The 144,179-nt window shown below is 39.3% G+C and overlaps 1 protein-coding gene across 4 annotated transcripts; it reads left to right on the top strand.

The window, feature by feature from the left end:
- Nucleotides 1–25,395: 25,395 nt before the first annotated feature.
- Nucleotides 25,396–117,640, top strand: DTNA (dystrobrevin alpha). Of its 4 annotated transcripts, none has more exons than XM_026064414.1 (23): nt 25,396–25,480; nt 30,607–30,687; nt 50,825–51,038; nt 58,346–58,431; nt 59,994–60,148; nt 64,783–64,888; nt 67,375–67,541; nt 70,001–70,125; nt 73,362–73,370; nt 75,569–75,649; nt 78,403–78,492; nt 84,197–84,274; nt 84,899–84,991; nt 91,909–92,002; nt 94,148–94,245; nt 95,663–95,776; nt 99,078–99,174; nt 100,713–100,730; nt 104,378–104,537; nt 107,368–107,457; nt 108,141–108,309; nt 109,018–109,150; nt 117,485–117,640. In XM_026064414.1, the coding sequence occupies exons 1-23, from the start codon at nt 25,396–25,398 to the stop codon at nt 117,638–117,640; spliced, it is 2,499 nt and encodes an 832-aa protein (XP_025920199.1). The 4 variants fall into 4 exon arrangements, with proteins under 4 accessions (XP_025920199.1, XP_025920197.1, XP_025920200.1 ...); XM_026064412.1 differs by having other exon boundaries at nt 91,909–91,996; XM_026064416.1 differs by lacking the exons at nt 84,197–84,274; nt 84,899–84,991 and having other exon boundaries at nt 25,414–25,480; nt 91,909–91,996.
- Nucleotides 117,641–144,179: the final 26,539 nt, after the last annotated feature.

Consider the following 144,179-nt stretch of genomic DNA (forward strand, 5'->3'; position numbering starts at 1 on the left):
ACAGAAGAGTTGTTAACCAACATTGCAGGGCACATGATGACTCTTGGAGACATCAGCTCTTTAAGGGGAGAGGGAGCATCATTTGGTCCCACAAATTTGTCCGCCAGAAAACCTGCACTGAGACAGTACCCTGTTCCGAACATCAGAGCCTAAAGCTCCTATCCAGATCTTGAGCTAAGGAAGGACCCCCCTTCCTTGATTGTACTACCTCCTCTGTCAACTTCCAGCTATACTAAGTTAGTAACTAATCTACCACAAGAATCCTTCTCCCTCCCCTGCCTGTTCCATATAACATAACCCAATGTACATGCTTTTGTCTGTACATATATGCACAGATGCACACACAACTGCACTTAAAATGAATTATGTATGCTTACTATAAATCATTAGATATCAGATTATTGAGTTTGGGATGAATTACTTTGGTTTTCATAGTTTCCAAAAAATGACTGAAGAAAAGATTAAATGCCACAAATTATTTTAGTAAAGATAAGTGACATGAGTAATAATACCACACAGGGTCAAGGAGAGTAGAACGGGCACAAACTGCAGTTCTCTCCTCCTTTTACTGGACAGAGCCTACAGATTGTATCAAGTTGTGTGTTGTTTTTGTGAGATGATGAAGTGATTTTTGCTGCCTCTGAGGCTGACCATCCCAAACTCTTTTTGCATTGCAGCCTAACACTGGGTTGAAAGTAACTGCATTTGCAGGGATGAGAGGCACAGTGCCACCTACCTACTGGCTGCAATTAAGAATGTTATTTCTCACACATTTATTTCATGAGGTGAAAACTAAAAGCGTGTTAGCTGTCTTCAGTTATGGATATTTTTATGTGGAATGCTGCTTAGATTTAAAAGTGCCGGATTAGACTATCAAGCACCTTTTGACAACAACAGAAAAGATGAGGGTGCACTGAGGAATACTAATACTGGAAAACTAGGAACATCTTGATTGTTAATTCTGCTGAAGTTAGCAGAGCAAAGCAGAAAAAAAAAGTCTTTTTCTTTTCCTTTTCGTAACCCCTAGGCGTCATAAATGCATCACACTTCCTTATTGTCTATTTGCTCAGGAAATCACTGCTGACATCTCACCTAAGAATTTATTATCATTTCAGTCAGGCTGTCTTTCACTTATTTTGAAGATTTCTTGGATTTTTACCAGCTTTAAATGATATTGAAAGTGAGCAGATGAACATTAAATTAAAAGGTTAATTGAAACTGAAATATTGCACTGGCACAGTTAATTTTTTCAGTTAAAAAGTTTTTTAGCTTAATTGAATACTTACAGAACCAAGACAAAAAAAGCTGTACATGTGTTTCCACACACACAACAATAAATATACTTGTGTTCCAAAGATAAATAGCCACTAGTATTCCTTTAAAACAGTGGCCTAGGAAAGTGTGTTTCCAAAACAAGAAACTTTTTTCTGTACCCAAAGGCCAAATCTTTTATGATTTCCCAAGCAGTCACCAATTTCTTTTAGAATTCCCTAGGATTTACATGTACACTGAAGTCTTGAAAGGTGTCACAATGAAGAGTTCACCTCGTATGAATACTTGGGCCAGCAAATACTCAAAGATCTTCTGCTTGACAGACAGTGACCAACTATATGATTCACTCGTCTTCTTACTGGACTTTCTGAGACTGACCAGCAAGATACCCATGAAGAAGAGTTACTAGAGAAATATGTCTGCTTTTTTTTTTTTTTTTTTCCTGATTGGAGAGGTGGTCAAGCTCTCCTAGTGGAAGGAAAGGGAAAGAGCCATTCATTTCTGCTTTCCTGAATGAAGCCAGTTTTCATGGTGGTTGGCTTTTCTAGGGAGCCTAATTTAGCAGCACTGTCAAATGAAGATTTTTGTCCTTTGAAGTAGCTGTATTCTTAGCCTGGGGGGCAACCTTAACAGTAGTAGTGCAACCAATATCAAACTGATCAGATTACCTTTATGAACTCAAAAGTTTTTTAGCCAGAGGAAGTACTTGCAGTATATTCCAAAATAATGAGTAATACATGTTATTTGGAATATGTTTAAACACGAGAAATGTGCTTTAATTGGATTATTTTAAAGAGGTTTGTGTTTGAAAATATCTAAGGTTAATAAAAATTATATTGTGTAATTTCCTATTCAAAGAAATGTTATGACCCTAAATAGCAACAGAAATAGAATCTTTTAGGCAATATCTAATAGACAGTATGTTTTAAATTCTACTTTATCCCCGGTGCTAGTTCTTTGACAGGATTTCCATCATTAGGCTTTCAGGAATACAGTTAAATGCTAAGGTCTTGAAACTATGGTAATTTTTAATCTTTAGCAAGCAACCAGTTAGACTTCATTGGCTTTATAGCATTTAAACCTCTCTTCAGATTTTACTAAGTATTTTGCCYGTTATAGCAACTGCCTCAGTTACCTAGATGGATATGCCAGGACCAGTATCATRCCAAAAACACCAGTCTGTGATAAGTGGGAAGCGTGCTTTTATCCCAGAAATGGTTTTATGCATTTAGCTGCATTAGCATTTTGCACACTGCACTGCAGGAGTGGAGACACTAGGTGGTCTGGGGCATCGAGGTGGATGGACAGGTCAGGATGCCTCCTGTTTGTCTGGCTGGAAGTGTTGATAGTAGCTCTCTCCAAAAAGAGTTTTTCCCCACCCATTAACTAGCTGGGTCAGTTTTGTGCAACTTAAATGCCCTACCTCATGTGGCTTGACAGGTGAAGCCTAGTCCTTTTTCTTTTAATCAGAAAAGCTACTGTTTGATTTTGATCATCTTTTGTAAGCCATGCCATTCTCTTTCTTCATGCAGCGAACAGGCAGCTCCCATATTAGCAGTTGCCCGAGAGAGACTAGATGTCCAAATGCTTCTCTGATGCTTTGCTTGAAACTGATGCATTGCTTACAAGTAGGCTGTCCTAGAGTCCCTGTTATTCAGGTTTTATTTCATGTGGCTAGAGTATCCATTCCATGTTGGAAACATAACTTGCAAGCTCTGAAAACCCTCTGTGCAAGGGTGGAAATCAGGGACTTCAGTGGGCTTTGAAGAAAGCCCTTATTATCTCAAAGTGAAAGGGATTGGTATGTACCCCTTAACTTCAAGACTGTATGTTCATTATCTTTTCCTGCTCCTCCTGTATTCCTACTGTCTTCCACTGTCTGCCATACTATTCCCTTCTCCTATCCATCATGTCTCATTCCCCATTCTTCACTCCTTCCTCCACCCTCGCTCCATATATGCACTTTTTTGCCTCTGTTGTGCTATTCCCTGGAGCAGACTCACATTTTCCAACTGCCAAATGTTCTTTCTTCAAATCCATCCTTTAATATTTGTGCAGTGAATCTTTTTCTTGCTCTCATCACCAATAATCCTTGCTCTTTTTCATTCCTTGAATTGTTTCCTTATGTCTTGTCTTATGTTTGTCCTGTCTGCAGCGGCAAGTTTTTTGTATGTTCGTAAAGCACAGTTTAAATATACGGTTCTGTACGAATGTTGATTATTATCAGCATTCTAGCTGCAAATATTTCTATGCTTTATATGGAGGTATTCAGAGATACTAACTGGACCTCACATGCGCTCATTCATATCTTTGTCTTGTCCTGGTAAAGCAGTCTATTTGGTTTCCTGTGTATCTGAGTGAAATGAGGCTTCGCTGAGGCCCAACTTGTTGTCAGTTAGGGAAAAAGTGCTGAAACAGGGGAGGCGCTTTCCCTGTGCCAGAAGTCTCCTATAACGCAGCCCCCGTCACTCTTGAAGAGAAGCCGTTCCTTGGAGAGGCTGTGACCAAAGCGTACTCCCCTGAGCTGTGTGCCTGGGTTTGCGTGGCTGCCTTGTGGACATCTCCGGGTTGCCGAGGGGTGACAGCTTTTCCAAGTGTGCCCACCTGGCTACAAAGGGCGTTTCGAGCTGTYGGCATACTTGGACACACAGAGTCCTGCGTGATCGGGAAGGTGACATCTGGAGATGCCAGGGGCAGTGGCACCAGGCCCGGTGTCTGAACAGAGTCTTGTCTTCAGGGCAGCTGTCAAAGGGCAGTAGAGAGATGCCCTAAAAGCACTTAAGTTAAAAAGTCACTTATTTCTGAAGTGTCCCTAAGTGCTAGTTTACTATAAACTTGGAAACTGCTTGCCTAATTACTGAGATAATGCAAAATAGGAAAACGAGCCCAGTGTCTGCACTTTGGACACTGAACGATGTTTTTTTGGAAGAAAAAGTGTGTGTATGGGCGAATGAGAGAAGGTGATGGGCAGGTTCATGGGCACAGAGACATGGGACTCCCTATTTGAAAAAGAATAAACCTGTGGTTGCAGCTACACCATGTGTAAGGAGATGAAACCTGCTCCTGCCGTGCTTCTTTTTCCTGTCGTTGCTGCACCTCACTGCTGAGTCCCCTTTTCAGAATGATTTTATTACAGTGATATATTAAATGCAGGAACATAGTGTAATCCTGAGCCATGATTAGAAGCTGAAGAAGGAAGATGTTTTAAGCTAGCCATTAGTAGGGGTTTCTTCTCCCAGTTGGCAATGTAAAAGTCTGTAACTCACATAAATAACCTAAAAGACTGAAAGCAGAATGAAATAATTATTCATTTTGGGTCAGGTTTTGATTTTAAAGAGCCTAAGTGTAATTATTCTGGCACCAGGGACCTTCTAATGGTTTTAAGGCAAACAGAGCTGGCTATAACAGGAAACCTTGTGTCTTCAAAACAGAGAGCAAAGTGGTGAGGCTGAAGTCCCATTAGCCAGAGCTCCACCAGCTCCGATTTGCACTGGGTCTGGGTAGTTGCAGGACTGGATGAGCTTAACTGCCTTCCTGACAGTCTTCCAGTTGTCAGGGGAAAAAAATTGATAATTGAGCCTTTCACCTCAATTTTCTTTAAATGCCTCTAACCCACCAACTTTTACAGCAGAAATAAGGGTTCTTAGACAAGAGCTTGAAGAGAAAATCTCCCTTGCAGCAGACATTTTGGATCGACACATTTGGATTGTGTCAGGCAAGCAGTGAAGTGTCTTCTTTGAAGGCTTTTTTTTTTACAGACTGCTAGCTGCTCCCTCTCAGTTAAATAAGGGGCACATCTCAGCATGTTTAACTGAATTGTGCAGAGAGAGTTAAGTGATTTAAAACTATTGAAATTGTAGGAGTCATTTTTTGAAGGCAGAAAATGTGTCAGGTAGATGCAGGAGTAGATCTTGCAGTTCAGAAATATTTTTGAATGGCAGAATATCCTTGGCCCTTAAGTTCTGAGCAAAGTTCAAGGAAATCCTTCCAAAAAGCAGATTCAGAATTTAACCAGGACATTCTGTTCCCTTTTGTCTTTCTAAAACCTGGGAAATAACAAGCAGTTCAGTCAGCAGTCCAGCACTGTAATTAGTGTAAGCTCAAAAAATGTTTTTCAGCTTCTCAGTTCTCTGGATAGTCCAGTCATGACTGAGCAAAGTAGCGATTATCTACAGATTTGAGAATAGTGACACAAGAAGCAGAAAGTGCTTTTGCTTCCTTTTGTTAGGTTCACATCTATATATTTGAAATCTGTCCAAAATGCAAGATAATACAAAGTTATAAATAAATTAAGGACAATGTTGCAATGATCTCAGGAGTCTGGAAAAAAAAATTAACCTTTCTGTCTGTATATTTATCCACAATATCCTGCCATTGTCTGTAATATTCACTAATCAAAAGTATTATGTATAAATTATAATTTCTGATAGAAATAAAATACTCTAGGCAGTGTATTTTAAAGTGAGTGCTGTACCACATGACAGAATATTTCTTCTTAATAATATTACTGATCTCGAGTTAATGTCAAGCCATGAAATAAATATTGTGCTATTGTACAAGTTGGAAAGAGAAAATAAAAATTTGAATACCCATTCCAGTTTCTGAAATTCTCATGTTTTAAGGAAATATCACTAGGGCTGTAAGAGCATTCTGCCTGGGAAAATGCTCCCATGTTGCTTTCTGCTATGACTGGTGAGATACAAAGGAAAGGATCCCATTGGTGTGCTGGAGACAGAACAGAGCATAACTCTGCTGTCTTGAACAGATTCCATCTGTCTTTGGAAGCTAGTTGCAAAGGGCAAGACTGTGTGAGCTATTGCTAATTATAGTCCTGGCCCTTTAAATTCCTTTTGTGTCAGATGAAAAACTGGTATGTAAAAATACCTGCAGGACAGGAAGAAAATTTCAAATGGTTATGCCTGCATTCTAAAATAACTTTTTTCCCCACCATGATTTCTTGCATAAAAATAGCCAATATTTTAAACCTCTCTCCATTCTGAGAGTGTCCCATTCAATCTCTGTGCTTTTTCGTGCTCTCTTTTCTGTACTCACCATTTAGTAGATACATTTTTCCTATCAAAATTCTGTACAGCTAAGGAATAGATTACTTTTATTGGAATCAGTGACTGAAATTATTACATCAAGGTCATTAGGTTAATTTCCTATCTTTGTAAAACAGCGTATAATTTTAAATCCAAGATTATCTGAAGTGGATAAAGATGGAAAAATGAGCTGGTATAATGATGCATGAAATCTCCCATCAGCAAGCATTTCACATCTGCCACTTAAGGATGAACAGGATTGTGTCATTTATAACAAATGCCACTTTTTTCATTGAGAATCTTGCAATAATTAACGAAAGCGACTGTCAATCCACACATCACCTTAATTCACTGTTTACCAACTATTTTTTGTGATGTTGCCATTCTGTTGTCTTGGTTCTCTCTTGGTTGTGATCTCTTCATATTACAATTTAACCTTGCAGCATTCTAATTTTAACACTGCAACACTACAAAATATACAAACATACTGACTAGACTGTGGTTTCAATAGAAGGTATATACTTTTTTTGCCCAGCTTGATTTTAGGGGGAGAATGAGATCTCTTCCATATGAAAGGTAGACACCTAATGGACGTCTTTCAATATGTGCAGAAATAGAGGTAACCTAAATCACAGGTTGCTTTTGAAAACATAAGCCGTTATGGCTAAAATTAACTGTAGGTAAAATCCTGGCAAAATTGACTTCACTGTCATTAAAGTCAATGACAGCCTTCCATTGATTTAAGTGGAACTGGGATTATACTCTATATTTTATACAGAAGAAGAGGAAGAGCTTTTACTTTTTCTTGCATACAGACACATGCACCCTTTCTGTTCCCTTTTCTGCTACAAATGTATTGTGCTGGAAAAGAGCCACTTAAAGTTCACAACCTTTACGAAAGATGTCATGCCAGTAGCAGAGAAGCATTAATCAGTGAAGGACAAGTATGGTTGTATATGTCAGCCAATATTTTTCATTCCAAAAAAAGAGGGTATTTTGATTGACAGTGCTGCAGCAAAAAACTCTGTAGATTTTGTGCTTTAGCTTCAAAAGGCTTCCTCTCCCAGTTTTGAAAGTAGAAAATTCAGACATATTTACTGAGGCTTTTGAATTCAGTGCAAAACATTTTCCATAAAATGGTATGCAGGTTGCATTTGTGAAAATAAATTGTTACAGCAATTTAAAACAATGTATTGGATATCATCTTAAGGGAATATGTCTGCAGCCAGCTAAGCCAATAACGGCCTGTAATACTTTTCGGAATAAATGGCTTCTCACTCTTAACCATGTGTGCTTGCACAGACAGACTTCAGTTCTGCCCCTTCTCCATGACAGAAATCTGAAGAGCAGAGAGAGGTGTCAGGTCTATCTTGTTCCAGGTGTTTATGCTGAGAAAGGTTGCCTGTAGACCCAGAAGCAAAGGAACAACTAATACTACATTTTACAATGGATGACTTTAAGAAGCAGGGGTTATACCAGGGTGCCTGCCATGTTTTCAAAATAAAATTTGCTGTGGTTGTTCCAGCCAAGATAAATTTGTYGCAATGTTTTGTGGCCAGGAGTCTTCAAATGCAAGTCTCCCTAAGTCTGTTGTACATTGTTCTAGGCAAAACTGTGTTCCAGCCCACCCAAAAAAACTAAACCCCTTGTTTTAAAGCGCATTTACCTTCCCACAGAATTACCTGCATGGAGTACAAGAAGGCATTCCAGTTTACTGAGAAAAAAGGAGTAAAAGACATTTTTCTTTTTCAAAGCCACCCTTTAAAAGAGATGGAAAGTATAGGCTAAAGCCCCTTTCTTTACAAATCTGTATTTTTTTTTCCTCATAAATATCAGCACAAACAGCTGCATATGCTGAAGTTTGCATTTGCTGCAGTAGACCCATGACTTGAAGAACAAGTGAAAAATCTTTCTGCCATGGGAAGAGGCAGTCCAAATGCTGTGTCTCTTCTGTAAGGACAGGAAATTTGACTAGAAATCTTTTTCAGAAAAGGTTATTCTGAGTATCTGTTGCCCCCAGGAAGCTTAAAGGTTTACTTTTAAAGCATTTTCTATCCTATATGCATTCAGGTGTTATTTATTTTGAAAACAGTATTTGCAATACCAGGGAAACATATATAAAACAAACCAGCTTTCATCCTGTTATAACCAAATGTGTGTAGATGTGACCTATGTTTTTTCAGTGYGCATGAGGAGAATGGGAGGAAAAAAGAAGTGCTTTTCCCTTTTTTTTTTTTGTTCTAGAAGCTATCTGGACAGAAGAAATATAGAGTTTTCAGGGTATCTTTATCATTTTGATAAAAGATGAGTGGCAGGATGGAGAGAGGTGCCGCTTCCCTGGGAGGAATATTCAGTGTGGTATGTCCCTCTGTAAAAGCGGGAAGCCGAGCGGCTAGCATGGAAGTATTTCTTCTCTGACACAGGGGTGTTAGAGAGAAGTGCTAAGTTTAATCCAGATGTGAGTGCTTTTCCTTTTTGCCCACAAGAACTGTAATAGGAAAAAAAACACTCTGTTCTTTGGACATTTGAGAGATTACTGTGTCTGTTTTGTTCTAATCCTTTGCTGTATGGAAAACTGAGCAAGCAAGACAAAGGTGTGTGATGTGTATTTCTGATCCTGGCAAATACATATTATTCAAGTCTGCTCATATAAAAAAATTTTTGTCTATTTTCACCTAGCTTTTCTGTTGCAGTCTTAAAGGTGAACAGAAATCATTCACATCTGAAGTCTTAAGAGCAGCTCACATAAAACAGTTCAAGGGGCTCAGTTCTCAGTACTGTTCAAGAGTTTGCTTCATGTCATTGCTGTTGCTGGCAGATGCAGCAACTTCCAGGTGCATCAGAATGTTGATTCTCCAACTCTTTCATTTTTATGTGCATTAGTTTATCATTTTTATGCCTATGCATTTTTACAGTGGTATAAATTTATATTGTTCTAAATTTTTTAAAGTTTTTTAATGTTTCAAATCTCCCCCTCCAAGACAGTAACACCTTTTCTGTTTATACAGTTTCAGCAGATCACTCAGAAGAAAGCAAATTTTGCTGTTTGTGTCTCAACCTTGAGTAGTTTTCTTATATAACTAACATAATTTTCAAAAATACGTATTGGTTTTCTCCCTAATGCACAATCTTAGACACAAATAAAGTTTGAAGGAAGGGAGCCCATTAAATTTTTTGTCCTCATTACTTTGACCTTCTTAATGCCACAGGTTATATATAGCTCCATGAGTGCTATGTTTAAAACCTTTGCAGGCAGACTGACTCTGTCAGGAACTGGGGGTTGCTGCTACTTTGGAGCATGATCTGTTCCAGCCTGGTCTCTGGTCGATCCTTTGATGCTTCTGCCCTTAGAAGCCCCTCTCATATGACCGGCTCATATAACTGACAAATACTTGTCACCAGAAGTGCTACTCTGTACCACTTTTCTACATCAACCAAATCTCTGTGACATTATGCAGGAAAACGCCAATAGATGATGCTACTTTAAATGGCCTGTTGCTGATACTGTGAGGAATGACTGGCACTTGATACATACGAATGGTCGTGGCACTGGGGATTGCCAGTGGAAGTCCTTTCAGTACTTCTCCTCAGCTGAAGAAAAATGGGGTATAGACAAGGAACACCATCAAAATGCCTTTCTTTGCCAAATATTTCAACACCTTACAGCATGTAAGGCCATTCCTTGGAAAGATACTTGCGCACTCTGGCTGTTATACAGATAAGATCTGGTGGTGAAAAGTAGAATTTTCCAGAAGAGAAGAGGACCATATTCACCAATTTGCCATATTAGATCACTCATTTTGTATTGTCACAGAGTTACAAGAAACAAGAGATTCAACCTGAAATAATGAAGCAAAAATTTATACAAGAAGCAATTACAATTTATTTTTTAAAAATTGTAAATGCTGGAGAAAAAGTCTCTCTGCCTCTTTCAAGTTCACTTCCCACCTCATTTGTGTTGTAAAACCACACTTCCGCAGGGCTTGCTTGTAACCAGACCTGCAGCTAAATATTTACCCAATAGATTTTGTTAAAGCTGTTTCAGTGCCTCTGGAAATGAATTCACGTCTCTAATTCCTACATACCATTTGCCTCTGGGCACCTGTAGTGAAATGTGGATATTAGAAGAGCTGAAATAGAGTGGAGATAACCGATAACATGAGTCAATAGGTAATGAATTGGGAAAACAGAATGATCCTTTGTCTCTCCAGGGTTTGTAAACAGACATTTTTTAGCAGAAACACCAGACTGGACTGGGGTATTTTGGTTCCCTCACACGGCGCTTGAGAAGTAGTTTCAGTTGGATGTTGTCAGGATTTCTGCACCTCCCAGTTCACCTCCGGCTCCTCCCAATTTCAATCTCTTGGAGAGAAAGCGATGCTTTTCGGGAAGTGCCGCCAACACCTGCAGTGATGGGTGAGGTGAAAAAGAAAGACAAGCACTTCTGGGGGGATCATCAGCGGCACACAGTGACAGCCCACGTTGCCTCGCTGTATCTGGAGCAGGACAGACRCTGTCTGCTTGGGAAGTGCCGTGGCCAGGGGACAACACAAGCCCCTCGTCAACCACTGAGTGTAAGCAGTCTGCTTGGCACAACAGGCTGCAGCAGGCCAGACGCAGTCTGGAGGACCTGAGGGTTGGCCACTATCCCCACCAGAATGTATGCTGGATAATCCCACCAGTTTCTCTTGGCCACTTGGCGTGTTACATCTGTGTTAATTCATCTCATCTGTTAGTCCTGCCCTTCTGTGCTTAGTCCTGGTTCTCCTCTCCTGAACTGATTTCTGCTCCTGCTGCTGATTTTGCTGCAAATCTGTCTTGCCTCTTGCCTTGGATCCTACTGCAAAGGACTCCCCTAGTTTCCTGAGGCGCAGCCCCACCTCTGACCACATGTATCACCCAGAGCTGGGACACATTACACTCCTAGCTTCTCAGATTTCTGATCCTGACTGGTTTTAACCTGGCTGCCTGAATCCAGTGTGGTCCTTAGTTCCTCCAAGCTGATACCTCTTAATGCTACCTCGTGACTGCAGAGCAAGGCTGACCATTGTTTCTCTGTCTGTCATGCAGAAGGTTTGCCTTCCCCTTGCACATTGCAAAGGCCATCACTGAAGGCCAAGGCCAGGGGCAGTTCTCTTGCAGAGCGCTGGGCTGGTGTACCCCCGTTCAGGGGCAGGTTTGTAATCGGAGAATTGGAAGAAGCTGCTCCAGAAAGTTCTGCTGTGTTGGGATTCTGCGTGTAAGTCGAGCACCTTGTAAAAACTGCCAGTTAATTTAGCTCAGTCCAAGAAATCACCCTGTCAGAACATCTTTTAGTAGAAGATGAAGAACATCTAATGAGGCCCTTGTCTGAGGGTTTCACCTGCTCCCTTTTATGAAGGAAGAAGCACCTTCTTCACAACACTGCCCCTACTCTTATTACCCTGTGTCTTCTGTATGCTTTACTGGTGCATAATGTATTGCCTTCTCACAGGCAAAAGGAAAGTTATGCAATTCTTTAGTCCATTTCATGTTTCAGCCTTTGGAGTCTGCTCAGCTCGAGGAGGAGATCTGAGCCCAGTGTCCAGAACGCAGCTGTACCGTTTGCTCCACTCCTTTGTTCTCCGTTCACACTGCAGGCTGGGACAAGGCACAGAGTCCTTAGCTCTCACTGAGTGAATCTGCTGCAGACGTCACAACTTTGTGATATAATTCAAGGGAAATCTGAGAGGCAGAAATCATCAATAGAGGCGATGTGGAGGGTTTGGGAGAGAAGGGGCAACAGAAAGGTAATAGTGAAGGCAGAAGGAGCAATGGGGGAATAGGATGGGTTTGATGTGCTAGTCTGTTTTAAAGGCTGTACATTTAAAAAATCAGAATATGAAAGATATTCCGATAAGAGGAAAGATGGGAGGAAAAAAAGCCCTTTTATATGTCTAGATAATGGAAGATTATCCTCTGCTGATAAAACTCCGCTACATGCTACTTTATGCAATCTGAGACTCTGGCCCAGAAACGTTCTTAGAACCTCCTTTTCACCTCATTGAAAATACAGGCTTGGGCCTACAGTACGTATTGTAAAGATTTATTGGGCTAGTTTTAAAAACCACAGCCTACAGGGAATTTACCACCTCTCTTGAGAGACAATCCACAGCCTAGGACATCTTTCACTTCAGAGTTCTCCTGCTGAGATCCAACATTTTCTATGTTAAAATATCACTCCTTTGTTCCTAATTAAACCCTGTGCATCACACCTAATAATTCAGCTCTATCCTCAACATTAGCAGCATACAGCTATTTGAAGGATTTTATTCCTGGTTCATCAATGCTTAACAAAACTGTCTAGATTTGATTGTATTCTCTTCCCAGAAATGAGGCCCTCCAGTCTCCACCCTCTGATTATTTCCCCGTCTCTCCTCCCAGCTCCTTCCATGCTGTCGATAGCTTTCAGACAACCTGGTGCCTAAACCAGGATGTAATATTTGAGTGTGGTTGAACCAGAGCCAAACAGAGGGAGAAAATCTCTTGCTTCCGGCTCTGATGTGATATGACATAACGCAGACCAAAATACACTGCGGCTTTTTTTGCTAGAATAGGCAGAAGAATGTTAGAGATGGTCTGAGAATTAAGCAAATGGCACTTGAACTTATCCTTGTTTGCAAATACTGTTAAGCAGCTTAGTTTAAATCCACTTATTACCAACTTAAACTACTTCAATTTAGATGCCTTTGTACCAATTTAAGTATCTGCTCCATCTACCAGCAGGGCTCAAATTGGACCTGTTTTTTCAGGGCAGTGTTGTGACGCTTCTAACGAACATGGAGTTGTTCTCCTCAATTTCAGGTGGTGGCGTTCTCTGAGGTAAATGGTTGCCGTTTTGAAAGTGGTCAGTCATTCTGCACACCGTCAGAGCATCATGCCAGCGAGCTGCCTCCTGGTTTAGTAGAGGATTATAAACAGTGGCTCTGCGAGGAAAAGTTGTCTGTAGCTACCTGGTGGCTGTAATTCCCCAGATAAATGTGCCTCTCACCTCTTACAGTCAATTCAAGTATGTCTTCTCGTCAGAATTCAAGCCTAGAGAGATTATGGCTCTCTGAGAGGATTCCTATAATACTCGCGCTCTTGTGGGCCCGGTTTGCTCTCCCCTTGTACTACCCGTGATTACTGCAGCAGGTCTCGCTGAGGTGCAGCTCCTCTGGATCTGTGGCAGGTCATTAGAGGTGTCCAGTAGCTATTACTGAAAGAATTTATGTAATGTTTTATCTACTCAGAACCAAATTTCAGATAAAAATTAACCTTTAGCAGTTTGCATTCCTACCTATCTCCCCCAGAATATACTATGTCTTGCAAGTTAGTAGAGATCCTAGTGTCTGGGGCATTTCTGTAGGTTGTTCCCTTGTTTTCACCCTGACCATCATGGGATGCTCTTCTTCCACCAGCTGTGAACCTTTTTGATTGTTGATGGCTGCTTTGATTTTTGGTGACCAGTCTTAGCAAAATACATATGAAACTGTGTTGGATCCTGGAAATAGCACCTTCACAACTAGAAACTGAGTGATTGTAATTGCTCCACTGAGTGTTTTTTGAGACAACTTACCTAAAAGTACTGTGTGTGCAGCTTTTCAAAAACCTCCTGCTCAATGCAACCATGACATAAGGCCAGGAAAGTCCAGTACAGCTGTATAGTAACTTGCAGTCTTACTGATTAGGTCTCATATAGTATCTTGAAAAATTTAGAGGTGAGTGGTCTTGGATTATTGTGCATTATGCTGTCTGTCACAGCCAGCATAATTAAAACCTTCATACAATCTCGTGCCAGGATGACGTATGTCAGATTTCCACAGTCTGCAGGCCCAGAAATGAGACTCAGTTCAGACAGGACGGAGCCGCGTTTTGTTCGTGTGTTAGGCTCTGGTCACTGCTACAGCAGCACTCTCCAGTGAGTGCCTTGCAGAGGTGGCTGTGCTGCTCGCACATCTTGCAGCAGCAGCCTGTGCCCTGACCGTTTGTTTTCTAAGGAAGGAAAACTGAAACTCCCTTATGTTTTGTGGAGTAGAAACAGTTTCCTGTCCATGAGCAGCTGTGCAAGAATTGTTACTTTGCACAGCTCATACAAGCTCAATCCACAAAATTGGAAGAAATAATACACTGTGGCCTCCAATATTAACTTGTGGTAGGTCACTGCATTAACTGGTTTCATTGAGCTGGGTTCTGATCCTTTTTATTCATTCATTTATATTGAATAGCCTCATCGAAATCAATAGTAATTCTCCCAGGGTAAAATACTATCCTGCACAGGTAAAAATGTTTTCTTGAAACTATTAATTCCTCCTAGTAATGGGAAGCATACAGCATGTAAAACATTCATCTTTCTGTATTGCCTTAGGTCTGCATTTAAATGTAAACTGTTGGTTTTATACTAAATGTATGTATAGTAATAGGTATCTGAGCAGAAATTAGAGGAAAATGGGACCTGTTATTGGTATTGCAAAATTAGTTTGAGGTAGTTTAGTCTTGTGTGAAACACAACAGAAGCGTGTACAGCCTTAAAGTGCTATGTGACTGGGATTTCCCGTTCTTCCCTTTGCTTTCTTCACACTTTGTCCTCACCATCTGAAAGGTAAATCCAGGACACTGAAATTTCTCTAGCTAAATGTCTGCTCACAAGCATGAGGATACACATATTTCTACGAGCTTTTTTTTGTTTGTTTGTTTATGCTGCCTTGGGGGGATTTTTATAACCCAAATGTTCTTTCACAGTATAATTAATACTGTTTTATTGAAAATGTTCCTCTTCAAGCATAATTTGTTGTTTACAACAGTAATTTGAGTTTAGCAGGATCCAGCCAGTGATAGAGGTAATGTGTATATCTGAGAAGAAAGAATAGGATCAGTAAAACCTACATAGCAGCATATTTCTCCTTTGTCCATGTAGAAGCATCACCAGACATTAGCTTTGCATTCAGTATTTCAAAAATTAGCATTCTGTTCTGGCTTCCTATATAAGACTATTTTCTACATAATTGTATTTCATTTTCTTGTGTACACTACTGTAATAATGTTATTGCATAATTAAAAAAGTCAGATTTTAATTAGATTAAAAGTAATTCGGTGTATTAGTTTTTTTATTTGAGAAAATAAACTAGCCTATAGTGCATATCTCTCCTATAGTGCAAATCTTTCCATTTTTTTCATTACCATTTGCTTTCATTTCCTTTTTTTTCATTTCATTTTTTTTCTTGCATTATTTTAAGTTATTCCAGCCCTTCACTGCCTTACATTTAACATTTTGATGTTGTAGTGAGGACATAAGATGCCTGACTTACCATTTATTAAATGCATGGTTTTGCTAAAACTCTTGCCCGTAATAAATAGCTACACCTTATTAATCACTACCATGGATTAACCAGACTAATGTGAAAGGTATGGTAACATTGTATGAGAGTAGTTCAGCAACTGGAGGCCTAAATTTACTGTGAGGCAAAGACAGAATATATTTGCACCAAAGACAGTTTTATAACACAAAAGCTTATGCTAACCTTCTGTGGTAACATATTAGAGGAATAACCAGTCCTGTATGACTGACAGAAAATGGAGTTCTCTCCTCCACTTCACTTTTATACAGATGTCCTAAACAGCTTCTCAACATACATCCAAATAATGAAGAGGAGGAGGATGAAAGAGAGAAAGATTCTTCTCTTTTTCTACCCCCTTCTCTTTAATTACTTAACTCTTTTTGCCTTCCAAGTGACCTCTGTACCCTGCAAACTTCTCCATCACATGCAGAGGTATGTTCTTGGTTAGATACATCACTGCATGTGATTAAAGCCTGTCTTGTACTGGAAAGTATTCTGTCTCCTCCTTGAAGTGCCATTTCTGAGTACCTTCTCTTTACTATACATTGTTTGTATGCTATCTTTTTTGTTAGATATCCATTAGAGACTCAACAGGAAAAAATTGACCCCAAATCAGCAGTCCATTCCTTTTCAACTAAGTACTCAGTGAGCACTTGTTAAAATCCCAGTGACTACAATGGAATTTAAGCATAGGCTTTAAGTCTAATGTGTGTATAAAGGCTTTAGTGAATAAGGACAGATTAAAAAATGCTTTTGTTGAACTGGAGCCTTTCTGAGTTTGCCTTTCCTATGTGTTCACTGCTAGAAGCCTTGGAAATGTTTATATTTGACTGTAATTTGTGGTCACTTACATTAGATATCTCATTCCTTGGATTTTTTCTACTATTTTTTCTCTTATCATGCAGCACTGCCAGCCTACTTGTTATATCTCTATTGGATTTAATGATTGTATTTCTTTACCACTATGTGATTATTCATGGATATGCATATGCAGGCAGACAGGTATGGAATGAGAATATAGACATACTGATTTTAATCATTATGACTTTGAGATAGTTAATGTCTCAGCTGAATATCTTGAGGGCTCAAGTATTATAGCTAGGGCTGCCGAATGAAATCATTTTTAAAATACATGTGGAATTTGTTTTCCCGCCACAGAGGTATAGTCTTAGACTTCTGTCCATAAATGTGATCTGTACATGAAAACAGAATTAAAAGTAACAAACTGCTTTCTGCTCTTAGGGAATCTTCAGCTGAATATAGGTACCAAAATGATCAAGTTTTACCATGTTTACCCAAGTCATCAGGCCACTCACAGAAGGGATACAGCCAGGTATAAAAGAGAAAATCTCTCATTCCTTATTCTCCAACAATACCTAGTTACTAAAACACCTTTTTCAGATATGAATTAAATCAGCCTGTAGGCTGCTCTAACTTGCATTAAGGATCTGATTTCTCTCTGCATGAGAGTCACACAGATCCAATAATCAAAGATTTTTTTTTTGACTCAGAAGACATAGTTACCCAAAATATGCTCACAGATTCAATAGCTGCCATTCTAGTGCCGTTCTTCTATTCTAGTGCCTGCTGTTGCTGAACTTCAAGATAATTTAACAGCTACCATTAGAATGTTTGTGAACATTTTCATCAGTGCCGTATCATTCTTTCATTTGCAATTTATTTTCCACCTTTCTCCCAGTTTGATCTGGAGAGACTTGGATTTCCATGGGAACGTTTTTAAAGATACTTTTTTTAGCTATGTTGTTATTTAGATATAATTTAGACTACTTTTTTATGAATCTATTTGTTATAACATTTCAGAAAATGAAAAAGCAGAAAAAGGCCAAGGGGATCTGTTTCATGGATAAGGATGAAAAAGTTTAAACTCTTCTAGGTTCTCAGTTCAATACTGGAGAACTCTTCTCAGTACATAAGGTTGTTACAACTTCTCTCAAACAATGACTATTCACTTAATAGCCAAAGCTATTGATCGGATATGGTGACAAAGACCAAGGGCCCCCCTATTAATTAATTTGCTTGTTTGACTACTGAGCAATACTTAATTTTAGTAAAAGATTTTCACAGTACATGCAAAAGAACTCAATAATTTCAATTGCCTAGGAATGTATCTTCTCCCACAGCCATCACTTGCTTTATTTAGAGGTTTTTTAACTCTAAGGAGACAAAAGTGCCTACTGTCATACAGCAAATAATCATCAAATCCCTATTTACAAAAACTGAGAACTTACTTTATTAAAATTGGCAGAAGCCGGGAAATGCTTCCCAACACAATTGTATCACTGACAGCTTACTCAGATGAATTTGGGTTTAATTATGCCAGCAGAAGAAGAACTGAAAGATTTTTTTGATTAAGTAGGAGTTGAATTACATGTGAAATCCTGCAGCCTCCTTTGTGGCTTTACAATGGCACGTGAAAGGGCTGAGAGAAGACCAGAGTACCAAAGGAAGGAGCTATCAGTTACATGCTTCCTGTAATAGGTCCAAACTTCTTATTCCTGGAGTTTCATTAAAGTTTTCCCTACTAAGTATTCTTTTTGGCTAACTGACTGAATGAAGTACAATAGCAAATTTGAGTTTTTAGAGGTAATCAATACTGTATTGAACCTGTTTTTTAGATAAATAGTATAAAAATTTATGCTGGGGGAAAAACTAAGATTTGGGTGCAATTTAGATCCTGATGAAGGCATGACAGAACTCCATCAACAGTTTAACACATCAGACAAGCAGGTTTGGTGCTGCATATTGTAAATGTTTGTGTCTGAGTTTGGGGGTTTTCTTTTTTTTCTGGAATGTGTTTTTAGTGCAACAGAAAAGAAATGACTGTTAGGGGAACGTATTGCTAACTACCCCTCAGCGCGAGAGAGGCTCTGAAACATTGTAGTCGAATATAAAGGAAATCAATATCGGTTTATTTGTTTTAAAGTTTTTAATAAAACTTAAAAAAAGCATAATTTAAAAATAGTATTTGAAGAGAACTTTGAAGAGCTGTATTTAAATCCCTACTAGTTAGCTAGAATCAATCTCTGCTGTTTTTCAGAACCGTTTATTAGAAGTGATATCAATGAAGCACTGCAGAGTGATTTTTTGGAGCTCACCAAAATAGTTTTATTGGGTCATTTTATACTCTCAAAGGGTGCAAACGTATTTGAAGCACTAAGCATTTTTTTACACTGTTTCATCCAATAGAGCAGTTTCTCGTAGTGCCAGGAAGGCTGACTCTAAGAGGGCGGAATTGAAAAAATATATCTGCTAACTTGTGCAAGACACAGTTTTGTCAAGTTTCACACATTTATTGTAAGTCTCAAGTTTTTTTTTTTAAATGCCTTTCATGTCTGGAGTAGTAAGGTTCTCTGTTATGTAAGAGAAGCCCTCCTTCTTAGTGTTGCAGAGAAAAGCTGAACATTGTATTCTATGAGCTTTCATAAAAAGCAGAATAATAATGATTTTAGGATTGATTTTGTCCTCATTAACATCTTCAATTCCTAAACTTGATAATGTTTAGTATACAAGGAAAATCACTGGTGGTTCGTTTGTTCCCTGAAGCCAAAGAATTGTGATAGCCTTTGTTAAGTTTCTGGTTCTATACAATATTAATTTTGAAATTAGTATATTTTGACTCTCACATTTTATATCTTCTAATTGTGCTTATTTTTTCTTAGTGTTGAACTCTTTCACAAATTTTTTAGACTTCACAGATAAGATTTACATAACACACAGTCGTCTTTGAAGTATGCAGCATGAGTTGCAGTGCATGCCTTGTTAGGCATTTTTGACAATTTCCTACAAAGAATATGGAGCTCCCGAAAGGGGAACTGATAAAAAATCTGTTGTAAAATTCTTTCTTAAAAATGAAGGACTCATGTTGCTAAACAAATAAAGAGATTTTCAATTTCTTATAATATAAAAATTGCAAAACATGGCAAAAATAAGCAGAGGCAGGCTTGCTGAGGCTCATGTTGGATATGAGCTTAGAAACATTTTTTTTTCTCCTTCACTGTAAAAAGCTCATCTAGAGAAAATACAAACAAGCACTGTAAGTGCAATGCAATTATATCTAGCCTCAGGAAAGAGCACTGAACAATTTTATTATAGTGCCAAAGATTTGTCCTGGAATATAAAGTTGAGGGAGACCTATTAGAGCCCTGCTTCATTAAAAGAAGTGGAACAAGGCACCAATTCATAAGGCACCAATAAATCCATTACAGGGGAGAGGGCTCTAAAATGGCCCTTCATGATTCTAGTTACTAACTTCAAGGATTGCTGAGGTTGGTGACTTTGCAAATATGGTTTCAGCTAGCACTCATTGTCCCCTTTAACCTCCTATACTCCAGGCCAAATTCACTTTGAAATAAGTAGCCACAACTCTAGTTATCTGAGCAGCACCCACCTACCATGACTGAATTTGGAAAAGACGGGAGAAGGGGGAAAAAACTATAGGTTTAAAGTGCGGTCTCTCATATTACTATGAATCCTGCATGTACAGTGCTCCATTCCTGCTTCTTGACTAGAGTTTTTAAGTTCTTCATAAAATCACTGTAAGCTAGACGCTAGAGGGCACTTTCATTTCCATAAATCAAAACTTCTGGTGCTGATAAATCCTGAAAAGAAATAGCAGTTTGTTGTATAAGGAGGACATTTTGAATAAAACTGTCCCAAGCAATGGCAGATGGGTAGCCTGTACTAAAGAAAAAATGTTGCCACTGTCTAGTCAAAGCTGGGTTTAAATATTGACTGGCTGCTTAGGATCAAATTTGTCAGTGACATGAAAAATATCTGTTGAGAAACCAGCACATTTCTATTTATCCTAATGCTTTGAATTGCCAAAGATACCTAAGCAAATGTCTAAACTTAAGTCCTTTGGCATTTTGTGAAAGAAAAAAAAAAAGTTGTTTATATCAAGAGTTGAAGAATTACACATCAGGGAAATACAAACTGTTCAGATAAAGGATGCTCTAGCCTTGTTCATTTATTCTACCAAGTGATGATATTCTTTCCCCAAATGGTCTCAGGATACCCACTGTTGATTTTACCATTCTGGAGCAAAGCTTCCAGTTAGAAGTTGCAGCCCAGAGCAGTCTCACGCACCTCAGAGCCACAGCCAGCACCGCTGGACAAGGCTCAAGCAGTCAGATGTGTTATTCCTTTTCCTTTATGCTTGTTCCAGTGTAGAAAGAAACTTTTATCCAGTCCGAATGACAGGCTCTAATGTCTCYGGTCACAGTTCTGACCCCCTTCTGTCAAAGACAGAAAAGTGCGCAGCTGCATCACAGCCATCGCATGGGACTTTATAAATTTTTCTTCTGCAGTCAATCACTTTCAGCATATGGTTTTCCTGACTGGCATGCTTCTTGATTCCCTTTGGTGCTTCAGCTGTCATGGGAGAACAGGACGGGGCTTTACCAAAGTGTTAGTGGGGTGGCTTTTCTTACAGTCATCACATTGTGTAYGTATGTGTGGGTAAAGTTATGAATTTTTGACAATCCCCTGTTAAGTTTATGGAACTCTCAGGAGCAGAGCTCCTTAAACAGGTAAACAGTCCATTAATTTTGTTGTTGTTTTTTTGGCAGCTAATGATTTTAAATGGTAGGTGGCACTGCTTTTACCAAGCATAGAGAATAGCTCAAGAAATAGAAATATACTTACTACAGGAAGGATGACTTAGAACAGAGGTTAATAAAATAAACTATTTATACGATAAATACTAAAACAAGGAAAACACGTATGAGAGACAGAAAGATTATTACAGTATTCATAAATCAAAGCAGCACAATAGCAAAGGAAAGAAAAACAAGGCACATAGCTTTCACCTTCTATATGTTATATGATATTCCCTTCCAGATTTTATAAACAAATATTTATATTAAAAATAGACCAACTATGCTTCGGATATATGATAAGCATGAAGATAAAACTGTAATTGAAAGAGTTCAGACCAGAATAAACTATTTTTTTTTATTGTTTTCCCTCAAGCTCTTCTAAAGTGGTCATAAAAGTATTCAGCTCAATGTATTGCATCAATCACCTGTATTTTTTCAGAGACTGGAAACCATACACTTGGAACAATTTCTGCTCTGGAATGTCTGTAATACACTGAAGCCTTAATACCTTGCTAATCAGTACCATACCAATTAGCCCACGACAAGAATTCTAATGAGATGTGCAGTAGGTGTTCTCCCTACCTGCAGTAGAAAAGTTATCTCCTTGGGAGAAAAGTGAAGGGAAAAAGATAGTGGAGGAGATCAATAGAAGACAAATCTAATCTAATCGTTGGTACATGAAGAGTATACGTAAATTAATACTTTTCAAAGTTATGTCTTTCATAATTTATTCTATTTTGTAAAATATATTGAAGTTCACTTTGTGATTTCCTCTTTTCCACCACAGAACAAAATGTACTTTTTTTTTCTCTGATTTGTCATCTGTTATAAGCAAAAAGAGAAATATTGGAACATGACTATAGTCAATTATGCTCATGGGCAGCCCCAAGGACTGAGCTGAGGGCATCCCAAGCTCAAAGCCAGAGTCTTTGTAATTTGAGTTATAGAGCTGAGCTGTGTACCTGGGAGCTGGAATAAGGTGAACAAGGCTAAAAAGGGAGATACACAACACCCAATGACCAATGTCACTAGCTTAGCCTTGGCCCTGRCGCATTCTAGAGATAAAAATGCATAAAAAAGGATTGAAAGACCTGGATGACTGCATTCCTGTCAATAGGGACTCAAAAATAACCATATTGATGATCATCGTCTATCATTTTTCTTCTATCAGAACAGGATGCAGAGGGGGTATAGAAGATATTTATCTGAAATTACTGCCACCCATTAGTTCTCATTAGCTTAATGGCATACATCCTGTTGTATAGAATTTTAAGATTGTCATTTGGATTAAAGACTATTTTAAAATGTATCTGCAATATACCTGGTACAATGAGATTCTTAAATGTATAAACACAAAGTCTGTAGATAATTTTAAAACCTGGCCACAGCTATGACAGTAAAACATTCCAGTGTAATTGTATTCTTGTCTTTGAGGAGCCACCAAATAAAAGGATGCAGGAGACCTGGGGCTTTTCTTTACTCTGCCTCAGACTTCCTTAGAGACCATTGTCAGGCCCCATACTCTCTGTATATCTTTGTTTCCACAACTGTGAAAAGGGTAATGCTATTTCAGCAGATAATGGGACATGCTGAAAAATGATGACCAGATCCAGAAAACACTTCATCTGAAGAGATATAAACATCAATAAAAGTAAGAGGAGGATAAATTGCACTAAAGGGAAAAGCAGTTAATGATTTTTGCCCCATTGAAAGGATACTTTAGTAATGAGCCCTCTGAAGGAAACTGAGATCTTGCTGTACAAGTTACATTATTTAAAAACAATACAATTTTTACTCGATTTTAACAGGGAAAGTTCTTCCACATGGTGAATATGGGCACAGATCAGCACCATGCCAGTGGATGCTCTGCAGATATTTTAAAACCAAGAACTAAGGAACATTTTTATTCAAGTGGTAGTGTGAAGAAAGGGAGAATGAAGTTGCACCCCTTTTGCATTTGTTTTCTGTAAAGACTGTAGCAAGTTAGTGTTTTGAATGTTTGTGACACAAGCGACTGATGAATGCTAGAGAACATTTGTGGAATGAAAATAGCAAATTAACAAATGAGCAAAAATCTGTAAGATTTAAGAGTAAGTTGTATCAGGAAACTGAAAGAAGATGATGTAATCCTTCTGCCAAAACAAAATGACCCAGTCCTGGTCAATTAATACAAACAGTATATTATCTGAAAATTAGTTGTACGTTGTTTGTAGAATAACTCTGAATACAGGACAAGTCAGAGAAAATTATGATGGCCTACAAACCACTCTACCACTAATAAAAATCTAAAAACGTATTTGCTCTGGAGTATTCACTCAACTGTCTTGCTTGGTAGAAGATATATTATTTTTAAAGGGTTTCATTAACCTACCTGAGCTACGAGATCTGGTGATTTACCACAGCAAATTTGTCTACTGCTAGAAGTTCAGTTAGAAACACAAGGAGCTGGGGAACCCAAGCTAGCGTTAATGGGATTACACAGTTTTTCATCTTTTATTGGCAGTGATTTAAAGCTGATCCACGTAAAAAAGATACTACTACTTGCTGCCTATTTAGTATGCAGGTGGTGTATCTGAAGGTATATCCTGGTGTTTTGCAGACAGATGTGAGCCTTCCCTGACACCTCTGAGCTAGCAAGACGTGACCTTGCTCTGGCTCAGAGGCCGCGTGGCCACTTCAGTAAAGCGCTATATGGACGGCTGGTATCTCTGCAGAGAGGCAGGATGTATTAGCTCAGGCTTAATGCCACGCTGCTCACATCTGTGTCACTCCCAGCCAAATTAGGGCATGGGAGTGAACTTGGATCTACCTGCAAGCATGATGCAGCCATACCCTTTGGACACTTCCTAGCAGGACTGCAGCTCACATCACAACATGTCCACCATAAACAGCACTTTAGTGGAGCCTTTATCAGTACTGTCAGGACTGAATAGACTATTTGGAAAAGACAGTTATAATGTACCAGCACTTCACTTGAACAGTGCATTTAAAAAAAAAAGAAAATAAAAGCTCTTACATGACTGAATTTCTTTCTCCGATAAATGAACGGAAGCTGGTCTTCTATCCTGAGTCTTTTGGTGAGGCAGATGGTAGACATCAGCATCCAGTACTATTAGCCTTCCTATTAAATATATATGTGGGTTTGCTGTGGGAGACATTGGAATATTTTGGATTGCATGCCTCTACAGAGCATCTTCCTTTTATCCCAGGTGGCCGAATTTTATTTTACATAATCTAGTTGAGATAAGGATGTAGATTAAAAATGCATGTAGATTAAATGTAGATTAAAAATGATAAGGATGTAGATTAAAAGGGTCAGAAGCCCTTACCAGATTTAGCAGATAGGGAAGGATATTGGTTTGCTAGAGTAATTATCTATAGGAAGTTCTGAAGGTTACCCTGTTTTCATTTTTTAAGTGCTACTAAAGATGCTTATTTTCACTCTGAAGTCTTTTACGGTTTGAATGCTGTCTGTGTAAGAAGTCATCTCTTTTCTATATGCTGTATCCAGCTGCAGCCCTCCTACTAATAATCCCAAGATTTGTATATCTGAGAACTGAGGGAAGAAAATATTCTTGCTTCTGAGCTTTTTATTGGAATTCATTTAATCAGAGCCATACTGTCTTGAATTTGAGTGACTATTTCAAGTGTATTTACTTGAGTAAACAGAGGATGTTATGTTGAGGAGTATGGATTTAGTTGCCCTTGTGTTATTTTTTCTATCTCCTCTGCCTAGAATTGGCTAGAAAAGCATTTTCTAAACTGTAAAATAATTTCTGAATTTTTATGATTTCTTCTCTCTTACATAATTTAAACTAAAGATTCCTTACTTAAGAAAATGTAAACTGAGTTTTGGAGCTCACKTTATATAAGTCAGTTAGTTAAATCAAGCAGAAAAACTGAACATTGCCTTCGGGAGAGAGAGAGAGGGAAAACAAATGTTTGAAAGCAGAAGCTAGGAAACCGAGGACAATTTTGGGACCAGCTTCCCCCGAAACCATGCCACAGAGAGGCTGGCAAAAGGCACTGTGTACACGTGAAGCACCAGTCAACTTAAAAGGTTTTCCAGAATCATTATAAATATTTAGATATGTATTTTTGGTCTGTGAATAGTTCTCAATATATCATATGATTTTGTCTTCCAGAATGATTGAAGATTGTGGGAAAAGAGGAAATACCATGGCAGAAAGAAGGCAGCTGTTTGCAGAAATGCGTAAGTACTTCCTAGATGTGTTTCACTGTGATAGATAAAGCCAGTTGCAATGCAATGTCAGTAAAATTTATGTAAACTTTCCATCCCAAGCATCTGACATCTCCATTTCACAAATGCTTTTTATATTTTGAGACTAAAACTACAGGAAAATGGGCTGATTTGACCAAATACCAGGGAAGAGGGATTTTCCACACCAGCTTCTGTGACTATTCATTTAATCAATGGCCTCTTGAGCCAAAAATGCTGAAATATACAGCTAGCAATGAAGAGAGAAAAAAAAGAAATTCCAAAAGATGACATCTTTCTGAGAGTCTCATATACCACATATCCCACTTCAGTGTATTTTTTATAGTCTCTAGTGAAGCTGTGTGTTCCTTGCAGAATAATATGTTATGGGTGTACTATATTAACCAGTCTTCCTGCACTTCTTTTAACAGTGTTCACATATATCATTTCTCATACAATGCTCTATTTTTCAAGGAGGTTGTCTATGTATATATGAGGTTTGAGACAGACACCCTTTTACTAGATTTACCTAAGCTTTGTCTGTAATTATTAAGCCTCCTATTATTTATGGTTTGCAATATAGTAAAAATGACAGAACAGTGGTACTTTGATTGTTATGAATATTTATTTTTTGAAATATGTCTTAAGGTTAGCACTAGGAGCAGGTTATCCAGATCTATCCTGTTTGCCAAGACTTTGGTTCTCTGAACTTGAAGATACAAGGCAAAGAGGAGCAGAATTAAAGGAGCAAAGTTTCCAGAGCTGTTTCTCTAAAATATGAAGTGTTTTGGAGAATCCATCCTTTTAAGATCTTGCTTCTCTTAGTTTTAAATTTTGAAGCATTTACAAATTATCTACATGTTTTAAACATTTAAGTGACCACCATTTCTCAGAACTGCCATCCAGGAAAATTTTGCATAGGCATTGGTATTGTTTTTCAGTAGGCTGTTTCTCGAATAGGACAGAATTCCTCTTTTTTTTAATTCTTCTTCATCCTTTGGGGACTCTGAGCTGAGCATTAATGAGACTTGGGCAACTGTGTACACTAAAAGGCAAGGTCTGCTCAGGGGAATTATATCTGTTCAGGACTGTTCTCCAGAGGTGAGGCCCAGCACAACGGAACGACCTACATCTGCACTCCTAAGCCCTCCAGAATGAGGACTCCACATTCAGATTGCCTGTTGAAAATGGTCCAGCTTTGCTGGAGGCCGTCCTAACAGTGTCGCAATTTGGATGATGAAGTTGGCTGGCTGGCTGTGTAGCAGAGAGGTGCCTATATGTCCACTAGCTCTGTTGTGCCCTATAATCATTTCAATATCACACAAGGTTTTCTGATGTAACTCAGCTGGATATTCCCCTTGTCCCTTTTATACAACATCTTGGACCAGTGAAGGGAAGGGGTGTTCTTTGGCCAGAAGCAAGAAAAATAGGATGATGCACTCCTCCACTGTCAGAACGTGCTATACTTTTAATTAGAGTTATATAAAGGACTTGGTCTTGTATCGGCTAAAGTCGATGGCAAAACTCCCATTAACTTCAGTTAGTTTGAAGTGCTCCTAAAACAGAAAGTACTTTGTACTTGCTGAAGAATTTGCTATGAGGTTTTATGCTTTGTTCCCACAGTTTTGAAGGCTGTTTTGCTCTTTGTGGGTTGCTTTGGGGGAGTGAGAAAATTATGAGAATTTACAATAAGCAGCTGGAGGAGTAGGAGGGATTATTTTTCTGTACTGTACACAAATAGTTATTTTCTACTATTTTTTTCTTTCACATTTTTAGTATTTCGACATAGTTACTTTGCGCTGGGTTTATCTCACATGTGCTTTCCTTTTCCATTCGCCTGCCTCCCTTCCTCCTCTTACTATACATGCACTAAGAGAACCAGGCTCCAACTACACAAAAAACAGAGAGGAAGATATTCAAGATTTGAGGAAGACTAAGTATGTCTGAGACAAAGCAACACTGACATTCAGCAAATGCTCATTTGTGCTTTTTAAGGAGTCTCTTCAATTCCTGTGGTATAAAGAGTGTGTTTAACTGAAACAGAAGTTCATCCTTCTGTCATGGCACTCAGGTCCCCTCAGCTGTGTGAAACCCCACAAAATTAATGTTTAACAAAAAGCATGTGCTCCACATGCCCTACATACTGTGTGGGTCATGCAAAGTTTCTCAAAACTATAACAAACATAAGCTTCTGTCAAAAAGTTAAACTCCACAACCTGCCAACATTAGAGAAAGAAAATATGTGCAGTAGAGGACTTCACTAGTGTTTTCAGTTCTTACCTAACTGTGAGTCTGTAGACTCTTTGCCTAGACTGTGGAGTCTGTAAATAAAACCCCACAATATTTTCAGAAAGCGGAACAAGTTCAAGGCTACACAAGAGAGCAAAAAACCCACCCATTCCTGTCTTTCTAAGTAGGAAACGTGTTCTGAACAAGGAGTAGATGACTTTAACTCTCCTTTTACATTTTGGGCAGTGTGTAGGTTTTCCTTTATTTAGAGCAATTTAGTTTAACTCTCTTTATTTCTTTTTCTGTGGAAGACTCATCACTCTAGTTCCAAATTATAAACCTTTGTGAGTTAGTATCATAACCGATATCATTTTCTATAGAGTCCTGTGGTCAAATTTTAGATTATGTCTTATATCTCAAAATACACCCCTGAATGTCAAAATCAATAGGCTACTCTTAGTCTTACCTGACATGCTCACACTGCAGACTGCTCTGATGAAAAGAGTTCAAAATATACATTGTTTCTGTGCTGCCAAAAGATATTATCCAGTACAAAAACAGCAGTCAAAGCTTGCAATGTATGCCCTTATTATTTTTTTCAAACTGCCAACAGTATTACATGAGAGAGGAATATTCAAAAGAAACCGAGTGAAACACTACCATGGGGCAAAGGGGGTGAGCGGCCACTGGCAGTCCTGCAGGCAAATTACAAATTCAGAGTTTCATTTGCCATATTCAGTCCCACACATCTTTCTCACTTATTTTTCGGCACTCTGCATGTAATTGAAGTCATTTTCCTACAGAAGTTATTTGACAAATAGATCTCAGACTGTGGCAAAACGTGAATCATGATTAAATTAAACGTAAAGATGTAGCAATAGTACATTTCCTTTGTTTTCCAGGGATTTATCAACAAAAACACCTACTCCTAAAATAATACAATCCACAACTGTATGTGCAAATAGTAAAAATGGCAACATTATTGCCTGTGAATTCATTAATTTGTGCTTAATACTGCAACCTAGAAAATACATTGAGCCAGAGTCACACTTTGCTTTGAATTTTTGCGTCTCATTAAAGGCTGAAGTTTTATAAAGGATCACTAAAAGCTTTTATTTGTAACTTTCACATTAAAAGGGAAAAAGTTAAATTCATGTTACACATTGGTCCTATTAAAAAAGGAAAGACCTAGTGTTACAAGTGTGATTCTCCTCTTTTCCAGAAAAGGAGTTTTTACAGAAACTGTCAAAAAGATACTAATGGAGAAGAGAAAAACTGTATAATTTAACAATAAAGCATATGATGAGAAAAAATAAAAAACTTTCCAGACCTGAYGTTAAGTAGTTGAGGGTAGCTTCTTTCAGGAGCAGATGGTGTTAAGACAGCCAACTGGCAAAAGGAAATACATGAGAGCCCTGGGAAGATGGTGTGGGAGAATCCGGTCAAGAAAAGAGCAGAGTCTGGGGAGGAGGAAGAATATAATTCTCATTTTCATCTCACAGGTCAGAGCACACTTGAAATGTTTGGGTCCAGAGGATGCTAGATTGTTCAAGAAAGTGTGGGTGAATGATGCCGTCATGGCCGTATGTACAACAGGGAAGCTGAGTGGCCAATCTAATAATGTCAAGATGAATCTCAAAGAACGCATTTGGGAAACGTTTAAAAGCAGAACAGGGCCATATTTCACTCCACTCTACTTAGAGACTAAGTGTACCTTGTTTGGATGTGTTTCATGTGCACAGTTTCTTAAGAAGCTCCATTATTTGTAGTTCAGTACCTTTTCCACAGAGGAGGCTGCTCGGCTGAATAAAACATTTCTTTCTCTTTTATTATAGGAGCGATCACAATGAAAAAACAAATAAGCAAAGATTTAATTGAATGTGTGTCTGAAATATGCTATATAGAGTGATAATTAGTAAACAGTCCTGTATTTCATAGGCCACATTGTAGCTATGCAACAACACTTCTTTGTGTAAAACATACCAGCCAAGAAGAAGCATTTAAATAACAGTCTACTCATCTACTTTTTGAGGTTTTTTTGGAAAGTGTTACGAATCATACACAGCAGCAGGATGCCTAAAGGCACAGTGCCAGATCCTGCCCCACGTTCTGGCCCCTCTATGCTGCTCCTGTATGCGAAGTAGCTACCAGCCAGAGTAAGAGCAGCGCAGCTGGTTCCTATGCCCCATCTCCTCCCAGGCCTGGCCAGCATTAAACGAGGTGGGCAGGAAAGGGCAACACCACAGCCCGTCTCAGTGCCACCTACACCCATCTCCTAGGCAGCTGCTTTGGAAATTTTGCCAGGTCTTTAAGTTGGAGCAGCCAGGGCCAAGTCATGTGTGAAACAGCTAGCTGCCTATTCAAGGTTTCCATTGCAGTGAGCATATCACTGCAAAATGGAGAGTGCCTCTCACTCCTYGCAGTATTTTTTGCCCCCTTCTGCAGGTTGCTGTTTAGCAATCTTTTAGTTATGGCGTGATGCTGTTTCTAATTCGGTCTGCTRGCAGTACCTTGTTCTGTACTGGCATGTCAGCCGAAGATATTTGTTCTGATCTTTGTTGTTAAATATTAAAATGAGATGGAGGTTTTCCCTGCTGTTGGAGCCTGGCCAGCGTGTCTTTTAGCCTGCAGCTTGACCAGATTGTTCCTCAAAGTGACAGACACAGTAGGCCGACTGTTCCCTGCCTTCCTTCATAAAAGTCTTTTAACACTGTAGCTCCTACCATTCCCCCTCCTTTCTCCCCCACCACTCGCCTCACTGCAAAGGAGATAGCCTTGGAAATTGTTAAGCAGAAGCAGCTCCCGGGTCCTCTTTGTTCTCTGGCTTTGCTGCTCACAGAGATACACAGGTCATTTTCCGTACAACTGTCACTATTATTCTCTTCCACTAGGGGCTCAAGATCTGGATCGCATTCGTTTATCCACCTACAGAACAGCCTGCAAGCTTAGATTTGTTCAGAAGAAATGCAACTGTAAGTATGGCAGTGTTTGCTCCCTGTTGCCGTTGGTAGCTTCCCGCTGCACTCACGTCCTACCCTTCAGCTCCATCACCAGAGGGGTCGGTCTGATCATACATGGCAGAAAGCACTAATCAGAGGGCCTGGACAGTTTTTAAATATTAACGTGTTTATACAAGGGTCTTGTCTCAAACATGCTAATGATTTCAGTCGCAGAAGGGTGAGTTTTGATGCAGGCCACAGCTTTAATTAGTTAAACATATTAACTACATTGTTTAACTTTCTTGTAAATAACATTTGGGGGTTCCAGCAATATCCTGCAAAATAAGTGCTTTTATAGCAAATGCATGGAGGAGAAATGGTGTTTATAATTCTCGTCTATTTGGGGTGCCGCAAGGTAAGTACAATGTCAGTCAACCTCTTTCTTTTCAGAAGGCCACCAAGAGAGACCTCTTCGAAGAGGACAAACCTGCTCATAATCTCAACATGTCTTTCTTCCTCTTTTTAGGCTTCACTCTTGAGAAGTTTCCCACTTGATTAGTGGTATTTCTTTTAATGTATCTTCTAAGATTCAGTCTTTCTTCCTTTACAGTTATGGCTTCTATTAGCACATTTATGAGAAGAGCTATGAATATGAAGTGGAAATACATATAAAAACTGTAGAGGATTATGTCATTTGTTCTCCATTTTGTTTTGCAAACACTTAGAATGGTGGCTTTAATTTTATGTGTTTTACTGGACCCTTCTACACTAAGTTTAAAAAAAATCTGAACCAGGGGAACTCTTGTCAGCAGTAGCAGCAGGGAGGGGGCTAGTGAAAAAAAACCAGGAGTCCAACAGTTATTTTAGCCTTTGTATCTAAGCTGGAGTGACAGCCTGCCCACGCTTGTGCTACTCACAGTGATAAGAACGCTAACAAGGGTTCGGTGTGGCTAGAGCTTAACCGCCCGTGAGAGAGTGCCTAGCTTTGAGGTCACATCTATCTGCATTACAGAAAATGTTTAGCTTATGCTGTCCAAACATACTGGAGAGACCAAGCTGCAAGGAAAAGCATTTGGAGAGTATTTATTAGGCTATTAGCCAAGGAGTTAGCCTTTCAATCACTTCTCCGGCACATTTCTCTTATTTTTAATATGTGTTTAACCAAAGTATGAGTTGAAGGATTAGTATCACAGTACAAGCAGGCTGCCAGACACAAAACTTAGGAGGGGGTCAGTACCTGCCCAGCCACTGTCTTCTTACTTTTAGAAGGAAATGCACCAAAAGATACTAATATTCTGTATTCATGTGTTTCTCTTATTTTTTTAAATTTTGTGTTTAAGAGGAAGAAATTTTCAATACACAGCAGATGAAAAACAAGGGTACAATATCCTCATTGCTGGGAGTGACTGTTTGGCTAAAAGTATTGGTAGTTATCCGTAACTTTGTTCCTCTTATTTATCAAATGTGATCTGCTTTTGTGAAACTGTTGCCTTTGTTCCTAGWATACAGATCGAATACATGAACCCTTCAGTTTGCCAGTTTGAGCCAAGTCGCTCATGGGCAGTACTTGCCATCTGGTTGCTGTTGATAACCTTGGGGAAGTGATCTGCTGATCTTATATCAAGACTTACACTGTCTCAACTTGTTCTGAAAAAAAAAAAAGATTTAAACAAAAATGTCATCCTAAGAATTAAGTTCTTTGCAACTTAAGGAATGATTCCTGTTGCTCTGGAGTGGCTGAATTATGTACATCTTCTTCACTGTCAAGTACAGTTTTCTTCTCTGTTTCTGTTAGACTGCTGTTCTCCCAGATGGCATTCTGGGAGAACCCAGATGGATTAGTGGGAAGAGAAATCATTCATCTACCTGGTGTGCTTTCAAGCTCTACACAATGGCTGTGCCAGACACAACTTCTAAACATAGAACCACTCAACCAAGTACTGCCCCAAAGTGGTTAATATCAGACCTCTTGCCAATGCCAGCTACTCTTTTTTTTTCCCCCTACAGATATTGCCATTATGCACCACCCAGTAGTAGGTTCAGGAAAAAAAAAAAGTGGCATGGGAAAAAAAAAAACCTTTCTGCTGCATCTGAGCTGCTTCATTTAAGGGAAGTTATAAGAAGAAAAAGCTCAAAGACTCACAGTGTATAGCACCTCTGGTCACTCAGGCCGTCCTTGGCTTCTTTTAGCTGTGCTCTCCTGCCCTGCCCCAACTAGCTCTTCACTCCCTCATGACAGACCAGACTTACTGGGAAAAATTGCTTGGAGAAAGTGTATTTAAGGGATTCTTTTAAAGAACTCATTTAATAAATTGCAGGGAGCTGCTCTTGGCTATACCCTGAAAGTGTATGAGGATGGAAGCAGAGGGCACCTCTGCACAATTGTCACCATACACACTCCCACTCAGATGGGAAGATGTCATCTTGATATAACAGTGACTTGCAGACAGGTGGTTATCCATAGCATTCACACATGGAAGAGGCTGTCCTAAAACAAGGCATGAGTGACCAATGACAACACTTGCACATATCTAACAACATTCACCAGTATTCAGGAACCATCAAAAAGCACAATTTTTAGTTATCCCCAGCCATCACTGTGTAGTTGGTTTATTTTAATATTTGATTTCAGTGAATTTATTAAGACCCAATTGTTTATACAGAAATGCCAGCTGAGATTAAATACCATGTTCGCATGCAAATTCCCTCTGGGCTATGGTGGCAGCAGGAGTGGAACATAACAACATATTGTAATCAAAACCATTATACAGTTAAACATCACTCACTAATACAGAACTGTACAGCTGGAAAACTACTGTTGTCCCTGATAGACTTCTCTGAACACGTTGTGAGATTATTCCATAATGCTGGCTGCAGAACAGCAAATTTTGCTGATATCCCTAGATCAGAGTAAATCACTGGCAGTTGAAAGTCCTGAATTTAAAGCCATGCTGATGATTGTATTATGGGACTTAATTAATGCAGGCAAAAAGGGAGTTCATTTCTCTGACCATTTAATTCCAAAACCTTAGGGTTTTGGGGTCTTTGTTTCTCCCTTCAATATTCTCCTGCATGAGTAATTTTTTTTCTTTTTTTTGCTTTGTTTTGTCTTATCCAGATGTTACTTCAGTTGTTTCCACATAGGGAGCACAGCTGCCACGACTGTATTAGAGACCTTGTGACTGTCCAAGGTGCTCTCTTGCACCTCCCTCTTGTTTTCCCTCCTACTTCCTTTAGGCTTAAGTAGTCACATCCCTGAGGCATGGAGGCATGTCAGCTTGATTTCCATACATGCTCTTGGGTGCCTCTCTGATCTGATCTGCCTTTTTACATTTGTTTTAAGTTAGAATAATTTCTCACCCTCCCAAAATATAATAATTTCACACTGAGAATGAATGACAGTTATCGAAAACACACTATTTTTAGGTGCTTTTCTTAAAGCTGTTTTCATTCTGTACTTTTATACCTCCTGTAACGCTACAGCAAACTGCTGAGACTGATTTTATCCTAGAAACTGACAGTATGGGTAACAAATAATGAGATCAGGCTCTGTGAGTTATTGGCCTTTATCAGGATGGCAATCACATTTTAAGATTTATTTGATTAAAACAAAATAAAATTAATAGTGTTTTATTTTCTATACTGGGCTGACACTTCAAAGTGTCATTTTAACCAATCCCATTCAACATGCCATTCACCCCAAACTGAAAAGTCTTAATACCAGGCACTGGTAGTAGAAGCAAAGAATATGAATATCCTGATTCCACCCTGAAAGTGGTGCTGTGCACCTCTACATTRTCCAGTGACTTAGGAAGTCACTGGTAGACCCAAGTTCAACTTTTTCTTCTGCATGAGAAATTATGCATTGATCTTACCTTTCCAAAAAGTTCCTAAACATAAAGCTGGAGGAYACTTAGAAGCATTCCTGTTTTTTGTTGATACTTATCCACCAAGTCTTTCAAATTAATGTGTTAAGCCATCTAGGAATTGACAACTGCTTCTCTTTACTTAAATGAGACCACTTGCCACCGTAGTATAAAGACATTCTTTCCTTGGCTCAGTGAATATTTATTTTCTCTAAAGTGAAACAGAGTCCACAAGAAATGCTCAATGGTGGTACACTCTATGCACAAGAATTTCATGAAGATCCCTGCCATGGCAGGAAGCCATCATTCTCAACATCCTGCCTTTCGTTCTGAAGGTCTATAATTTAGTGGTTGCCCCTCAGTTTTGTTTTGTTAGGATCATCATCAGAAATACAGCCACAAAATTATCGTGATTGTAGAATTGTTTAGATTAAATAAATTAATCCTTTGTCTTTCCAGGGTTCCATGGTTAATGTTCTCTTCTTATTGTTGGGTTTTAACATATATTTCATTCCATCTTGGAAGCGATAAAGCACAAGGTAGATTCAGGCTGGGTCACAGAGCAATCAGGCTGAATGACAAGCAACGTTGCCTACTTGAGGGAGTGCAAAAGGTCTGTCTGGCTGCAATTTGAAACATTATTTCCTGGGAGAACAATCTTCTTCTTGAATTTCTGATCAGTGTATTCTTATATTGTAAAACCCTTTGTGATCAGACTTCTAAGAGACTTGCTTAAAAATCCCATCACTTGAAAAAAAACAGTGTGGTTTCTTATTTTTGTTCTTCTCTGTTGACCGTCTTGGATATTCTCTGATTATTATCATTATTATTATTATTACATAAATACAGAAGTTGGAAACATTTGTTTTCTGTTTTAACGGAAGCTGAGGTTCATAATCATTCACATGACTCCATGAGAGAGAACTTTAAAAAAGAAAAAAAGAAAAGCACTCTGTAATATAAGAGCATCAATACCATTGTGTAACTTACTAATTCTGGTATCCTGCAGTACTTGAATAATGGAAAAAAACATGAGTTAATGGTTTTAAAAACTTTTTTATTCCTTTGTCTTTACCAGCTACTTAGAGATTAAATGCTCTACCAGAACTGCTAGTACCATTCCATATGGGTTTCCAAGCAACTATGGGAAAAGGATGCATATATTATACATTCTGCATTATGCATCAATTATTTAATCAAAAGTTCAAAAGGGCTTGATTTAGCATATTCCCTGCAGACACATCCTTCATAAGGATTTCAGTCCGTAAGTGTTCACTCACAGCACAATATCGTGAAAATGGGTTTAAATTTTCTCTTCTTTTCCCTTTAACTATATAACTTTATTAATATACTTGACAGCTCATAGTGGCTGTTAGACAGCTGATGTATAACCTGTGTATTTGGTATGTTCATGGAGAGACCACTGTTACAAATTCAGCTTCTTTCTCAATGTTAGCAGAAAGTGGATTGCTACTACATAAGAGGTAGTGGCATCTCAGATGTCCCCAATTATTTGCTTTTAAAGGCTACCACTGTAATTCTGTCTCATAAAAGATTAATCCAAGTACTGTCAGTGGACATTTGGAATTCATTTTGTTGTCAGAAAGAGTCAAACAAAAATCTGTATCTTAAACTCTCAAATTTTCATTTCCTTAGAGATTGATTTTTCAAACATACCTGTGATTCCAAGTGGCTCCCATTAAGAACCGAGTTGCAGAAAATTGCCAGCTAATATTATTTTGTCCTTTACAGAGGAAAATGACTGAATTGGCCACCTTTGAATCAGAAGCAGGCAGGTGCGTTGGCTAGGCCCTGTCCCAAACATACCGACACACTGCCCTCTGCTAGACAAGTAGCTTGGCCCTGGCTTGATGCACACAGCTTTTGTAATTGGATCACAGTTCAAGATCTTTCCTCACCCACTTCTTGAACTCTGTCAAACCTGCCATTCACTGTGCTACTCTTGATGGCTTTTTTGAGACAGGTTTAAGGTGGGACAGTCTGCTCACCAGCTGGTATCTCTGAACATCTGTTGCTGGTAACAGATGTCAGTCACTTTTTGATCCGGCGTGCTTTGGATTAGTTACCCCAAACCAGAAAGTTTGTATATCCCATTTTCCTTGGTCCTCCTAATGAACACCTCAAACAAAAGAGTATAAACAATTATTAGGTTTGGTTTGGTACTCTTTTAAACATACACAATTGCAAAATATATGCAGGCATCCAATCTCATGCAAACAGACTGATACCTCGGTGATAACAGGATCACCGTATCTTCTGAGGGCTGCTGCTTCTTCACGTGAGAGCTTCTCCTTCTTTCTCCATCTCAGTTTTTCCCTAGAGTGTTGCTTTGATTTTTCAGTCCCCTCCGTTATCTTTTCCCTGTCTCTTCCTCAGCATCATGTAATCACATGTGGTGTTCACTTTATCTCTGACTTCTGTATAGCTCTCACCCTCTTGGCTGCTCTCTCCTTTCCTGTTATCCTCTTGACTGCAAGCACCTTTTCTTCAGGCAAACCCTCTCTTACCGTGAGCCTGTGCACCCTTTCGCTGTTCTCTTTGGATTTGTCCCGTTCCAGGTATTGTGCCAGGCTGCCCTGCTGTCATGTGAGGGAGGCCTCATGTGCCGGAATGCATTAGGCTGTGTGACTTCTGCCTGCTGCATGTTGCTTGTTTGCTCATTTTTTCCCACATGACACCATATTTACATTAGAAAGGGAAAAAATATGTCTTCCTTGGAGCAGACATCAGAGCCTTTGTTCCCAGGGAGCTTCATTCCACCATCCTGAGCCAGCTTGCCTCCATTCACAGCTCCAAGGTCTTGGCAGTGAGGTGTGAGCTGAGGCTGTACCTGCTTTTTTTTGGACAGCAGAAGACGATTTTGATGTCCCTGCAGAAATTTGTTTTCCTGAGAAGATAAGCTGCAGCATTTTGCCCARTCCATGTACTATAGCACATTGCATTCAGTGTTCTTCTTCATTGTGCCTGCTGAACTGGGTTTTTCTGTTGAGGTTTCTTTGTCCCATTCCAGTTTTGGTGCTGTCACACAGCCCCGGCGAATGCCCTGCGCAGCTTTCCTCCGCTGTACTTGAACGATCCGCACCATCTCCCTGCCTAAGCAGTGAGCTCCTCTGTGGCCACCCATAGASAGTCTGGTCTGCCTCCAACCCTTCTTCCTTCCCTGCTTTGTTCCTTTCCAGCCTCTTTCTCCAGTAACTTCTACAAATAAAACCACACAGAGCTAGCAGGGAGGCTGGCTGGCTGCAGTGAAGGCTCTCAGCAATTACATGCTTCTTTAGATGAAGACAATAAATTTTCCACAGAAGGAAAGTCAGAGTGTGGAGCTGAATTTCATTTTTACTATAATTCTCCCTTTTACTTCAGTAATTCTGGAAGAGTGTTTTTTTCTTTCTGACCCTGTGTTAATTTTTTTTCAAAGAGCTATATCAAAAGTCAGTTTGTGTACCTCTGATGCTACCGTTCAACCTCATAATACCCAGAGGATCCAAAGACAAGCTTGAGCTTAACCATTATCTTATATTTTTACCCACCAGCTGCAGCTAGGATCATTTTCTGTAAGTCTTACTAGAAGCTTTCATACAGCATATACCTGGTATGCTAAGGACAAAGTGTGAGAACAGATGATGTGAGACATAAATTTTTTTTCCTGCTTTTATAAGTGTGAAGAGACTGTACAATGTAGTGTCCTCAGTGTGATGTTCTTAATCTAACTCTGGGAGTCCACACAATGAATATTCAGCTTCCTAGGGCTGATGATTTTATGATATACAGTGACTTTACTGAAGCAGTTGAATTAAGCCATTTTAGCCCAAATTCAAACTGAATTACATCTATGGTACTGTTGCATCATAGCAGAGTTCTAGCAGTGGAACTGAGAGCAGTCTTTGGCCCATCTCTGTGCAGTCTGGCTAATTTTAATAAAAGTTCTGGGTACTCTGAGCATTTTCTTAGTTCACACAGTAGATGGATAGATGGATGTCTCCCTTTCTGGCAAAAGTAAATTGAAAGTAACTCTGTTGAACTCATTGGCCTTACTGTGGCATGAGAAAAGGAATGAACCAGGCCCTCAGCGTATACTGTTTGAGAAGGCTGAACTCAATTTCTTATAAATGAAGCAGACACTAGTATCATACTGCATCTCTTGTGAAGGTGCTGATCTTCCCCTAGTTTCATTTTCCACATTTCATTTTGTCTCCATTGAAAAATCTACGTTTCGCCTGTGCCTTGAAACTCTTATTTTGTCTTGAATTTGCAGGATATCTTTAAGGATTGCATGTGTAAGATAAAGGATGACAGATAAGTGGACATGTATATCAAGACTCTTACTCCATCTAGGGGCCCTGGCAACAACATTAAAGAGTCACACAGAGGAAAAAGGATAGATGTATGGTACTTTACCTAACTCCCATTTATCTGTCATTTTTTATTTTGCATTTTTCTTTCCTTGCTCATCGTTGCTGATTGCTGAGCTATGTTTGTGTCAGCTGGAGCTTTTCGCCTCTTCTTGGCCTATTCCTCATGCCTGTCYCCTTAAGAGATGCAATGTTTTAGTGTGTGATACCATAAACTGCTGAAACGTGAGCTTCTGCAACAGCTTCCTCGTCCTGGAGTTCTGGTTCCTGAGCAAACCAGCTGGGGCACTGGCACGCGGAAAGGTTCTTGCAGGAGACATTGCTTTGAAAATTAGTGATGGCAGGAGGGCAATGTGGAAAGATTATGTGAACACAAAGCCAGATTTTAGTCAAATATTCTGTACAGTTTGTTCGAATGAGACATTGTCAACTCAAACCAATTTGATAAGAGCGACAGATCCTCAGGATACCAGGAACCATTTCTCCCTATCTCAGAGCTGATTATAGCTCAAATCCCAAAAGATTTTTAGGCAAATAAAAATGTAATAGGTGTTTACGTACCTATGAAAGCTTGAACCTCTGGCAGTAATTAGCACCTCCATTGCCAATCTCAGCAAAAGGTTAAATAAGACTAGAGTCTGGACTATCCTTATGACTTCAGATGCATTTTCCGCAGTCCTGTGCATCCCAAGAATGTCCTACTTCATATCAGTGCTCTCTCACTCAGCAGCTGAGGCTGATGTTGGCATTTTCTCCTAATACATCAAAGTGCTCCCACCAACACTATGGATTAACCCACACTCTTCAAGAGAGAAGAGAGAAGCTTATGCCAGCACTCTGTAGAGTCTCTCTTCTGTTCTGCGGGTGAAAAGTTCTGGTATCAGGCAATTTACCCAAGTGTGAAGTTCAGCTCAAATATTTCTCTAATAATTTTAGTAGATAAAAATGTAACAGGCCAGATTTGGTCCTTATTATGTAAGAAATTATTTAAGCTAATGGAGAAAAGAATATGCATATATAAAAAATATTACAGCTTTCATATTCAAAGAAATATGCAAATCCTAATTCATTAGTATTCTGTATGTTGTATTGCTGTTTACAGTCTTGCCAACCCTAAATGATTAGAAAAATTAAAGAATTAAAAAAAAACAGGAGTCACACCCTGAATGTTCATCAGGGTGTGATGAACACAGGAGGGTGTTCATCAAACAGTTTTAAATGAATAATAGATGCTGGTTCTTTTTCTGTGACCTTTGTGATATGACTGAACCTTAAAGGTTGAGAAAGTAATCTCAGCTTTTTTTCTATAGCCATGAGGGAAGAAATTGTTATAAAGAAACATTAAATTGAATATTCTTTTGTCATCACGGGCTTCCAGCATTAGGGTTTTTAAAGAAAATAGCAGTTTCTGTGAGACTGGGGACAATATCCATAGAGCTGGTAACACATATTACTTCAAAATTAATGAAAAATATAAATCACCTGATTTGTCAACTTTTACATTCACTTTACTCTTGCTTTTTGGTGGTAATAGTGCCAGAGCATGATGTAGGCCTCTAGTGGTASAGAGTTATTTTGAAGGGGGGAGTAGTTGGGTGTGATTATATCAAAGGAAAAAAACTAAAGTTATTAAGGAAAAGAACTAAAGTTATTTAAGAGAGAAAGATGTGATATTAGCTAGATGTGGCATTCGAAAAAATAAACATATAAATCTGGAGGAGATTATATCACCATGATAAGGATATTCAACACACAAATATTCTGCCCATTCCTGCTCCCAGATTTTCATTTTTTTACCCATCACATGTCATAGCCTGTATCGGATATTCACACTACCAAATCGCCAAGCTCATATTCTTTATTCAGCTAAATACATATACAAGGCTATTTTCTGGAGAAAACAGTGGAAACTCACAGCCTTTGATTTGGGTTAGCTTGCTTGACATTGTGCCAATATAGAGTTAAAATTTGACAGCAATTGCAATACTGCGTTTGCTAAAATACGCCCAGTAGTGCCATCCAGTGGTCAGGACTATGGTTACCAGAAGGCTTGTGCACAGTATCCTGCCTGTTTTGTAAAAGCTGGCTTGTCTTGTCTTGGGTTGTTACACAGAATGAGCGTTGTGCCAGGCACAAATTAAGGTCTTCTTCTCATATGTTCAGCCATTTCTGAACTTCTGATTTAGTCTCCTAAATGGAAGTGCTGGAATGCGGCTTTTTGATTTTTTGGTGGTTCTTTCATTGTCTGGAAATATTTTTTGAAAGTCTACATAATTCAGTTTCTGTTACCAGAGGGATAGCAGAGATGGTACTTGAAAATCAGCTCCAGGTATAGCATCACCTTGCCTTGGAGTTTCTTTTACCACCTTCTGGGAGTGCAGAAGCTATTCCCTAATATATTGTTTGCTGTGATATATTACAGAAGAATTATATTAGAATTTGAAAGGCTGTAATCTTACTTATTGAAATATGCCCTCAGATGTAAGGCAAATGACCAAATACACATCATATGCATTTACTGACCAAGTTTTTTTGCCTCATGTCCCCATGAATTCTTGTGTTTTGCTATTTTAAAGCTAACACTCGCAAAACCCATTTAAAGAACTATTCAGTTACATGTTGGCATGATCTCACAGTGCCTCATATAAAACCTTTCTTATTAAAATAATATTATGGTTGGATATCAATAATAATAGAAACGTATACTCTAGGAATGCTGCTGTCTGTTTTGGGGGGGAATTTACTAAGTTTCTGGCTGTATGAAATATATGGATCCACAGGTCTGCTATTTATTCATTGGTCTTTAACTTGTAMGTGAAGATGTGTTCAAGTCTTAAAACAGGTAATTGATATGTAATTAATGGATTTAAGCCATGTGGCTTCCTAGCAACAGTGCAGTGTTTTAACTGAGTTGTCTCTTCCATAACATCATAACATTAAGAGTCTTAGAGTTAGATTTTTTTAGTGTTTGGAGTGTTTCCCTTTAAAAAAGGAAACACTTTCCCAGCTCCTGGGTGACAAGTACATGACAACTGCTTGCCCAGCCCAGCACTACGGGATGCGTCACCACGGGTCCCTTGCGCAGAGCTGACTGGCATTAGTGCTGCTCCCTGGCGAGGCTGCTGGCCTCTGCTGCCACCCACACAGAGCCCTTCAGGCTTCAGTTAAATTTAGGTGAAACAGAACAGGCAGAAAATGACAGCAGGGGGAGAATGAGCTTTATTGTAAATGAAATTAATATAAAAGAGAAGAATTTTACTGCAGATCTTCTTTAGGCCATCTTACACCTTGGTGATTTTGTCAGATGCCATATTAAAGATAAAAAGACCGCATTTCAGTGTATTGTTATCTTAATGGTTCTTTTTCATCACTCAGTAATAGCACTTGGCTGAGTTGACAGACACTGCCAACTTGCCACATTTGTTTAATGTGGTATAGTGATCAGACTCTCAAAAGGTTTTAGAATAACTCATTTTTCACGCTGGGCAGAACAGAAGGTGAAGATACAGGGATACAAGTCTGGGTATGTGGAGGGGACAACCTCTGAAACATTAAAAAAAAAAACAAAAAAACCCCTAATGCCTCAGTTCTGTTCCTCATGTCCTTTTGTTTTGGGTGGTCATCTACAGATATCCAGACATCCAGCAGCCAGGGCTGGCAGCTATCTGGAAATGTCTCATGTGCATGCATTGTGCAGTTGCCATGCTCATGCGCAGAAACTCCAGTTCCTGCTCAATAGTAGCTCCTTGTACAGATTCAACATACAATTTGGCACAACGTCCAGCATGTCCTATGTGGTATGTGCCACAAATAGACTGGTGATCTGCATGTGTTCAGTGAGTCCAAACACATCCAAATTACTGCACACACACAGTAGTTCATAAGAAAGATATTTCTGTTGGCTGGTCTGAATGTCTAGCTTCTTCTGCACTCACTCCTCCTCACTCTGGGTGTTCAGCATTTGAGTGGGCAGGAAGACAAAGGTAGCCTTACTCCAACTTTCCACTAAACAAGTGCTTACCACACAGCTGCTCACTCTCACAGTGCAAGAGGAAAGGTAAGTTAGAGGAGGAATCCATGCACAGGATAAGGAAACTAAATTAAACTAAATGAAATTATGATCTCCTTCAGAGATCCCTTAGCATTCAAATGAAAGCTTGAGGGACTCCACAACCTCTGTGATCAATCTGTTCCAGAGTTCAATCACCTAGAAATCAAGTGAAATAGCAAGAGGCAATGAAATACATTTTGACATTAACACATGCAAATACATGCTCACAACCTCAATGTCAACCACTCTTGTTTTTTGCGCAACAGCGGTGACCAGCCCAAGAGCTGTTAGTAACCTGCAGAGTATCCGGAAGTAGCCCAACACACACAAGCTGTTTGGGGCAGCTGCCTAGCAGATGTCCAGCTGTGCTAGAGATCACTTGCCTGTATAAACTGTGTCTGGCAGCAGAGGATTACAAGGGAGGTAGTCAAGGAGCCTGAGAGATGTGGGAGCAGGAATAGGAATGCACAGGACACTTCCAGGTACAGACTGAGCACAGGTACAGGTAGTTGGCCAATGAGTGTAGCCTGGGTGTGCCAGGCCATGTAGGGTGACAGCTGTCACCTGATACACCCAGCCAAAGAGTTTGTGGCCCAGCCAAGACTATCACCTGGCAGCACCTGAATGCTGCTTTGCTCCAGGTTCTGCCAGCTACAAGGGTTGCAGGGAAAGGACCTGTGATTTTTCTACCAGTTAAGAAAAGTACTTTTGTCTCCTGAGCCAAAAAGGTTGGCCACCTCCATTTTAGTCCTAAACAGAGCAACAGCCTGGTACGTTTCTTGTTGATGGGATTTGGCACCAAGGAATGTAAAAGACTGCAGACCATCATAGCTGGCACAATGATACACATAGTGGCAGGACACGCAGCTAAAGCTTTCAGTGTGCATGCTGCATCTGATTGATTTGAGGGGCAGCTTGGCCACAAGCAGATGTAGTTTAATGGGAAAATACACCTTGCTCTGTGCGCCGTTACCCTCCTGGCAGCAGGAAAGGGAAAGACAAACAGAAAGAGTGAGTAACTTCCCAGGGCTTGATAGCAATGATGATGATAAATGGCTCCAATACCCTCATTTGTAATGGGTTCATAGATAATAATCAAAAAAAGAAGAATTGTCTAACATATTTTATAATATTTTTAGGATTGTTAGGTAAGGAAGCATAAATCTTTCACTTATAATGAAAGCCATGTGAAATACCTGACATACATCCAAGTCCCATTGATTTCAAATAACAGTACTAGCATGTTTAAACTCAGGCATGTCTGTAAGAGCTTTGCTGACCTAAAAGTTCAGTGAAATATATATTTAGATTTTGGAAACAATGTAAATTAATACTTTTTAAAAGTATCAAGGAGAAATTTTGTCATACTCTCTATTGGGCATGTTTAACTTAGAAGTAGTTAGCCCTACAGTATGTTAAGTAAATTTGACTTGATTATTAAAGCCCTATTTGAGCCACTTCCCCTGTTTGCTTACATGTAGTCTCCCGTTCTATGTTCATTTAGTAATAAATGGAAAGATAATATTGTAGAGTTTATAGTTCAGGTAAAGTACAAAAAATGCAATAGAAGTGATGAGGATTTTAGTATACGTAAATCAATTTAATATTGGGAAAACTTAAGCACACAGACTTTTTAATTATTTTTTTTAAACTACTTAGAAGATAAACTTCCAGTACACTTTTTTTGTTATGCTTGCTATGCTTGCTTAACTGATTTTTGAAGTAGTCTGCCTCCTTTGAGATTAGTGATGTATGAAAGATTATCTATATCTCACAGTCTTTCTGTAATTCTAAAGAACTGCATGATGGAAAGAAGACTGCATTTTTGCTGTGTAAAAAAATTTTAATTCCTTTGCTTTCAGTTGAAAGAAAATGCAGTTAGTCCATCTCTTCTCTCACATTTTGGCTATTAAGATACCTTTATCTACCAAACAGAAAATTACTAGTTACAAGTAGCCAATAAATTAAAAGTATGTTGATTTCCTGTTAATGAGAAGACTAACTAAAGCTTCGAGAAAAGAAGGAAGATTAAAATCAGTTAAACATATATCTTTTGATATATCATATCATATATATCAATTGACATATATCTTTATAGTAAACAACATATTTTTCTCCTGAATTCTCCTCTCTCTGAATGTATCCACAGTACATCTACTCCACAAATTAACCCGTTGACAGAAATATAAGATGGTGGAATTCTGCACTGTAGCTTCTAATTACTGTGTTTGACTGTAATAAAGTAGCCCTAATAATAGCRAAAGGTGTTCTGAACACAGGTAAAGGCAGAAGGGGAGGATGTAATACGTGAGAGGTGTCTAAAAACCTTATAGTTAGCAGAAAATATAAAACTCCTTTCAAATTGAGTCAGCACTCTTTCATTCACACGTAGATACTAGAGAGACAGACTAATTAATTTGCAATATACTGGCAAGAATCACTCTCTAAATATTGTTTTAACGGTTAAATATTGTTTAACAGGTCTAAATATTGTTTTAACAGGTTTAAATATTGTTTTAACAGGTTTAACAGGTTAAGGGGTTCGCTTATGGAAAAAAATATTCAGAATATATTTTTGGATATTAATTTTAATTCTCTGTGATTCAGTCAGCATCTCCTCAAAGCAGGCATTTGTTACTAATGATTGCTGTGGAGAAGGAGCGAATGGCAGCCATCTGTAACGCTGTTCATCTGCGTCGTCCCACTTCTGTCTGGATACTGAATTTTGTTTACACTCACTAATCACTGTTACGGAATGTGCTCAAATATGAAACTCTCTATAACAGTGTTTAAGTATTGCTTAATCTCGTAAAAGTTAAATTAGCAGATAGTTTTTGCCATAGAAGATCTAGTAATGCAGATATTTATCTTAGCCATGACTTTAAAAATTACATAACAGATAATCTAAGGGAAAATGTATATCTTAGCAGTTGCCTGTGGAAGTCATCTATATTTTTTTTCAGACAGCAAGCAAATGAGGGATATCTATAGCTGGATAGCTATGCTATTTACAGAGTGTGAGGCCTTTCTGAAGGGTCCTCGAAGATTGGCTGGGCTATATAATTTTGAATTGCTTTATGCGTAGATGCTCGATAGATGCAGCTTTTTCTCCTGATTGCCTCCTGATCATCCTGTGACACTGAAAAACAACTGCTAGATTTCTACAGTTTTAGAGATCCATTTCACAACAGGCATCTTTTTCATACTGAGAAGTAACTCCCTTTTCAGAGGGAAATGTGGCTAAGGCAACAAAAGCAGTAAAAGCAACAGAAATAAAAAATTAAGAACAAATTTATAAAGTTTGATTTTGTTGAAGGAATTTATGCAGGTTTTAGGAGTAAGAAAGTTTTCTTGCATCTGTAAGCTAGTTGTACTGCAAACATTTCTTGTAACCATCATAGAAATTAGATTCAGGTTTTATTGTATCGCAGGGGCAAACAAAGTAAGAAGAAATGCCATCTGCAGTGAAATTAAGATAATCTCAAGAGTGGATAAATAAATAAATTACCATAGCAGATACTGTAGAAAATGGGTAGCAGAGAAGATGGAAATTAAAATGAGTGTAATTAAAAAGAATGTAAGCTTGTGCAAAGTTTGCAGAGTTGGTGTTCCGTAATTACATTAAAAAAAGCACAAGGCTACAGATATTTTGTTAGCTGTAGATTAAAACTGGTGTGAATTCTTAATAGTACAAATGAATAGAGTAGAGTTTGCAGGGGCCCATGTTTTCCTCTGCCTTTTCCCAGTGTTGGTAGGTTGACTTTGCAACATGATGCAGTATGTAAGAGTCTACTTATTATGTAAGTAAATGTCAAAAAAAATAGGATTCTGAGTGGTCACTAGGGCACTACATCTAATGGCAATCTGCACAAGGCCAAGGTATTCAGGACAAGAGGCTGCGACTTTGACATGATCTGATAGTTCTTCTTACAGATTAAAATATTTATTATTCATATTTCACATAAAACCTAAATTATTCTAGGCCATGTAACAGTCAAAACAGAAAAGACAGCTTTTCTTAATGTTTAAAGAACATGGAGTGGGATTCATCTTGGTTAATTTTACTAGAACTGAGGTTATATATCTCACGTAAACTTGTTGCTTTAGGCTTTCTCTGTGGTCAAAAAAATAATAGTGGTACTTTTGAGGAACTGTTCATCCCACCTGTCCAAACAGCTGCTGGAAGATGCCCTTTTCTTTCATTGATGTTAGAAGGAGCCTTGAGCACCAGGTGAAACTAGATACCTAATTTTTGACATTCAAGTTTAGGTGAGGTTAATTCTTGTCCATGACAACTGACTTAAATAAAGCCCAGAGACTTGAGTTCTATATACAACAGTATAACAAACTGTCCTTGTGATTTTGAGCTAGTCATTTAAATATATTCAAAATTAGCAGAGCATGTTTAAAAACCTGGGTTTTGTCCATCTTTCATTTTCTGCATGCATAAAGTATTACCTTCCAGCCTCTGTAAAGAGGTTTGAAATTCATGAGTAAAATGTGAAAGAAAATTGTGCAGTAGAATTGTTGTTTATTCAGCTTCAAGTGGAACCAAAGTGTTTCTGAAAAAAAAGTCCAAGTAAAATTATTTATAGTACAAATGCACAGCAGTTCCTCAAGACTGATGTTTTACAGTGGGTGGGGGACTGTCACTGCAATATAATTTCCAATAAGTAATTTTCTTAGGCTTGTGCCTTATCTTTGTGGCATACCAGTGAATACTGGAATAGCCTGTGAGGCTTTCAGGTTAAAGTTAACACTACAGCCAGTATTTTTTTCCCCTGAAATGTGTTAGTGTACTGATATTATTAGCCACCTCTGCTAGTCTCTGGATATCTCCCTTCCAAGGAACAGGATCAAAACTAACTCTGAATATGACTGTTTTCTGTAAAATACAATATTAGTGGGAAGAGAAGAAACCCATGAAAATCAGACAGCCACTTAAAATCAGTACTGGATCATGTGAAGAATAAAGACGCCAAGCCCCACTTCAGCTTTACACCTTATGCCAGGCATTTTCCTCCATGCTCTGTTATTCAGGTGTTTTTTACTACTAGGGTATTGTTATTAAAGTGAAATTGCTGTGTGACATTGTCACAGTTAGGGAGTCCAGATGTCTGGTTCATTCTCCTTGGATGTTCCCTTGTTAATGCTAGGGAAACCTTTGCCATTCCTCCTGACTGCAGGAGGAAATCAAACAAACATATGGTAAGAACAACAGCCTTACTCTTTTGTTCATCTGTGCTGATCAGGTTCAGAGCTGTTTGTGAGGTACCCCCTACCCCCAAACAGACCTGATGATGAGTTGTTATCCTTTATATTCCCTTTTTCCCTCCCATGTTCTTCCTCTCCACCACCCTCATCCACTCCCAAATAAACAGCCTGTCCCTGTTTATTCTTTTCCCATTGGACTCAATTTTGCTGATTTTACTTCCTTATTTGGTATTTGTGATATTCTTGCCCTGGTAATTTCTGCCTTGGTTAGCAATTCCATTAAGCTAGTTCCCCCATTGATGCTGTTTCTAAGGTTGCTATCTTTTTAGTGTAGCCTCAAGTCAAGGTTAGCCATCTGCATATATATTTCTTCCTTTTTGCTATCTGTAATGCCTTGTGATTTCTCATGTTGTTATCTTTTGAGTGTAGCTACAGGTCACATTTGACCATCTGCACGCACACCCTAACACCCAGAAACCAGCCTGGTGAAACTGCTGGTGGAAGCACCTGCTCCTTGATCTGCTTAGTCTGAATTACCAGAAAGACCATCCTCGGAGCCAGTGACAGCTAGAACTTGACTGAAACATCATGCTTAGCCTTCTGCTTTCTGCCTACACTTCCCCTCTTAATAAGACCACAAAATATGTGCACATATTCCAGGCCTGTTGCTGCATCTTTGGCATATAGCTCCGTATTTCTTGCTTGATTGCCTTCCCCTGGTGGTCCTGAGTAGGAAACAGTCATTAATTCTTTTCTCCAGGACCACACAATGATCTGGTTTCTGGTGACTTCTCTTCTTCCCTACCTAATCTTTCCCTTGAGCTTATTTACTGGCCATGGGGGGAAACTTTCTCAAAAAGAGTCAGTTATTATGGGCAGGCTGTCTTCTCTGGGACTGTTCATATCCCATTTACCCAGATTACGTTAGAGACAACTCAACAGTGAAAAGCATTTAGTTGAATGGGAATGGGAATGACTCATTAAAAGCATCTGAGGTCTATGCCAGAATTTTTACTGGGAAGATGCTCTTCCTCTAGACTGAAAGAAAGGAAGAATTCAGAGGTTGTGTGCTCCACCTGACTGGCTTAATTCAGGAGAACACTCTAAGACATCCTCCTGACATCATACAAGGTCACGTGTAAAAGTTTCCTTTTAATACAAAGGCCAAAAAACAATTAGGTATCACCATGGAATTGTATCTTGCAGTTTTTCCCAATTACTTGCTAATGAATAGTAAGAAGTAGAAAAATGCCATGTCTAATGCCAAAAGCAGTTGCTGCTGCTGCTGCTGCCACTCACCTGCAATCTGTATCTTCCTGCATGGGCACTGCAGCCTACACATGCAGTAGCAGGGCATTAGAGATTTTTTTTTTTCCTAAGGTAGACATAAAATAACGCAATCATAAAGAAAAATTGTAGACTAAGTAAAAAGATGATATATCTAAAAAGATGATATATCTAGTTTCATTTATCTAGCTAGTGTCAGCTTACATTTGTCTGCCACAAGACCACCATGCCACATTGCAGCCTTCAAGACACTGCCTGCAAACTAAGCAAGTGAAAATATAATGATAATTATTAGAATTAAATTTCTCTGTCCACAATAAAATGCATCTCCTCCAAGATTCAGGTGATGCTTGATATGTCATAAGACATAGCACCATGCTAAGTAAAAGAACTATACAGCACTTTCTCCTGTAAAAAAGAGAATTTACACCTTGAACCTCATGATTTGTTTCTTATTGGCAGTTCAGTAGGAAAGTAGGTAATACTCAAGATAAAAGAGATGATTCTTTGAGTTCTGGTTTGAACTAAATCCAAATTTTGAATGAGTGTAGTTTTTTTAATGTTTGGCATGGTCCACCACTTCTAGAAATGAAAATCTGTAGCAAGTTGATCATATTGTCAAAATAACAATGCTATGCAAATAGGATTTCTGTTTGGTTACAATATGAGAGATGAGCAGAGATTGTCCTTTAAGCTGTCCTCTCAGGCAAAAACAGCCCCTATGAAATTTAGCTTAGGCTAGGACTTTATCAGAGAAAGAGATTTAACAAATCACTTGGTAATTGTATTTAGAAGACCAAAATATGACTTTAGGATTGCTTCATCACGTGTTCTTTTTTTAAATGTAGCTTGTCTGCCCTGACTCAATTACAATTCTTTTTCTGTCAAATATTTTGCTTTTGGTACAAATAGCTGAAAAGAATTTTCAGAAATTCCCATGGCTTTTTATTAAGCACTTAGTATTCCTAGGATCTTCTGAAAAATCCATCTGCTATGCAAATTAATACCTAAGAATAATTTCTGAATGGATATTCATAGAGTTCAGAAAAACAATTAGCATGTGCTTACCTTCCACTGATTTCAGTAGGTTATAGATTTTTACTTGACTGCTTTATACAATGAAGAATGGTTTCCTGAACTGAAGCTGTACTTATTACAACTCAGAATATCAGTACATTGGTTGCTTATTAACAGATTTGAGTTTTCTTTGCTCTTTTCCCCACCTCTCTCTGAGTTTAAATCTCAGTGATGGAAAATACTTTTGTTCATTTAAGTATTTCTCAAGCACAGTCCACAGGATTGTAGGATGAGATGACTTTTTTTCTCAGTTGTTTTTGGGAGTGTGTGTCGCTGATGACTCTTTGTGTGCTGTACCCTAGTGCACCTGGTGGACATTTGGAATGTGATAGAAGCGTTGCGAGAAAATGCCCTTAACAACCTGGATCCCAACATAGAACTGAATGTGGCTCGCCTCGAAGCTGTGATTTCAACTATTTTCTACCAGCTCAACAAACGGATGCCAACTACCCACCAGATCAATGTGGAGCAGTCTATCAGCTTACTGCTCAACTTTTTGCTAGCAGCCTTTGATCCGTAAGTTTCTGTGCTTCCTTCCTTTCCTGACTGGTGAAAGGATTTTACTAGCTCTGGAAATATCTTTGAAAAACAGTTGAACAAGCTAAAATTTCTGACCCAAATAATGAACATGTGAATAGTTCTAACTAGAGACAGAAACTAAAATTAAGAACCTCTATTTTCACTTCTGTTGAGCCAAAGTCAGAACAACTCTGTTTTCATCTAGTTACTCAGACTTGTTCCAGGTGTTATTAAAGAACAGTTATCTACAGAAACAAATTTACTTCCACTTCTAATCTGCGTTGTTACTAATTGACATACCAGTGGCTGACACCACTGCAATGGTTCTGTAGCAGTGACATGGGTTAATAACTCAATATTTTGAGACAACTTACTTTCCTTCAAATTCTTGCAGCTGTAAGCAATTTTTTTCTGGCTCTTACCAGTGCAGCATAGTTTCAAGTCCATGGCAGAAACAGGGTAAAGATCTGGAGTTGGCAGTGAAATTCATGTTGTATATTACTGCATGGTACCTGTATTACAAAAAGGATGAGTTTAAGATAGAGTGACCTACTTACCTTTCAAGGATACCATGTATACATATTAGTGTTACTGAATACATAGACATCAGCCTATATTTGAAATCTGCAAAACCAGATAATTGAGAACAATGGTTAAGTCTGAAAGATGCAAATTACCTATTGCCTTTTTATGGCCTATATTTTGAAAATTCACCAGCTGAAAACATTGGCCATGAAGCATTAAAATAAAGATCCTTCCCTTCTCCCCTTCTCTCTTTCCTGTCCCCTCGTTTGATGGACTTCTTGCTTGGTATTGTGCACCTTTCAGAGACAGATCAACCGGGCCGGCTTAGTCGCCATGGCAACAGCCGAGCAAAAAGGTAGTGGTTCCACATGAGAGGGCTGCAGAGGCACCCTGTGCCTGCCTGCAGCCTCCCCTCCAGCCCCTCAGAGGGGAAAAAAAAAGAAGTCAGTCACTTGTGAAACTGTAGCCTTCAGGAATATTTTTTATCACCTCAAGGGCAGTAAAACAAGGAACAGGCATTTTAATTTATACAGTTGTGGCTGTGACAAGAACACTAAAGGACAAGGAAAATGGCTAGACACATGCATTGGTACATGCTGCAAGCAAACTGCTTCCTGACGGAGAGGCACAGGGAAAGACCTAGGACCACAGTGGCAAGATTTGTGATAACAGGCTTGCATTGTAGCTCACTGTACCAGGGGTAAAAATGTCAGCTAGACGCCAAGGCTACTTACAGCAAAAGGGAGAAAAAGATTTTACTCCTCTGTGCTGAAACAGTGAATATACTTAAAAGGGGAAGGTTTTGCTTTCCCTGAAAACATCAAATGCTCTGCGTTTTGTGACCTATTTCTGGGCCCTCGTCAGAAACTGCTGGGGGTGAGGAGAACGTAACTCTCGCTCAGTTCTCCGAGCAGCTCCTCCGTCTGACTCGCTGCCTCTGAGCTGGGTGCACAGCATGCCTTTCCTAGAAGGACAGAGACACCCTAAGGAGCCCCAAGAAGAGGCCTTCAGCTTTGGTATCCTATCCGTGATAGGAACAGGATGTTTATCACTGTTTTAAATGCATCATATTGGTTGAGTTGAGATTCAACTGGGTTGAGATTCAGGTCCAGTCTAAGAAATCTAAGTTCACATGTCTATGTGTGAGCTATGTGTCTATATTCTCTTTATAGTCAAAGAAAACTTACTCGGTATAGTCTGTTGAGCCCAGGGAGCGATTCAGCTTATCAACAGAGCTTGTCTGCTCCCTTGGCTTCGTGGAGATTGGTATCAACTAGATATCTCTTGATTATAATGGGATGTTGGCCACCTATCACAAATACAGACATATCAGTGTCTGATTTTCAAACAGTATCTGAGTCCCATCATTAGTATGATCCAGATAATCTATGTTTTGGGTCAGGTGTTTGTTTAGCATGCAGCCCAGACCACTGATGGTCCAGATTTCCCACTATCTGAGCAGGATTGCTCCTACATGCTAGAGGGGATAATGTGAGAGCTGTCTTGGATCTAAACAGATCTGACATCTCTGCTTCCTGTGTGGCTACTTTCCTGCTGCTCCCTGCAGTAGAAAAGAAAGGTCCTTCTCTGCTGAAGGCTACAAGTCAGTAGAGGAATGAGCAAGGTCTTTTCTTGTATTCCCAAGCTCACAGAGAAGCAAATATTGCATATAGGGGAAAACAGGCATGGAAGAGAGAGGCTGAAGTTTTTTTCTCATTTTCGCTTCCCCATTTAGAGAAACTGGGCAGTTAAACTAAGTTGCCTGCACTCTTTTGAAAGATGAGAACTCTGATGAAAAAAAAAAAGGGGGTTACTTTGTACGCACTAAAATCACAATATTCACTCCTAAAATAATCCTGTTATCTCTCCTGTTTCTTAACTTTGTGTTTTCAGCAAATGGTTGACTTCTCAAAACATGCTATCCAAGGCTTCCAGGATGTTACTGAAGAATTATTTTTTCTGTTTATTAATGAATGTTAAGATGATCACATTTGATTTTATAAATTCAACCAGACAACAACAACAAAAAACTCAAAATCATGAAAAATTAAAAACGGTTTTCTAAGACCAAACCAGCATAATAGCTCTTCAGTATAAATGAGAAGGCTGTTCTAAGTGATCACAGACTTTTTTTCACATTTGTGGCTATGCAGTGATGCCTGCTTCTGCTGTACCACAGGCAGTTCCCCAAAAGATTGTTGTTTTTTATGTCCCATTTGAAATACAAAGGGGGTAACAGACACAGAGTGGAGAAGTGTTTTTTGGACTTAGACTTTCTTATATGAAAGGACTACAAGGATGAAGTTAATATGTGATTTAAACTCTAATCGGCCTACCACCCTCTCATTTTTGTAGCTCTTGTTAATAGATACTGCCCTGAGTGTCCTGTGCTGGCAATCTGTCTGCTAGTAATAGGCTGAAGATCCTCCAAGCTTTAAACAGAGCTTCTTCCTTCTTCCATTTATAGCCCACTGAAAACCTGGAAGGTTTCTCTGCTCTCTGGCAAGGAGTATTTCCCTAGGCCTGAAATACAGTTATCTTCTCAAGAGCTAGCACCTGGCTACTAAAACTTAGAGGAATCACAGTGCAATGCCATGGCATATGGGCCAGCCTGCTCACTGTCCTGAAAATTCATCCCAACTTTAGGAAACCCAGATTTTTTCAAGGCGTTGGGGATTCCTTAGACCTTCAGATAACTATATCTCCCTGCTGCTCAGCCCTGAAGAGAGGAAGAAATGGGGAGGTATCACGTGACTTTGGGTGTGGTGCTCCACTCTAGCCTTCATGCTAAACCAAAATGCAACCTTATAAAACTGAAAGTTAATAATATAAAATTCATGAACAGAAATGCCATTCCCGTTAATTTGCTGTTAGTATATGGAAATTTCTGTCACACAGCAGAAGAGCCTAATAGAAAAAAACAAACAGTGAACAGAGTGAGAAGGTTGGGCTTTCAAGAAGCTGGACAAAAACGTGCCTAATTTACATGTTTAGCTGCACGTGTGGGCAATAGCTTTCACTCCAAGGAGTAAGATTATTAACTGGGGTTGTGAGATTACAGCATACTTCCTTCACACAATTACATATAGCAAGATGGCAAGTACAAACCTCTGAAAATTTCAGCCCAGGCCTTTGTCAAAGCCTAGCTAGTTGACTAGGTGGAGTATCAGCCTCATCTAGTGAAGCAGGTCCTCAAAAGGCTTGTTTTAAACAGACTGTAAATATTCTGTGCTAGATCATCTCACTCACTATCGCAGTACCACTACTCTTGCCACAAAGTTTAACTGACAAGGAGATAACAGCTAATTTTCCCTGTCGCTTGACATACTTSTGTTAAAAATGGAGCTGTGAGCTCTGGACTATGAAACTCACAAAATCTAAATGCCAGGACTTGACTTCTACAAAGAAAAGATGAAATATTCATGCCATTTTTTAATCAAATGTGCATTAGAATCATACTGAAGTCAAAGTGTAAAGATGTTCAGTACCTGTCTTAGAAGTGACTTCTTGTTTGTCTGTCTATTTGGAGCTGTGGAACGTTTAATTCCCTCTCTTCTCCATCTTTGCTGCTCATTGGAAGTGATACAGTCCAGCTGGCCTCTAAGAAAGAAGTCCTGCAAAAAGTGCATTTCAGAGATTTGTTTTTACACATTTCACTCTGCTAAATGAAAGAGTTCTGCTTGATTCCAATAATTTCCTTACCAAAACATGTTTGTAAAAATGGGATTTTTTATTTATAGCCTCTGACAATTCAGAGTTCCTTGCCGTAATTTAGGTGGGTGGTAGGAGTCCCACAAGTAACCAAAGAAATTCTGTTACTTTTGGAAAAGATAACATAACTTAAAGAGCTGGGGGAGCACCAGGGAAAACTTTATACTTCATGCCTAGTTAATGAGAAAAGTTGTATTTTCTCAGTGCCCATTTAATGGGACATGTTAGCTACTTGTACAGATATGATGATATCTCTTTATAGCTTTCCCCACCAGGTTTTCCCTTACAGCTGTCTCAGTATGAGAATTGCTAGAAATCTTTACAAGTGCCAGTGTCATTCGGTACCACTCTTATTGCTGAACTAAAAGGCTACATATTCAAGCCCTAAATTTAGACTTAGCCTTAGCTGGTCTATGGATTCTATCAGGCAATCTATAGGGCTTCCTTGCTCTGGAGAGAGGCTGTCTATCTCCATAGGCATACACTTAAAGAGGAAACTGTCTGCTCTGCTCTAATGTCTGAAATCATGTATTATTTTTTGCCCTTTCTTTCTTTTTGTCCCAAGCAGCAGGAGATAACCTTAGTGGCCCAGCCACCATTCCCTTTTCTAAGTACTCTGTCCCATGTTGTTGCTAAGTACGTATCAACTTCAAGATCAGTATGAGAGGTGTTATATAAAACCAAAATACTTTCTGTCCTCTCCTATTTCCACAAGTGAAATTTATATCTCTTTGCATTAGCCAGCCTAAAGCCTCACTCAGGGAGCACTGAGTTCAATAGAAAACTGCATGCTGCTGTCAGCCACAGCATCTGCATCTGCTTTTATGCAGCAGCACTTCAGTAAAGCAGCCCGAGTACTGCCCATCAAGGAGATCTGTAGAGCTTAGCAGTAGCTTAGGGCATTTCTGGATCCAAGCGATATTGGAAAGTCTTAGGCCTCAGTATCCTGCCTATTCATCAGTCATATATATTTATACATGCATGTGGGTATATGTATGCACACACACATGCATACACATATATTTCAGGAGACCAATTGAATTTATACTGGCTTTAGTGATGGTTTTATGAATACAAATGACTGATACCAAGTACAGTGTCAAAACTAATCAACTCAAACTGAGAGATTGAAGAGATAAATGAAATCTTCACTATTTCTATTCCTTTGTTCCGCAACTTGTTTGAATGTGGGAAAAAACAATGGCTCTGGGGTGGAAAGCTGAAGGTGAGTTGATGTGTCTGCCATTCAAGAATATAATCCTGTTAGTAAATGTAACTAAACCTACTGGGATAAATATCTAAATCTGAAGCACTTCCACATGGGCTTAAATTCTTCATCTAGTTCTTTCATTGCTTCTTAATAATGCAGTTGCTTCCACTGAGCATTTATTTTTCTGAACTCTAATAACTCTTTTAAAAGCCAGTAAAAACCTCATGATATACACTGAGTGCAGAAAAATTCCCAAAGATCTAAAGGGTATCATGCACAAAAAGAACACAAAAGGGCCAAATTCTCAGCCATAGCTACAGCATTACTAAGTGCCAGTTTGCACAAATGAGAATCTAGCCAATGAAGAATGGAAATACAAGAGATTGAAATAGATTCTGAGGTATTTATATTGTGATTTTAGTCTTATGATGTCAGTCAAAGACAACACAACGTAATGAAAAAGAAAATGTGCACCAAGCCCGGCATTGAAGAACATAGTAAAGATTTATTTCTTAAATACTGAAGCAGTGAGTTTATTTCTTTCTGTCTGCATCTCTAGTTGATATTCTGACAAACAGCAGAATTTTAAATGCATATAAAAATATTTAGAATGAATATTTAGAATCATGTATTACGCTGAGCTGGAACTAAATCCAATTCACTGAACTGTAAACACTATTAGCTAGCCAAGCTTAGGGAACTGACTCATTTTGTAAAGTCTGAGTGACTTACAGTGAATATAGCAGTGAAGCATGTAGCATGCTTTAATATAACCAAATGAATATACCATTCATGTCTACTACATATGCTACTGTGTTAGTCTGGTTTGGGGTAAGCAGAGAGATACAGTCAAAGGCTCTGTGTCTTTCCAGAATCAGTTATCTTTTTGTCCTGATCAGATGCAATATTTTTCGTTAAAATTCTGAGTGACAAGCAACAGAGTAATTTCATAAATATTGATGGACAGCTAAATTTCCATATATTGCTGTTGCCGGTGCAGTTAGAGAATCTTATGCAAGAGATAATTATATCTATTTTAATAGGAAATCCCTTATAAATATAATGTCCCCTAATAGAATAAAGCCTGAAGGTCACAGAAAATGTATAACTTTTTGCCTCTATGGCATACTCTTGTGTGTATTTGAGGTTTAATAATGTTATTCATTTTAGGTTGAAAGGTTTAATAACATTATTCATTGTCAGTTGAAAATAGCAGACATGCAAGCCAGAAGAGGGCCAGGCATAGCCACAGTTTGACTAAACTGGGGACAAGACTCTTCTGCATGTCACAGCAAACACCCTTTGCTTATTCTGGATGCAGGTTCATTGCCCAGTTTTCAAAAAAATTCTTGCTAAAGTTCATTGAAGTCGTGTATCATTTAAAAGGCAACTGTTGGGACTTATTAAGGGGTACAATAGCCAGCTTGTGCAATCATGTGATCCTCTTCTGCTTTTTTCATTTTTTTCCCCAGAGTGTTGATTTTTGCACTCATTTGCAATCTTCTAGGAACAGAAGATACACAATGCACTTAGGATAGGGAGGCCATGATTGTGACAGGTGCCTTTCAGTGCTGCTATAGCACAAACAGCAGGAATACTAATCATCTCAATGCATAATGAGTTAAGGAGTTTAATACTGAGATTCATATACATCAATACATCTGGTCTGAAATCTTCACAGCGCAATGTGCTGATGTGCTGTATGTTCCCACAAAACAAACTTTGATTTTAAAGGTCTTATATCTTCATATGTGAATCCACATATAGTGTGCATTACAATATGTCATGTCAGTGATGTACACTTTAAATGGAATGCTGTCTTTATTACAAAATATGACTACTTTCTACTGTTGAACAGGGAAGGACATGGTAAAATTTCTGTTTTTGCTGTCAAAATGGCCTTGGCGACTCTTTGTGGAGGAAAGATCATGGACAAATTAAGATGTAAGTCTTCTGGGGGGCATATTTACCTGCTAATCATTGTTGTACTTGGAGAGATAACAGTACAGGTAGGAAAACAGGGAAATAGAGTAAGTTATAGTTTCATAGCTGGGTTTGGGATCTGAGCTAGCTACACCTCCAAGTAAGTCCAGCTAATTGTTTGACTGAGCTTCATAACAGACTTTATAGTTCTGAAGACCAGTCACATATATTCTAGTTCTGATTAGTGAAAATTTGATTTTTTTCTTTGGGATGATTCATGATACAGTCAGATACCTCAAATGTTCAACATCGTGAAGCATCATTTAGCAATTTCTTCAAACTTTTTTTAATAATATCTCTCTCATTTCACACTTAAAAGTACAGTATTATTATGTACTATTTATATTTCTTTCCCTAAGGCACAAATTAATTCCATGTATTTTGCAGAATGGCTTCTCCTTTCACAGGATCTGTTCCTAGTTCCCAAATGGCCAAGACAAAGTCTAGTTGGAGCAGCACTTTTCTGTTTAGTGCTATGATGTCTCTAGCTCAGGTCCAGAACACCATTTTCCAGACTTTTTGACCAAAGGATTAATGTCAACCTTCAGCTTCCTCTGAGCCTTCTACCACAGCCAGAGGAAATTAAGTTTACAAACTGTTGTTGATTAGAGTTGACAAGTAGAGATTCCCAGATGCTAATTTAGGCTTCCAGGTTTGGTGCCCTTTTTTAGTATATTATTTCTAGATAGCTATTCAAATACAGAATGGCTGTAAATGAACACAGTTTGTTCCCTAGGACAATTTAAGAATAAGGAGCAGGGTCTGTCCAGTGGAAGACTGGAGTATGATGCTGATTTTCTGTTAGTGGTTCCAGGRTCCTGCCCTTAGAACAGCCGTTGCAGGTTCATGGAAAGGAAGCTGTTGCCATCACAGCTTGAAAAATGATAAATGTCCCTTTGTCTGTGATCCCCTGCCGAGTTTAGGAACCTTTTAAATAAGGTGAAAAGTGAAGGCTGAGAAAGGAGAAACACGCATCTCTGAAGTAATAAAACTTTGGGGTATTTTTATAAGTGAACAAAAAAACAAAAAAGGCTAATGGGTCAAATAATGCATTTCAAAGATCTTCAGTTTCTTGGGTGTCCAGAACAATAAATAACTTTTTGAACTCACTGGCAAGATTTAGATGTGGTAAACTGGCAATAGGCAAAAAGTTGATGTTGCATATCTTGTCAAATCAGATCCCCCTTGTCTGATTAAATTATTTTAAATTATTAAATTATTAAATTAAATTATTTAAAATTTAAATTAAATTATTGCCTCATGCATTAGACTTCACTTAAAAAGAATGACCACACACAGTGGAGGAAACAGGGATATTTTAATGCCAAAATAAGCTACTTTCTTATATGTATCATTCTCTTTGGTTTCTGTTAAGTGGGGTTAAATTAAAGGTAGTACTGGATGTTTCCATAAGCAGAAATTGTTTATCACTTTTGGTTCAAGTCAATGTTACTGAATTTAAGAGCAAACCTGTAGCTCAGACTGAAGTAGCTTTCTCCTTTTCTTGTCTTTTTCTCTCTCAGATATTTTCTCAATGATTTCAGACTCCAGTGGAGTGATGGTTTATGGCAGATACGACATGTTTCTGCGGGAGGTTCTCAAACTGCCCACTGCTGTTTTCGAAGGGCCTTCATTTGGTTATACTGAGCAATCAGCAAAATCCTGTTTCTCGCAACAGGTAAAGAGAGAGCAAACATCCTAGACAGTGGTTGTCAGTCACACCTCTAAGCAAACTGCGGCCCTCTTCCTGTCTTACACATACATGCATATTCACCCAGGAAATGCATGGGTGGGTGGAGGGGAGATTCACTTTTCTAACCTCTGGCACATAGGTTAGTTAGGTACGTGTGCTAGGAAGCTAGTCTCTGTAGGATTCCCTATATAATTATTTGAGAGAGAGGGGTTTAGCCAAAAAGTGATTCAGAACAGGAACCCAATTTAGATGTTCCTGAATTAGGGAGCCTGAAGAGACTAACCTCCTAATTTAAACACCTACATTAGATTCTTACATTTAGGTGATGTGAATTCCTCAGGGCATGCAATCCTTCAATGCAACTAGTTGTTGTTGTTACAGCACAAATTAGACTTTAACTTCACCATATTAAGCCCAGCTCTCACCAAAAATCAAGCTACATTGTTCAAATGAGGTGTTACACACACGGGAAGTTTGGCAATGAATGGAAAATTCTCTCTTAAACCTTTACTGAAAATGAAAGTCAGTAGGCAATGCAATCATCTCCCAAATAATTTTAAGTAGTAGTGCTTGCATATTTGAAGATAATCTTGTTTCACAGAGGCAGATTTAAGCCACCACTTCATATTTTTTTGAAGAATTTACATAGTGAAATGACTTTTGGTAGTTTCATGTTAAAATAATAAAACAGTGCTCTGGCTTGGCAGCAGAGCATTTGAGCCTTGAACATTAGACATGGTATTATTAAAGATCAGAAAGCAATTTCTCCTTCTTTCTTGGAAAATGTCATTCAGGCTTCAATTTCTATCTAGGCAGCCGTCAAAAATGGTGCTTTCCTTGACCTTTTATCCAAATGACAGCAAACCAGATATATGAAGTTGTTTTAAGAAACAAATAGTTTCGAAACAGGCACTAGAGGGTTTCATTCACAGTCTCCATTTAAAGCTAATTAGAGCTAGGTTTCTGATTGATGTAGGTACACAGTGTATTTACAAAGAAGCCAGTTTGCATCTGTAGTCAGCCAAGCACTTTTGTAAATCTAGACTAATATTTCACTTACTTACATTCACTTAATTTAATTCTCATATTTTGCTGCACCAGGCATGAACTAGAGTTTTGAAATGAAACTCTAAACAACATACCCCTATGACACTGTGATAAATGATACCCACAAAGTCTTAGTCGCACCTTAGGTCATTCAGTCTTTCATATCATGCTTAGCATTATCAAAAATTGATACCTTGGGATAAGTTTGACACTTCCTATGTTGTTCTAAGCATTCATGAAATTCAAGTATTCCAATGGAGTTCTTTGGTCAGATAAAATAGAAACAAATATTACACATCTCTGAGTATAGGATTTTTCCTTACATTATTAACATGTGATTTTCCAGTCCAGTTTTTAAAGTTTCAAGTGAGGGAATTTTTTTCGGTTTGCATTAGGTTGTACATCCAAAAGATCTTACTATTAACATGTTCCTCCTGATTTCTAATACATTTTTTTTGTCTTTATTGTTTCCATTTCTTTATAGTTTTAAGCCTCAAAATATCACTTTCCGGGCAAACTTGTTCATTTCAGTGTAGCATAGTGTCTAAAAAATGTGATTAGGTTGAACGATTCATCTGGAAAAAGATGTGTAACAGATTATTGGTACTGTGGTTATCCATGGAAACACTTATGCATCTGCTTTTAAACCTAGACCCTGCCTTCCCTAGCACAGAACGTTCGGGCATATTTCTGACTGAATACACATACTCTGCTGTGTAAATGAGGCCTCTCACACAAGTCCATGAATCACCTTTTTTTGTTCAGTACTTCAGTGCATTTTGAGTCAGTCTGGATCTAGTCAGTGTCCCCCATGGAGTGAAAGRGGGAGTGAGCAGGTTGCTCAGGTATCCCCTTTTGTTTGCTCTCAGTGTGCATCACTTTTGCCTACCAGAAGCCTTTCAGCCCGCTAGTATGTAGATTCCTCAATTTTCAGGAAGAAAAATTTCTGTGAATGATTTTCTGCTCAGGATGTCAAATCTCTTTCAATTTGCATTCCATTTGCAGAAATGTTTGGTTGTTTTGCATTGCACTGATTTATTTGATTAAACCATGTGTTTTCCTCTGTCTTTGAACCACTACTAGAGGGAATGGCTGTTCAAAATAGAAATGACAATGTTTCCTCATAAGCAAATTTATGGAACAGAAATGCCAGAACAAGTGATTTAACGTTTCAGAATACAGATCTGGGGCTCAAAAAGGAGTTTTATAGCCACCATTTTCCCCCATGGGTAGAATTAATGTGATATTATATTGCCTTCATACTAAAAAGTGTTATTATAATAGAAAACACTTTCTTTCTCTTTTTTTATCCCAAGCTRAAAAGATAGACACTAACTTCATTTTGTTATCACTTGGCTAAGTGTTGTTCCACAAACCCAGACTCCATCTGCATGCAGCATATATTTAGAAAACAGCTTTCAGTTTCAACTTCCCAGCAGCTGATAAAAAGCTGCGGGAGGAAAATATGCCTTTTATAATGTATGGAAATTGCTCTGCTGGTGTCCTTTTAAGGGACACTGCTCTCTCTAATCCATAAAATCAGTGACCACCAAAGGAGTTTGGCCATAAAGCTGTCAGGAAAGCCAAGTTGCTTTATTTAGTGCAAATAAGGTTTTAAATTATAGCTGCATTCAAAAGCTAATCCATTGTGGAAAAGCTGTCTTGTCTCCCCATTGCTTGTTCAGAGCAGTTCTGTGCCAACTTCAAGAGCAGAGAGAAGACTTTGGGCTACTCTTTGCAATATGGGACATTGGATGACCCTCCTTTCCTAATTTTAATTTTGCCTTTTCTCCTTCAGTTTTCAGTTCTGCTGCAGACAACACTGACATTTGCTGATGGCATTGGTCAGCAAAGCCATGCCAAACATCCACTGTAGATCTCCATCAGAAAGATCCTTTTCTGTGAGCTGATACTTATAGCATAGGATTCTTATTAGGGAAATGTTTATCCACTCTCCAAAGATGGGAAGACCATTCATATCATAAGCAGATGGTAGCTATTCTGATACTACATTGACACAGGCTGATTTGTGGGACTGGTACAGCTTTGATTACTCTTACAGGRCTACGTGTTTGGGCTTTCATACTGCAGGTTTTGTGGGAAAAGGTAATATTTCAATGAGACCTAAAGCTCATATTCTGGCTATTTCTGTTCATTAAAGAATCAAGAACACTGATCATCGCAACTAGTCTGAAGTGTTTTCTCTTAAGGGCAGAAATTTGTATATATTTCCCAATATCCTGCAATATTTCAACCGTGAAACTGTTACAGAGTGAGATGTTGTCCAGTGATCCCTCCATGTGTAAGAGCAATGATTTTCTTTGCATCTGGCTGCAATTGTATATAAATGCTGGAAATCTCTACCTGGAAATCTCAGCTCTTAAAAGCACTCCACAACACACAGAGATGATACATGTTACTGCATAGCTGCTGTTTTTCTTTCTCATGGGGTAACCACAGTGCTTTAGCAAGTTAAAACAGTATCTTATGCAATCAATCAGATATAAAAATTTAGCAATTCCTCTGGATATGAGGATGCTACTTAAATATTTATGTCTATAAAGTATATCTGTGGGCATTCTCAACAGGGCTCAATATTTTTGTATCTTAATTTCAGCTGCTGGTTTCTTAAGGACTCTCCGTCCTTGACCAACTGATAACTGTGTAGTTTAGTAAACACTATGTAGCCAGTATATCACACAGGAAAGAGCAAGTATTTATGGTGGACRTATCAGGACAAAATATCACATATATGTCTCAAAAACAACTGCAGTAAAATTTGTGATGACTTTTTCCAGACTTCTAAGAAACTTAAGCTCTTAGATTCCACATTTAAAATCAACAGGGATATTTTAGAGTTGAAATCTCTTTGAAAGACAATGGGGCATAGACTTTTAAGTGCTTAAGGGTACAGACAGGTCATGAACAGTCAAGTCAGCTGCAGTCCCTGAGTGTATGCAAATGCTTACAATGTCCCACAGTCAGAGCTCACCCATGACCATTACCATGGTTCAACAGACAACCAGTAGTTTCTTAAATCACACTAACTCATTCTTCTGTGATGGTCTGTCCATACCCTACATTGTTTCTGAAATTATACCCCCTTGTCATTTTTTTCTTTCATTTTCTCTGTTGGAGTAGTATCAGTCATTGTTTGTAGGGCTTTTCATTTGAAAATTGACAATACATAGTAATGCCTATATGCACATGTATTTGTTATTTGGTACTCAAAACATTTAAGAACCTGAAAAGTTGAATGTGAGCATTATTCACAAAGGATCTTTAGGCAATGACTTTTTTAGAAGAGAATCTTGAAGTGAATAAGAACTAGGTGTCACTGTCCCAGCCTCATGACAAGGACTGCTAGTCAGTCCTCATTAATATACTTTGTAACTATTAAAAATAGTGTGTAAACTCTTTGGTAATATCAATTGTTCTTTTTAGTAAATCAGGGTTACAAGTAAACAGTATCTGAAGCATGTTCCCAAGTGTTTTTATAAGAACAAGCTAAAATCATTTTGATATGTCTGATTACTAATGTTTTGTGCATGTTTGTTTGCTTATTTGAGCAGAAAAAAGTCACATTAAACACTTTCTTGGATACTCTCATGTCTGATCCCCCGCCACAGTGTCTAGTGTGGTTACCACTTCTGCATCGACTGGCAAATGTTGAAAATGGTAAGTAACAGCTGCTGCCCAAGAAAGTAAGAGTTACAGCAGTAAAGTTTTTTGCAATGATTTTCTCACTCTGTGGGTGATTTTGTAGGAGCTACTATACTGCGGTCATTGAATCCATATGCCATTTTTAAAGTCAGCAGTAAAACATATAAAGAATCCTGTTGGTGATTCAGCCAGGAACATGGCTTATTTTTTTCTGTGCTCAAGAAATTATCCTGACCATGTCCTCTCCTCCTGTGTTCTGGATAAGCAAAGAGTGATAGGACTCAATCCATCCACACACTTACATTTGGTAAACAATCAAGCCACAACTTTTATTAGCTATGACATATGGCAGTGGAGAAGGAACAGCTTGGCAGTTTCCGTTCATGCAATATACTTGGCAGGAGAAGTCCAGCGCAGTGTAAAACAGTAGCCAAAAGGTCCTTAAGCTTACACTGCCAGACAATATACTCAGAAAAGGAGCAAGGAAGCTCCAGATTCCTCCTTATCTTTTGCTTGTGTGGAGGATAAGGACTCGACTGTCTCTTTCTGCTCAAGTACTTTCCCCAAAATGAGTAGATCTCCTATTTTAAGATAGGAAGGGAGCACATGGTGCAGATTGCATGTCCATGGACAGTAACATCTTTCTCAGCCTTGCAACTTCTTCTTGAGCACCTTGGGAAAAGTAAGCTCACAAACTCATGATTGTAGAGGCCCTCCAGCCAAACCCTTCAGGTACTGTCTCTGTAGAGGATGTAGACCATGTTACCACACTGAAACTGCAGGGGCAGAGCTAGAAAACCTCTGGATCTCATTGCAGTGTGTGGCTACCAAATTGCAAACTCTGTATAGTTCCCCACGTAGTTCTGGAAGAGTTCCCTGGCACCAAACCAGCCTGCTTCTGCTGTCCAGAAAGGACCAGCATTGCCAATACTGAATAGAAAAAAATGACAATACGTGAATCCTTATTGTCTTGTTCAGCTGGGTGTACTTGTTCCTAATGTGACATTTCTTGCTCATAATCATTAGGAGGAAATGGTGCTGACAATCATTATTCCAACACTGTATATCTAGAAAAAGGACAGAGGACATTTATACAGAAAATGTTAAAAATATTAATTTAGAAATATAAATAGATTTCTTTACAACAAACAATTTTGCCGCCCTGTTTTTTGCCTCAGAGGTTGTGTAAGCTTGTGTAAGATGCTTGTTGAATATTCCTGGCTTGTTACTCCCTTGAAGGTTTACCTCTAGCATAACTGAAGCTTTGGGACACTGTAGGGAAAAAGAAGTGGGGAGGCAGGAGGCAGAAAATGTCATATATGCTCACACTTGGAGAATAAAAATATTTATACTGTACTACCAACAAGAATATGGGGCTATATAGGAAAGTGGGGGTGCCCAGCTATTTTTTTGGTGCTGCAAGCAGAAGGAGGAAGTTGTATTCGTGTACCAAATCACCACTGCAGTTAGAGGCAACAAGGCGGGTAGGATGATGTTGCCACGTCCTTTTTGTCTACAGTCCCAGCTATCAATCCCACCTTCCTCAAGCTCTTGTCATCCACCCCTGTCCCGCACCAGCTTTCCACCRTTTCCCACCCCTTTGTGCTGCAAAATGCTGGCAGGGAAATATAAACCTGACACACTGCACTTACCACAAATCCTCCCAGATGGAGCCCTAAGACAGAAAAACAGAACATGCCCGAGAGAAACAAGATGTACAGTACCCCTTGGTAAATTTGGTACGCGCTGTAGTGAGGAGAGAGGAAGAGAAAGGGCAGTATTGCCGGGAAAGTGGTTCAAAATGTTGTGGTTGGTGGAAGAAGTCACTGAGCCTTAATGTGCTCAGTCATTTGAATCCTCATTATTATCTGCTTCTGAGTGGAATAAAGAACAAGACCAGCTTGGTCCCTGCTATGGACCAATTTTCAAATGTAGGCATCCAAAGCTACATTTGTAAATCCATGTCTAGATACCTAAATGCTGTCAGTTGTACAGATGAGCCACAGGTAATTAGAAGAGACGACTATATGAAAATGTATAAAATACATTTTGTGCTTCTGATAATCAGACACCCGAGTTTGACTTTTACTCTGAGGCTCGTTGCTTCAGCTGCTCGCGGTACAGCCAAACTCCCCGCAGTGATACAGCTGAAAGGCTGAGGTGGATTTTCTCAGTTATGTATTTCCTCTGTAGTGTATTCAGTTAAACACTGTTTAAACACATTTTTTTGCTGCTGTACAGAGGCGGTGGAGGCGTCAGTTCAGATGATCAAGGGTTCGGGGCCCAATGTAGTAACATTGCTGGTAGCTCAGAGAGGGTTCCTCGCGGACCGGTCGAGCTCGCGCAGGGAAATCTCCGTGGGTCGGAGCTGCAACTGGCACTCGTTGTCGAAAGTTGCTGTAAAGGAGGAAGGGGTTCGCTCTCCGTTTGGGGCTTGTTCTTGAGACACTTCCCTGCGGTGCCTCGGGCCAGCCTGACTGTGCGACATCTCTCCGGCGCAGTCTTCCACCCCGTTGAGTGCTCGTACTGCCACAGCGAGAGCATGATGGGCTTTCGCTACCGGTGCCAGCAGTGCCACAATTACCAGCTCTGTCAGGACTGCTTCTGGAGAGGACACGCCGGCGGTTCCCACAGCAACCAGCACCAGATGAAAGAGTACACGTCATGGGTAAGGGCCGGCTCGCGCCTCGCTGCGCACCGCGTTCACCCCGGCAGGCACRAGGAGCCTGCGGCCGGGCCCGGGGCCTCTGCGCGCGGAGCAGGCGGGATAGAGCGGAGGTGGGAAGCGGCTGTCCTGAGGGCGGCTTGGAGGCGCCAGCAGTCCGGCCACGCAGCGGAGGCCGTGCTCACAGTAAGTCTTGCTCTCGGCAGGGCGCGCGGTGGAGCAACGCTCGGCCTGCGGCCGGCGCTCTCTGCGTGGTGCACTGCTGGCTGCACGCGAATGGCGCGACGAACGCTTAMCACGCGTTCGTCAGCATTTCCAGTCGAGTGGCTGCAGCATATGCGTAGCATTTGGTACGGGCCTGGCACGGTAAACTTGAGCGTGGTCGCAGAACCATCGCGGTGTTTACTGCAGGGAAAACCACATGTCAGCGCTTCTCGTTGTTAAACAAAATAATTCAACACTTTTGCTAAGCTGACAGAAAAGCACCAACAACTACCTCAGCCTTCTCAGAAGAGCGCTAAGCGCCCCATGCATGGGAGCAAACTCCCCACAGAAGCCCTCGGTCACTGGGAAACCCCATCCTCCAGGGTCCGAAGCTAGAGACTGTCAGCAGAGAAACTCCCAAATATGACAAAAGTATATGGTTATAAAAAAGAGCATGATGCATGCAGCCAAAACTCGTGTGCCTACAGGGCTTTGCGTGTATTTTCTAACAAAGTCCCCAAGCTTGCCACACGCAGTCGCAGCCCTGAGCCTTTCAACATCTGCCTTTCCATTGCTGGGGCAGGCAAGGGTTAAATTTAAGTGGTTTGCTCTGTATGCCTGTCACACGGCCCTGCACTGCCTCCTAGCAGTTCTGGGTCTGTGAATGTGTTAGTGGGTCCTAATCGCTTCTTGTTGCATAGACATGGCTGACTTGAGTGTAGTCTCTGAATAGGGAGGTGCCCACTACACAGCTCTTATTCCACCCTAATAGCAATGTGTGCTGCAAAATCATTTCTTGCTGTAGCAAGAGAGCTGTAATTATAGGCAGGAAATCATTTCAAAACTTAGGATTTCTGCTCAGCAAAAGCCAAAACGTGACTGCATGCCTAGCGGTTCCAAATGTTTTGTTGTCGGAAACAAATGTTTTTCGTCAAGTTTGAAATTGCATTTCTATAGTGCTATTAGCATTTGTTCAAAACAGGTTAGCATTCTGCATAAAGCTCCTGTTTCGAGCTTCACATGCAGGTTGAAGGTGTTCATGTAGAATTGGAATTGGAATTCAACTGATCTGTATTCAGAGTGAAATTGCATTTATAGTGAAAAAGAGAGAAAGCCTGAATTTTACATATTTAGATTGGAATTCTGTAATAGAAATATTCCGTTATTATCTTGATTACAGTAATAACTTTGTGGGATGCGTGTGTGCATCTATAATACCATTCCTGCTAAGTTCTAAAAATATTTTAACATTTCAGCACATTGAGCTGTATTTTGGGGGAGGATACAGCGTAAGAATCATTAGCCTCTGTTTTACTGGTGGAGAAGCTGAATCACAGAGAGGTGTGTTGAATTCCCTGGGAATCTCTCACAGAGCCTGGAAGAGATCCCAGCTCTCCGAGCCCTGTGTAGTTGCAGGATCACCCTTCCTTAGAAAAGGACCTGTGATTGGGAAGATGGCTTCTTTATTAATGTGTTCAACTGTAAAGAATGTCAAAACAAAACTAGAGAGCAAAAAATGGTGATTTTTGTTTAGACTTGCCCTGTTGGAAGATTTGAGGCTGAAAAGCATGCTTTTTGCACAGAGCCTCTCAGGTTTTTGGTATCAATGGAAGTATTTCAGCCTCTTTTTGCTTGCTGTTGCCATGCCGGTGCAATTCAGGCCACGCTGTGTCTGAAATTTCCCTGTCCCTGTTGCTTTCCCCAGCGTAGTGGGGGCCAGGGCTTCTAGGGGAGACAAGAGGGGAGCTTTGGATCAACAGTTAATGAGTACAGGACACTGAGGAAGGAAATACTAGTGAGGAGGGAAGACTATAACAGCCTTGTATCTGGCCCATAACTGGAAAGGAAACAGTGTCTCGTGCAGTATATCTATATGGACAGGCACAAATTTCTTCAGCTTGCACTCTAAGCTGGCGAGTTGCACTCAAGTCAGCTCCAGTCCAGAAGACATTAACTCTGTGCCATCCTTCACTATTCAATATTACCCAAGTTATGGCATTGCAAAGAACCCATGGCAAACTGCATCTATCCATATAGATATACCTCCCCAAGCCTACCTAAGGGCCACTGAAGGAAAGAGTAATCTGCATGGTCTTTGGCTTAGTAGGCTCTTGGGGCACTGGTGGGGAAGGGAAATGGGGGGTATAAGGCTATATGAATATAAGCAGTAGAGCTACCTATTGTTTTGTGCTTCCTTCAGTAGAAACAGTATGCACCTTACTTGTCCGGATTACCTCTACCTTCCTTGTTCCTCCCAGAAATCACCTGCTAAGAAGCTAACTAATGCACTTAGCAAGTCTTTAAGCTGTGCTTCCAGCCGTGAACCTTTGCACCCAATGTTCCCTGACCAGCCTGAAAAACCTCTAAACCTGGCTCACATTGTGTAAGTATCTGTGTGCTGTAGAGAAAGCAAGCTTTGTTTGAGGTGTGGCTTACACCTAGTGTAGATAAGATAATGCTGAATAAAATGGAAGGCAGCTGTGTCAGATCAAGTTCAATGCATCACAAATGCAAATTCACTGATAGAGGTATTTGGTATAAAAGTGTTATTCTGTGTGACTTAACTTGAAAAGTTGGTGGAATATGTTCATATTACCTACACAAATACTGGGACACAATGTTTGTGTATTCCCATTCTCCTAGGAAGTGGAGAAGAAATGGCCCTGCAATTTCATATAGTTCCAGTATTTAGCACTTTGGGATGTATTCATGCTTAGGACATTTGTTTTGTCATCTCTCTAAACTTCAGTGTAACTCATGTATGTCTTACAATGAGGCACTAGAGAAAAGTGAAGCCTGACCAGTTTTCTTGAAATCGATGTCAGTTCTCACTGACTTAAGTGGAACTGTGATTTCACCTGGCCCTGAAGACTAGCTATGTGATTCTGCATAAGATTTGTGTCTTTAATTACAAAGCAATTTGAAAAGGTTCCTTTATCTTTACAGTTTGATGTCTTGGGGGAGCAAAAGCAGTGTTTGGTAAAGTAGTTTGTGTCATTAATTTTTCTCTGCAGGAATCAAGCAACGCAAAGCAGAGAGAAAATGTAATTGTGCAGGGTGGGGAAATCATCACTTCAGTTGTTTTTACTCTAAAGTGTGTCCACCATCTGTACGAGCAGTTGCTCAAATTTTCTCATCTATCAGTTTGTTACCTTTGTTCCTTGGTTCCTTAAAAGAAAAGAAAAAGTTGATTTTTCCTGAAATCTTTGGAAAATTTAAGACATCGGTAGGGWAAAAGTTTGGAAAAGTTTGAAAAATTTGGAAAAATTATTCCAAAAATACAAGCTTTCAAGTATTTCTCTTGAGACTGTTCTGTTATATTTCTTAAGAAAAGATCTTTCCTAACCACCTTCCTAAGGGCCCTGAATGAAGCCTTTCAGGTAACAGCCCTTATAGTTGTATTTGTGTGCTGTATATCTGAGTTACTGGATACTGAAACTATTCCCATCTGTAATTATTATATGTATTTACATTTGTCAGTACTGAACATTTTTATGTAGCATCTTTAAGGATAAGTGCCCATGGGCCATTGTGGGCTGTATGACACATTGAGAATTCATCTAACCTACCTGACATTTTAAGGATAAATCATACTGATGGTCTTCCTTGCGTGGGATACGCATAATGGGACTTTTCCAAGGCAGAAAAGAGTGCTCTGCTTTTAAAATGTGAGGTGCCTCTGACAGAGATTTAATTCCAAGTCCTTGTTACACTGATAGTTAAAATCAATGTAGATCTTTATAGCAGTGTAATGGGGGCACATTGTTCTCTGGAATATTTCATTTAGAGATGGATTTGCTGAGATGCCGTGCTACTGAGCATGTTATAAAAGCCTAGCTCTGTTGGTGAGTCAGTGATAATTTCACAGGGCAGATTCTGGCCGTCCTTAAGAGAAATGGAAAGAGACAGGGAGCGTGAAGTTGAAACAGAAGCATCTGCTTCACGTTGCCTGGAGGCCTTCTAAGGCCTTGGTGTATGGCGACAGATAGCAGGTAGTAAAAACTGGGCTACTGCAAATGAAGGAAATGCATTTAGGCAAGGCAAGGCAAGGCAAGGCAAAGAGAAGGTACCATAGTTGAGTAGGATCTGTTCCAAATCTTTGCTGTGAAATTATCACCTTCCCTTCTTCCTAAATACACAGACATAATTTAGAGTGATTGAATGTGAGAATGAGTAACCATCTATTTTGTTTTGTGATATAGTTTCTCTTTATCAGTAGATTGAAAGCAATATAACTATATTGTGTATAATGATACATGAGTGACAAACCAGTAGCTTGTGGTGGTAGCATGATCTACAGTGCAATTCACATGAATTAACTGAGGGGAAAGATATGCTACAGTACCTCATTGAGAATACCTTCTTGCTGATGTGATTTTTATTTTTAAATGTAATGGAATATAAGACGTGAGAAACAGCTCTGAGCAAGAATCCAGGCAAAAAGCTTTTATACATGCATTTAACAGAAGAATTCTGGCAACAAAATGGTATTCTTTTTTCAGTAGTTTCTACGTTAAATGAGGACAAATACTCTCTGCATTTCATACTGCCTTTCCTTTTCATTGTTCTTCCACCTTTGAGTGATAACATGCAGAAAGACTGCACAATTTTTCTGTTTTATGGGTGCCACAGAGAATTTTCAATTAAGTAAAAAACACATCTAAAGCACATTTGGAATGATGTAAGAAATAATTATCAGTGTGTGGTTAATCTGATGGAGGAACTTCTGAGGGGTCATTTTGCCTTTCTATAAAAAAGATTGGCAACAAAAAAGAAACACCAAGCTATACAGATGACAAATGACATTACTAGTGTGTCACAGAGGGATTTTTAAATGCATGCTGCACTGGCCTGTCTTTATTTCCATATAAGCCCATGGGACCATTATTTTTGGCATCAGTGTGAAGAGATTAGACCAGCATGGAGCACTTTGGAAATTTTGTTATTTAATTTGTTGTTTTAGTGTAAGTATGTGCTATGCTATAACATGCATTTATTACACAGCCTATTCATTAAGTATGTTTTTAAGTATTTTCTGCCTCCTTGGGCAGAGTTGATTTGGTATCATAAGTTCATTTTCATCAGGAAGCTTAATCACTCACTTTCAGAAGTTAGGCTTAACCACTTCACTTCCAGAAGTTTAGAAATAAACTCCAGATGATATAGATTTATAGTCAATTGCTAAGAGTTTTCCTTTGGTTTACCATAAAGTCTGTTGTTCTTGTCTTTCCATGTCACATGTCAGATTTTATACTTGAATATCCATTTAATATTCAAGTTTAACATGAGGAATGTGATGGTGGACACCAGCCTTTAAGCAACTTGCCTTGGGAAAGCTCAGATTCATTTTAATAATAGTTTTCTTGACATAAGAATTGAAAAAAAAATGCTAATCACAAAATATTAGCAAAGCCTTAGAGTTTATAGGCATTTGTACAGAAGAGCAACTCTGCACTTGTAAACAGCATCAATGACTTTTTATGCATAGACTCTCTTGTGCTTTTTGCAGAATCAGGGTTATAAGAATGAAGTATGTCCAGTGCCTTACTTTTACCACATACATTTTAAACTGACAATTTAATTAATGATCTCTTTTCCATTTCATTTTGGCTGCAAAAGAGATACTTGGTGAGTATTTTTCTTCTTTAGTACACTTGTTGGAGAAAAAAGCTTGAAAAAATCTATAATTTCATCATTATGAATCCCTAACTTTATCAGAGTCCAGACCCAAAGAAATAACTGCTTTTGAATACRGCAATGTAGTGAAAGGAAGGAGCTCTTTTGGGTGTTAGAAGCTCTCCCTTCCACCTATATTTTAGGATAGAGCTTAGAGAAGACAGGAACCTGAGAAGTGGATATGTGGTGATCTGCTGAGATTCATGGGCACAGTGTACCCCCTTCCCCCTCAGGCAACAGAGGTGAATCGGATACACACCAAACTGGAGCCCAAGCTGGTGTAGCCCCCACTAGGAACCACCACGATGGCAGACCCCCACCTCTGCACCCTTCCTGCCCCCTTGCTCTGGGAGTGCTACTCAGGGGCCAGCCTCTCCCCCCTTCTCCCGTTGCGGTCTAGGATTGCACAGCCCAGCATTGGACCCCTCTTCCAGAAACCCCAGCCTGTGCAGAATCAGTGACTGAATATATTCACTGAGCAGTGATTACACTATGAAAAGAAAAAAAGCAATATAATGGTAGTTGCATGTAGTTGGTATGAAATGTTGCTCCTAAATCAATTACCAGTTTACAATTCCCAGTCAGCAAAATACCAGTTGCTTACCAATTAAATAAGATCAGTTTCTAAATATTCCTTCGAAGTTTACTTTCAAATTTCTCTATATTTCAAGACTCATACCAAAGGGACCTTTCTATTTCTATTGGCACCCCGCTTGGCCTCATCCAAGTTTTTCCTAGTTCTGATGAACTGGTCCATGAAAAATAATATTACACACTTCTCTGTTAGGCCATAAGTACAGTGAGTCATCTGTTTCTCAGATCAGTGACCAACTATATCTGGAGTTTATTGTATGGTTCTGCAGACAGTGGGTTAGGTTAAAAGTATATTTTCTTATAATGGAACAACATGCAAAACCTTACATGTTTCTGTACCCCATTTTAAACTTCTTAAAATCAGTAGGATATTTTCATGCTGAGAAATCACTTTGGAATTGTCAGAGAAGACATTCATGTTTTTTTCTAACAGATACAAATTAAGAAAGGAAATAATGTACTAATAGCTCACTTTTATGCAGAACTGGCTTTCTTAATATCTTATACAGAGTTCGGATGACTGATTGTCCTGCAATATCAGAGCACAGTGAATTTTCTGGAGATGGCTACTATATTTTGATTTGCASATTTGCAGAATTCAAAAAGCAAAATAGTTCTTTCACAGAGCTTAAAGGAGATAATAACCAACTTGAAACCTAGGGAATCTACAGTCTGAATTATATATGGCTTCAGGTTCAGTTTATACCCAGTTGAAATCCCTGTGATTCTAATATTGTATTTTTCTGTTTTTTCCAAAATGTGTGTATTTTTTTGCCCAGTGTTGCATAAGAAGTCCATTTAGAAGAGAAAATTTCTCTTTGATGGATACAGAAAAACAGATTATGCACAAAATGTTTTTTTAAACTAGAAGATAAAAAGGAAGCAGAGGAAAATATTCCTTCTCCTTTCATTTTTAGTAAGAGCAGGAAATAAAGAATGTAATAATAAAGCCATAAGTATTAATGTGTCCTTTCTAACTAGCTACGTATTTTAAATTTTGGTTTTGAGATGTTGAATACYAGTTGAAAAKCTTTAAAGTTAAACCAGTTTTATACTATACATAATTTATGGGGCACTCTAGGGTWTGKGTACCCTGTGGTCACTGTGTGGATATGGAGGCACGGAGTTTAGTGCAGGTGATCATATGAAAAGCTGTGTAGTTCACTGGCAGTTACCCCTGCAAATCTCCATGCTGCCACAGCTAACCTACTATGCGTGCTCAGCCTAGCTAGTTGAAAGCAGTGACTGCACTATAGGCTGCAGGCTCTGGAAAGAAAAAATGGCATAGTAATTATTTTCCAAAATAAGAAAAAGGATCAAGCAAGTTACTTAAAATTCACCTCAGAATACACACAAACATTATTTCCTTCCAGAACGAAGTAACAGTGTGTTTTTGTTGACTTCTGGTTAAAAATACCACATCTTTAGTTTGGAACTATTGCTATTTAAAGCAGAAGATGCCAATACTAAATCACTGTAAACAAGATCATTTAGTTCTCTGTAAATACTGTTGCTGGTACAAAATTAATACAATTGGATATTTTACATTCTTCTAGGCCCCCCCGACCTGTAACCAGCATGAACGATACACTCTTCTCCCACTCTGTTCCCTCAGGAAGTCCTTTTGCAAACCGAAGGTGAGTTCTTATCCTAACTTGTATTAAACCACTATACGAGGAAGGTGGAGGTTTCTATTTTAAATTCCCTTTTTCCCCAGAACAGTAACACCCAATTAACAGAATTTGAGCAGAGAAATGCATCAGTCATTTTGGACAGATACCCAGATATCAGCTCCAGATTGCTTGATGGGGACCTGGAGTTAGGACACCCCAAAGTCCACCACAGAGCATAGAGCTTCAGTTCTTATTTGAACCGCTAAGTCTCATTAAAGGTGCTCAGGTGCAACCTAGGCACCCTCCAACAGGGGCTGAAAATGGGCTGTTGGTGACAAGCCATTTTGCAGATGTAGCAGCGCTGTAGGAGTAGAAACTGGGTCCTGCATGACATTGCCTACTGGGAATGCCTACATCAGGCATGGCAGTACCATGCAGAGATACCTCTGCAAGCTCTGAACAGGCTCACTCGCCCACCAGAAGCAATACAGGCTCAGTAACTTATTGGCCCACATTAGTGAACCTCTGTATCTCAGCAGAGTTTATTATCCTGTTCACTAATGCAGCCATGTGACTTTCAGTGCCTGAGCTAGCTCAGCCATCACAGCATAGCACTACTTTGTGTCCTGTACATGCACCTAGTGAGTAGAAAGAGTAGCTTGCCACCTGGGAGAGTATGAGCCAAAGTTTAGGTCATGTCACAAGTGGAAATGAATTACATATATCACTGAAACTATTTGGAGGATGCAGAAGAAAAAATCCCTTTGACATATATTGCATGTCCAAATCTGTATAATTTATATTTCCAATATGTGCCTCCTGATTAAATAAATATGGCCATAACAGCTGGTATGTGATCTGTAGAGCATAGAACAGAGAARATGTGTTCATTGATGCTGAAGATAAATTTGGCAATCACTAAGAAGGGCTTAGAATGGGACCCCCAGGAACAGCCATCCCTAACCTGGAGAATGATTCAAATTCAGTCCTGAATTTTGTAGCATAATCTAGTGTCATAGATTCATTTCAACTACTAAATAAAAATCCCTTAATAATAAGTTTTGAAGTCTTCATATGAAATGTATTCATCCTGCAGACCAATTTTGAGAAGTGCCAGTGTACTTGTTTGCTATCCTGAGAGGTATCRGTATGTTCCTTGTAAGACCATGTTACAGTTTTCTCAAATGCAATAAAATTGCAATAGCATTAGTGCTGACTCTTCCCTTTTCTGGCCCAGTGATTTAGTTTCAACCCTTATTGCTACTTGGCAAATAAGATAACCTCAGACACTGCAAATTCATTCAGCCAATGGATTTTTCCAWCCAGCAAGCATTTTAAGATAGCAAGACTTCCTTACTCCTGTTAAACCAGAGTTCTATTAAAGACTACAAGAGAGAAAGAATAGTCTTGGAGTATGGTGACCCTTCAGGAAACAAAGCAGATAAGAGTGGTCAGAAACAAAGAAAAGGTTTCCCTTTCCCAAAGAAAAGGTGCTTGCAGCTGAGTATGTACATTCTGGCTCACAGCCAAAATATGTGTGTAGCATTCACTAACTGTTTTACCCCATCTATGTAAGCCTACCAGTGCACATAGATGAGAAGATGGCAGAAAAATAACTTCTTGCTTCATTGAGAAAGATGAGCAATATGTCTTCTTTGAGTGCATTTTATCGCTTGGTTCTTGCTGTATGTGTCCATGCTTCAGTGTTCCCAAATAATCCAACACAATCTCTGGGTATGCATGGCTATTTTTAACACCAAAAACAAATCCACAGGGTGCCACACTGCAATATCTTCTAAAGAGTGGAAGTGTTTTACTACTACTTTGATTTATGAACTGTGTTACTGGGGGTAATAAACTCTTATTGTTATCATAGTGCACCTTGCTGCTGGGTATGTCTACAATGCCTGTTGAAGGCCAACCCCAAAGCAGCCCCCAAAACCAGATCGGCAGTCTGTATAGACAGTGAGACTGGCAAATTTATTTCTATTGTTGTAGTATACAGGATTCCATGTGCCAGAGCCAACCAGGATAACCTGTCKGGGGTGCCTCCAAGACAGGTCATTAAGAGCAATGTTGACATAGCTGTTATTTCTGTTTGTCCCAAGAAGTCCCTGTGCTAATTCAGAGAAAAGTTTGCTTTACCATTTAGGTTAGGCACCTACAGTAAGGTTTACAGTAGTATCTACCATGCTACTTGTTTTGTTTTACATATGAAAAATTCCTGACTATTTTACTTCTGTGTTCTTTAACAATTCAAGGTACTGTCTTTAACTGTCAGGATTAAATGTATATAATTCCTGGGCCACTAGAATTCCTTTTCTCGTAGAACAAGGACTGATTGATGGAGAATCCCCTAAAAGCAGGAGACATTAAAAAAAAACTCAGACCACAGATAGCCAGACTTCCTTATATGTGTGCAGCATAACATCCTTATAGYGCAAAAAGTTTCCATAATGCTGTGGTCAGTTCTGACGTTTTTTAGTCAGTACAGTACCCTGATATGTAAAACAATACTTTATATTAAAAGCTATTTTAACTTTTGCTTCATCAACCTAGTGGGATTTTAAGTGCATCACAAATTGTTCTCATTACTTTTATTTTGAATGCTTATAAATTTAAATACATTTTTTTAATTAAAAAGAAAAAAAGCCAAATCTGTATTCTTTCACTGTGATTAGAAATTGCATTTATTGTACTGAATGCAGTTTGAACAGGCTACTCTCTGTGTATATTTTCAGGGGTATTAACAAGGTTTCATTGTTTGACTCATTCAGGTTACTTGGGGGTATAAATGTAGCCAGTCCTGTGGCTGATGAGCATTCTCTTATAAAGCTGTATGTAAATCAGCTTCACAACAATTCACGGTCAGTATGAGAGCACTAACCCACTAATTGCTGTAGTTCTGTAGCTCATGCACTACATCATTAGCAATTCCACTAAATTACTAAGCATATTCTTAAAGGAGGCTCTGGTGGGCTAGAGGATTTCTGTGGCTTTAATTAATCTTTTGATTGGGCTTCCTGCTGGCTGTGGGCTTTGCCAACTTTTCTTGCTTTTGCACAGCACAAATCTTTTATTTTACCCTTTCACTTAGGATTACAGGTAATATTGTGTATCTGGAGGAAGCTGGAAGCATTTTTTCTTGAAAACCAAAAAGTGCACCTTTCTGTTTTCATCTTCAGTGTATGACTTTACTGTTCCATTCTTAACAGAGGTATGAAAGAGACTCTCACGGTAATTTGGAAGCCATTCCCAGTCTCACAGCCTGCTGGTTCATCTTTTTCCACGGTGCTTGCTGCTGCTGATTACCATTCTGCAGTTAGCTCTGCTTGCCAACAGCCTTCCCAAGACCGCTTTGCTTTGCTTTTCAAAATGGCCACAGATACAACTAAATCCTACTGAAGCTGATGAAGGCTTCCTGTTAACTTAGAGAATTTGGGATTTGGTTGTCACACCCTTTTCCCAGCATTCTCTCTCATCTCAGTGATCTAAAGGAAGCGCTTATTTCTTTTTGCATAAAAGACATGTGCAGTAGAATGAGAACAGCTCCCCAGTTTTTTTCTGTGGAGTATAATGACCTTTTTTTCTTTTTTTGATTAGTCCTTGAACATTAACTACAATTTAGTAAGAAAGTACAGAGACCAAGGTACTTTTCTCCTAAATACCAACTTCTTCAATCTGTATTAGGCTAATAATAAAATCTTCATTCATTCTTTTAGGTTTTACTATTATTATTGCCCTGGGAAAATCAGGCCTCATTAGTGGAAGCTCATTCTATCATACATCATAGAAACAGACTTTGACAGCTCTGTTTGCAGTTCTGCTGATTTTATATTAAATGCTCCATGATTCATATTATGATAAAAATTGTACAAACTGAGAGTAAACTGTCTAGCTGAACATAATCAACACTAAAAGCTCTGTTGGCTCTGTTTTTCACTGCAGACAATGTGTTGTAATCTAGTCCAGAGGTTCCAGATAGCTTTAAAGAAAGATTTTATGCAATTAGAAAGTTTATACAAAAGAGAATTGGCACAGAGTCATTTGCAGCATGCTCAAGGTATTTATTTCAGATAGTCGTGTTCACATAAGAACATGACCATTCACTAACCGTTTCCCCGTGCAGCAGGAGATGTTGAATTCAGCACACCAAGTCGTTTTGCTGCTGGAAATGAATATGTTATCATAAGTTCAGCAAAATATCATCTTTATTTCTGGATTCATGGGTAAAAAAGGAAATGAACTGAGAAGAAAAAGAATCTTATTAAAGAAAGATCTTTGATAACTAGTGAAATCGATGATGAATTGTAGGGAACAGCTGAAAGGAGATTGAACATAATATGTTATTTGCAGTTTAGCTGAGTTCAAAGCACCAATTTTGGGTAGGTGCACAATTATGCTAAAATTCAAAGGAGATCAGATCCAGTCTTTCCCTGAGATGCTTCTTAGTTTTTTCAAGCTACTTCAAAATTAAAGTCCCTTTAAAATTTCTCAGCTTGCTTTTCTTAGTTTGAGCCACCATGTCCGTAAGAGATCTTCTGCTAGTCGATTGCCATAGCAATTACAAATACCTTTCTTCTAAATGTAGACAGTGTACAAATTGATATCAACAATATGTTAGGCCTAGCTGATTCCTTTACTTCCCTCTGTATAGCTCAGGAACAACTTTAAAGTATTTATGTATATAGAAAATAAGAGACAAAAAAATCTGTGATCTTCTCCCTAATACCAAATCACTGTCATTTGCTGTGCTGGCAGTTTATATATGATTAAATCCACAAGTCCTGTACTTTTTTTTTACTGTAGCTAATACTCAGTTTTTAGTCTCGCTTGTTTTGTGATCTCTGTTTACCTAGAGGGCAGCAGAACAAGGGAATATTGCTACAGAGTAGGTAATGCCCTTCCAAGCCCAATGGACTGGATATGTTATATCGAAACAAGTAAATTGAGCATTGTAGAAACTGTTGTCCAGTCAAGAGAGAAAACTACACCCAACTGAATTAACATTTTTTTCCTTATTTGGATTCTTTTGTTCTCCAGGTGCAGTCTGTCAGGCTGCCTTTAAGCTACCCTAATAGTGGACACAATCTCTTTCTCTCTCTTCATAAGTCTCCTTTAAACTATCTAATTATAGGGCTTATGGTGGGATAAGATGAAACAACGGTTTTTACCTGCATTTTTCTAAGCCCCCTCCACAGCTAATAAATTTAGATCTTCTTAAGAAGGAATAAACTGGAATAAACAGAGTGATACAGCACATTCTGATTAACTTGAAATTACTTGTAAATCTGTGGTAGATAAAAAGAATGCATTACAGTATCAAATGCCCCAAACCAGTGAGAAATTGAGTCATAATTAATGCTGAGTCAGAGTATGGTGCCTTTTTTGACCTCCATGTAAAATCTAAAAAAATTTCAGTATTCTAAATGGGCATAGGGCACTGAGAGAGGTTAGGCCAAATTTTTGGACAACAGCTAGGTTTAGAGCAAAACATGATGGTTACTGCTGTTGTCCATGTTTCCATCTTTTAAGAGTATAGTATACTTGAATGGTGTGTTGTCTTTGTATGTTATTTTCAGAACAAGATGAGAATCCTCCTTATTTTACTGGCTAGTATTCTGCCTGCTAAAGGAAAGGTTTATCCATCTGATTGTTCAGCAGCTAGGTAGACTCTAAAGAGGGTACAACGTTTACATCTGTAGTTAGGTCTACATCTTTGCAGACATCTGCTCAGAACTGGCAGGTTTGTCTCTTATTTTGAATGGGAAATCATCCTTTGGCAGCTCATTTTAACAGGAGTATATCTTAAAAAGATATGTTGTAGTCAGTGGAGCCCAAATTCACTGTGGTCTAAAAATTTAAGACACTATCCAAAGCAATCTCTGAATCATTAGCTATAACTTGGGGAATTTATGGAGGGTGTAGGAGGTTGCAGAAGACCAAGAAGGACAAATGTAGATTCTTCAAAAGGAAGGAAGGTTAAAGGCGGAAACAGGGACAAAGATCTAAGGGATTATACAACTGGCAGCCTAACCTTGGTATCCAAAGATATTGAAATTATGAAACAATTAGTAAGCACCTGCAGGATAATAAGCCAAGGAGAAATAGCCAACATGGATTTGTCAAGAGCAAATTATGTCACACCAACCTAATTGCTTTCATTGACAGAATAACTAGTCCAGTGGGTAAAAAGGAAACAGCAGATGTGATATATCTTGACCTTAAAAAGACTTTTGATATAGTCCCAGAAGACACTTTCAGATGTGGAAATGTGGGCTAGGGGAAATTAGTATGAGGTCAATGAACAAGTGGTTGAAAATCAGTAATTAAATTTTCAGTAGTTGGCTGTCAGTCTAGGAGGATGTATCAGCTAGGATTGTTGAAGTCTATCCTAAGTCAAACACTATCCTGCATTTCTAGTAATGATCTAGATGGAGCAATAGAGTGAGTGTATGCAATTTGTAGATTATACAAAGGTTGAAAGAGTTATGGGAAGAAGTGCTTGGACAGTAGCTTCCAAATTTAAAAATGAGCTAAATTACAGTGCTGGTAATTGATCTCCAAATGATCTGAAATCAGTTAGAGAAAACTCAGTAATGACAAGTGAAAAGTGCTATAGTAAGGAAGCAAATAATCAAATGCACAGAGAAAAGATGGAGAGTGAATAAATGCATAGAAATATTGTAAAAAAGGACCTTGCAGTTGCGGTGAACCACAAATTAATTCAAGTCAGCAATATGATGGTTAGATTGAGTCTGATTCTGGGATGTCAGGTGAAAAGTCATTATCCCGCATTACACTGAAGAGGCATCTGCCTGGATCCAGCATAGGGCTCGGCCCTGGAACAAATATGCTGGCCAGCACGAGAGAGTCCAGAGGAGAGACCCAAACATCAAAAAACCTTAGACAACATTACTGCTTAGAAAAGGTTGAGCGATTTAAGTTTAATTAAACTACTAAGAAGGAAATGGAGGCAAGACACGATAACAGTTGTCCAAGAGGCAAAGTTTGCTTGCTTGTCCCCCCTACCCTACCTCATTTATTTCTGGAGCTTGGGGGAGGAGAGCTTACAGTTAGTAGGGCACCACCACACTGCAGTTTTTGAAAGCTAAGCACAAAATCTGCCCCAAGGTCTTCAGTCTCTGTTTTTGACAGAGATTTTGTCTTTACTTAAGAACTGAACACTGCATTTTTGGCTAATACGGCACACTGTACCCCTTTTCCTTCTGTAACTGGGAAGAAAACACAGTGAAAAATGTACCCTTCTAGATAGCCTGGAGCATGTTTATCTGTGTTTATATTGCTTCTAGAGAAGTACGACACAGATATAAATAGCATGGTGATGGACATAGAAATGGGGAGCAAACATTTTTTCTTGCTGTGAAGTATTGCATTTTATTCAGCTACCTTCCAGACTGAATATAAAGCAACAGGGTTGGGATTCTTAGGACACCCTTTGGGTTCAGTCCTCTTCAGAACTTGTCCAATAACCTGGACCTCTCAAAGAGAGAGGAATGGCACACACCTACTCCTAGTGAATTCTCTGTTTGTCCTACTAGTAAAATTTTTGGTCTTCAGTCCATCAGAAACACATCTGCTCAGATTTATCATGCATTACATTTGGGTAGCGTCATTCATATTTCTGGAGAAAAAAGCTCAGTGTAGCATCTGCCCATRCACACACACACACGCACAAACATATACACACATATGAACGCACATCTGGATGCACAGGCGCATGCRTGCTCACACACTGGTCATTTGATCAAAGCTATTTACAGTATCAGTAGCCATACCAAAAGATAAATGTGAATAATTTTAAAAAAGAAGAATGTGTTTGAAAAAGAAGAATATATTTTTTGTTTTGCATTGTCACTTTAAACCAAAAACGCTGTAGCAGGAAAGAAAAACTAACAATTTAATCTCTCCATTTTTAGCCACTTATCTTAAAAATTATTAAAATGAGTATTTTAACAGTGGGAAATACGCAGTTACTGCAATCCATTAAATATTGTAATTAGAAAAAAAGTTGACATTATGGAATCACGAAAAAATGTCTGATAAATGGAATATGATGAAAAATGTATTTTTTTAAATCAACAGAAGAACAGTGCTTTCTCAAAATTAAATTGGTGTATCCTATCATCAGATATAAATAAGCACACTTCCATAGATTATTGAAATTATCATACAGCAAATATGGAGAAAAGCAGTTTAGCTGTTATGATGAAGCTTCCCCAGCTTGAAAGCTGCGATGCAAATGATGTTTACCTCAGACTCCACCTGGAAACTACATAAGCCTTCAGCTTTCCATTCGGGAGAGAAACACATTTTGTTTGTCTTTTTTATAGGGAAGGCTTTCTAGTTTGCTTCTGGAGAACAAGGAGGAAAATCCCGCATTCCTGATTCCTCATTTTCTGAAGTTTTCTAAAATTTTTGTAAAGCTTTTTTTTTTAATTTTTACTCAGTCCTGGGCTCTTGAATGAGTTTCTCCAAACTCTATTCTGTAATGAATTTCCAACATCACTCTGTTTACCCTCTTCTAAGGTTACCTGTCTTATTAACTAGCTCTCCTTACAAGAATACTGAAGTAGAGCAGAGCAAACTGCTGGCTAGGGCTGCTCCAGCTTTCTTGAAAGGCAAAGGGTAAGTTAAAGAGAGAGTATGCTCATAGCTTGCACTAACACAGCTAAACCAAAAACTTTTCCTCTTTTCCCCTGCTTTTAATATATCCTATAAACATATTTTCTGAGAAAATTAGAGTAATCGATTAACCAACTGAGCTAAGTAAGGCATGTTTAAATATATTTATATACACCTGGATGTGTGAGATCTTGATCAGACACTTCCAAGCAAATCTAACTTATGCTTTCAGTATGTTAATCATCTGTGTAAGGGATGTATATTTAATGTATATATACAGTATATAACATATTAAAGCAAAAATAGCTGACCTCACAGTCTGCTTTTTTTTTTTTTTTTTAATAAGTGGTCTTGTACAGCTCCAGTCCCTGGCCTGATCTTGCATCTCATTGATATCTGTGGCTGGCTCTGTAATTGAGTTGAATTCCACCATCCTGAACCATTAAAAGATTTAATATATAAATTACAACAGTAGCAACATAATTTCTGCACTTGGTATTTTTTTCTAAGAACACTTAATTATTCACTCCTAAAATCCCATTTCACAGTCTTACTTGCTCCTGCTTTCTCTGTTTATTTCCCTCTGTCTGTCCGAACTGCACCCTCTCTCCCCCAACCCCATTCCAGGTTACAGTACAGCCTCGATGTTGCAGACAGGCTGGCCGATGAACATGTACTCATCGGGTTGTATGTCAACATGCTCCAGAGCAACCCCACACGGTTAGTGCAGGTTTGGCACCTTTGGGGAACCCAGCAAAGGGACGTTGGTCGGCCAAATACACGCACTGTTTCCTCATGGCTACAAGCTGCAGCAGCTCTTTATGAGCATTAATCTAAAGGGAACGTGTATGCATATGGGGTATGTCCTCCCAAATTTGGTGGATTGTGGCAATTGCTGTTATTCTCTCTAGTGATGTTAAATAGCCAAGTAATGTAAATAATTGCTTAGTTAAGAATGACCATACAAACTGATTTGGGATACTGTGCACTAGTCAGTGCAGTATTCTTTGATGGTACTAAAATCTTCATACAGCGATGACTAACAGGTCCACATTTTCAAGGAATTCATTTTTGAGGTGATTTTTGATACATAATTTGTAGCCTCGCCTTACCATGCAAGTAAGAAATAGTATGCAAATAATGATAATAACAATAATAGGAAATTGTTTATTATCCTAGTGAAGAAAGGAGTTCATTTCATTTTTWACTTACATCAGGCAGTGGTTTTAAATCTGACTTCTGCATTGTTTAAATCCGTGTATAAATTTGCCCTTATCTTTCATTCAGACTCAAAATGGGTGTCTTGAACGTAGTTGATTATTTCTGCCAGAGTGAACCCAAAACTTTGTCTACTAAAACATCTGCAGTGCTAACACTTGTAGATGATGGCATGACGGCATCGCAGCAGGCCATCCAGGGAGGGGAAATGCTGTCTGGCCTCTGCAAGTGCAAGGAAACCCTCTACCTTGCAGGCCTGCACCAGAGAGATTGTGAGAAGTGTCGTGTATGGCCCTGGAAAACAGGGCGGGGGATACACTTTATAGTGTTTCTTACAAAAATATGGCCAGGATATTTTTCACTCATAATGAACCCTTTGGTTTTCCCTACTGCTATTATAGAATATTTCCCAGGTTAGGAGAAACTGTCAGTGTACTCTTATACGTGCAAAAGGCCATGGGTAACTTCTTTTGGGAGGGTGAATACAGTGATTCTCTGCAGTCTTGCAAAATCCACTTCTGTGTGTAGCTCCAGTTGAAAATGACGGTAGTTTGTCTTGTAACTATGCACAGGGGAGAGAAGAGTCTGCCTTTTTTGTTCACGATCTGCTTCTCTACCCTGTGTCCCATTGGAATTTGCCAGTAGGGAAAAAGAAGACAAAACTAGCTTTTAGTGAGGAGAATGAAAACCAGTTCTTCCAAATGAAACCATTTTGAAGGAGAATTTCATTCCTCATACAGCACTACCAGAAAGCAAGCTTATTTAGTAGTATTTACACAGAAGCTGTGAAAACAAGCAGATGGGGCATATGTTTAGACCAGTCATTGCCCACCCATGACTGAAGAGGACAAGAAGCCACTACTTCTAGGTCAACTTTGACAGGAAGAAGAAAGTGTGGCCTTGCCTGCTCTAATTGACTTACTCAATATGGTTGTTCAGAGGTCAGCAAAAACTGGACCTGGTTTAGAGGCATTTTCTGATGTGAGGCTACAGCTGCCATATCCAGGATTCATTTAGCTTCAGAGAGGAGCACCAGTTAGCTCCCCCTGTGAGTGAGACCCTTATCTTTATCACCTTAATTCTCTAAATTTTATCCAAAATAGTTCCACCAGTTCCTTCACACTTTAGACCCAAATCACCCAGTCATAGTACATTTATATCTGAATATACATGTGCAAATTATGTGCTGTAACATCTTTCAAATTTAATGTTTCTGAAGGATGAATGGAGAATGGCTGATAATGGCCTTAATTGTTTAAATAACTGATGCAAAGTACAGTACATAACATCTGATTACTGACATTAAATCATTGCAGTCACAGCATCCTCAATTAAAAACAGTCTCAGTCATTTATATGAGATACCAATTAGATTTTGACAGAAACTTAACTGAGAGGGACAGCAGTCTTATTCATGCATCAAATTTTCCATTGCCATTTTCTGCTCTGCTGCTAAGAGACTGATAGTAGAGAAAGGGAGTAGTTACATTTTGGGAAAGACAAGAAAAGCAAACAAAATGTTGCCATCCTGAAGGTCCTGTGTGACACCAGTTTTCAGGACAGATAGGTGTCCCATCTGTGGTAGTTCATCTACTCTACGTCATACAGGCTGTGGCTGCATTTTCAAGCAAATGTGAACTCGTTGTAGCCATGCACCAAAGCAGCTAGATTCAGTTCACTCAAAACTCATACAGCTGTGTTAGGATGGTGCTGAGCTCAMGTTAATTTACCCTGCAGTTCAGCAGGATTTGAAAACTTGAGTAAAACACGTAACTAACCATAATGAGGTAACTTTTGATTTAGAGTTGGATTGCAGCTAGACAGCTCAGAAGACAAGCAGAATTCTTTCATATCTCCCTGCAAAACAGCACGTATACATACCCATGAGTGCCAAGGCATATTCTCAAGTGATACTAGCATTCAAATATGGCAAATGCAATGGTTGTAGCTGGACCTTCAACTAAAAGAAAAATTTACAAAAATCTATTGTGAGCATAATACATAAAAGTATCTTGACAGCCATAAAGTGACATCTCAAAACAAAACTAATGTTTTAGCTACTGCATCAGGCTAATTTATGTTAGCTAATGATCAGCCCAATATTGTCCAGGATCTCTTTTTTCTATTTTAAGTGTTCCTAGTACTTATATTTGATTTTTTGATTGTTAGTTAATTTTCACTGTTTATTTTTATTTTTCATCTGCAGTTACTTGATACTAAAACAAGATGTACAAGTCCTTCCTTCCATCCCTCACAGGCTAATAAGCTCTTTTATGGCTTTTTTTTAGAATCCAGTGCTGCAGGTGAAATTTAGAAACAAGAAGAAGACTTACTTCATTATTTATAGTAACTGTATGGGTTAAAAAAAGCAACACTTATCCAGATGTTTTGGTTGCTGTAGTATTAAATTTTGTTTTATCATATGAGACCAATATTGATACTTAGTTTAGTTTAGTTTTAATATCTGGTTTTAAAAAAGGCTYTTTTTAATTGCAAATTGGTTTCTTTTCATTCATTTATGTTAGAAACTTTACCTAGTTTTCAATATTAATTCCACATATTTCAGTTTTGTTCTCTTCAGCTGCAGAAATAAATAAGACAAATAGTAGAGCATTTTCATTCTATAAAATTGATTTCAGATTTTTGGAGACATTGTAATATACCGTGAAGAACAGGAGTGAGTCATATTGCTGTGCTATAAAAGTGCTGTGCTGTGCTGTTTCATGTTATTTCATCAGTTATCAGTTTATTAAGGGAGAATGTACAACAGCTAAGTTAGCTAGGAAGGCTGCTCTGTCTTTGACCTAGCTGTGGAGAATGCAACACTTTTCTGTGGGACAGCTTAGAGCTGGAGTCTAAGTCTAACACATGCATCAAAATACCTGAGATGATACACTTCTATTCTGAATCTCCTCTTGAGAGAGGAAAAGAGTTCAGACTGACTACAGAGGAGCATCCAAACAATTTTAAAAAATGTCACAGACGAACAATCCTCAGAATGCATTTGGCAGGTTGATGTGGTTCGGACATTGTACTTATAGCCTTGATGCTTAGAAACCTACCCTTTATTTTGTCACTATTTTTCATAATAAATTCAAAATAAATTATGCATTTTGTTATGAATTAAAAGACAGCTTGAATTTGTAGAAAAGAGCATGTCAGGAAAGCCACAGAGTTTAATTTTATGAAAAACTGGCATTTCTGAGACATTTCTAACCAATGCTGACATAATTTTAAGAATATCAGGGGACAGCCATACCACCTATTGCAGGGCACCTCTTGCACAGGACAGGCTAATTTGACACATATAAAGCATGAGAAATAGTTATGATCCTCTGGCGCTCCTCTTCACAGGCTGTCATATTTTTGGTCCTTTGCCTGGAGCCTTTAAGATCCATTTTTTATGCCTTTGAACTGTAAAATATTACACAGTTCAACTAAAGTCTAAAAAAGGAAGCCTTATAGCCCTGTTGTACAGGCAATAATATTGGATATCTACTCTGCATCTGAATGATAATAATTCTGCCAGACCAATTATTGGCAATCTTTATAAAGTCTTTAAAGAAATGCTCACTAAAGGAGAAGCAGTTTTAAAATGATTGTTTAACTTTAAAAAAAAAAGGATCAGAAGCAGAATATTTAAACACTTGTGAAATGCAGAATTTCTTTCAAAAAGGTGCCCTCTTTTGAGGGTCCCAAATTCTTCACACATATCTGTAGTATTTTAACGCATGCATGTATTCCAATTCATTTGTCCATAAAGTTGCTGAAGTAAAACAGAAGTGAATTATGGCAAATCAGAGCTCTGAGACATAAAAATCTTGGCATTCAAGGCTAGTGCTTTACATACCTCTGTGCTTAATGATCGCATAGAATAGGTACATTTCAGAATTAAATTTATCTCAGACATTGCAGTCTAATTTACAAAGCTTTGTGACCAGTGATTTGTGACATTCATAGACCAAATTTCACATACTGAAATAGATGTAGATCTATTTTATAGTATTCATCTACACATAGATGTATATCAAAGACATTAAACAACAAATACAGGGATCATAAGAATCAAAAAGTTGTGGTGGTTTGATTCATTCAATAAAGTCATTGTTTCACGGGTTAACTCAAATCTCAGAACTATGCTGCAGATTGCTGTTATGCCAACAAGTGGAGCCATAATCCATTATTTTTCCAGGGTGGATAATACAGTTGCACATTGCTGTAAAAATGAGAATTGATGCTGAATGCTTGCTGTTTTCACAGCCATCTGTTAGGATGCGATGTCTTAGTCATTATGGAAAAATTAAAAATGAATTATATTGTTATGAAATTAATCCTTATTACCTGGTTTGTGTAATTTTATGTGTCTAAGAGTTGCTTCCCCCTCTCTTTCTCTCCTCATGTCAGGATGGTAGGCTGGGGTATGTAAGAAGCACAGCTGTTGTTTATAAATTTAAAAAGTTTAGAAAACCACTTTTAGGTTGAGTCTTTTCAGAAATTAAATAGTTTGTATGTTGTCTTCCTACTAGAGTCTGAGTAAGAGTAGGATCAAGCTGTATATGTAACAAAATAAATTACACGTAACCAAAACTAAGAAAGTAGTGCTTATCTACCACCTGAAGCCTTATGTAGAGCCTGCCTCACAAGCTTGGCTTGCAACAAACGCCGCTGTGGCTGATTTCTCATAGCTTTGGTAGATTTCTAAACTTCGTGTTTGTGGTCTCACAGGTTATCGTTAGAGTGAGAAGAATATTTTGTCTCTTTTCCATTACCTCAGCAAGTCATAAAAAATCCATATGACTCCCAACCTTAGTTTAATGATCAGTGAATATCAACCACTACTCATCTTTCAAATATAACTTCTAAATCCCAGCAGAATTAATCAAGCCAGCCAAAAGCTGCACACTGTAGTTCCCTGAGGTACCTGAGGATATGAACTCACTGAGAAATTTGAAGCATTTGAAGAAATGCTTTCTTTTCCTTTGAAAGATGCTGATTCTTCAAAAGAACTTTTTGCACAAAAATGTTTTTCAGTGCTGTTTTCATCTGGAAGGCTTTTTGGGTTCAAGACATGATTTCTGGCAAAACTTAGAATCTAAGATGCCCAAGTCCAAAATAACTCTTGTTTTGTGCAGTCCTCTGAGGTGTGAATCTAGTTCTCCAGCCACCAGRTGCATGCCCTAATCAGCCCATGGGTAGGGAGGCATGTTTCTCTTGCCCTTTGGCCAAAACATCAAAACAATTTGAAGAAAAGAGGTCAGACTTACCTCTGTCTGGGATAGTCTGCCGTGCTGTCTTATATTCCATACAGTAAAACATTCTTCTCACCTCTTATTAGGGACTTCTTTTTTTCTCTTGTATATACTAAATATACAATGCAATATGGGATTCTAAAGATGTTACCTAGGGTCAAGTAAATCTTCTTCATACTCCTTTTTTTTTCCTTTGTATTAGTTTTGGTAGTTATTTGCAAACTTATAAATATTAGAAATAATAAAGCTTCCCACTTTATTATCTTTTTCCTGCTCATCTGACAAAAAATAGCCTCCATTTATAATAAGGACAGCTGGCAAGGGTTTAACCTGTAAGAAGTGTTTGCCTTTGCTTTCTTAGAAAAACGATGTAATTAGTTGAAATATTTTAAAGCAATTTAGCATATTTCCTGTAAGTTCTTACTCTTTGCTAATTTTTTTTTTGTTGAGATTCTACACATGATGAAAGCAGAGTCCCTTCATAGATGTTAGTGAGTGCTAGTAGATATTTGCATCCTGGTAGCATGGGTTGACTCCAGTTTAAAATCAGTGAAAGTTTGGGGTCACTGGTGTGCCATTTGGTGGTTCTCTGAAATCTTACTCCTAAATATCAAGAAACCAAGAGTAAAAGAGAGTTTGATTATAAATTCACAGATCAGTGGTTCCAAACCTGTGGTCCACTAGGCTTTGGTAAGTGCCTCGCAGAACTGTCCTAAATTTGTTTTCTGTTACAAATTTGACAAAGCTTCTGCTTTCGTCCACAAGAAATGCTGAAGTTCACAATAAGCTATTTTCCAAAAAGTAATCACTATTCTAGGTGATACAACAAAGCTGAGAAGTAAAATCAAATGCTGTTGGTCCTAAACACATTCCTATGTGGACAGAGCAGCCTGCCAGTTGCATCCATCATGGCCCTGGCCGGGGCTCACAGGCTGCTGCTCTTTCCCTCTAAGGGAAGATCTGTCTGGCCCTTAGAGCTGATCCTACCAGAGAAGTTCCCCACCCACCTCTCCCCATTGCTCAGTTAACATCTTTCATTTTAAACATTTTGGCAATATTTTTCTTCTAAATTCTGCACTGAGGTTGTGTGAATGGACAATGTGGCGAAGTGATTGTCATTTTTACTGTGCATTAACATATCTTTCCTCCTTCCCACCCCAACACCAAGCAGCATGCTCGACAGTACAAGTCGTCTGGATGAAGAGCATAAACTGATCGCCAGGTATGCAGCAAGGCTGGCAGCAGAAACTTCTTCATCAGTAAGTGTTTTAATTAAAGGAAGGTACTTTCCTTCTGTATTGTTTCAGGGGCTTGACAAGATCAGGGAAATTATATCTGACAACCCCAATTATTCGTGGATTATTTTCCCTATCCTTTTCATCAGATTCTGTTATGCTTTATGACTAATACTGCCATGCAGGTCATTTAAACCAAAGAATCCACATGCTAATGCATACAATCTATATACTAATGTAAGGGTATTTAAACAATTACAGAAAAGGGAATCTGACATCTTGAACTCAAGCAAGACTGGAAAATATTGGCTGGACTAGCTTTGGTTAAAGGTTAATGATTTACTGCAGCAAAAAAAAAAGTGAAGGTGAATCCATTTTACTCTTTAGTTCAAATATCACAGCCACTAGGGTCCTAAGTGCTGAGGATTTTAAAGAATGATCTTCAACAGGGTGACTGTAATGACCCACTGCATTAGCCCTGGCTCCCATTTTCATTTTAGAGCAATGATTATTCTCATCTATGTATCCCAAGATAGAAGGCAGTGACAGGCTAAAACCTCACTAACTATATTCAGGAATAAAAGAGAATGAAGCAGGAACATAATTGAAGTATATAAAATCTTAAATGGCATAAATAAGGTCAGCCTAGTTACTTTTTTTTCTATCTCAGCACATTTGATAGAACAAGGAATCATAAATGATAGCTAAGTGAAAAGCATTGAGTCCAGAATGTCAGGAAGCATATTTTCACACTGAGATTTACACTGTCGGGCCAATTGAAAGGGCAAAATTGGGCAACGCTGTTCATGTAAAAACACTGAGTCACATTCATCCCAAGGGAAGTCAGTGAGGATGAGTCTGCCGCCCAGTGCAGCCCTCTGTCCTGTAAGATTTCACACTACCTGCAGCAGCGGGAGAAGAGAGCAGAGCACAGATTCTGATGGTCTTTCAGCCCATCCCAACTCAATCCCTGTCAGATGCATGACATAGTGTGGCTCAGATTTGAGGCAACCTGCGGGTGGTTGCTTTGTCACTGAAGGACAGCAATTTCTTATGCAAAGTAAATTCCCTGTTAATAATGTCTCTGGGTAGAAACTGCAGCATCTGGGGTATCTAACATATGTCCCCAATCTGTGGGGAAATTTAGGACATCATAGTATTTAAGCAAATTTTAAATAGATCTGGTTTGGAGTGATGTTTTGAATTTCTCTTTGCCATCCAGGTACCCATTTTTCTGTGCCTTTCAAATAAAACAGAAAAAATAAAAAGTGAAGGTTTCAGTGTACAGAAATCTTTCAGGAGCACAAGGGTGGTATCACAATTTTTGAAAGCCACATTAATAGCAGAGTGGAAATTTTGAAAGCTTTGCTGGCATTCATTCTGTTTCTCGAGGAACCAAATGTATTAATAACACTGCACCTTCGGGATAAAGATCCTGGTTCCCTCCGTATCAATTGTTACATCCATTAGCGTGCATCAGTTCTTTTTTATGCTCTCTTTCTTGATGGCCAGAATGTTAATGAGAAAATGCACAGGGAGCAGAAAAACTAGTAAGTGATTACAGACACACATTTTCCCTCACAGATAGTCTTAGTACTAACAAAGTTTAGCATGGAGATGTCTGTTCTTATCTTCTGAGGGCCAACTCCTGCAAGGTGCTGCCTCCAAGGCAGTGCTTGGCGTCACTTAAAATTGGGCTCCAGAGTTACACTCTACAGTTTTCTGAAAGATAGAAACACTCCCATTTTTTGCAGGTCATGGTAATAACTCAGCAGAGTACTTTTTTAATTTCTGATTCTTCCATGCTAGAGTTAAGAATACGTGGATCTCTTTAATAGTTATGAAACTCTAAATGTCTTTTGAATTCTGGAACTGCATTGTCATTGATAAAATGCTGAAATATGGGAGTGTGAACAAACAACCAATATTTTATTGCTGATAAACATGACAGTCATACTTTACTGGACAAATAGTCCAGTAAAGCTATAGTGAGTTCTGCCTAGTTTGGTAAGAAGTAATTTAATTCCCACTTCACTTTATTGGAAAAAAGTATTCTGTTATGTCTTAAGGACTGGAGAAAGAGCTTTTCTGCAAATTTCCCAGAACAGTTTTTAGTTGAACTCCTAGTGTATGCTAGTTATTCCTTTCTCAACGCAGCCTTCTCTTTCACAACAGCAGCAGGGACAGCAGAGAGGAGCATCAGATATCTCTTTCACCATTGATGCAAATAAGCAACAAAGGCAGCTGATTGCAGAGCTTGAAAATAAAAACCGGTAAGCATCCACAAAGTGCCTGGTTTTGTTCAGTCCCATATATTGCATGTGTTTAACTGGTTCTTAACACTTTTTATCTCCTACTTCTATACAATTTACTTACATACACACATGCATATGCCCCCCGCTACAAAAAGCACAGGGCATGAAAATAGCCACAGAATGTGACAAAGGCTATAAGATCCATAGGCAATCTGTGTTTTAAATAGTACTATTAAATGACATGATATAATCATTGATACTTTACTATTTTCAGCAACTATTTATTCAGTTAAAAAAAAAAGTCCTGTTTCAAAACCAGATTAACTTTAAATTGTAGAACTGTAGAACTGTAACGTGAAATAATAGAAAGATCTGTCATACTGGTAATATTATGTTCCCCTGCTTTTATTTGTGAAGAAGGTGATTAAAGCTCTCCAGAACACAATCTGTCTGAGAAAAATAGGATTTTTTTTGCAAAAAGGTTAGCAGTAAGTTAGGCTGGTGATCAAATCAGAAACTAGTTACAGATGTAACTGACACTGAGAGAGAGTGTTTGGGAGAAATAGGCTAGCCACCCAAAAAAAGGAGATCACCATGGCTTCATTGGTGTCTGTGGAGTGACACCCATTTGTTATCAGCAGAGGATCTGGCCTTAGGTCTCAGACTGCCTGATGTCATGAAATGTGTGATGGCAGAGCTCTGTTTTTACTGCTGGACTGTGAAATACAGGACAACCCAAACCAGATGGTTTCCTATTCCAAACTGCACTGCCTTCTGTCACAGTGTAATGATCTACCACCTCCACTCTTGTTTTGTCTTTATAGTTTGAGTCTGCCTCCTGGCCATCTGATATCCAACACATTGTGAAGAAGAGAAAAAAATTCACAAAGGTTTCAACCTTCCACTGTGAAGCCTTATACTATAGTTCTGACAGCACTCCAATGTTGGGAATTCAGTCATAACAAGCCCTATTAAAGTACTTCTCCGTGAATTGCTGACCGCTCTCAAATCTGTAGTTACACTAAAAGTATTTTTTTCAGTGCAAAATAATTTGTCTGATACTGAAGATGGTCCAGATATTATTCTAGTTTTTGTTAAGTTCATGTGATGCTTGAAATATTCATGGAGAAGAATTAGAGTTAAGGAGTTATTTAACTAAGCATATAACTATTTCATGTCTACGTCTGATTTTAGGGGTCATGAAGAATTTTTTCCTTTTATGGTCAAGTTCTAAAAGTTTATTTTAAAAATATCCAGAAACCTGTCCCAGTGTAGAGAGCTTCACCAAACTTTTTGTCAGTTAGAGCTCAGTCATTATGTCCATATTGGTGAAGAGCTGCTTGCAGTTACACTTTTTCTCCTCTTGCAATGTGCAGACAGCTGGTTTCATGGAAGTGTACTGACTTTGAGTTGTCTTCTTATTCTCCTCCCCAAGAGAAATCCTACAGGAGATCCAGAGGCTGCGGCTTGAACATGAGCAGGCATCTCAGCCCACACCGGAGAAGGCACAACAAAATCCCACTCTCCTTGCAGAGCTCCGGCTCCTGAGGTAAGCGCACAGCAGTAATATTGTCAGGAATTCCTGGGGCCGATATTTAACGATAAGGGAAGAAATATGAGACAACCGTCACTTAAAGTTTGGGAACAATGTGCATTTTATTCCCCATTTCAGTGCAGGCTGTTGTCATGAAAATAACTAAGCTTATGCTTTAAACAGCATGCATGAGGAATCTCACATATGACTCATCTACATTAAATTAAGCATGTGCATTAGTGTTTGCAGAGTTAGGCCCTCAGGTCATTTGGTGTAGGTCCCCACAGCCATGTCCAAATATCATTAATTATGTGGGGAAAAAACTGTTATTCTCTCAGAACAAATGCTTCTGCAAAGACTTCTCATTTATGTTGAAGTATGTTTGGAGTTACATGAAAATACAGCCAGAATTAGACATTAAATCTTTGGAAATTTCCCCCATGTGTTGAACTCTAAGAAGAGGTCAGTCCTCTTCACTGTGCAAAACCGGGCTCCTAAATTATACTCCATGTCATGTCAGAAGTGAGGAATAATGCCATTTGCAGCAGCTGAAGATTTAGAGAATTATTTAATTGTCCCACCAAACTAAAAACATTGATATGTGTGTGYGTGCATGCTAATTAAGATATTTTAAATAGATACACTAATTGCCATGTATATTGCATTGAAGGAAAACAATTGTTGTTGGCCCAGATCTGTAGGCTTCCTGGAAGTCCTGAAGTTTTGTGTAGTGAGAGCCAGATTGGGAATCCAGCAAGAACCATTCAAAACACTTTGCTTATATAAAGAATAGAGTATAAATACTTTCTTTCTAGTGAAATAATGTTAGATTAAATTTTATCCCTCCATACAGTAGTTTTCTTGTGAGAAAACTAAAGAAAACTTTTGGCCACATATCTGCTTCTTTCTCTCACAAATAGTATTTTAGGTGGCTAAGTCATAACTGAAGGAAATTACTGTAAAAAACTGTGGTAAAGTCTTTCTTTACAAATACTATATGGTTTTACTGTTGAGTTTTACACACTATAAAATATTTTCCTGTTTCACAAATAATTACTTTTGCTATCCAGTCTGAAGCCAAATTAGCTTCTTCCTTTATATGAACGATTTTAGTATGTAATTAATCCTAGATACCTACAGGCAAGTGACATTCTGTGAGAGCTGAAGAAATAAAACTGAATGTGATCAAAATGCACACACTGCACAAAATATACTATTCCTGTAGCTCTTTCTGTGCATCAAGTCTATTTTAAGCAGGTTTAGGAGATTAGTATTACCCCTAAAAAAAATCAAATGATTGCACAGTGTTAGTGGCTTGACTACTTAATTTTCCCTCCTTTCAAGTTGCTACATATCTTAAAAGCATAATAACCTTATTTAAATTTACTGACATAGGATGTCCCTAGGGCACTGATGCTGAGTTCCTCAATTACAATATCTTTTCTGATTTAATATGCAGTATCAGACACAGCAAAAAACTTTTAATCTGTGGACTTGTACTGCTTTGCATACCATCCAAAATGTTCACCAGTTGAAAGTTAAAAGATTTTCTTTTGATTTACTGTGGAATTTTGGCAAAATCTAAAATTATGTACATTTAAGGTGTCCTGAAGCTGTTCTTATCATGTGTAGAACAGCAGAACTTCACAAAAATCAAAGAGCAGCACTGATGCACACCAGTTAACCCACAGATTTTGGAGCTTAAAGCAATTAGGGCATTAGCTTATTTTAGTTCATATAATATTAAGAAATGCTAGAATCTGTAAATTATTTTGTGGGTGCCTGTACCAGCATCTCTCACTAGCTGCTATACTGTTGCAGATGCTGAAATGAATTTCTGAACATTACAATCCTTCACATTACTAGCACTGTCCTTGAGACAGGTTGCAAAGCCCATTACTTCTAAGAACTTGCTCTGGAGTACCACTGGAGAAAAAAATAAGAGGAATGACCTGTAAATTGTATATAACTTAGACYGCCTCTTCCTGTAGAATGAATCTAAAACCCACTAGGACCTGCCACTTTAAATTACAGGAATAGTGGATCTTATTTTTATTACCACTCTCTTAAACTCAGTTGCCTTTGTACAATTCACAGCATTTCCCACCATTAAGTGCTCAGAAAAGAAAATCCAGCAGAGACAGTTTGTAGCAGAAAGGAGATTAATCCTCCAGAAGAGTAAATTCAGCCTGGCAGTGTTAATATCTGATCCTAATATATAGGAGAGAGATAGCTCATGTGTGCTATCACGTAGAAATCAGTGATGTTTATGAGTAACTGCTCACACAACCTACATAGAAGATTCAAAATCATGGTTTCATATTTCCTTACATATAGGAAACATATTTAGTATTGTTGATTCTGATCCTCTTTCACCTGGGAGAGAAAAAAATGTCACATTTTACAGGTAGTACAAGGTTCATGACATAATATTTTTATGATATTTGTAACACAGTACTGTATAAAAAATACCCAATACATACCTTTCTCAACAGTAATATTGCTAATTATATCACAGCTTCCAGGAGGCAACAATTATATTTAGCATTCATTTGGAAACCTCTCCTACAATTCAGTGATGATTCACAGTATGCAAGCCAGGGCAGAGCTGTACCCCATCTGGTACCCGCCTCCAGTGCCCTGGAGGTGTACAAAATCAAAGCTGTTCCCATTTATGTGGACACAAACTGGCTGTCACACTTGGAGTGGATCAGTATTCGCACTGCCACAGGACCAGCATTGGCCTCAGAGTCCAAAGAGCTATTTTCAACCAGTTATAGCTCCACTATGTGATAGTCTTACTCTAGCTTTTGGAGAAAACAGAAACAATGCAGATCACTGTGGTATTCTGGCTGAATTTCTGAACTCTCTTGGCTTCTCTGATATCTTGCTCTGTTCCATGCCTCTGCTGTAGTTTCATGCCATTCAGGGCATCATTTTATATTTTTCCGACAGTTAGTGAGTTGGTTATTGACTAGAGAGATTCAAAGACAAAAAATCAAATCACTGTCAGGCATTCCCACAAGAGAAAACATACCCAGATATGTCTGAACCTCATTTGCTGTTTGGAGAAGGGTATGTGTCAGTGTCTGTCTCTTCCCTAATCACTATACTCTGTCCTTAAGTATTCTTAATATGAGGGAATGCTTTCATGTAGCCTCACTTTTTAGGTACTATGCTGAATTCAAAGAAAGGGTTTGCTTTCCTGCAGTCCCTAGGTACTACCTCACAGTAGCACTGGGGAAACGATGTAGTTAACAAGTTGAAATGCTGACATTATGAGGGATAAGCTCTGATCCTGAATCTTATTTCTCAGACAGCGGAAGGATGAGCTGGAACAGAGGATGTCTGCTCTCCAGGAAAGCCGGAGAGAGCTTATGGTTCAGTTAGAAGGCCTCATGAAACTACTGAAGGTAAGGACCTCTGCTTGTCGTTAACAAGGAGAAAAGGCACAGCAGAGCAAGAGAAGAGYGGGAAGAGAATTGACAACAAAATTCATCAGAACTTGACTATTTCCTCCCATAAAAGTTGGCTTTGTTTCCTTCCCTTTCTATTTTTCGCTTTGGTCTTTAATTCAGGGGTTTCAAATGATACTGAGATTATGTTGTTCATGCAGTAATACCACATCATCATTGTCATCTACTGCTAAGTGGATGAAACAGTAGAGAGAGGCTCAGTACTACTGAAGAATTAATACAGTTCTTTGAATGATGTGGTGCAGCATGACATACAGTCCTGTTTTGCTAACTTGCAGAAAGATACAGCAGCATCTCTGGATTTCAGGCTAGTAATCCCTGGATCAGCCATTCAACAATGTTGAAAACCAAAATATGTTGTGGCAGGTCCAGTTTCAGGTGTTTTTATAGTTTTCTCTCTTGAGGACATAAAATACATAACAAATGGATGAGAAAAGAACAAAATGACAAGTACGATGAGATAACTAATGCCTCAGAAAAAACAACTTGGCGCCCAAGCTGGCAGTACAGAACTGTTTTTGCTGGTTCCTTTAACTTTGCCTCTTCTGTTGCTAATTCTGTCAGACATGTGATCTGACAATCACATATGACTATCTAACCTTAGAGATGGTTCACAGTCTGCAAGCCAGGGCAGAGCTGTACCCCATCCTGTACCCACCTCCAGTGTACAAAATCAATCCCAGTAATCCCATTATCCCAATAATACTTGATTGTTTTCTTAAATACAGAAGCAAGCCCTTGTTAAAAAGATGAATCACACCTTTGCACCTCTCACTTAAAAATGGAGATCTCAAAAAGTACTTGTATTTTAAAGACAGACTAGGGTAAGATGGAAAACGTATCTTTATTTGCAAAGTCTTGCCCCATTTTGGCTGATATGTCTCAGAACAGATCAGGCCAGAAATTCACTCTGGAAGAAACAACTCTGAATGGCATGAGTGTTTTGTTGTTGGCCATTCTAGATAAAATGTGTGCATGGTAATGCAGTGCAACTTGGGTCAAACTTGGCTCTGGCCGGAGCAGAAAGAATTTCACTGAAATCCATGAAACACCACCTGTTTGCATCAAAGGATGAGTTTGGACCCTTGTGTCATTTGCACCTCCCCAGGCACAGCCTTCTGCAGGCCCCTGAGCAGCAGAGCCAACCAAGTGGGCAGCAGAGTCTCAGGAGCTAGCAGTAGCCAGAGTACTTTTCCTCTACCTGGGAAATGCTGTGGTGCTACAACTAGGGGTAAGGGCAGTGTGTTGCCATTGCACTGACTCAACAAAGAGAATTTTTGGTAGGAAATTTTACTAGCTTTCTGCACACTTTGTACAGTGCTGGTATTTCAAAGTGGCCAGAGCTAAGTGTAACCTGGACCCATATTTTCAACTATCTCAATTTTAACTTCACCCTGTGCTCAAGTTTGCCTTTCTTCTTCTACTCTTCACTTACATCCTGGCTAATCTAATGTGCTGATCCTCTTTCCCTTTAGGAAGAAGAAATGAAACAGGTAATAAGTTACCTGCTTATAGGAGACRTCACTAACTCTTAAATGTGATTGTATTCCTGTGATTTATTTTACTACCTTTGCTTGAAATGTGTGCCTACTCTTCAGACCAAAATTTATATTCTGCACTTCTTTCACATAATATTTTCAAGTATTTTGGAGCAATTTTCACAATTAAAGATTGCTGCCTCTTGGTTCCATCAGCAGAAGCACAGTCAAAAATCTGATATATTCTGTCTATATGGTAGAGCATGCAGAGTTTGTAGGTAATGCTCAACTTCATAAAAACTAGCATTTGGGCTAATTTTTTAAAAGCATCAGTCACTCTGTTGCAGCAAGAAAATGTGACCAAACAGCACCTCTGTATAAGGTCTGTCTTTCTGGTTCTGCATAATAGTATTAAAAGATCTTCTATTTGCAAAAGAAAAGTCCCCAACATGACAAGACTTTTCATATCATACAAAATAGTCACTGGACAGTACTAAGTGAAAGTACATTTTAAGGCTATTATGAGGTATCAACTTTCCTCCACAGAGTAATAGTCTCACTGAATACCGAGTGATGATGCTAAGGAGTTACTCCCAGAATTTCCATGAAATGTTCCCCATTAAACTATGCCAATCCACAATCTGTTGAAAGATACAGAATTAAATTAATTTCTGGAGGAATTTGTTTGGAATGAGCAGTCTGGCAATTCATTTAATGCTTATGAACTTTCTATTTCTCTGCTGCCCTTCCTTGAGAAAGGGTAATGAGGACATCGTGTATGTATAATTTCCTTGTCATTTGTTAAGGTTATGGGATGGACTTTCCCAATATGTGATCCCTCTTCAATTCCGGCAGAGGGAGCAATGATCTAAAACTCCTGTAAAGCAATTCAAACAATTTATCCTAAGCATACATGAAACTTGATGATGATAAACTTTTTGCTGTCTAGCAAGGGTTAATTAAAAATCTGTAACTTGTTGACTAGGGATAGTGAATTAAAAAAATACATTAAGTTTTCCTAAAAGACACCAGTACATTGACAGCTGCAACCAATTAAAATATAAAAGCTGAAGCTGTCTACATTTCTGCACTATCTGTCGTAGCTTTCCCTTCCTCCCTTTTCAGCATGCCTTAGTCCTCAGCCRGTGGGGCTAACTAAGTTTGGGAGCAATTTGGTGCTTGATATCTCTGCTGAGATTACCAAGGAGTTGCTTACTGCTGGTTATCTTAGCAGATTTTCAGGCAGCTAGCTCTAGTCCATGAAAACTGTGTTTCTCCCAATTCCAGGTAAGCAGGAATCCAATTCTAATAACATTCCATTCCCACCAACCTGGGTTGAATTGGATCTAGCTAAGCAAAATATAATAAAAGTGTTCACCTCTTCTAAATCAGTCATTCTCTAATATTCTCCTATTTCAACTTTCTTTTCATCGTTTCTGTCCAATATTGCACAAATAATATAAAAACAAGAAGTTTTTAGCTGGATAGGAGAATCCAAATACTTCCTTTCTCTGTGCTTCCCAAACAGTTTGTTCAAAAATGGAAAGCTACAGATAAGAGAGCATTGTTTATCATAAACACAAGATGTCAAGCGTAACTATAAAGTAGACTCAAAACTAAGCACTGGTGAACAGTTTTTTACATTTCTCCTGTGGGAAAATTCCAGAGGAGAAATATTGGCAGGCACCCATTATTTTTAGTAAATAAAATGCCCATTATGTAGTTCATTCCTTAAATGTGACTTGATTATAGAAACAAGTTTAATCCATTTTTTTCTCATCTTCTCTGAAAGTTCCCACTGTTGTTAGTGTTCCCTCGAACTGCCATTGAAGGCAACAGGAAGCTGAGGAAAAGGGGCAAGCAGAAGAGAACTGGGAGCAAGAAGTTCTTCGTTTCATAGCTCTTCTGTTTCATAGAGGAGTTGGGGGCATGGCAGCAGATAGCTGTAGCTGCCAGATGTCCTGCCTGATGTGCAGGAGGTATGGCCTTCGAGGGCCTGAGGGCATCACCAGGTTGCTGTGCGCCCTGTCTCTGGGGGACTAGCATCATTCAACCAGCTGGAAGCAGACCAAGGGTGGCTGACTTCTCAGCTGGCCACCCCAGGGTTTGATTTCTGCTAGAGCAGGTACAGAGGAGAAACAACAGGGCATCTGRCCCTTATATTTTCAACCACCCTTTCATCCATCATTTAAATATTTTAAAACTGATCATTAAAAAAAATTGTAAGTATTAAATCCTCCATTCTCTTATCAGTACTGTGCTTATTTCTCATGACCTAATTTGCCACGTTGTCTCTCCAGTGATAATGTCTCTTAAGAAAGGGGAGAGAGGAGAAAAGAAAAAATAGCTTAGTATTCTAAAACATTATTTATGATTAGGGGCAGGATTTTTTTAAAAATCTCAAAGAGCAATGCTGCACTCATTCTGTAATGGGCTGCTATTGACTTTTTTAGAATAGATTCCTCAAAACAGGTCTGGGCTGGCAATCAAAAGAAATGGCATGGAAAGAGTTAAGAAATCCTTCCGAATTCTCAAAATAAACACAGAGTGAGGGAAACACCAGCCTTAATGTTATTTTTCACTGTAAACAAACAGGCGCATATGTTCTAGTTCCTGTTTTAAAAGCACTCAGGCCACTTCAATCACTGCCCTGTACTGAACACCGATTTTCAGTCATGACAAGAGGTGTGTAGTTTAGTTTAGGTTTGAGAGTTTGTTTTTCCTTATGTGGACGCACATTCCAGGGGCTTTGAAGCAGTCAATGAAAAGTGCACTGTGTCTCTCGGTATCACTCACCCAGCTGCAGTTGTAAAAAATATTATTTTGTAAAGTCTGTTTGAATTTCAACTAAGTGATACTAACCATGAGGTGCTAACAGCATGACATTTTATATGACTGGTATTAAAACATTTTAACTTCCAGCAGCTGAACCCATAACAGGAATCTAAATTGTCCTATCCCCATAGTATTTGGGCAGTGCCTGAGTATATCCTGTAGAGCGAAGAATTTAATAGTGTATGATTTAGTAGTGGCTTAAAATAGTTCTCTGGCTCAGAATAAAAAGCATTAAGCTATATTATTTATTGAGAGTATCAGATTTTATGTGACTAAGAGGTTGCATGTACATTTTAAAACTTTATGGCATGAACTTTTTCTGTAAAGGAGGCAGAGGCTCAGGTATGAGTACACAGATGAGCTAAAATGGAAGCATTCTGATTAAAGAAACTATTTTAGTTCCTTACCCAGACTGAAAGCTGCTTCAGTGGTAGCTTCTTTCTGCTTCTCAAAGTTTGAATGATTTACCTTTTATCAAACACGCATGTGAATTGGGGGAATGAAAGAAGGAAGATGGAGGGGGGACAAGGCCTCTTCTTTGGTATTTATTAATTTGGATTTTTTTTTGATTTAGCGGTCTGACATTTTCCCAAGCTTCAGGAAAGTCAGATGTGGACTTGTATTTTCCTACCTACTATTATTTTCTACGCACCATCGTTGCTGTCCCCTAGCAAACAACTGACTTCAATAGGTTTCTTTTAGCAAAATTAACATTACCCAACTAAYCTACAAACAGCATGATGCCTCTGAGGTGAGGGATGGGTGACAAGGACAGCAGGCCAAGTCTCTTGCAAAGACCTATTTAACCATTTGTGATTGTTTTCCAGACCCAAGGGGCGGGCTCCCCTCGTTCCTCACCCAGCCACACTATCAGCCGACCTATTCCCATGCCCATCAGGTCTGCCTCTGCCTGCTCCACCCCAACCCACACACCTCAGGACTCGCTGACTGGGGTGGGAGGAGATGTGCAGGAAGCCTTTGCACAAAGTAAGTTCATTAGTAGCTTGCATGAGGTACTCAGAGACTACTTTGAGACTCCTTATTTCTTCTGGTTAATGGCCAAATGGACTTGAGTTTCTGAGTTGCATAGAAAGAACAAAACAGAAAGAACAGCTGTGTTTTACCAATGAAAGTCAACTTTGTCTGCCATCAGACTTTGCTCTCAAGGCAAGCAGGTAAGTGGAAACCATTTAGAACCAGACAGTGATGCCAGCAAATGGATTTGGTGGTAAGAGGGAATTTTAATGCAAGATGGTCAAAGCAATTATCAGTACTCTACTAATCAGAATATAAAGAACTGTTACTGACTTCAGCAAGGTTTTGTGAGTGGGTTTGTTTTTAAATAAAGACTCTGCTAAAGAATAGATAATAGAATCATAGAATAATTTTGGTGGGAAGGTCATCTCATTCTGCCTCATGCTCCAAGAAAGCCAGCTTCGAAGTGAGATCAGATGGTTCAGGCCTTATCCAGTTGTTTTGAATATCTCCAAGCATGAATTTTCCACAGCCCATGTTCCAGTGTTTGTCCACACTTCACTGTGTAAATTTTTGTCCTTGTATCTGGTTGGAATTTCCTTCGATGCAGCTTGTGACTGTCATCCCTTCTCTTTTTGCTTCAAGCCTGTGAGATGAGTCTGTCTAGACTAGACAGGAATCTAGTCTGGAAGTTTAGGTGAACACTTTCTTAGCGTTTCCAGAAAAATGACATAGGCTGTATTGTGTTTCTCATTCCCCTTTCCACTCTCTTGTCAAGTAACAAGAAATGTTAAACTGTTTTGAATTTCTAAGGCCACGGATTAAATGATTATGTTGAATACAGAAGAAAGTAAATAGTCCATGAGACCTGAATGAGGAAATATTCCTTCTTTCTCTAAACTGCTTTCTGCTAAAATATTTATATTGCTTCAGTTCTTTTATTTGAGCAAATTTTTGCTCTGTTTCACCAATACAAATCAAAATATAAGTGGCGTTCTGAAGTTCCACTGCTGCGGTGGATGCATATTTGTCCCCAAGAGCCCAGTTCTGCCTTCCCMTGTGCCCTACCCTTTGCCTTCCGTGGGAATTGTGTTTATGTACCTTTTGGCAAGGTTGAATCTGTAACGCAATCAAGAAATTTCTACTAAAATGCTGGTAAATTCATGTTTTAAACATGTTTTACTAAGGCATAATTCCTAGGCCCAGCATAGCAGGTTGCTGTATACCTCATTTGCTGTGAGAAAAGAAACAAACAAGAAACATTTTTCTTCTTTTTGCTGTGAAAAATTGAGAGAGGCAAAAATATGGACCCTAACCCCCATGATATTATAGAACACTTTCTTCTAGAACTAAGACTAGGAGAAATAATTTAGTGGCTACAATAAAATATCCATAAATAATTACTTAACCTGCCTCAGGCAAATGTTTCTTAAGCACATAAATGTATTCTGTTCAAGAGAAAAAGCAATATAAAAAGGTACAATGATCACATTTTAAAACTATTGCATTTGATAAATATCTAGCTTTATGTCATTACTTCCCATATTCTCTAGTTAGGAAGGTCAAAACCAGAGAACTTGAAATCCGCCATTCTGTCACATGTTGACATATATCATTGTGAGTGTGTGCGTGGGTTGAACGATGACGTCTCCCTTCTGCGCCGTACCAACAGAGATCTGTTTATATACACATAACACAGACCAGCCATGGTTAGAGCACTGTTTCTCATGTTTTTTCTCTTCTTTCATAGTGCTTCAATAGTTCAAAGATACAAAAACTGAAAAGGCTCTAGGGAGGGAGAGGCTATCTGAGTGTTTGTGTGTGTGTGTTTGTGTGTATGCATAAGAGAGAGATTAACTACTTTGATCTACATTCCAGTAATCATTTGCTAACTGTGATATATTAAAAAGAACCTCTTTAGGATTTGGGGGCGTTTTTAAAAATGTATAGTATAACAGTCAGTCAGTTTTAAAGAATCTATAGCAGTCAAATCCTGCCACTTCCTAGGAAGAATCCAGTCTAAAAGATTAGAGATTCTATGGGACGTATAGATTATTCAGCTACAATAGGAACTGTGTTTGGGATTTGGGAGAGTTAAGCACATATTACCCACAGTCCACTCCTAGGGAACAATTATTGCACTCAGCTCACCAGAATCTTTCATGTTTGATGGTTAAGGGAATATTGCCAGGTTCAGCAGGGAACCACTTCTAGATTATTAGAATGAGTTTAAAAGCAGCTTAGGGCTGTTTGGAGAGGGGATAGTGTTTCCTTTATTAAAAAAAAAAAAAGGTAAATTATGGACTGTACAAGAAAATCTTTGAGCTACAGAAGAGACTGAGTGGAGAGGAGAGAGGGAATGGAGAAAAATCCCTATCAGTCTTGACGAGGTCAAGTATGTTTCTTCAACATTTGCCATAATAATCTGGGAAATACCTGACAATAATGGTGTCATTAAACAGAACTGTGGGAACTTAGAGAAAACATTTAATTCCTCCCTCCTCCCCCATGGACATTTTAAATGAGTTCACATTGGATTTAATCTTCCAGGCCTGGTCTGCTAGTGTCACCACACAAATGTGAGCTTGATGGCAATGAATAATCTCCACATTTCTGGCATTGTGATTAAATGAAGCATGAGGGTAGGTTTCTGCTCTTGCATGCAGCATAAGAAAATGAGGCCGTTCTGCAGAGAACTCTTCTGCACCCGTCTCTTGTAAGGGCTTTGATACCCTGAAATATCACAATGGCAGCTCTGGGCAGGGCTAAAACTGCTTTGAACAGGAAAACATATGGCTTGTGAAGAATATTAACACTGTGTTTTGTCTGTCTCTTGCTTCAGGTGCAAGACGGAACTTAAGAAATGATTTGCTGGTGGCAGCAGATTCAATCACCAACACCATGTCTTCTTTGGTAAAAGAGCTAAATTCTGGTGAGTGAGGCTAAAGAGGGAAGATAGTCCTTGCATTGTCATTTCATATGTATTTTAAAAATTGGGAGCTAAGAAAAAATAAATGAGCAAAAAAGCAATGTAATATAGCTTCAAAGATGTTTATGCTTTTAGAAAAAAAAATTGAAATAGCTTCAGGAATACAGCAGTTTTGAAAGCCATGAATGCAGAGAAGTGGTTATCTATAATGAAAATTCTTTGAGAAATTTGCTCATGGATCTGTGTTGAAATAGTCTTTTCAAGGAATCGTTGTGCCTGAGAGTGCCTTTGGTCAGTGGGGGTCAAAACACCCTAATTGCATAGCATCTTTCCATTCCATAAAAAAAAAGTATCCATTTAAATGGATGGCTGGGTTGGTATGGGAGACAGATTTCACTCTTCAGAAATTTGGCTCAATATAGACTGTATAGGATCTGTTGTAAAATGTGGTATATAGAATACTTATAAAAAATATCTCACTTAATAAGCCAAATAAGCAAAAGCTTCACTATTCTGTCCCACAACAAGAAGAAAACTGTAAGCTCTGAAAATATGCATAGAATAGTATACTGACATTCCCTAATAGAAGATGGCATTCTAAATTGGAAAGACAGAAATGTACAGAGAAATAAGCAAGTGTATTTACCCTTGAGAAAGTTAAATGGAGACACCTTTTTGCTTCACAGAAGTGGGCAGTGAGACAGAAAGCAACGTGGATTCAGAATTTGGACGGACTCATTTTGATGATCTTGTTCCATCGCCAACTTCTGAGAAGGCTTTCCTCGCACAGATCCACGCCCGCAAACCGGGGTACATTCACAGTGCTGCCRCCACTGGTTCCATGCGCAGTGACATGTGGGTACCTTCTTGATTCATCACTTTAATCTCATTCTTTTTATTCTGTTACCCTTGAAGACAATGKGCAGCATGTAATAGTTTCTCTCCTTCTCAACCATTTGATTACCAAAAATTGCCTAAATCCAAGTGAGGACAACTTTATGACTAGATAATAGTGATCTCTGTAAGCTCTAAAAGCTAGAACTTAGGATATACTCAGGAGTGGGTCTTCTCGAATCCAATGTGGGACACTCTGGCTTCACTGAGGCAGTGGGACATGTGCTCCCTAGTGTGCCCTGCAGTCCTAGTCCCTGCCTATCCAGACTGAGGAGCCTGTTGGAGCACACTGAAAAAGAGAAGTTTTTTATGGAAAAGACAAAATGTTTTTTTGACCAGCTCCATTTTTTGACCCTGAACCTTTCCATCAGAGACAATGGGCATCTTTCCAGCTATTTTTAGTTCAACCTCTTACTCTTGTATCACTCTCAAAGAAATTTTGAGGACTTTTGTTACTGATTTCAGTAGCCTTATACCCCAAAAACACCTTCAGCAGAAAACTCCCTTTGGTCTACTTCATGGATACCAGACCACTGGAGAGGGGAYAGACTGACAGGAAAATGATAATTAATGGGCATCTGCTCTCCTCATAGCTTACAGAAAAGGGAAGTTTTATTCACCCCAAATGTCATTCATCTCAGGAAGCTATTTATTAATAATTGTCTTTAGGGTTACAGAAGATGGAGACCCCTATGTCAGAGCAGATGATGAAAATTATGAGAATGACTCAGTCCGCCAGCTGGAGAACGAACTGAAGATGGAGGAATACCTGAAGCAGAAGCTGCAGGATGAGGCATACCAGGTGAGAAGAGGACACTGGCTGTCCATACGTCTCCGTATGTGAGAAACAATAATTTTGGTGATGTTAAGCTGAGTTTTTGTTATATGTAGATTTTTTTTCAGTAGTGAAAAGCATTCCTAATGGCTCCACTGTGAACTGAAGCTCAAGTACAGTCTGTGTGTCATTGTCATTTTCAGAACCTGGAAGGAGAGGAAAGGGTCTGAAATGAACTAAATCCCAGAGGACCAGGTATTCAACAAGCATCTAGTACAGTGAAGCCTGAACACTTGTCGTTAAACACCTCCTAAGGAAGTTTTCAAAAGGCATTTGTTTAAGCATCCAATAAAAACTAATTTGACAGAAGGGTTTGGCATTCTCTAAGTATCCTCTCCCTTCTGGTTAATGGTCTCTATTTCTGCCTGATAGAATGAACTATTGCCAGTTTTTAAGTTTTCTGACTCGGATCATCCTAATATAAAGATCATTATTTCTTACGATGTTACTAGTAATATCAGTAGCAGGGCACACCCAGTTCAGTTGTAGGGGAGCAGGTTTAAAGCAAGCAAAAATAAGCACTTCCCCACATGATGAATGATTAGATGTTGGAACTCATCACTGTAAGGTACAGTAGATGCTAAAAATATAAATGGACTAAAAAAAGGATTAAACAGATACTGAGAGATCAGGTGTATGGAAATGAAGTTCAAACCTTCTGGTCAGGAGTTCTTTAAACTACTGATTGCTGGGAGCTAACATGATGTAGCCTTTTTTCTGGTAGTTTTTCTGTAGTATCTACCACTGGTCACTTTGGAAACAAGATTGGAAAGTGGGAAATTTCTGTTTAGAATATCCTGTTGAACAGTGGCCAGCTGAACTATTTTACATCAAACCTCTGGAACTCATTACAAGCTTTTTACTATTCATACTCACAGGTACAATGTGTTCCTCTGGATAGCCAAAAAAAGGTGATGGCTGTAGCTATCATAATGCAACTGTCAGCTGAAAAAAACTGTGAGGAAGAACTCCTACTAAGGTTGCAGTATGGTAACCTCAGTAACAATATTTTACGTTATTAAATATCTCACTTTGTGTAAAAGCAGCACATTTAGAAAAACTTGTAGATGTAGTGTAGCATGGAAGATGGTTGGTCAAAACCCACTCTTGTTATTTCGTGTCACCTTATCTCCAAGCAAGATTTTCAAGCAAAACTCTAAATTAATAAAGGATGAGCAGAACACTCAGGATGCACAAGGGAATCTGGAACAGGGAACCTCAAAGGAGACTTCTTTTTCTCTCTTTTTTTGGAGCATGTTGTAAATAACAAGTATTTGTTCCAGAAAAAAAAAAAAACACATCTAGTGCACAAGTCTAAATGCTAACAGTGCTTATCCTCCCACGTCTGCTAGCAGTTGCGTTCTTGGATGGATGTGTTGTATAATACACTTTTCGCTGGGCTTATTTTCTGGGTCCACAATTGTTCTCTTTACTTCTAGGCTTGTGCATGGCTTTCTTCAGAATAATACACTGCCTGGCTGCTCACTGGCTTAATTTGTCATCTTCTTGTTTTCTATCCTTTGTTATCTACAGGTCAGTTTGCAAAGTTGAGTGCAATATCCTTCTCTCTCTCCTCTCAAGTAAGTATCAATATAATGTTTGGAATGAATACTCATAATGTGTTGTTCACTTGCACTGCACCTCGTGTTTCCTGAGTTTATGTGATGCTGCTTTTTTTTTCTGCTTTTAACCTGTGTTAGGATGCCTGAACATCACAAAATCATTTCTAGTAATACAAATGAAATGTGGTCATAGTCCTGAGGATTCTTGTTAAGGCACCACCCTTTTTATCTTCTTCCACTATCAACCGTAGGAGAAGGAATGTGGACTTTTCATCTCTTGGGATGATGACAAACATATTAGCCAGTACAGAGGAAGCTTATACAGCAGTTAAGGAATCATTATAATTCAGGAGGCCTGAGTTCAGCTCCTTACCTGCTTGAGTCTTCCTAGGATAATTGAAATAAATTAGTTCTGGTGAGATCCAGAACATCTACTCTAGTGTATAAAACAGGAGTTAGGCAAACATCAAAGAAAGCAATCCATGAGCTACTTAACCTTAGAGGTGCTCTCATATGCATTGCAGAAATTTAAAATGCCCTAATCCAAGCTGCAAGGTACCTAACTGCTCTCTAGGGTGTGGCAATCCAGAGATAAGGCAAGAAAGTGTGTAAGTTCYCTGTTGGACCATATTCAGGCCATGTTCTCCACCCATGCCAGCCTCACAGTTGCAGCACTGAGTTTAATGTCACGTTGGCAACTGCATTTTCATTCAGAAACACAGACAAAGACTATTTTTACAAAGTAGCCTGTTATTACAAACATTTGCCCAGGAAATAGGAGACCACAGATTTCCTTCCTGCCTCATCTGAAGTTGTGGACTCTGCATTTCTGACTTCCTAGGAGAGTGCAGTACCCCACTGCAGAGCCAGCAGCGAGAGGATGCTGTCCATCCTGCTGTGATGTTGAACCATGTGGTAACGGGGTAGGGAAGGGAGGATCAGTCAGAAGGGGCCTGACCCTCATCAGCAAACTGAGCTCCTTCCTCAGAGCCAGAACTAAAGGCAACTCCTTGGTCAACTATCAAATGGGCAGTCATGTTCAGATAAGCAAAACCAGCGAACCAGCCTGTGCCAGCTTTAGCAGGAGTTCATTTTGTTAGTTTTAGCATGCCGTGGTTCATGCTAGAGCTGCCAGCATTTCAGTAAAGGATGAAACCCTCCTTATTTATATAGCAATTTTGATGGCAAAATTTGACCCTAAGTCTAGGGTTTTGCAACTTCTGATGATGCTAGAATTTGGGTGTTAAGATGTGAACCTTGGGAAAGCAGTGTGCAGTCTTCATTGTTAAAAGATGTTAGGTATTTCTGAAGCATCTTTCTCAGTGTCTCTAACAGCTAAAGCAGAATAAATGGATATGAAAAGCAAATAAACAGCAACACCGAGAGTACCATAAATAAATAACTTCTCATAACGTTGCCCCTCAGGTTACATTCATTTTCTCAGTAGCCCTGTTAGAAATTTGAGTAGAGCTGTGTAGATTTTCCTAAACATAGACAGCCAGAAAACAAGTTTTCTTCTTTTATTTTGTTGCAGTTTTCAGTTACAGATCAGGTCACATGAAAAGGAAAATTGATCTTTTGATAGTAATGTATGTGTGTATATGTATGTATAGGAAGTTATATATAACTGAATTTAATTATAAGTATGAATTACCATTAATTTAAAGGATAGTAGCATTCAGACAAATTATTTGCAATATTAAGCTAAAATTTTCACTATTTCTTGATTAGATTTAAAAGGTTGGGTCAATTTCTTTTAAGATTTAATTTTTAACTTCCCCACTTTCTGCTTTCCGCTGGAAGAAGCAGTGTTAACACAGTGATGTGGGGAAATGCATGCTGCTGTACTGCCTAGCTTTCTTGAAAATACATATCCTGGCTCAAATTAGCAGAGATGTGAGTCTGAGTTATCTCAYCTCCTGGATGCTTTTGAAGCATTTTGAAGGCCTGTGAGAGACAAAATTTTTAAAGCATTGTGTTCCAGCTGAAGCCCATAGTCAAACTCCTCTTGGCCCCCAGGGGAGTACTTCAGTCAAGAACAAACACTGAAACATCTGCGCCAGCTCTAAAAGCCTGGCCCTATAGAAATTAGCAGCAAACACCAGTGAACTTGGGACTTCATCTAGTCCTTATCCACAGAAACAAACTCTGTATTATCATATATTGTGATAAATACATCTGCACACGATTAAACGAGAGTAAAGATTAGTCTTCTCAAGAGTCAGGCTGTTTTGAATACGGAAGACTAATGTATCTTGTGTATTTTATTTAGTACTAATATAGTAGTCTTAGAAAATTAAATCCAAATTTGTTCATAAAGGCCACAATGCCTAAAGCAGTTTTGCAGTTTGGGGTGGGCTCTTTCCTGAAGCTAACCAACTACATCACATCATGAGGGGACTTTGAAATGCACATTGCTTTTGCTTGGGAACCTTTGAGATGTACACAGAAGACTTCTACTTCTAAAATACTGTTATTTAACCAATAATGATAAAAATACTGTCAGTATTGTATTGCCTAGATGGTCATATAAGGCAAAAAGCCAACTGATCTTTTTACCTCAGAACAATATCACCTGTGGGTTTATTAGCAAAAAAGGTGGGGAAAATCAAATCAGTTTATTATAGCTTGATATGAGTGATATTGCCACTGATAGCCAGCCACAGAGTTTTGTTCGTTTCTTTATTTATCAGTCATGGGCAAATGGTGGTGATGGCATTTGTTTAAGGCTCTTTGTGTTCTATTTGCATTTTTTAAAAGTACTATGTACAATTCTCTGGAATTGATTTTGAAATAACGTCTAGTATAAATATAACAAATTCTCAAGTGATCAGGCAGGTTCCAGTAATCTATAAAATATATTTTAACCATGTTTTCAGTTTACTTTTTACATTAGATGTATTTTAATACCACTTGTCTTGATCTTAATGGAGTAAAAATGTGAATCTGAGATTGTTTTCAGCAAGCACTAGGCAAAACTTGAAATTAGGAGAACATGCAACTTTTTGACATTATTTTACTTAAAAATAATCTGTATCCCACCGATAGCAGTTGCTTTTCTGCCAAGGATACCAATAGGAGCAGAAAGCTTCAATTTCTGGAAGTGGTTAAATAATTGTCATTTTCAATAAAGAGTTGTCCACTTGTGGACATGCTCCCATGAGAAATGCAATTTCCTAGATTTCCTAAAGCAATGCTTTCTTAGTGCTGCCATAGCAACATTTTAGTTAGCCGCATTCAGTTCATTCATATGCATTATTATAACAAAAAAGGAGGTGTAGAAAGCTAATAAAAGCCCAGCCTAAAGCATCCACTTGTAAAGAAGTATAGGGGAGAGTCTTTATTAGAAGCTTTTTTCTGAATTTTTTAACTGCAATTAAATTTTCTTTATGCTGACAAAAACATGTAATAACTACAGTTGAAGACTCAGTTCCATTCCTTCTCCAAAACCTCTCACTTGCTCAAAACTTTGTTCAAAACAAATTCTTTTGGGCCTTGGGGGATTTTGGGGGGCAGGGGTGATAGTTTCCATTAAAAAGGTAACTGAATTGTTCTGTGTTGGAAAAGGCAGAAATTTCTCAAATACAAAAAAGCCAATCCCCCCAACTTTTTGATATGAAGGCATTATTAAAAACTAACTTATTTCTTGCAACTTCACTGTTTTTCCAGGACAGAAATCTTTTTGAGTAACACAGTAATGTTTCCTCTCATCTTCCCCCTTTTCTCCAAAATCCCTTTTCATGTTTACCGACAATGACTCTGATTGCCACAATTCAGGTGAGAAAACCCATGGGTCTTGGGAAATCATGGTGTCAGTTCAGTCTGCCTAGTATGCCTTTGTGAGAAGGGTTGTTTATTAGGCCAAGGGACAGTGTGACAGATGATTTGTTAAAGGGCTGTGAAAACCCAACTGCCCTACATTTCTGTTTTTTTTCCAGGAAGGAAATAAGATTTTGGAGCTAGTATGCATTTCACTGACCATTGACATTTTCAGCTGTTTAACTTATTTGAAGTTCATGCACTGGGGTTCAATCCTAGCACGGGCTTCATGCCAGCACTCAGGCAATCGCAGAACCGCAGACATGATGGCTGGCAGGGACCCGTGAAGGTCGCCTGGTCCAGTCTCCCGCTTGAAACGGGACTAACTCCACCATAAGACCATATCAGCCATGGATTTGTCTGGCAAAGGCTTGAAAACTTCCACAGATGAAAATTTCACCACCTCTCTGGGCAATCTGCTCCAGTGCAGTGCCACCCTCCTCATGAATTTTTTTCGTGATGTCCAACCTGAACCTCCCAAAATGCAATTTGTGTTATTTTTCCTTCTTGTATCCTCCAGTACTACCAAGAAGATTTTGGCTTTGTTATCCTGGTAACTACCCTTCAAATAGCTGCTGACTATAGCTGCTATAGCTGCTAGTTTCCTCAGCATTTTCTTCACAAAAGTCAGTGATGCTGTGGTGAAGAAGCAGGATACAGGCGCTAGACAGAATCACATCTATAAGGCACTCTCTACTAGCACAACCCAATGATTCAGTGTCTTTTTTTTTGTTGTTTTCCTAAGAAGTACATAAGAAAACAGCATTACATGGACCATTCTATTTGAAAATAAGAGAAGGCTGACAACACAGTAATTTTCAAAATATTTTGCTACAGAATTCAGTCAGCTATATTTTCTTTTTTCTCTTTTTGTTTCTCCTTAAGTCCTGCTCTTCTTAGCGTGTAGTACAGAAGGTGCAAATGGACTGTGACCAAGTTAACTAGGATGAAGAAGCTTTCATTTTGTGACTTTTTAAGTTATACAAATAGGGATTTTGGGGGGAAATCACTGAATGATGAGTATCAGGGAAAAACAATTGGATTAAGCTGTAAATACTAAAGTGCCAAGAAACAGTCTTATAACATGACAAATCACTTGAGTCTTGGAATTAGTTCTGGCACTTCCAAAATGCTACAGTGAATCTAGAGTTCTGAGGTTCATTAGTACTCATTATTTCTGGTAAGAAAAATCTCCTTTCCATCCCACTGCTGGGTGTGGAACAGAAAGAATCCCTGAGAGAATTTAGAATAACCCTCTCCACACTCAGCAAAGATAAGTAATTTATCCAGAAAATTAGAAAAATAACAGATATTTAGCAGTACTATCTATGCATCTTAATGCATCCAGCATTTCACAAGCCACTCTTATTTTGCTTTTGCAGTTTATAATGATACCATCAAGAAATATGGGATGTACCTATATTTACCTACCCTTTAAATTGATTAAATAAAAATCAATATCACACAGCTTAGCAATGACCTCTTCCATGCCTTTCATTTTCATTTTTTGGCTGAATTGTGAAAAGTAAAATGTTCCTTTGCTAAGATTTCCAAATTAGTTTGCAGACTTAACTGATGCAGATGCATGTCAGATTTTAAAAAAATACTTACTCAAATGTACCTCAGAATTTTTTGTTAACCTCTCATTATATTTGCACTGAATGTTTCTTTTTTATTTATCAACAAAATGTTAGTGCTAGGTCTTTTTTAACCACCTGACAAGGAGATACTAAATTAAGATCATCATACCATAGACATTGAAGGAATCTGATGGAAGCATCTCTGCTTGAATAATTACTACAATCAAATGATGTCAGGAAGGAGAAGCAAGCTAAACTAACTGACCTTTCCTGATTCATCAGATTTAATTTAGCTCTTTTTTGCTAAAGCTATTTGCATTTCATCTCTCATCTTGTAGACCAGATTTACAGCAGAAAGGAGTAGAAGAGAATCTATGTCAGTAGAGTTTGGTCTTTTCTGTTGTTATCAGATCTCATGCAGGGCAAATTGGTTCTCTGTCTGAGATGGTTCAAGAGAAAAGGGGTGAGCTCCTTAACTTTGAAAAGGTCAGATGTGCAAACAGGATGAGAAAACAGTGTCCCTAGGATGAATATTCCAAAAGAAAAGGCTTGCAATATTTAGCTGAATGTAGACCCTCACATACTTCCGAGAAAGAGCAGCAGTTGTTTATCAAACATTTTCCATTACCAAATACAACTTTGATGCCTCCAGTTCTAGAAATTCAAGATATTTATTGATTCTTCAGGATATGGAAAAGCACCACAGAGAAACTGGTGCACCAGAAGATTAGGCTGTTTATGAGCTATAGCACCCAGAATTATTCCTTTAAGAAACTGAATTTCTTTTTAGACATATGAAGTGAAATATACCCAAACATGTAAATTAAGGGTGAGACATTTACACCCAAGGCAAGGCTCATGGTGGGAAGGTGGTGACTGACTGCTGAGTGGCTGAACTTTCTGTGCTGAAGGGGAATAATCCATGGTTTGGCTACTAATAATCTATTTATAGACCAACCTGGAAGGCTGAAATAGAAGGGAAAGTGGAAACATCTGCAAATCTGTGTTAATGCAGACCCAGTTTCTGCAGTATCCTACATGCAGAGCACAGAACAGTCTTCTCACCCATGCTAAGAGGACTTTCCAACTTCCCAAGTGCCTTGTAAATTTCGATTTACAGCTTAAATACCTAGGGCTCATCTAGGTAGAATGGCTTTTCCACTTTTTTTAAGTTTTTTTCAGGTGATAACTGAAAGAATTGGCCAGCTATTCTTTTTTTTGTCTTGATAAAGCAGCATGCAGAGGCTTTACTTGCTCTACCAGGGTGCGTATGTGCACACAGTTGCAGCATCTTAAACCAGCACTCTTTGTAAAAAGTTTCCCTAAACATTTCTCAACAGGCAAGCTGCAGTCAGACAGACAATGAGAGCTACGTAAGAACTGATGATGAGGAGAGCTGCTTTCAGCCAGATGATGAAAAAAACTTAGCTGCAAACTTCACAGAAGAATGGAACCAACAGGTGCAATGTCTCTTGACAAAAAATTCAAATAACTGAGGACTGTAGCACAGTACTTTTGTTTTAAGAGTTGTAGTTTGTAGATGTGTGTTTTGACAAAAAGACTTTTGTTTAAAGCTAACTTATATTAGCTACATCTGCTGTAACATGGCTCATTACCGGTGAAGAACACAGACTGAAGTATGTACTGCTGTTACAAATAGTGGCAGTATTAATAACTCACATAAACCCTTTGCACATGATATTGAACCTGTTCAGTTTACAATGACAATACTGTTTATAGATAGAAAATTGATTTCTGAATACTTTGAGATTTTAGTAGATCAGTTTACTATACACTGTACATTTTTTCCACAGAAAAGATAAAAAGCTACAATTATGCATTTAACACTGAATGATTATACTCCTGAGTGTATATATCTAGTAGCCCAAAAACAAAGTACCAGACTATATTTGCAATTTGTTTGCAAGTCTTTTAATAGACTTATACAAAATGTACTAAAATAATAATAATATAATTAATAATAATAATAATAAAAAGCCTCTCTAATTTAGGGCTAATGTGTAACTTAGGAATGTTTTCTTTCAAAATAATATAACAAATCAGCCATAGAAGTTAGTGTAAATATTTTTTTTTTCCAAATAGATATCATATACAAAAGGTGACATTCAAATGATATAGAATCTAGTTTTTAAATCAGCACAGATCTTCTTAAAACTGTGAACTATGTTTTGAAATACTCGTTGCTAAAGCTGTTTATAAACCACAGGTGCCATAAGATCCCTGAACTGACTGATGTTATGTATAATCTTCCATGGTATTGTTTCATTGATGTTTTAGCTTTAGTAAGCATGTGTTCAACAAATCAGCTCTTTCCATTCCCCTGGCCCTCCGACTCCCCACTTCATTACATTATTTTTGAGGCCTTCAGCTTTAAATGTACAGGCTTAAAGTGCGCTTGCGACTATTTTATTTTTATTTCCGAATGTGTATTGCCTTAGCCAGCCACGAGATGTTCTGCATGCACTCTTGGAAATGTGTAGTGAGACTCTTTCAGAGCTGGATGGAGAATTAGCTATCAGTGAAAAGCACAAGAAAAGTGGTGGATTTTTTTGAAAGAACAGGCATACAGTTACGGAATTGGAGTTTTGTCCATTTTAGTAACTTCTGAGCATAACGGAATTTCTGGAGAAAGGGGACTAATCTGACCATTTTGGATTATGAAGTGAGCCTGCTAGCTAAAAGGTGTTTGCTCTGCTGTTACTACAGATCTACAGGTAGTTCTGAGCAGGGATTGACACAAAATAGCTGGAATATCCTCCACACAGGATATTGCTTGGAAATTAAGATTACACCTGCACTGCCATGCGATGAAATTAGAGCTGGTCCAGGTACATTAGAGCTAGAATTAGAGCCAGTCCAGAAGCAGGACAGCAACATCAGCGCAATGTTATGTGCTGGCTGCACAGCCCTRTTGAGAAGCACAGTGTGTTACCTTGGGACCACCTCTGTGCTAAGGTAATATTACTATGTTAACATAATATTACGGCTTCCAGTATCTGGCTGACCTGAAGTGACACTGTCTAGCAACCCTGAAAACATTAGCGTTTCATACAGATATTCCACCAGCACAGTCTGCCTACAGCAAGTGATGAGATACTCATCTAAAGCAGGTTAAAATGTTTGGTCTGTCCTCTGTTTCATGGTTACATACATCCTAGGATGTATGCTGCCATATTTACATTAGACTGCTATGTAGCTCAGCCCAGTAATTTCATTTGCCATTTGCGTGCATTCTCTAGGCTCTTGACTGTTTCCCTGGGCACTATGTGTTAGGGAATGAATATCTGTATGAAAGAGCTACCATTTTTCACTTTCATATTGTATTATTACTTATGCAGGTCTCTTGTCCACATTTCCATGCATATCTGGGCATGGTCTCAGACGTCCAAATTGATACTAAAGCATCCAGATATCTTCATATAAGCTTTTCATTCTTGCAATCACTGGTCTTTGCTTCTGGGGTATGTGCCATCCTGGCAAGGCAGGCACCACATCCTCTGATGCCCTCTCCTACAACCTCCTCTCAGGAATGAGTGAGCCTCCACTAGTGCCTAGCACTCCACATTAAAACTCCTACAGCGAAGTCATAGATGTTGCTGTCAGCTCAGGATTCCAGTCAAGCATTTCCTGAACAAAGATGAAAAAAAAGCTAGAACACAGCTACATGCAAAGGCTGACTAATTCAACCCATGTCATGTTTAACTGTACCCAAAGTAATAACTCCCTTCCATCATCCTAATGTTTGTGTGCTCATTATCGCTATGCTTAAAATAGATGCAATAGAATAAATCCATTGTAAGGGCTTCTGGACTAGGAGTAATGAAAAAAGTTGACAGATCAAGTGCTTTTCTCTCAGGCTGGTGTCAGCAAGGTACTTCCCAGGAAAGATCTAGGTCTCTTATGCCCTGGAGCTCTGAGATGAAGCCTCTCTTAGTCGGCTCTCCAAATATCTATTTTAAGCATTTTCCAACTGTTAAGCTGGCTACATTTTAGCCCAGCTGGTCTTTGTCTGCTTGTTGCATATTATTTTGGTTGTGGTTTGCAGTCATTGAAACAGTTACAGAAGAGGTCCCTGGTATAGGCCTTTTCTTAACTACAAATAGCTCACCACAGCAGTCAAAACTCTGGGTGGTTTGTTGTCACTGGAGGGAAATCAGTGGTTTGGAATCAGGAGACAGGGATGTGAAGATGTATAGGGTTCTTGAATGTCCAAAGCGAAGGTGGAGAATGGGTTGTCTGTAAGTAGTAATGTTAACTAAACTGCATAAAAAGGTGTGTGGCCTTTGTTGTGATATAATATGTATTTTCTTATATGCATGAGCCAAATTGTTGCATCATAATTTATCATAAATGTGTCTGCCTTTACTTTTGGTCATCTTCTCCATTCTTACTGGTTCTTGGCAATTACTGTAGATAGACCTTGTAAATATTGCAACCTCAGGTTGCTGTAATCACATTGGTTCAATTTAGCAGATGGAGCTGTGAACAACAAGCACTCCACTGTGTCCTGAAGACAAAGGGCATTTTTACCTTTGAACCAAAAAAAAATGTATGAAGAGTTACATCTTGAGGCTACTAACTGTAAGACATTTTTAAAACTACTGTACTTGACACCACTTGAGACAGATACAGAGACACAAAAGATGTCACAATATTCATTGGTATTGTAACAGAACTGCTATTGTATGGGGTTTTTGTATTGCTGTTAAGTATTGTTTTGTGTGTGTGTGTTGGAACCTACTGGGAACATGTTATATTTTGAAGTGATTAAACTATTTAATTGTGTGTCTATATTTTGGAATGGAATTATTTCTTCATTAAAAAGATTTTTAAAAGTAATTTATGGAGTATCATGTTTGTGGCTTATCTTGGTTTCAGTATTCCTGTTCTGTGGAGCCAGAGCACCATGTTTTTCAAAAGAAAGGAAAATGTTTCCCTGTGGTATAGCAAGCAGCCTTTGCTTTGCCCACATTTTTTCCTCCTCCACCTCCACAAAAGAGGTTTTCCACCACTTTCCCCAGCACTTCAAGTGTGGGATTGAGCAGTGCCTGCTTTCAAATGGCCCAAGCAGTTTTCTTCTTTCTTCCTATCTTAATTCTCTGTAGCTTCACAACCTGCAATGAAGTGTCCCTGCCTGTAAAACACCTCCCTTTCCGTCCACTTAACAGTGGTAAATATTACCATAAGCAGAGGCATCAGGGGACTTGTCCCCAGAAAGCCAAACCAAAGCCTCATCAGCAATACCATTATATTTCTTACCTGCTGTGTTTCTCTCTGTTCCTAGAAGGTGCAACGGTTTGGAACACATGCATTTTAATAGCTTTACCACACACCATTCACACATTATCTTTTACTGCAAGCGGACTTAAAGTCTGTATTTTTTCAGTTACGCTTTGTAGATGATGTCTTTCCTCATCATGTGCTGATGTTCACAACTGACTGCTAACCTGAAAGAGCACAGAGCTGAAAAGAGAGGTGAAGAACTGCTACCTAAAGCAGCAAGTTCACATTGTGGCGGTGGGGCTGAACTGATAGTCCTCCAGGAGATGTTTCAGTCCTTCAACAGCAAGAGTATCCTTGCCCTCTAGTCCCCAGGACAAATACACATCTGGCTAAACAGCCTTGGGATCTACTCCTCCCTGCACCCAGGCACAGCAAACCCCGCAGGGAGGCAGTCCGGGGCTATGCTTTTTGTGCCTGTGGTGCCACGGTCTTCCCCGATGCAGTTTGTCACGGGTGTGCTGTAGACTCGTAACAGCAGCTCTTTCCAGCAGACTCCATTACAGTTGGCCGTCCCCACATGTGGCCCTGGCAGTGACACAGGGCCGAAACACTCCCAGCTCTACACAAGATGTTGCTAACTGGCCAATTAATTACATTTGCATGGGGTCATTTCAAAGGAAGGCAGTAGCAACACACCAAAAATATTCTCTAGTTCTTACTGCAGAGTTTAATAACCCAGTATCCGGGAAGCAGACGAAATCCAGTCTACTGCCTCCTCTCACAAAGCTGACTGCTGTGGTAACCTATAAATCACCAGGGTTTATTTGTCCTAATTCTCCTGTCTAGATGGAGATTTTCTTCAATAAAGACAATCATTTTACATTGTAAATTATTCGCCAGATATGCTGAACCTTGCCTCCACAATCCCCGTCCAAATCCATATCCACAAATTGTAATATTTGATGACATATCATCAGCTCACAAGGATAACTCTGTTTTATCCATGTATAATCCCAAAATGCTGTACTTCCTTCTGACCCACAGTCAGCCTACGGCCATTTCGGAACAGAGGAGCCAGTGGTAACTAATTTATAGGCAAAGGCTGTTTTCCTATTTGCTTCTCAGTTACTCTAGCTACCTTCTGTTCCTCGCAGGAAAAACAGGCTCATGCAGGAAGGAATAAATTAATTTTATTTGAAAAAAAATGAAGTCGTCTTTATATCTGGGAAGCTGGCACCTTGGCTGCATCAGTGCTGAATTATGTGACTGAAAGTGTCTGTAACTTTCTAATAGCTACATAAATAATAACAAAAAAAGCTTTCTAAAAGCTACGTAAAAGCTAAATAAAAGTTTTATTCAGCAGTACATGAATCTCTGGCCACTCTTCTAAAGTTTGTTGCAGAGGCCTGTTACTTAGCAGTCACATATTTCCTTCCAAGCAGCCCTTCCTCCTGGGCAAAACATTTGGAGGCTCTAAGAGGATACAGCAGGAATATGAAGCTGAGCCTATCATCAGCTCAGAAATAGGTTAAATGGGTGGGAAAGGAAACCTGATCTATTGTTCCAGATCAAGAAATGTATTGAAGAAGTTCATGGGCTTCAAGATCCTCTTATCTAAAACCCCAGATAATCCACAGATGAAAGATTCTCCCTTGTTTTCTTCTGAATGGCTGCCGCACACTCCATCAGCTGCGGATTAGCACAGATACCCTACCCGGCAAGGACAGCACCAGCACGCATCTGGTTGCAAAGGAAAAAGCGACAGAATTAGGCTGTGGCTTTCCTGGGCTTCCCGCYCCCCCACAGGAGTTACTAGCCGACAGTTCCCCATGGCAAACAGATCCCCAGGCTGGAATAAGCCTGTTTTGAATGGCCCGCAAATCTGGGACTCTCTAGAAAAAGCCAGTTTGGGGATGTGACCTCCCAGGACAAGATAGAGGTCCCGGAAATGTATTTAGCTGGTGTCTGGTCAAAGAACTGGAGGAAGCTGATCTATTCAGGATTTTGGAAGACTGTCTTTCCCAATCGATTTGGCGAAATGAAGCTAAACATTGAAGGTGATTTCATTAAAAAAGAGGGAGGGGGATGTGGACAACCTGATTACTGAATGAAAGGGAGGCAGGGCAAGGACAGCAGGAACTGGTCATATGCTGATTTATCTGAGGAAGGAAAATGGAAAGAAGATGGACTGTGCAGCTGAAACAGAAGGTCAACATATGGTGAACAGAAAATGTTCAAGAGAAGTAACAAGTGAATCGTGCAGTCACATCAGGTAAACTTTGAGACAAGTTGATTAATACAGCTTGAAGATAGTAAAGACTAGAAAATAGGCAGTGAGAAAGAGCAGGTGCTTTTCTGTGTCTTAGAAGGAAACGCAGGAGCTTGTGCAATGTTTTGTCTTTGGCATGCCACATTATAAAATGTAGTTTGCTAATTCAATATAACATAATTTACCACTAACAAATTAATTTCCTCAAGACTTACTATTTTACATAACACTCAACGGTGGCCAGATGGCAGATGTGTTGGGCCTGCTGCTTGTTATGCTAATTGTGAGCCGTAAAGGCCTCTGGTTAATGGTTGCTTCTCCTCTGCTTGTCACATCCCAGCATTGTGCGCAGCCTGCAGATCTGGGGTAAAGGGGCATCCTGCAAGTGTGTGTGTTGTTTGGCTTCATATTACTGCTTGGCTCAGGTCTGGGCCCTTTTCGCGCATTCATATACAGAAAAGCTATGGGTCAAAATGGTTTCTAATCTGCAGATGTGAAAGAGTGTACCTACATTTTCAAGTTTTTTGTCTTCACATTCCCCACATCATTGAAAATCTCTCCTTGCTTCTGTGCGGGGAGCAAAATCTTTCTGCTCCTCTGCCTTTAACTTCATGCACATTGGTATGATTGCAGGATGTTGTTGCCTGCCTGCAAAAGTGTTTGTCCTGTTTTTGCTGTTGATCCAGTTTCACATCTGGGTCAAGCTGAATTTGCTTGAAACCCTTCAGACGGGAGGTGGCTGTGGTGCACACCTTGCTTCAGGGGACTTCGCTGCTCACATAAGAAGTACAGTTCTCCTCCTTGCTGCGTGTGTGTGTCTCTGCTTTCCTTTCAGAGCTGCTCCGCTTCGTAAAATGTTCATTGTGGACAAGAAAGATGGGCTTTGTCCCTGCAACGGTCAGGGTGTGCGTGTGTTGCAAGTGCTTGGTCCAATCCCTGCTCTGCAGCAAGGCTGGAAACCGGCTCACTGGTGCCCAGGTTGTGCCTCCTTAGGCTGGAGCTTCTCTTGCATGGGGGTTCCTTGCTCAGATGGGAAAGGCTCTTTTGGACACCCAAAACTCTCTCCCCAAATGTTTCACAAAAAGTGTTTGGACTGACCGTGCCTGCCCTGCCATGTGGAGGCGTCTCTCCTCCCATACCCACAGTGTTGCCTAGGCCCATTAGACTAGACTTTTGCTTTTAATATTACCTCTTAGAGTAGCCATAAGTCCTCCATGATATTGTGCACATAACACTGCTGATATCAATAGAAATTATGTAATTAGCAAGCACTGAAGCTCCAGGCTTTTCTCTCTGCGTTTCTTTTAAGTCTTCCTTCCTGTGAAGACACAAGAACTTACAGACCCTCTAAAATGAAGTTTTCATCACCGTATGTACTAAGTAGGTGCAACTACACTCAGAAACCCTTCAGATCCACCTCAGCTCTGCTTGGACCTGAAGAAAACACCCTAGTATGCTCTCTACAAAGACAGCAAAGTAGTTAAATGGCATTATGTGCTCTCTGAATCGGTTTTACTTCTGCTCCCTAGAAACGTGCGCTCGCTCTCAGCTAATTTGCCTCGAAAGCCAAAACCGCTCTCAGTCTGAAGTGCCCCGGCAGGCTGAAGGACTGCAGTCTGCTTGTTTCAGCTGAAAGGCTGATATTAGAGCTAGTGCACAGAGTAATTAACACTCAAGGGAGCACCACTTCTAGGGAATCCTCTCGTCACTAACTCTGAGTCACGTGTTTATTTGAGGACACTTCAGTAGAAGGACATTTTATGCTACATATTGCATCTAAGTTCTCACAAATTAATTGGTTTCATGTATAAATGTAAGAAGAAAGAATGTAGAACTATTTTCTAAGGTCGCTATTGTGAGAAATGTATGCAGAAAGACACCAGTTAGCCAATTAAAAATTGTGTTTATAAAGGCTATACACAGTCAGCACAGCTCTAGCATCGGTTGTGGCATTGTCTGACAACAGATAATCAACAGGAAAATTACTATTTTTGGCTGCAAGTTAAGGTTGGAAAGGCTGATAGTGCCTGCAGGACTGGAAGCCGAAAAATGAAACCGCGTTATGTTTAGTTGGGGATCCATCCCTTAACCTAAAGGGAGCAAAACTGGAGGACTAAAAACAAAAGAAAACCAGATTACAGTTTAAGTAGCTATTCAGTGGCCAGCTACTGCTTTTCTTTGGAAGCAATTCATCATTGCCCTTAGGTGTTGCACTGCTGGTAGCGATCCACCTCCTGGGCTGCGCCAACGCTGCCGAGCGGCAGGTGGTTTCCCTGCCGCCGGATGTAGCAGGCTCCCTCCTGCTCTGGCTGTGCCATCAGGTACAGTGGAGGTACAGCAGGCAGGACTCTGCCCTAATAGCTCTCTTGAGCRGGTAGCAAGGCTGCATCTGGTCAGCCCTTTCATAAAACCTGATGAATAACCGTAGGGTGTTTCCCCTGGCAGCTGAAACCTTTTCCGAGGCGGGAATCATTTTCACGTCTTAAGCTACGTAACAGATGAGACAGCAGGACTAATGGTCCTCTCTGGAAAGTATGACACAGCCCAAACTGGGGAGGAGGTTTTATAGTGGACCATGTAACAGTTTGCAGAACAAGCATCTGTCCACCAGGTGCTTCCCCGATCCCTCCCTGCAGGCTGGGCAGTCACCACCAGCAGCCACACCGCAATAGCCACTAAACTCCTTCAAAGCCCTGCCAGTCCTCGGCTTCAGCATGCACTTCGTCTCTCCAGGCGCAACAGGGAATGCAAAACTGATTCCTCTCAATCGCAAGTGCTGGGAGTGTGTTTAAAATAAAAACATTCTAGTCGAATCTGAAAAAATAATGGTATTTATTCTCTCACCTCTGAATGTAAAGCTTGGCCAACTTAATGTCGACCAACACATTAAAAAATTCTGTGAAAGGCTGGGCTTTAATTCTGTTGAGTGTTTTTGTCATACGCTGTTGCCTAGGTATCCATATTTAAAATTCAGGGGCTTGTTTCTAGGCGTTATGAGCTGTAAGAAYAAACAAATTCTTTAAAAGATACAGAAGAGAAGGCAAATCAAATTTGGTCTGTTATATTTAGTTTGCTGTGCTGATTTGGTCATTTGTGGCCTAACGATGGCCTAGCAACGTAGACACCCAGCAAAAGCATTTCTCTTAGGCACTTCAGCTAGTTTTGTGTGTCTGCCTCTGTTTAATCCCTGACACAGACGGACATATGCACTCACAGGCTGGTGAGTTTATTCTTCTTGTGTTAAGCAAGAAATGTCACTGCATCTCTATTTCAGACTATAGGATGAGTAAGGCGTTATAGGAGATTACCCTATCCTGTGTGCATGGATCGTGTTGTTATCACGTTAATTGTAAGGGGAAGTGCACCTATTAATTGCAGTTGAGACCAGCCCTCTGCTCAGCAAAGGAGAAAGTGGTGCTTCGAGTGCCCTGACAGCAGCCTCCCGGCGCAACGCCGGCCAGCCCCTGTCAAAGACGGTACCAGTTCGGTCCCGATGAAACGTTTTTCTTCGATACAGCTTGTATCTCAGGCTCCAGGACCAGCTCTGCTTTTGTGGCACTTTGCAACATTTTGTGGATTTGGGAGATGCCACTGGCCTGAGACCCCTGGTTTCACTGCACAGTGGCCGCAAAACCCTCTGGCCTTGCTTTTGTATTTTCAGAATATTTGTATTTTCAGCTGCTGCAATGGATGTCAGGGCCCCACGACGCTACACACAGTCAGGTGTTATTCTGCTCTGGGTATGCTCCAGATGGAGAGGAAAAACACATGAAGAAAGTATAAAAATAAGAGGTAATAAGGATGTTCATCTGATGACATGAAGTGTCAGTCGGTGGAACTAATGGGCTTCAAGCAAATTTACTTTTGAGATCTGAATAGGCAGTAGCTATGTAGAATACCAGCAATATGCGCTTGTCCATTAGCCTCATTTGACTGAAGCAGTAAGAGTGCAGCATTTCTGACCAAGAAAGAATTTTTTTGAAGGGCACATTAGTAATGAAAATATTTATTCTTTATGGTCTACACATGCATTTCATTGTCATTTAGTAAAACCAAAACTGTAATTCCGGGGAAATTTTTTTCAATACACGATGTAACTACAGAGATATATAAGCCAGCTCTGGAATTCCCAGGCTTGATTCTGGAAAGCTTACCCCAACCCAACACTGCTCTTCTTACTACAGAGGCATGTAGCTGTGGCTCTAGCTGCACAGACCTAATCATGCTCGTGCAGCTCCAGAACTGACAACTAAATTACTGTTCCAGAACACTGCAGAACAAAGCTGAAATGTAAGTGTTGCAGCTTGATTTGATGGACCAGCAATTTGAAAAGACTAATTGTTATGTATTCCATTTGGAAATCATTAGCAAGAGCAATACTGTAGAACAGAATCTTTTTCTTTTTTTAGAGAGAGATTCCACCTTATTATAACTGCATGATGACACTAACATAAGTAAATTGCAGGTATTTGAAATATTCTCAGTAGAGTAGACAGGTTTTTGAAGATAAGCCCTTCTCATATCATACAGTCCTAAAAGAGGTCTCACATATTCTTTACAATCCAACGTTGACTGAAAGGATGGTTTCTTTCCCCGTGAAGCTGCAAAATTGTTCTTGAAGCATTTGTTTTCAGCAGAAAGTTGGCACTGCTCAAAAATGTAGTCAAACTGTGGGAATTAAAGATACCCACTCTGGCAAGTGCTAGTCTACAGGTTGCTCTTTCCAGTGCCGTTCCTTTTATATCTGCTACCTCAAATCAAATGAGCATGTAAGATCTGAAATCTCATACAACCTACAGTCCACAAAGATGTGTTACTAAATACATCACATGAAGCTTCATGCAAGAAGTAGTCTCTCCCATATTTGAGACTTCATTCCTATGCATATCTTTCACAGTTCCAGGAACAAATATACCTTCAAACTGTAGATAGATATGTATTGTCTTCCTTATACTACTTGTTGTGCTTATCAACAGGGAGTAAACTTTCTCCCCTAGTTGTAATTAGCATTCTACCCTACTGACATTATGTATACTTGTTTACGCGTCATATGTAAATACTAGGCAAAATTAATTAACGCAAATCCACTCCTCATGGAAGAATATTGGCCTGATCCATTATTCCCTGATGAAAAAGTTAAAACCCTTATTTTCAGAAGCACAGGACCAAGGCCAATATGAAAATCTGTTATGTGGTAAAATATGGAAAAAGCTTCAGGTTTTCATTACATTTTTAAAGAATCTAAAAAATAACACCAAACAGACTTGAAACAGGAAAAAAATCAATTGATTCTAAAAAAAGAAAAAATTATGGATCAAATATGAAAAAGCACAGAAGACTATCCCTGCAGTCCTTTTTCTGGTGCTCCAAAGAGGCCCCATCTGGGATTCCAAGAGTTGGGAAAAACTCCAAGGCAGGCTGCACCTAGGTTTAACTCTTCTCTCTGGCTACCCAGAATTACTTTTGAGAAATGGGCCTTCCCTTTTCCTGGATGTTTTCTGAGTATGTCATACTGTCTTAATTTTTTGCTCATTTTTATCATCTCATTCAGTTTCAGATATGTTTGGTCAGCCCCTGCCATAACTGGAAAAGGCTTGGTCTTATTGAATTGAATGTCTCAGTCAACTTTCCTACCACCCTGTGGAGACAAAAAATTAAGTTAAATGTTAGAAACTGAAGGGAGTTTGACTGTAATGCCCAGGCACCCYGAAGAGTAAGAGCAATGTTCATTTGTTAACACAGTGGTATCTTTTAACATGTGAGTTGGCCTAGAAAGGGCAAAGTCCTCAAAGATGACAGCAGAAAAAGAAGAAATGTTTTACTTTGTCATTTATTTTGCAAGTATTATTGATCCCTTCCCTCAGGTTTTGGTTAGCAAAATCCAAACTAAGCAGACAAATATATTTGTGTTTGACAAAAGTGGGGACAGATACTGAAGGGATTCAGCATTTCCCTTACTAAGTGCTAGTTTCCAGGCGTGCAAAACTGCAGCCRCGCAAGTAAGAGAGAGGGAATGGAAAATCCATTCAGATAGCTATGGAGAATGCAAAAAGACATAAATGTGTATATATTTCTTTAACATAGTCATTCACATATCTGTCATCTAAAAAATCCTGCTGCATTGTCACTAACAGTTGTCTTTCGGCATTGAGCCAGATTTCTGCTAGTACAACGGAAAGTAAGTAGCAAAGTTGTAAACCCAGAAGAATTAAAGAAAAATAAATATGCAATGAAATAAGCTCAAAAGGCCAGGGTTTATTTATTGGAGATAAGGACTTTCCTGTAGAGAATAACTGTAGGAATGGAAGAGCCATGTAAGATTTTTCATGACAAACAGAAACAATGACAAGCGCAGATTCTTGGCATGACATTAAGCTTGAGATTTTGAACAGCCCTTTTCACTTCATGGAGAGRCAATAATCCTAGCACTATGTGAGCCAAGTCTGGCACGCTGCATAATTTTCAGCCATCCTCTCATTCCACTGGGCAGTCCCAGCTACTGTACAACTTGGCATGAAATCTTGGACCATTTATTTGCTCTATGCTCCTTCAGGTTTGCAGGAAACAGTGCAACTAAGGAGCAGTGGTGAATAAGACCAGGAAAGAAGCACTTTGGAACTATTTTAAAGCATTTCCCTGAGTTTTCTTGGGCAACGAGTAAATTAATACATAAGGGATGTTTAAAGCGTTGTCCTTAGGCATGAAGTCATATCTAAAACCCCACTGTTGGCTTATATTTTCAATTTACGGCAAGAAAAAATCCTATTTGCTACTGTTGCTGTATTTCTTCTCCTTACTGCCCCTAATGTAATGAGATGTTTCTTTTCCAACATCTCTAACCATTGGCCCATTCTTCTCCATCCTGYTCAGCATCCTCACCCAGGCCCTGGTCTGCGTTTCAGCTTGCCTCCATCTTACCTGACATTAGCAGGCAGAAACAGTGTCCTCACCCATCTCGTGACAGCAGCCATGAAGAGCCCCATGGGACCAGTTCCATCTTGTCCCAACAACCAGGAGGCGGTGTATACCTGTGCCTATGTGCAGTTTTTGACCTGAGATTGAACACCTTTCTAAAATTCACCCCAGTGAGCTTCCTGGATGAACAGTCCCTGTCCTGGCTTTAGGAAATGTGATAGTGAGGCATCCCTTTGCTCCATGGATGCGTGGGGTGGGTTACAGCATGCTCAATACGCTTCTCCATCCTGCAGCTTTGCGTCACGTCAACGGTTATAATCAGGCCTCATACTTGAAGGGCTTCAGATGATCATTGCTGAGGGTCAAGAGGGGCCCTCTTCTTCCCAGTTCACAGTCGGGCTTTTGCAGGGGCTTTTGCAGGGGAGAAGGGAATCGCCCTCTTCCGGGACGAGCCCTTCCCAGAGAGGTCACATTTAACTTAATGTTGAAGAAATTAGCAAGATTAACAAGAAATTAACTGTGACCTCCAAAAGAGAGAGGATTGCTTTTTCCCATGCTTTTTGCTATTTACATGGGGCAACAAAGGCCTTGACTTTGCTGGCTTTGAAGTTTCTCTCCTTCAATAGTGTCTTTGTTTTCTGGGCTAGACACTTACCTCTTGTCAAGCCTTGAAAATCCTCATGACTGGAAAGTTAGTGAAATTATGACTCCGCAAGAGCCTCAAGACTTAGCAATTAAGAAGGAGACGAGCTCTTAGGAAGCCCATAAATTCTTGGGGCTTTTAGGCAGCCATGAGAATATAAAGGAAATTGTGCAAGCTCAATGCCACTTCCAGCACCAGAGTGGTGTGAAAGAGCACAGGTGCCAATGTGAAAAAAGGCCTCAGTTCATTTGTTGATTTTCTCAAATACCTGTTTAAATTCAGTGATGACTTAACATTTCTTGAGTGCCTTTGTTTAAGGTTAAAAAGCACTTCGCTAACGTGTGACAGCTGAGGTTCCCAGGGGAGCAGCACCCGCAAATGCAGAGAATAGATCTGGCTTTACCGATTTTCTGAGGTCACAAAAAACAGATTTGGGTTTTGTTTTGTTTTTTTCCCCTACAAAATTGTATTTGACCTTTAAAAATGCACCAGCAAGGATGATTACAAAGAGCACAGCTTTGCTTTAAAATATTTATCATGATAGGGCACTTTTAAAACATATTTGGATGTCACATATTTTTAATGTTTTTCCAATTTTATACACAGTTCTAACATGAATAAATCATTTTTTCTTCATTTTATAGATTAAAAAGTGAAATAAGAGGAAAAATAGTTGTAAGAAAGAGAGAGAAAATTTTCAGAGAGGCATCGCAATGGCTAAAAGGGAAAAGAAACTCCACAGGAACACACAGGCAACGTTAAAGAAAATAGCATTAACTCATTCTAAAATGAGAAGTTTTATAATTAGACTGTATATTACACTTTTAATAAATGGCATGTGGATAAGTACAATCAGGCCAAAACTCCACTTACACCAGAAATGGGCAGAAAAGGGCACACACGCATATGTGGAGCCACGGCAGAAAATGAGATAGGAGGTGCAGGAGAAGCGGCCGTACAGGACAGGGGGTCGAGCCCGGGGATGGCGGGTGCGGGATTTCGGCAGCATGGCTGCCTCGCGCCTACCGCAGCCCACAAAAAGTTGAGGCCATGTGGTGGCCAGGTCGGGGTCCCATGCATGGGACAGTCCAGCAGTGCCGAAAGAGACAGCATACAACCCCAGCTTAATGCCATTCTTCTCCCTTTCGCACTGATATCCATCCTTGGCTTGGCGTTCGATTTCTTGGAAAGCGGGGTGTTGAGTCGTACCCACATGGCGCACCACAGTCTGGAGAAATGCCATTGCAGAGATTTCCTGGTTCCCGGGGGACCATCCAAGTTCGGTAAATGCCAAACTGCTCAGCGTGTTCCACAACCATGGTACTGCTAGAGCGAACAGGGGCTTCAGGAGACTGGGCAAAGCCAGCAGGTGTTCACACGGCAAGAGTTAGCATGCTGGCGGCATTATCCCAGCCTGCGATAACTGTATTGGCACTGGTTAAGTTGGTGAGTGTACTTGCTATACCTGACAGTTTTGTTCAGGCATCCATCAAGATTTTTTACRTGCCCTATTTAGGAAGTCAGATAGCAATTGGTGAGTGAGTAAAACTTTAAGTTATGCCTAAGTAAATGGTTTGGTTTCTACTCTGGTTGCCCTGCGCAGGAGGTAACATGCTTCCACCAGGCTTTGCAAAGCTCAGCCCAAGTCGCAGTGCAGCTCCCTAGCCAGCAGTACCATCCTCCTTCTTCTTCTGCAAACTTGCTTTTATACATAGGCTCTGGCCACAAGTCTCCTCATTGAGCTCAAAAAGAAACCCCAATAAATTGCCCCTGGGTCCAAATTCTCTGAAACACAGTTTCCAGAAATTGGATCGGTCAGCAACTTGTGCAGCCTTCTCACTGAGAACATGCCCAAATTACCCAGGTGCCTACTGCCCTGCTGCAGACAGTACTGTCCAAAGCCAGCGCACCTCGAAGCAGCAACGGCTGAACCCCGCTGCACTGGTAACTTGGCTGTTGCCACAAACGTGCCTCATCCCTTCCCCTCTGCAACTTTCTTCCATGGCACTTCCGAGCAGAAATAGCCAGAAATCATGTTGCTGAATTGAGGACTGTACCCCCGACACCTCCAGGAGGCAATAAAGAAGCTTTCTGGAGTTAGTAACAACAAGCAACATTTGCTCAATGGGAGGGCAGTACTAAGGAAATCTCGTGTTTGCTAGTTCACTACGAGTTCCAGGAACCGCAGATCACACTGCCTGATCAAATTGTCTCTGAATTCACCTCGTCCCTCATTTACATTTAGCCAAAGAATGAGATAAAGATGGTGAAAATTCTAACACAAAAAATTGATTTCTGCAGTAGTTAGATCCTGCTTCACGCTAACGATAATGATATAAAACACAAAAATCTCTCAGTAGTATGTGTGAGTCTAAATGCACGTGATACCAAATAATACCAAAATTAATAAACACTGATTTTATCACCATACCATGAAACTATTCCTGTGCCTCATTTTGCATGGCCCTTACCTGATAGCATCACAATACTTTATTTTGCAATGGTATTATGAAAGGTTAAGTGATGTTTGCCCATCCTTACTTTTCAGCTCAGAGATTAAGGGATTTTCAGTCGTTTTCAAATAGTGGACCTCTGAAAATTTTTCAGTAGTAGTGTGGACCTCTCTGCACACTATTAAGCTTTGCTTTTTTGTTTACATTCTGTGGATTTTTAGGAGTTCCCCAAGAGGCTGAATGTCGCTATTTTACAGTGTGCATAGCCAGGCGCGCACCAGGCCTGCTTCAAGACCTTGGCCCAGCAGACCTGGGGCCCTCTGTGGCGTAAGGCAGGCGGGGAAGGCACCTTTGGCCCCTTCAGGTCTTGCACTGAATTGCTTTTAGCCAAACAGCCCAGAAGCCTGATGCTTCTGTCCTCTGTGCAGTCCCTTGAGACATGCTTCCAGCATATTTTTAGCAAGGGTAACGCGGTTGCCCTGTACCCACTACTATCAGCGCATCATATTCTCTTTCTCCCAAAGAAGAAACAGCATGCAAAGCTAATGTAGCAAATGGCAACCATTCACTTTTCACTGTTTCTAAGGGTTAGTCATTTTCTCAGCCACCCTAAAATTTTAACTATTAAAAGCACTGATTTCTGTATTTCTTGTAGAATTACAGTAGAAATACTTTAACCACTTGTACGATTTTGACAGTGATTTTTATCAAACGAGAGCACCGGGCCATGCCTCACAGTATCAGCTGCTGCTACGACCATTGTAAAGCCTCATTCCCCCAAGTGCTCACAAGGGAGCCTGGTTACCACCTGCACACCCTCATTAGGGGTCCTAGAAGACGAGCTCATCCCGAATCCCAGGCTCAGTGCATGCTCCCAGCGTGGCTCTCCTCATGCAGTGCTATATATTTTGTACTTTGCACTCAGTCAGTTTGCCACGAGGGCAATTTGAAGGCAGAAGGGTCAGCCTGGTGCAACCAAAAGCCAATTAATCAGGTCACTCTCTTGAGGCCTCTTTCTGAGGGAAAAAGTACCTTCCAGTATTAATTTGCTTTAGTAATGTAAATGATGCATTTCTGGCTCCATGTTCTCAAACACTATTTCCAACATGCTCACATTTCTATGAATTCAGTGTTCAGCACACTGAACAGTACAGGTTTAACCTATGAACTCCTGCGACCTCATTAATCCCTATGCTGTGGCTCAGATCCACTTAATCATGCCTATCTATACTAGATACCACTTTAGTTTTTATATAAACATGCAGCCACTGGTCAATGCAACATGCAGCAGCAAGGGGCAACCTGTGCACCTCCCACCAGAAAAAACAACTGGCAGAGCCCACTGAGAAAATTCATTATCACAGCTCCATTAACCACCAAGAAACTAGAGAATGAAAACTAATTTTAAGGCCACAAGCATCTCACCTTGGGCAAACTTACTTCAAGACAAGGTCCTGCAATAAAAATACACTGGCAAGGCAGAAATGAGGAAAGATATGGTTTCTGTAGAGTTCAGCCAGCTTTTCAATGTCTGCCTATTTCTGACAGCAAGAAAATGGTGCCTTTTATGACCTGGTCATTCCTCTTCTTCTGTTATGAGCCTTTTGGTCAGCAAATATGCTCATCTTTGAAATGTCATTTCCAAACTAAACATGATATGGAACAGAGCAAGATCCAAGAGGTATTTTTTCTAGCCACTGACTTGCACCTAGTGCACATTTTACCTTATTTTTAATAATCTGAATAGTACATAAATGTAGACTAAAACTAATGTAGTTAGCCTACTACATGTACTACTAATGTAGTTGATAAAGTAGTTTTGTATTTTTAAATGTACTACTAATGTAGTTTATAAAGATTAATTCAAATTAAAGGGAATGCTTGGAGTCTAGGAAAACATTGGCTTGTTACACTGCTCCAAGCTCTGACAATTCGGTGTCTGCCAAGAGAACTGAGTGGTAAACCTTTGCTGATAATCTGCTATTCATATGTAAGTTCAAAGTCCTGCAGAAAGCATGACATACAATACTAAATGGAATTTGTGCCCTGGTATCTGCCAATTACTAACTCACCAAATAATTCAAGTGCAGTTTTATATATAGAAATATAATTGTCAAACTGGCATGTTCACCACGGTCTCCGACTGAATGAAGCACACAGAAAGCCCGTTTCCTGAATCAGTCAGAAGAGAAGAGGTTGATACCAGCACCTCAAACAACTGTTGATTTACAGTAGGCGACATCCATCAGATGAAATGATTAAGAGATCAGCTTCCCAAATCATGACCCCAATTGGCCACCAAAGATGCAGAGTGCAGGCACTGGTATGAGTACATCTGTCAGGACATATTAGCTCTGAGAAATCATCACCCATCCTAGGGAGGAAAATTAGCAAAGTAAACCATCCATCCCCTCCCCCTTGCTGTGAGCAAATGGGCACTTCCAACAAGCAGGGGAAGGAGATAGAGCAAAGTTTTCTCTTCTGCTGGGCAGCCATTAACTTTTCGTATCTATTTCTGTAGAAACAAAAGGCATATCAGTGAACAGAAAGTTTGGAAACAGTGAATTTTTTAGGAGAGCTTTCAGTGGCATCCCTAGCCTGCCTTTTGTGAAAAGTGGTGTTGGAAAGACCTGAGAATTACTTCTTCCTTGTCATTTCAAGATCATGCTCCCTGAGCGCTGACAGCTTTAAGTTCAAATGACACAACAAAATACCATTACAGTATTATAGCATATTATATACTAGGAAGGGTCTTCCTTGTTGTTGGTCCTGACTTCCAGAGCAGATACTATCTCGCTGAACCTCAACTGTTTTTCCAGGTCCTGGAGAAAATGAGTAGCTCTACCGGGCCTTGTGCATCCAGCACATGCCTGAGATTGCAAGGAGTTACTGGTCCTGTTTCCCTGTTCCCGGGGCTCCTGCGACACCAGGCTGGGTGTCTCACATGGCAGGATCCGAACATGTGCCTGGCAGACCAGCTGTCCCTCCTCACGCTTGGGTTGCTATCAGGCTGCAAAAACATAGGCTGCTTAACACCTAGTGCCACAGGTTATGCTGAGCAAATGTAGATAAACAAGGTGTTTAGCATCTCTAGGTTTAGCTCTGAGTGTCAACATCACTGGGAACATGGTCCTGCTCCAATTATCCACACATTTCAGAGAGCTGAGATCTGAAGAGTCACAGCTGTGTTGTGTGAATAAATTGTTGTGTAAAAAATTGAAGTGGGGAAAGGTGGCAGATTAAGGAATGGTGAGGGTATTTCTAGGCTTGAAAACACTTAATTTTGTAAAGTACTTGGATACTGAAAATGTAACTTTTTATTCTGGATAAGACTTTTTTATTATGTTTTTGTTCTATGCAGTCGTGTTTTTTATTCTTGCTGCAAAGGATCAACATGTTTCTTTTGTGTTTACTTGGTTCTGAGTCCAATGGAAGTTGTAAATTATTCTCGTTATTGCCTACGTCAGCTTAAATTCTTTTTTCACGGGATTGTTATATCAGTCTTTAGTATTCATATTCCCATTCAGGCACAGCTATTGTATATTACGCACAGAACACAGGATTCTGTGGTGGGGACAATAGCTACATTGCTCACTTCTTGCTCATTCTTAGCTCATAATAGGTGTAAAGTTTTGGGCCAAAAGACAGAGGGTTTTGCTGCACAAAGTTGACAAATATATCTCTTTTCTGACGTATCTTCTTCATGTCATATTTTCTTTTTCTGTGGTTTAAAAAATAATAGCAAACTTTGTGATGCTTTGGGAATGCTTCTTTTTACACCCTTCACTTCCCCAAAGTACTATGTTAGAATATTAGCAGTAGGGAAAAATATATCAAGGTTATATAGCACAAAGTGGTATTCCTTCTGGTTGCTGACATGAAGCTATTGATGATGCAGACAGATAAGGAGATGAAGAATCTGAAGCTAAAACATTGCTTTTCTAACCCCACTGTGTACCAGACTGAAGGCAGAAGGAACATGTACCTGTGACAGCAAAGCTCTCAAGAAAAACCTTGAGAAAACATCCTGGGAAAAATCTTGGCTCCATCAAATGAGGTTTTTGCTATCAACTTCTAGAAAATGAGGTGTTTGCTAGCTCACCCCAGCTGCATCTACTGGTGCTGTGGATGATTATAGAGTACACTGGGAATTAGCTAGTCAGGAGAGGTGGCCCAGTACTTAGTCGGCTCTGTAAGGGTTTAGCTCTGCCTTGTGTGCAAATGTCTGCAAGCACCACTAGGCTCCAAGGCTCAATACAAATATTAGCACAGCCAGTCCTCTTTGCTTGCTCTGCCCTGCACTGCTCACTTAGCCAAGATCCTCAAAGATATTTAAGCATTTTAATAGCTTTCAGAATCTCAGCCATACTGCTGGACTTTGCAGCCCTGGCAGCACCAGTCATGACTCCCTGTCATACCCACAGAGGATTAAAAAGATGTATTAAACAAGTTAAAAACATTAGAACAGTCAAAGTATTTGCAGGCAAGGTTTAATTCCTGCATTTGCCATAGGTTTCCTGGGTGACTATGGGTATGTTACTGAATTTCTGTGCGCACCAATTGCCCATCGCTAGGATGGAGCAGTGGTTCTCATTTCACTTTGTTTTCTCTTTTTAGAATGCAGCTGAAATATAATTAATATCATGTAATATCAAAAGGATCTCTGTCATTTTCCTTTCCTTTTTAATCTCTTGTTCCCTCTTGCCTGCTGTCCTGCACTTTAGTCTTGGATGTCCTGATGACATCCAGAAAAATCATGCTGCTGCGGATGGGAAGACATGTGAATGTTTCCAGAGTTCACCCTAGAAGGGAGGCATGGTGCAGCTGGAGCACGGAGTCAAAAAACCCAAAGAACCAAAAGCTGAGAAGTGTTTCTGGGTTCTGCAATAGAAAAACAGCAGATAGAAGTCCAGCAGGAATTTTCAGGGAAGGTACTCAGATCAAAAATGGTGAGCAAAACAGGAAATCCCCCCATGCAGACTTGCAAGGTACCTATGACAGTGGGAATCCAAGCCTGAGTGAAAATTGGGGTGCAATCACAGCGTAGATTTGGGGGGGGGTTGATGAGAAAGCTAGAAGATGCCCAGTTTCCTTCCACATCCCCTTGGTGGCAAAGTTGGTCATATCACTGCACTTTAAATATGGCTTTGTGCTACAACTTAACCTAGAGCATCTTTCCTTTAGAAAGTGGGTATGGTTCTGCAACCTTTATTTTTAGTTCACGCAAAATTCCCAGACAACGATAGTTTCATAAGTGGAAGAGAATCAATGGAAATACTTTGAATAAAAGCAAATCAGAAAATAGGCCTGGCATTGCTTCTTCTGGTCTCTGCACTCTCTTCTAGTCATTCTTCTGAGGATGAGTAACACTGAGCATGGAAGCTCACATTTGTCCATGAGACCATGCTGGCTGTGAAGAAACAGGGCTGTAGGTTACTTTGAGGCACACAGAAAACTGAATAAATAGCAGTGGCGGTAGATACAGTGAGAACATAAAGTGATGCTTCAAAGCAAGAAAGAAAAGTTCAGAACAGGGTGACTCAATAGCTGAATGTTTGCCTTGGCCCAGTGTGTAAGTCCATAAATCATATAGCAGCTTAACATACTGGCATCCTTCGAGCCATCACTGTTTCATCAAGAAGAAATTACAACCTGCCACATGTCAATATGTTTCCAAAGGTGAGATGCCATGAGGCAATTTCAGTCCCAGTGACTCTCCAGGCCTGGTTCACTGATGACTGAATGTAGAGGAAGGTCCTCCACTGACTTCCACAAACATTAGATCAAGATTTATGGTCATGAGAAACACAAAACAAGCATCTGTCATCTCAAAACCACAGAGATGAAAAAACTGTCAACCAGGTTTTATTAGCTGTGCATAGGTAGGTGTTGTATTAATGTAAGTCTGTGTTTTTGTTTAAAAAAATTGGATGTACCTGCAATGTGCAGGGAATGAAAATGTGTGTACCATTTTGCACACACAGGAATGGAAGCCTGCTTTTAAAGTCCTGCTTTTCAGTGGATCTCTGTCATTACAGCATTTTCAGCTCTTCACCATCTCCCACCACACTACATATCAGAAGGAACTGCCCTCTCACTGCCAAAAAAGGTAAATCACGGCATGCCTGAGTTCATAGCTGCAGAGTCGCTCTGAGATCATGTGCTGGGCCATTCCAGCAGAAGTGCAGCTATGTACAAACCTAATCACAGTGTGCTATTGGCAGAGGTTATTGTTCTTCAGAGAGGAAAAAAAAAAAACAATATGAACATGAAGAGGCTGAGGCTGCCTTTTAATCCTTTGGCTGCTAGCTGCTTTTCACTTGGACAGGAGCGTGAATACAAAGGAAAGGATCTGCCCAAGGCTGAGATCTTTGGCTCAAATTCACCCTGACACAACGCAAGAGCAGTTGCCTTTGGAAATGGTACCTGCCTACATGTTGTCTGAAATCACCCCACGCCGGAGGATTTGTTCACACATTCTCCTGGAACGAGCATGCTGCTATTCTGCTCTTAGGGCTGTTTTTGGAATCAGGGAACATAGAAACAAAGGCTCAAAATGAGCAATTATACCTACTCCGTATGTCTGTAAATCAGGGTAATGGTTGCTGATGGTATAGCCTTGTGCGGCTGATGGGTGTCCTCTGAGGAGCATCTCCAGCACGGAGCAGTCTCTAGTGCGGCAGGCGGCGAGGGCAGAGCAGGAGCGTGGCTGAAGCTGCTGGGCCATGGTATGGACGTGGGGCAGGCCGCGTGTGCAGCGCTCCTTCTCCGCAGCCTTCATGTCCGATTTGCAGCCTCCGTGCCCTCAGGTGGAGTAGCGCGCAGGTATGGCTTGGGCTGCCTAGACAGACCAGCTCTGCAGACAGGGCAGGGACTTCCTATGGTTTATCATGCCGCTTTCAATTAGAGGCCCATTAGAAAAACACATTTGCAGAAAACAACTGTAGTGCAAAGCTGTAAGTATATTTATGTGCTGAAATACATGCTCAAAAGGCACAACAAATTCTTTCAGCATTTCCACGCAAAATAATGCATAGGAATTGTTTGAGCTATTTGCAATGAAAAATTTATTCTGAACATTTAACCCTTTTGTCTTCATGGTTTCTCTGCAAATAGACTCAAATGTTTATGATTTCCTTTCTTAAATTAGTCCATAAATGTTTTTTATGAGCACATTTCAGTCTGTGCATGCTCTTGAATGCTATATGGCTTCAGCCTTGAGCGTTTGCTTATCCTGATTTGCTGCACGTTCTGATTGCTCATCTAAACAACAGAAGTTATTTTTCTTCTGTACTATAAGAGTAAGTATGCACATATGGAAAGATCATTTGTTATTACTTTGCTGAGAACATACGAGTGACCACGTAAGAGATCCACATTTTAGATAAGAGGGAATGCAATTATTTCCCCAACCTATTTTTATGCTGTTATAAACTTGTTGCCCAAGGAAATCAAAGCACTCAGTGTATTAAAATAATTCCCACAGAGTTCTAGTGTACCACTACTCACATTTGACAAATAAGAAATATGGAAGAAAGAGAACATAAGTGATTTGCCTTGGATTACACACAAACTGAAGGAAAAGCTAAAAACCGAAGCCATATGTTGCTGCAATAGAGTATTCTTTAGCAGTGAAGCCATTTGCCTTTTTTTTTTTCAAAATGCTATCTTATGATAATTACTGAAAGAAGATAATATTAAATTGGGATTTTTTATTTTTGCTTTTCTATTTCTGTAGTTGCACGGGGTGATATTTAGATGTAGGTGAAGCAATAAACTCTTTGTCCAGTGAATCTATCTTGTACTTACCTCATCTGCTTTTCTGGGGGAAAAGGTGATGCTGGTCCATCTGTCTGTCTATTTGTCTATCTGTTTGTGATGATATACTCTCTTAACTTTCATTCTTTTCAAAAGTAATTTCTTTGCTCATATTTCTCTAGTTGAATATGTTCTATAGATCAATTTTCATTACGCTGCATTTTTGCCTCACTTGCTGTGAGGAATGAGCCATGAACTGTAGACCATATCTCACCCTGGCCAGGGGAGATAATCAAAGAGATGGTTAAATCTGCTTCCTATACAGTCTGATAATCTTTTTTCTTCTCTCTTCTGACCCCTGGGAATATGACTTATTAATCAGAACTTCAAATGAAAGAGGAGGGAAAATTAAAACTACATACAGTACAATATCATCGTTCAAATTAACAACTTTATTCAGTGAGTCTCTCTTGGATTCAGAACTGCAGTAGAGCAAATTGCATTCTTAATCTTTTAATTAGAAATTTTTAATTTGATTCACGTGAGGTTACACTTGATGATATGTAAATACACACATGCAAAAATTAGCAGAGAAAGGTCCCAGACAACTTATAAAAAACTGCCAAGGAGTTTCAATTGTTTCTTGCTATTCTTGAAGGCAAAATCTATGGAGAAAAAAGTAATATTTTAAAATATTTTATCTGAAAATCTAAGATAAATTCAAAATGATGATGCAATTTATTGTACCTGAATATGCTTATTATCTATGAATATGCTTATCATTCTAGTTTGAACTCCTTTGACATATCAGAGTACTGGTTTACTAAGTCATATAGCCCAAGTATTTAAGAATCACAAATCACTCAAAAAATCATGACATTGATTTGAAATCCATGACTGTTTGGTTCTTTCTGGTTGACTCTGGGAACTGAACATACAGGCTTCAAAGATTAAAAGCTTTTGGATAAAGTCCTGACTGCTAAAATATCTCCCCCTTTTTCTCTCAGTGAAAGTTAATATAAGATCATAAGAACAGATATACTGGATGAGATTCAAGGTTCAGCTAGCCCAAGATCCTGTCTCTGGCAGTAACAAATTTTATATACTTTGGAAAGAATATAGAAATAGGCAGTAATGTAGTGACAATCTCCTAATATACTTACTGGACTTCTGTGACTTGCAGCTCAGGGAATTTCTAGACCAGAGGTGGTATCTTTGTGTTTAATGGCCTCTGTGGATTTTTCTTCCATTAATGTATTCAACCAATGTTTAACCCTTTTAAGCCTTTTAGATCCCCAGCATCCTGGAGCAGTGAGTTCCCCAGTTTATATACCTGTTTTGTGAAGAACACATTTGTTCTTGCATCTCATCTGAATCTGCCACCTCCTAGCTTTATGTTTTACCCCAAATTCCTGTATTTGGGAGGACAGAAAGCCATCGCTCCCAAATGGCCTTTTCAGTGCCACTCAAGGTTTCATAGAGCTCTCTGTTGTATCCCCTCAGCTGCCCTTTTTCCACGCTATAGAGCACAAGTCTACCAGTCACCCATGAACAGGAGTTGCTCCCCATCCTTGATGCTCCTGGTTGCCCTCCTGTGCAGCTCTTCTGCTGCTGCTACAACCTTCTAGCAGTGAACGTGGGGGAGACACAAGATCCAGATGCCCCACGGGCTGATATGCTGGCATAATGAGAAATAGCATAATCATGTGAAACTCTCAATAAAATAGCAACAGTTAGCAGCACTGATCCTGTGGAAACAGCACAGCCGACCCATTAGCATTAGAGGAAAATACACAAAATCTGTGCTGTACACCTGTTTTAATCACATTTGCAACTTCACTTCTGTGTATTAAAAATCATGACGATGTAACTGAATTGTTATACTTCCTTAGAAATTTCAGATCTTATGGAAATAATGGAAATATTATAAATGCCCTTTCTGATGTGCCAATTTTAGGCCAACCTGTACTGATCACCCAACTAGGGTTCCAGTCACAATTTTTGCTTTCAGCTCCTCAAACTTTTATAACATTTTCAAGCTTCTGGATGAAATGTGTATGGATCAACCTTTGCTTATATCATTTTACTTCAAATTTAAGAATAAAATACAGATTCCTTTTCAGAATATTTCTAACAACTTAAGTTTTTACTGTATCTGTACAGCTGAAGTTCTTCCATGCCAAAAGCTGAAATTTCTCATGGAATAGCTCTGGTTAGTGAAAAGGGCTGTCAGGGTTTTGGTAGAACTGACTGCGTTTGACTGATTTAAGTCAACCTAGAGTTTTATCACTGCACAGGAGTTTACATTTTATATAGGAACTAGCAAAGTTTGCAGATGACAAAGGTCTAACTATCGTATGTTGCAGTTATTACAACCACTCCTGGGGTCAGCAGGGACTAAACCTGGATCCTTTGGTTTCCAAACCCCAAGCCTCCCTGCTCTGCCAGGAACATGTTCCTGTTCCTGGTAGGAGCCATGAAAGGGGGAAATAATCATACACGTGCTGCACGTGCATCACTAGTTTGGCACTCTAGTGAAGACTGCATTGAGGTTACATGGAGGACAGCTTTGGAGGAATCTTTGGTTGGGTCTCCACAGAACAAATGCATGCAGGTATTAACCATTGCCTGCTTTGTAAGTCTTGTCTGATATGGGAGACATGCCCCACAAGTTATGCTTCAGGTGTCCAGGAGTAGTGATCAGTCCTCAGGCCACTATGGCAGTGATGCTCCCCAGAGAAAGCAAGCCCAAG

The sequence above is a fragment of the Apteryx rowi genome, unplaced genomic scaffold, assembly GCF_003343035.1.
Source record: "Apteryx rowi isolate R43461 unplaced genomic scaffold, aptRow1 scaffold_216, whole genome shotgun sequence".
Classification (NCBI taxonomy): domain Eukaryota; kingdom Metazoa; phylum Chordata; class Aves; order Apterygiformes; family Apterygidae; genus Apteryx; species Apteryx rowi.